Raw genomic sequence first — 121,896 nt, 5'->3', positions numbered from 1 at the left:
AAACCACTTTTACTTACTACATCTCTGTCATTGTTACTTTGTACACAATTTATTCTTAAATTCATGGTAACCAAAGATTTAATTTTTTAACTCCATACTTTAGAATTCACTTGACTCTTACATTAGCTTGTTATTAAAGAGTGAAATTAATTTAAATTGTATCTAGAATGACTCAGCTTGTATCTTTTGCTTTCCTGCCATTCCACCAGTGATGAGAGTACAGTCATCCCTTGGTATCCACGGGGAATGATTTCAGGACCCTTCCTGGATACGAAAATCCACGAACCCCCAAGTCCCTTGCATAAGATGGCCTAGTACACTGGGTCCTCTGTATCCGCGGATGCGTAACCTGCGAATTGACTATGATGGCAACATTCAGATGTAAGTAGAGACCAAAGGAGCCCACATAAGGCAGGCTGGTGTCCTGCTGTGGCAAGAGCACAGGCTTCCACCCCTACTGTCTGCTGCCAACTACCTGAAAGACCTTGAGCAAGTACCTTTAATTTCTGTGAGACTCAGTTTCTTCACAGGTAAAACAGCATAAGCATGCTTGCCCTAACAACTTCCCAGGGTTTCACTGAAAATCTAATTGTGTGGAAAGTACTTTGAAACCCATAAAATGCAATATGAAAATATAATATATAAATACAAATATAAAACATATAATATGAAATAGGCTCTATTATAATCCACAAATAGAATTCTTAGTACAATAATTTTCCTGTTGTATTTGGAAAGCTTCAAAGTGCTTCATTTTGCAACAGAATATATATTATTTTATGGTAATGATATGAAAACATTTATCTGACAGATGCTTTTGGTAGGTATCAATGATTCGATATTAGATTTTCACTAACAATTATTAGATATTCACTGACAACGCTTAGACTCATCATGCTGGTATTAAACAGAGACCAAAGTCTTCTTTCTTAATTAATTGTATCAATTTAAAATAGCATTTTAATAATCTGAAAAAAATTAGAATATTTTTTATAGAAGACTTGCTCATAGTATTCAAGGTATATTACTTCTTTCAGCCAAATTTCATCACATTTTTCCGTTAAGATTTAGACAGCATAGTAGAAATTGTCTCTAGGTACTCTTTGAAATTGTTCTACTTTGTAAGGCAGCACTTCATTTTAGTATTGGATATTGGCACAATATTTTTTTTGTTCTAATCAAATTAAACAGCTTGATATTAAGTACATTTCAATTTGATTTTGTTTTATCTTGTCCAGGTGAATTATTTTTTCATAGAAATATAGTATTTCAGTTAATAAATCCATGTTAAAAGTGTGAAATTCAAACATTCTTAATGTTTTTATGACTTCTAAATACATTAAAAGTCTGCAAGGGACTATAATTTATACAAGAAAATGCTCACAATGTTTTATTTTTATTCTTTACTATATTCCCTGGCACGTTAAGAATGTTATCATTTCAAGCATGCTGTGAATTTAAATAATCCTCTTCTACCAAAGCAAATGTTACTGTAATTATTTTTCAAGTTATGATACACTTTAACAAAAAAACACTATAAGAATGGCAGTAATCAATTGTGCACACCCAAACTGAAAAAATATATATTTTTTTAAAATTTTTATTTATTTTATTTATTTTTGGCTGCGATGGGTCTTCGTTGCTGCACGCAGGCTTTCTCTAGTGGCGGTGAGCAGGGGCTACTCTTCGTTGCGGTGCGAGGGCTTCTCATTGCGGTGGCTTCTCTTGTTGCGGAGCACGGGCTCTAGGCGCGCGGGCTTCAGTAGTTGTGGCACACAGGCTCAGTAGTTGTGGCTCACGGGCTCTAGAGCGCAGGCTCAGTAGTTGTGGCGCACGGGCTTAGTTGCTCCACGGCATGTGGGATCTTCCCGGACCAGGGCTCGAACCCGCGTCCCCTGCATTGGCAGGCGGATTCTTAACCACTGCGCCACCAGGGAAGCCCAAAAATAATTATTTTTAGTTAACAAATGATATAAATATGAAGCAGAGAAGCATAAAATTATTTTTTATAATTACAAAGCCATTCATAGCTGCAAAGATAACTCAAATACATTCCAGCATAAATTGCATACACATTTCTTTAATGTAGCTCATATCCCAGCATCACACATTCCCTAGGGCTCATGGATACATGCTGCACCCAATACTGTCTCACTTCTGAATGTTACCTTGGTACTAAAAAAAAAAAAAATCCCAACAATTGGATGGAATTTGGCCAGAATAATAAGCAATACCAATTATTAGAACAATTTTCCTGTACTGATGAGGGTGCCCTTCCCATCCTTTTTCAGTTCTGTAGAAATTCCTCAACCAAATAGGTTATTTTAGTGCAGAAAGTAGTGAATCCCTACCTGCAGTGCGCATCAGAATCTCCTAGAGGGTCTGTTAAAAATGCATTTGCCAGGGCCAAATCCTATTCTGATCCAGAATGTTTAGGGTGAGCCTTGGGAATGTGAATTTTCATTACATGTGGTATTCGTTTGTGAGGGCTGCCATAATAAAATACCCCAGACTGGATGGTCTAAATAACAGAAATTTATTTTCTCACTGTTCTGGAGGCTAGAAACTCAATATCAAGGTGTCAGCAGGGTTTGTTTTCCCTGAGGCCTCTCTTCTTAGCTTGCAGATGGCTGCCTTCTGGCTGTGTCCTCATATGGTCTTTCTTCTGTGTATACACATCCCTAGTGTGTCTATGAGTGTCCAAATTTCCTCCTTTCATAAGGATACCAGTCAGATTTGATTAGGTCACAATCTAAAGGCCTCATTTTAACTTAGTCACCTCTTTTAAGGCCCTATGTCCAAATACAGTCACATTCTGAGTACCAGAGGTTAGGGCTTCAACATATGAATTTTGGGGGAACACAGTCCACTATGTAACATGTGCCCTAGTGTTTTGGGTATAGGTGACTCAAGGTTCATACCTAAACAAACACCAATTCAGTCTGTAGGTAATCTAAATGTGCACACTCACCTCAGTCATTTAGTTTTATGTGGCTTATTTTGTGACAACTTCCAGGAGGGTCTTGCTATTTCACTCCTAAAGAAAATTATCATTTGGTTTCCATCCTTATTGTCTATCATGCTACATAAAATAGTCTCTCCCACCCACCCTGTTGATCTCTTTCTCCTCTACTTTACTTTTTTCTTCATACTTATCATCACCTGACATAATGTCTGTTTTTCCTCACTAGAATGTAAGCTCCACTTTGTTTTGCTCACCACTCACTGTACACCCCCCGTGTGTAGAACAGTGACCCAGGCAGATGAGAGTGTCCTGGAGGTGATCCTGCATTCCTCCTGTCAAGAAAAAGCAAGGTTGGGACTTCCCTGGTGGTGCAGTGGTTAAGACTCCGCCTGCCAATGCAGGGGACAAGGGTTTGATCCTTAGTCCGGAAAGATCCCACATGCCGTGTAGTAACAAAGCCCATGTGCCGCAACTACGGAGCCCATGCGCCACAACAACTGAAGCCCACGCGCCTAGAGCCCGTGCTCTGCATTAAGAGAAGCCACTGCAATGAGAAGCCTGTGCGCTGCAATGAAGACCCAACACAGCAGAAAGAAAGGAAGGAAGGAAGGAAGGAAGGAAGAAAGGGAGAAAGGTGACAGAACTAAGGAAACTAGGCAATTTCACTGTAATAAATAACAAATATTAAAAAAAAAAAAAGAAAAAGCAAGGTTTTCTGCTGAGAAGGAGCTGGGGAGGTCGTAGGGCAGGAGGCCTGAGAAGAATTAAGATTTGAAGATCCTTTATGGAGAATGGGAGAGGAAGATTAGAGGGAGTTCAAGAAGAGCTGGTTAGGCAGGGTTCAGAATACAGCTAAACGTGGAGCCCGTGAATGTCTCCTATAGGTACTGTTGTGTGAGCTCCGGCAGTTCTCACAGCTGGAGAGGAGCAGAGAGGGCAAATGGTTATTTTGATTCCCAGGGACCACCATTGCTCCTTGGGATAACATTTGAGGCCCTTCACCGTAAGTTTCTATTTACATTACCTGTTTACTTCTCAGCTACACCAAGTTTCTTTTTCTTCCTTAAATACCCTATATCTTGACCTTGTTAGTACCGTTCCCTTTGAATTCTCAAACTTTCCCTGGATAATTTTTGGTTCTCTTTTAATGATTCAGCTCAAATATTATATTTTGAAAATGTTCCCCAGTTTCCTCAAGTATTAGCCATAGTGCTAAGGTCATGCCTCTTTTAAAGCACACTGTCTTTGGAATACAGACCATCTTGAATACAGGTTCAAGATGCAGCTGTCATTTACTGTGTGATCTTGAGCAAGATATTTAACATTTTTTTTTGTCCTTCAGTTTCCTCATCTGTAAAATGAACACAATGATAAGCCCCTATTTTAGAGAACTGTTTGAAATGGTGAAATAAGATATCAGCAAATGGTGCTATGTCTTCCTCTCTTGATAGAAATTTCTTTAAAAGCAGGAATTAGGTCATGTTCATTTTTAAATTCCTAACATTTGACAAAGTGCCTGGCACACTGTAGATTCTCCAGAATTGTGGAATAAATTAATGATCAATGGAATTACAGAGGTAGTTGAAGATGCTACTAGGGTATACAATTTCTTTTTCCTAAATTAGAATAACAGCAAAGAAAGAGCAAGGCTTGGGAATGCTCACAATCAATTGTGCAGGAAAGAAAGTTAGCTTTGATAAAAACAGAAAAAGATTGTTTCTTCAAGGAAATAAGTTACACACAGAAACATTAAAAACTGAGAACCATTACACTGGCAGGCAAAATAGACATGGACATTGTATTCATGGAACTTACAGTCGGATACATTGTCCTATCACAATACCCAATGCATAACAACTACCACATTTACAGAGTTTCGGACTTTTTGTCTAACTCTCTCAGTAGAATAAACTTTGAGAAGAGCAGTTTCCCATTTAACTCTGAATCTCTAGCACCCAATAGTGTTTAATACACAGTGAGAGCTCAATATGGAAAAGTTTAGGAAATTAATGACGTGGCACAGAAGGAAGCGAAGCAACTAGTAGCTCTAGTGGAATTAGACAATTACATTCTCAGAGTTACTTTCCACAACTCAAGCAGCGGAGAACTCACTCCCCTAGAGGAGCAAGCTCCTCTTCCCAAGTTCCTGGGATTCTCACCCCACGATCGGCTGGGAAACAGGAGCGAGGCACGTGACAAAAAGAAACCTTCTTTGGATTTCAGCGATTCCAGAACCTGGCCTGATGAAGCATCCAGAGGCCTAACTGCGTTATATAACTTAAACTTCCTCCACAACCTTCAGGTACCACACCAAAACCTATTTAACCCATTCGGTGTGGGTAGGGGCGAGGCCCCGCCCCCGATTCCAAATTAGCCAATCCAAACTGCCAGAATCGGTAGCGCGGTGTCTTCTGGGATCTGTAGGCTTCCGAGGCCAGGCTCTCTCCCAGCTTATGACTTCAATTCCCGGCGGCCACAGGGACCCAAGGTCGGCCATCTTTCTGGGGGCGCACCACGGAGCAAACCAGTGGGCGGGTCCTCGCCCCTCCCCGAAGTGGCCAGGACCTGTGCTGTTGGTGCGGGCCGGCGATTCCCACGTGGTGCGGTGACTCGCGGTTGCAGCCTCCGGTCCTCTCTAACTTCCCCGGCCTGTGTGCCCGCTGCCTGCAGAGATGCCGAAGATCAAGTCAGGGGCAAGCGGCCGGTGCCGCGAACGGCAACAACAACGCCGGGAGCTGAAGAGCGGAGGAGGTGAGGACAGCCGGGAGGGAGCTGGGGTCCGTCGGGTTGGGTCTTCCGGCAGGACCGAACCCGGGGCGCGGACGGAGTTCTGGGCCGGGACAGTGAGACCAGGCGTGGCCCGCGCTCTGGGAGCCGCGCAAGTCCCGGGTTTCCCGGAGCGCCGGCCGCAGGCCCGGCGCGCAGCCTCTGGCTTCCTTTCCAGCAGAAGGGGTGAACTGAAACAGTCTGTCATCCCGGCTCCAAGCGTGACGTTTGGTGGCTCTTGTTGGCGCACATACTTTCCCCCAACTATCCTACTTTCTTCTCTGGGATGGTCCAATATTTGATTTTAGTTGGGAAATTAAGGCTATTTCATGTTTTCTTCCAGGACTCACGTTCAACACGGGGATTGGGCAGCACGTTTTGAAAAATCCTCTCATTGTTAACAGCATTATCGATAAGGTGGGTGTGGAAGAGGAGAGGGAGAGAGTTATTGGGTTACTGATTTTATTCTTAGGAATATCTGAGCACAGAAAGGATGCCTGGCACAAAATAGATGCTGTATAAATACTTGTTGAATGAATTGAGGAACTGTGTAGGATTCACAAGCTGTCTTCAATATGATTTGCTTCCTTCTGTGGGTCTCGGCTTCTCCTGGCTCCAAATTCTTTTATCTTTCTGTAGATTATTTACTTCTTAGTTTGACATTTCTACTTGTTCGATTCCAGATTATTATTCTTTTATTCCCAATCACTTTTTCTAGGCACCATCTATCACTGTTAGTTTTTATTTACTCCAGACCCTGAAAGTATGTCTAAACAGACACCTTTGGAAGTTTGTTCCCCAGAGAAACCTATATGGTATAAGCCAATGCCACATATAAACTCTTTGGAGTATTCTTCCTGTATGGGTTATTGATGTTCTCTTATTGTTTTGGATGATTGGGTGCTAGGACAAGAAACACAGGTGGTGCAGATTACTTTCATGGTTGCAAAGGAAGCACCCTGGAGCTGTAGAAAGAACATTACATAGAGAATCTCGACTTAGTGTCGTTTACAAAATGAGAGTTGGCCTAGCTTTTTAACCTTTTTGGCTCATGGATTCCTTTGAGCATCTGATGAAAGCTATGAACTGCAGCTGTGTGCATACAGACACCAAGTTTTGTGTACAATTTCTGGATACTCCTGCATCCCTGAAACCATACATGGATGTAGAATTGAGAAATACTGGTACAACGTGTTATGGTTCTCAGGCAAGGTCATCATTTTGACCTTTCCAGTTTGAACTTGGTGATAACAGAGTTGGTAACAAGATGCTGTTGGAATCATTTCAAAGGTAGAAAGCAGAATGCCACTCTCAGAAAGAACTGCTATTCCTGCTTTTCTGACTCCTAACTATTGCCCCAAGTTAGGAGAGGTGTTAGATTTCCACTTGCACCTAATGTTAATGAGATAATTTTTGTTAAGCACATAGATCATGAAGGAATCTCCTAAAAAGGGAGTCAGGATAAGATCTCACTGAGCACTTTTGAGTAAAGATATTCAGATGTAAATTAAATTATTACAGATGTGCCTGTAAAGCTAAAGTGGTTGTGCTTGCTTGTAGGCTGCCTTAAGACCAACTGATGTGGTGCTGGAAGTTGGACCTGGAACTGGCAATATGACTGTAAAGTTGCTAGAAAAGGCAAAAAAGGTAAAAAGAGGATTTAGTGTTTGGTATCAGAAATTACTATGTGAGCAAGCTCAGGTGGCTTACAGATCTATTTAATTAATTGCTCCTTTGCTAGAAACTTTATCTTAGAAAATATGAGCGAACTGGGTGAAGGGGGTCAAAAGGTACCAACTTCCAGTTATAAAATAAGTAAGTCGTGGGATGTAATGGACATCATGGTGACTATAGTTAACAGTACTGTGTAGTATATTTGAAAGTTGCTAAAGAGAGTAAAAATTCTCATCACAAGAAAATAAGATTGTAATTATGTGGTCATGAATGTTACATATATCTAATCATTATGTTGTACACTTGAAACTAATGTAATGTTATATGTCAATTATATCTCAGTTTTTAAAAATGGATTAAAAGAAAAAGAAAATATGGGGTATATCAATCAGGAAAACAAACCACATTGGATATTTCAATACAGAGAATTTAATATAGGGAATTGGTTACATGGTTATTAGAGGACTAAGAGAAAAAATGGGAACACTGAGGTAACCCAATAGTAGTAATTACAAAGAGCAGCTACCACCTCTAGGCTCAGGGGAGCAAAGCACAGCAATTGGAGTTATTGGAACTTAGGACTTTGGAGGAGATCTAGCACAGGCCTCTGAGATTAGGGTGTCACCTGGCCACTGCTGGTACCTTCTTTGTCTCTTGGCTTACCTAGTTCCAGTTACATTGGACCACTGTTGTGTCTTCTGGTGGAAGCAGGCAACACATTTTAAAGAACCTATCTGAAGAGAGCTCAATGAAGAGACCATTGACAAAATGTGGGAATGTTAAGGGAACCAGTAAACATTAGTGAAAAACCTAGGGACTAGCAACAGCAGGAAGTAGTTACTATCCAAAGACCTCAAGGGGCAAGAGGAGGGAAGTGTGTTACCGGAGCCCAAGTAAGAGCAGGAGCCATCGAACAGGGGCCACTCATAGCAGAACACAGCCGCTGCCAAAACTTGTGCAAGGCACGGGCAGACATGGGGAAATACTCAACGTTGCCCTTTGCACCGGTAATGCCTTTCATCAGGCCATTGCCTTTCAGTAGTCAATCCCAACCAGAAGTCAAAGGGCAATGGAGCTGAACTGTATCACCCTACAGGCACAGAGAAAGCTGGAGAATGGACCTGGGAGCTAAACAGACTAAACGGCACATATATCCACTCTGTAGATGTGGTCTTCCTGGAAGTCAGTAAAACCTCAGCTTATATTGAAATAAAATTAAAATTTAACCTATCTGGTATCCCTTTTCATTTGCTTGAGAAGTTATCTGTGCCGTATGTTCTGGATCTTAGTAGGTGAGAGAAGTGATATATTCATTCCAGGAGCAGTTGCTTTGTGTGCTTCTGAGAACATTTACTACAAAGACATACTGTGTATTTTTTTCGTCATCAGTTGTGTTACAAAGCGTGGAGCCATATGAGCACAATAATTCTGTCAATTATTTGGGTAGAACGGTCACATAGTCTGGTTGTCTACTTTTCTGGGTGGTGTTTTTGTTGTTGTTCCCTTAACCCCATTCCCACATTTTGTAAATACTCTCTTCATTAAATTCTTTTAAATAAGTTCTTTAAAATATGCTGGTAGAGTACAATTGAAGGAATATTGATGGTAGAATTGGGAAAAGGAGTTTAATTCATTTAAATCATGTAAGAGTTTCCATTGAGATAACAGGAAAAGATTTATACTCCATAATTAACCTAAAAAAAATTTTTTTTTTTGAATTTAGGTAATCGCCTGTGAACTTGACCTAAGGCTAGTAGCTGAACTTCACAAAAGAGTTCAGGGCACGTGAGTATACATAATAGAATTAAAGTGCATTTCAGTCTCATGAAACAATATTCTTTTTAATTGCTTTTCTTTTCTTATTATCAGGCCTCTGGCCAGCAAACTTCAAGTAATGGTGGGTGATGTGTTGAAAACAGATTTGCCATTTTTTGATGCTTGTGTGGCAAATTTGCCTTATCAGGTATGTTTTCAAAATGTAGGGAACATTATATATACTAAATTGTTTTCTGGTGTGTCTTTCCCAGAACTAACTAGTTAATTCTCTTACAGATCTCTTCTCCTTTTGTCTTCAAGCTGTTGCTGCACCGACCTTTTTTCAGGTTTGTGACAAGAAGAACAAAGTTACTGCCAAATCTTAGGAAAATTGACAGTTTAGGCCATGAACACAGACAGCCAAAGATTAAGGTTACTTCAGTTGAAAAACTACTGGAGTATTTGTTTTGTAGAAAATACCAATTTGTGTGCCGCTTTCTCTCTCTCTTCCTCTCTCTCTCTCTTTCTTTTTCAATTGCCAGAGTTATTTGGGGGAGGTGTGGTCTAAGTCCTGCTCCTGAGACCAGGTGGCCTTTCCCTATTTTCTCATGCTCTTGCCATTAGCCCAGGTCAAACTTTTTATTACCTTATGTCTAGATTCTTACAGTGGCCTCCTAACTGGTTTCTAGTACAATCTGTACCAGTAATTTTCAAATCGCAGGTCAAAAACTCCTTAGTAGTTATAGAATAAATATAGTGAGCCATGACTGTCATTTTTTAAAAATTTATTTATTTTATTTATTTTATTTTTGGCTGCATTGGGTCTTCATTGCTGCACGTGGACTTTCTCTGATTGTGGCGAACGGGGTCCACTCTTCGTTGTGCGCGCACCTCTCATTGCGGTGGTTTCTCTTGTTGAGGAGCACAGGCTCTAGGCACATGGTCTTCAGCAGTTGTGGCACATGGGCTCAGTAGTTGTGGCTCTCAGGCTCTAGAGCACAGGCTCAGCAGCTGTGGCACACGGGCCCAGTTGCTCCATGGCATGTGGGATCTTCCCGGACCAGGGCTCGAACCCATGTCCCCTGCATTGGCAGACGGACTCTTAACCACTGCGCCACCGGGGAAGCCCCATGACTGTCATTTAGAAAAAAATGACATGGAATAGAATATATCAGAGGGCATTCAGCGCATGTCATTATAGTTGATTAGTTATAGTTGAGGTGATTATAGTTTCATCAAACTTTTTGTTTGAGTTCCCTAAACATATATACATAGAGATATTTGTGGCAGGTGTTGCAACGTCAAATGTATTTCTTAGTGTGACTTATTGTCAAAAAAGTTTGAAAGTCAAATCCCAGCTTTGAAGATGCTCTTCTCCTGTTCAGGAGCCTCCCCCTTGCTTGCTGAATAAAAAGTCCACTTTCCTTAACCTGTTAAATCAGGAGGACACTGATGTCACCACCTGCCTCAGCTCTTCCAGAGGGATGTTTACCACCCCGTGAATACAGTTCGGCTACTGAACCAGTTTTGTTTGTTTGGGTTTTGTTTTGTTTTTTAAAATATTTATTTATTTATTTGGCTGTGTCGGGTCCTAGTTGAGGCACATGAGATCTTTCGTTGTGGCACCTGGGTGCCAGAGCATGCAGGCTTAGTTGCCCCGTGGCACAGTGGGATCTTAGTTCCCCAGCCAGGGATCAAACCTGCGTCCCCTGTATTGGAAGGCAGATTCTTAACCACTGGACCACCAGGGAAGTCCCTGGGTTTTGTTTTCCTAGAGGGGCTTATGGACTAGTGCTGATCTGAAATACTTTCTCATCTGATCATTGAGGGCTTACATTTGCAAGAGGTTGGAGCTACGGCCATTACACAATGAAAAACAAAGGCAGCTGGATCATTTTGTGGTAATAAAGCTCAGGCTGAAAGTGTTCTCCTCCCTTCTGGCCAGCTGGACTAATTATTCACCCCAGATACTGCTTTGCTCTATTTCCCACTTAAGAAAAGTCATTGCAGTTAAAATACATTTATAGTTGAAAATGACCTTGTTCCTTATTCCTTTCTGCTGTCTTTTCAGATGTGCTGTACTTATGTTTCAAAGAGAATTTGCTCTCCGACTGGTTGCAAAACCTGGAGATAAGTTATACTGCAGACTGTCAATTAATACACAGCTATTAGCACGTGTGGACCATCTAATGAAAGTACGTGACTGTTGTTGAAATAATGTGGCTTAACTCATCCTTGAGCATCTAGCTGTGCCTTCTGGGAGGAAAGCATATTTGATTACTATTTAAAGTTGTTTTTGAGAGGACTCCTTAAACATTTTCTGATTAATAGGTTGGAAAGAATAACTTCAGACCACCACCCAAGGTGGAATCCAGTGTCGTAAGGATAGAACCTAAGAATCCACCACCACCTATCAATTTTCAGGTGAGGTTAAAATAACTAGGTCATTCAGTAAAGGGAAAAAAAAGTCCAACCTGGAAGATGTGTGTCTGTAAGCAGCAGAAAGGTAATGAGTCAACCTAAATGTCTAAACAGGAGAATGTTAATTATACATCCCTGTGATGGAGTAGATGGAATTATTTGACACAAGATAGTTGTTGAGGCCCTCAAGAGCAAGGAAAATGTTTGCAAAAGGTAAAAAGATTAGAATGCCATTGCAATTTGCTGAAGATTATAGCTATGGAAAACATGTATCTATTTGAATAAGACATGGGAAACAAGATAAAATGAAAATAGTTGTGTTAAATAGTATGAGTAACACTTTTTAATCAAAATTCTAATTTCTGCCATTTAAAAAGAGAAGAAAGCCAGATGATTTGATGTAAAACCTTACTGCAATCACATGGGATAAAAACGTGATTGCTTATGTGGTCAGTAACTGGTGGCAGTGGAGTGGTTGTCAGTTATTCTTACAAGGTTTACTTAGGTGTATTGCACAGGCTATATTCTAAATCATGTCTGTCTTGAGTTTTTTGAAAATGATACTTAGATTTAAATAAATGCCATGTTCTTTGTTCAGATGTGGAATATGTATTTTTTTTCTATTTTTAAAATTGAGGGTAAAATATTCAGTGGGGTGCACGGAAGTGTGAAAATCAAGTATGCATCTTACTTTTGCATATGTGTGCCAGCCAGATCAAGATATAGAACATTTTCTTCACTCCATCACTCTTTTCATTTTTATATATTAACACAAAATAATACCTAGTAGGTATAGGCAGGGTTTAATATTCTGTAAGAAAATATCCATCTACTGTTTCAGGAATGGGATGGCCTAGTAAGGATCACCTTTGTTAGGAAAAACAAGACACTGTCTGCTGCATTTAAGTAAGTATTTTACTAATTTATGATATATGAGGGATCAGTGCTTCAGATACTGTGCTAAGTGCTAGAATTTGGTCCTTTTTCCTGAACAGATACCCTAAAGCATAAACATGATCCATGTCCAGACACATTTTATCTTCTTAATTTTGTACTTTGGGAGGCAGGAGAAGTTAATGAAGAAAAGTTCCTGGACTTGGGAATTAGATCAGGGGTTTTTTGCAAAATGGGAAAAAACCAAAAACTGACCACACATCTGCCTAGTTTTTCCTTGGAAAGATGAGGTGATGATGGACCCCTTCCACATTTTTGAGATTCATGGCATTTTAACTTGGAAAAATATAACAGCAATTTGCGGCCCAAGGTCAAAAGAAAGGTAAAAGCCACAATGAAAAAAAAATGTTTGTAGATGATGTTTTGTGGAGTCTAGAACTTCTTTAAGAATGTGAGAGATGTTTATCAGGACTTACTTTTTAATTATTAGTAGTTGCGATTATTTCAGAAGTTTAAATATTCAACAGCTTTTTCAGTTCCTTAATTTTGCCATATGGAACATAGATTTAATCATAATAAACTTAAAGGAAATTATTTATAATCTGATTTGGGAATAATAGTGATATCATGTCTTTATGTAATACAGGTCAAGTGCAGTGCAACAGCTACTGGAAAAAAACTACAGAATTCACTGTTCGGTTCATAATGTTGTAAGCAGAAAATGTTTCTGTTGTTTCAATAATTTGTTGTGTTTTAAAATGTCCCTCTATTTCCTATTCTGTTTCATATATCATTACAAGATTCTTAATTTTGAACATTCCATAGGATCCTTAAAAGACAGTATGTCATGTCTAACTAGCACTAGAACTTGAATTCTAACAGGTCAGTGCTGCTATGTATTTTGCAGAACATATCTGAACACCCTTGAATACTCCATCCTCTTTTACTGTTTTTTTTTTTTTTTTTTTGCCATAAAAAGATTCAGTTGAATCATAATTTTCTCAAAGTTTTAAGCTTGTGTAACTTACTCAGCTTAAAATAATTGTGTACCATTTGCTAGCCTTTGAATTGTGGCTGTCCCTTCTTGCTTGTTGCTTATGTAGCAATTACAAATTTAAAGTTACTATTTTCTCAATCACTTTTTTTTTAATACCCAGAAATTGAAATAATTAGAACAAAGTATGAGATAAATAGCAGATTTCTGGTTGTGAACCTCATGTCTCTTTATTATCTGTGCAACATTTTCTTTAACTAGTGTGTGTGAGCACACATAGACATATCCATATATAATGACTGTGATGTTTGATAACTTTTTAGTTCTTTCAAGCTAATTAAACGGAGCGGACAGATAAAAGCAAATTTCCTTTGTATTTTTTTATTCAGATCTTACATGGTTTAATGTACCACATTGCTACCTCCATTTTATGAATAAAGTCATTGAACATCTACCTACATAGGAAATGTTACGCTGGATTAAGAGAAGTTTTTAGATGAAAGATGTAAAGTATGACATATTCTCAAGGGTTGGAGAGGCCATCTATGAGAAAAACTTAACTAGCTGGTAAAATGAAATTTGTGCCAAGAATATGTTACTTTTAAAGAAGTAGCAATTGCTGTAAAATTTATTTTGTAGCTTTAGTTATTTTATGTGTTATGAAGTACTTTGTGACGCCTGAAACAACTATTTCAGAATTTCTAAGAAGAAAAAGGGCAATATACATGATTTAATTCATTCAAGGTCTTCTGTGTATTTGGTATGTGCTAAAAAATCAACCACTTAACTAATGAGAGATCCAAGTCTTAATCTGCACAAACAGGCTTTCCAAAACTATCATGAACAGATAAGGTGACTGTTTATGACTTACTGAACTAAAAAAAAAAAGAGTCAAGGTGACTTCATTAAAGATATGTTGTTCATTTATTCTGAATCTTATATTGATAGATAATACCAGAAGATTTCAGCATAGCAGATAAAATACAGCATATCCTAACCAGCACAGGTTTTAGTGACAAGCGGGCCCGTTCCATGGACATAGATGATTTCATTAGGTAACTACATTTTCCTTTTCCTACATTTTTACATATCTTTACTGTGACACCTTCAGATGTAGAAATTTAAAGGCTTTTAAGTGGTATAAGGTGCTGCTACCTGGGAGTTATTGCATAGCACTTCCATGGTATGGAATAGTATTTGGTGTAGAAGACGGAGGCTAGTTAGCTGCAGCAGAATGAACACTTCCTGTAAGAACAGTGGTGAAGAACAGTCCGAGCCTGGAGTAACCTCTGTGGCCATGTGTGTGGTGGTGTGCGTGCTCCTCCCCTCCAGCCCCCTCCCCCAACTCCCATTCATAGTTAGTCTTAACAGTTTGTCTCTTCAAAGTAGCCTGTAAGGTAAAAGAATCATAATATATACAGTTGGGTCTTTTTTCTTTATTGAGAATAGCTTTTACGTATGAAATAATATTAGTTACAATCATATCTGGTTATCATTTCTAACTGGTTCAGTAACTTATTTTGTGGACTGAGGCATAATTAACTAGGCAATATAGACCGAAATTTGTTCTCCTTGGATTAAGCAAGTAAGTCTTAGGAAAGCAGAGTAAGGCGTCAAATTACCCAGGTAATTATTAACCTGTATTCATTGTTTTTAATCACTAACACTCTGATTTCCTAACTAATAAACCATAATTTTTTTCCTGTTTATCCAATTCATTTTTAAAGCTTCCATGGTCTAGAGGCTGATAAAAAAGAGGGTAGATTGTTATAAAAGTCATTGGTTTGACTTTTCTATGCTAGAAACACAGTTGTATGTAACTGAGACAAATGGCGCTTATATTTTATTGGCAGGCTAGCAGTACTACTGAGTCTTTATTAGATGTTAATCCTAGGAGTTGAACATTATTCATAAGTACCCATCTTCCTTTTTCAGGTATCTTAACCCATCTCGATGGTTCTTATGGGGCCATTCTGAAAATAATCTCAGGCAGGTCTAAGTAGAAATATTTCATCTTATTTTCCTTCATTCTTATTAATCTTCTTCAAGGTTACTAAACATGCAGTTTGCTAACTAGGATCTAATAAGTACACAGGTATCCAGAGAGAAGCAGTGTATTTAATTTGAACCTCAGTAACAGTGAGCTCAGAGAGGAAGAATGGACACATGAGATTAGCCATTCATCTCTCTCCTGCCTCTAATTCCAGACAGCTTCACATTCACTTACCAGGTTGAAATGGAACAAAGGGCCAGTGTCCTCTTAGGCCAGGGATAGTGTAGGTCTAAGATCATTTTAGTTAAATTCATCATGCCTTAAGACATACAGGCTATGACAGAAGAGGCACCAAAATGATGTGGTTTTAACCAATATACATCTCATAAATTTAGTTGAAGAATAAAGTTTCTTTAATGACTAGTGTTAGGAGTGGGTGGGCTTCACAGGTTTGCTGATGTATTTGTGTTTTAGAATTCATGGTATAGGGACTATGTATGCACTGTTACTTGCTACAAACTAGCATTTCAATACCATCCCATTTTGGTTTCTTTTTTCAGATTGCTACATGGATTCAATGCAGAAGGTATCCATTTTTCTTAGGTATCTGCAGAAGAGAAGTTTCCAAACTCAACAAAGTGGAATTATATATTCTTAGTAATTTGAGAAGATGAACTATGCTTGGACACTATGTGCTTGACTATTTTTGATTTACTACTGTTGTCACCGTTTATTACTCTGAATTTTTAAGGAAGTAAGTCAATTCTAACTATACAGGTTGTTTTTTTTTTTGGTTTTGGTTTGATTTTAATATATAACATAGGGCAGGGTCCAATTTATACATGATACTCTTCAAGTTTAAGAGCCGCAGACACGCACAACTTTACACTTAAAAGTTATTTCTAACAGTGTATTATATAAAGGTGTTACATTAATATTTCCTATGTTACATATTACTGTGAGAACCTTTTTTTAGGATTTTAGCTCTTTAGGCCTTTGTTCTTCAAGTCATAAGAAAGTTAAAATATGCTTAATTTACTCACATATTCCCCATACCATTTCTTCTTGTTATTCATGTGTATAGTAAAGCAATTGTTTCCTTGTTTCCTAAAATGTTATTTTGCTTCTCTCATTCTTTCTCTGTTTATCCTATATAATTTCTATCACTGCCTACCCCTTTAGCAATCCTGCAGCATAATAGGCTAAGGTTCTAGGTAAGCCTGAGTCTGCTACTGCCACCACATGGTGCCAGGCATATTACTTCTGGGCATTCCTTACTTGTAAATGAGGATGCTCAACTAGAATGAAATGAACTATAAGATTGTATGTTTTTTCTTGGGAGATAGTCATAGATTTAAAATTTCAAAGGATTTTATAAATCAACACTGGCTTTAAAGTTAAAATCCAAATTATTTTAACAGAGGTACACTGAGTGAACCTAGAAGGAAAGATAGGTTGTCTGCATAAACAGATTTTTTAGAAATCTGGCTTCAAAGTGATACATTAAAACATTCCTATATAACTAAAATAATGTATATTTTTAGTTAATTATTAATAGGGATATCAGCTTTCAAGTCTGAGAAAGTAAAGAATGTTTAATCCAGATCCAAAAAATTTAAGTTATTCTTTAAATAATAACTGCACAAAGCCACTTTTGTTACATAAATACTACGTAAACTTAAGAGTAGGTTTTTTTAATCTCACAAAACTACTTAATTAGCAAAGTTCACTTGTACCATCTCTATCCTTAAAGGAAAATTTAAATTTAAGATTGAATTCAGCTTTCCCTCTTATTTCCCTGTCCTCCTATGGACTGCTGAGTTTTAGTCCCTTTTATAACCTTCAGATTTCCCTATCTGTAAAACTGAAGGAATGGATTATACTACCAAGATCTTTTCTGGTACTGATTTTTAATATACCTTGAATACTAACCAGAATGAAGCCATTATAGTATAAGGCAGTACATTTCTTATTGAGGAGACCTTCCAGAGATAGTACCCTTCTAATTTAAATAATAAATTAAGACTAATCTGTTGTGCTTTAAAATGAGTAAATTCACATATCTCTTTATGTCCTTTGAAGATCGGTTAGGCTCAGAAACTACCTTTTTAAACAGCCTCTGTAAGGTCAATAGTAACAGCTCTCCATTCTTCCTCTTCTCCTTGAAATAAACACAAATAGAACATACCTTACAGCTGCAAGAAAACCTGAGTCCCTTCCAAAACAAAGGTGATTGATTGTATTGAAGTAAACTGTCTCGAAAACTCATTCCATAGATTTAATAATAAGCACACTGTGAAAATCTACACTTGCTCTAGATTTCAAGTTTACAGAGGAGCTTTTCACCATGGCGTTAGGATTTCCCACAGCGACCTTCTGAGTTCTGTGGACAGTGAAGTAGGGAATCTGGCTCATGTGACTCTATTCATAGCTTCCCATTAGCCCATATGAATGAGCTGGTAGTTCCCTAGAGTAAATCAAAACAAGACACCCTTGGGAGACTTTTTGTTGTTGTTAATGTACTCCTAGACACTATCCTGGGAACTGAGGGAAAACTCCTAGAGAGATATATAAATCTTCTAACAAAATATTTACATGAAAAGTGGCCAGTTTTCTTCCTTGGAATAGCAATCTGTAAAAATAAGTGCCACCATTTAAAAAGCAGCATGCCCTAGATGAACTGATTGGTGAGAATTTAGTGATTCTCATCAAATAATGGTGAAACATCATACATTAGGTAATGGGTGGAGCTTGGGTCAGATCTGCCTTTTAAGGCAAAGTCATCTCTTTCTTAGCTTAAATTCTTTTTCAAGAGAGTTATGTACTGTCTATACTTGGCTTAAACTAACAGTTCTATTATGGACTACTTTCAATGTACATGTACATATTCATGCATCAGAAGCCAATTTCCTTTAACAGTACCATTTAAAAGGTACATTTTGGGGTGCTAATGGACACTTCAACTTAAGTAATGGTATTGGTAAAGATCAAATTGCACTATTAGTCTTTTGTTAATACCACACTGGAACACACACTGCATATATATGTATTATCCTAAGATAAAACTCTTTTCAGAATTTCATTACTTTTTATTATACACCAACTAGTTTATATTTTAGTTCTTTACAAAGAAAATGCTAAGAAAATTATAAGCACATGTTATATGGTTTTAAAATCATAATTCCAGATTTTTTTACATTTAAGATGGAATGGTCCAGCAGCTATGTCCACTGTCACAGACTTTAGTTCCATTCAATGATATGGCACATCCTGCAAATCTAGTCACACACACAAAATGTCTCAATTACAGTAAAAATGTACACACAATAAAGGTAATTTACAATGACAAATAAGGAATGTAATTTATCTTGGCTGTGCTTCAGAAATTTAGGGTCAGTAGCCTTAGTCAAGGCACAAAGCAGGAAGAGGTGAGCACAGCTGTTTCTAGAAGTGGGCAAGGTATGTACAATCACTGATGAGGTATGCATGCACGCAAAGGATTTAAAACTGCTCAGTCTTGCTATGAAAATTGAACCGAGTTAAAAGGAAATGCTGTGGCTTCCCCCTACTATTCACCTCTGGATCAAGTCCACAATCTTACTTCATCATACAGAAAATAAAATTGGCAAGGAACTTCAAAAGTAAATCCCTATGTGGGTAAATGAAACAAAATGCTTCACTATTCCCAAGCCTCGGCTGTGCCTCCTGGACTAGAAGCATCCTGTAGACAAAGGAGTGTTTCACAAAACTGAAATGTCATTCAGGTTGAAGGGACAAGACATTTCCCACAGACACTTAAAATTTCAAACTTTCGAATGGCCCTTACAGCTGAACCATTGTATGTTACAGTAGCGAGGGTGGGAATCCTTTAGCAGCAAATGCTGATTTAAAGGGCACGGGGTCTCTTCGGGTTGATTTGCTTGCTGGCCTGTTCTTCCTCTTGTAGAGCTGCACGAAAAGATTTCACTTTATCTTGGAAAAAGAAAAGAACAAGGGAATAAGTTTTGCATTACATGCAATACAGCACACAACTTTATGGGTCCTATCAAATCAGCTCCCTTATTAACTCAGGATTTTTCCTTCTTTGTTGTCCAGAAACTCAGAACAGTGCTCAACTATAGCAACAGACTCATTAGATTCCTGGAAATACTTGTAGTTTTTTTTTGTTATCTTCAACAGATTTCTGTTCTATTTGGCACATTTTACAGCATTCAATTTTAATTTATTTGAGTTCCTTTTTGCAGTGTAAAGAGGCTATATATGTGTGTAAAGTAGACATTTCTTCTCTCAAAATTAGAAAATGTCTACTCCCAATTCCTATATTACCTTTTTAAGCTATGAAATTTTAAGATTATTTGAGTTTTTAAGAAGACATGTCATTTTTTCCTTATCAGGGATTGCAAAAGGGCATGATGGGGAAGGGAAATTACAGGACATACATTTCTTGGCCTTACAATTCTGTCCTACTGTCTATCGTGTACTGATTCAGTCACTTAAGAGTAAGAAATACGTAAGTAAAAATTGGAGGAGGCAAATAATAGCTGTGTGAAGATGAGAAATCTTTCTATAACAGTGGTTCTCAATTTGGGAGTGATTTTTGCTCCCCTCCCGGGGACATTTGGTAACGTCTACAGACATTTTTGATTGTCACATTGGGGTGGTACTACTGTCATCTAGTCAATAGAGACCAGGGATATTTGTAAGCATCGCACAATGCACAAGAGACAGCACCTTCCAACAGTTTCCCAACTTAAAATGTGCAAAGATTGTGGCTTTCAGAAAAAAGGAGAGATATAAAGGTGGAATCTCAATTTCTTTCCCCTCTTCCTAAGTAAAACGATGTTGAAAAAGTTGACTTTTCTGAAATTTAGAAAGGAATTTAAGGGGACTTCCCCGGTGGTCCAGTGGCTAAGAATCTGCCTTCCAATGCAGGGGACACGGGTTAGATCTCTGGTTGGGGAACTAAGATCCCACATGCCACAGGGCAACTAAGCCTGCACCGCAACTAGAGAGAAGCCCGCGTGCCGCAATGGAGACCCAGCACAGCCAAAATAATAAAAAAGAAAAAAGAAAGGAATTTAAGGACTGCTGGATTTGATGCCTGGTAATATAAGATAATAGCTCTCAAACTTCTTAAGTTAATAACAAAATTATCTCTGGATGGTAAAAAAAAATTTTTTTTCTAAGGAAGGACTGAATAATATAATATCTAGGTAGTAATTTCTTCAAAGTTTGGATATACTTACTTATACATGAATCCTGAGAAAATTAAGGAAAGGAACTAAGTTGAAAGCTACATCTTACAAAGAAAAAAAATTAGGATGCATTGTGCTCTGTCTTCTGAATAAAATGCATACCGAAAAAAGCTGCTTGTGCATTATGACAGATTAGAAAAATGATCAAAACACTTTAAATCAAGGCTTGAATATGAAGAACATGAAAACCAGCAAATTTTAGAAACCCTACATCTGCACAAACAATTCTAAATTGGCAAAACGGTCACTGCTGACTCTAGGATATGATTTCAAATAACCAACTTTACAAAGAACCTAGTTTAAAAAATTTGAAGCAGCTTGTTTGATGCTAAAAACTAGCAACTTCAGTCTGGTTTCATGTTGCATTGCAAGCACACACAAAGAAGCCTACTTGCATATAAATGAAGATAGCTAATTTGCCAAAGCCTAAGAAATCAGCACATACAATACATGCTTATCTGAAGCGGCAGAGATAAGCTAATTAAAAAGCCAAGAAAGAAGCCATGGCATGTAGGTAAACCACATGCCTCCCTTCATAAGCAAAGTAGAGTTGTTTTTTGAGACCTTCCCCTTCATTTTTTAAAACAAGTGTTCAAAGGAAAAACATGACAATATGCACAGAAAGGAGATGCACATAGAAGGCTATAGAAAGATGACCCGTAATAGACCTAACCCAAGGAAAATAATTCTGAAAAGCATCGGCCCACCAAACTAAAACTCTGAATGGGTATACAAAATTTACAAACTTGTTAAAATATATTTTCCCTCTTTAATCATAAGATGTCTTTACCTTCTCCAAAGACTAAAAAAAAGATGAATAGAGAACACTTGAAATGATTTTTCATGTTTCATTTTTAGAAAAATCAGAATGGTTCGTTGGTCTTCAATACCTCTAGAAAGATGTTAAATGTACCCATAATTTTCACTTCAGATACCTTCTTACAATATGAAATCCTCCCACTAATTACATACAAATATTAGGCAGATTTCAAACACTAAAATGAAAAAAGAATTACCCCGCAGCTCAGTTAAAATGTCTATTTTTTGCTCAAGAATAGCTTCAAGTTGCGTAGCATATGAATCTACATCATAGTCTACTTCTTCAGTCATCTCTAGGAGAGCCTTTTCATCTTCTAACCATCGAATAGATTCCTAAAATGACCAAGAAAAAAAAAATCAATAATCCAATGAGCCTATTTATAAGACAGAAACCAATTTATAAATTTCATGTTAATATAATCAAACATACTCAAGATGGTAGTCTCTAAAATATTAATAACCATAAAACATCTTTATTTATAGAGTAAAATTAAAGAATATTTCCTTAAATTTGAACACAAACACCACTGTGACAGGCCAAGCAAGATGACTTCATTTTCCTATTTTTACTCTACTTTGAGTGGGGTTTGGGGGAGGGAATGAATCTCACACACACACACACACACACACACACACAATCAATGAGCAGAGTAAATCTCAAACTTCAACAGCTGTCCCTAAAACAGAGAGACAACGGGTGTAATAATAAAGTTACTGATCAATCTGATGAGGCCTATGGGAGCCCAGAACTTGTAAATCATCTGGAATTAACATATCCATTTGGGGCCTCACAGTGGTTGGGCCAAGAGGTAATCCTAAATTCTACACACTAGCTCTTCAAAATTATTGACTGTAAGGGAACACTGGATAGCCCTTTTTTTTTGGCCGCACCGTGTGGCTTGCAGAATCTCAGCTCCCTGACCAGGTACTGAACCCGCGCCCTCCACAGTGAAAGCGCAGAGTCCTAACCACCGGACTGCCAGGGAATTCCCAGGATAGCCCATTTTAGAAGAGTCAAATGAACCACTAAACAGTAGCTACTTACTACTATTCATAAATGCTTCAAGGAAACCATTCCTTTTTTAAAAAAATAATTAATTAATTAGTTATGTTTGGCTACGTTGGGTCTTCGTTGCTGTGTGCGGGCTTTCTCTAGTTGCGGCGAGCGGGGGCTACTCTTCGTTGCAGTGCCCGGGCTTCTCATTGTGGTGGCTTCTCTTGTTGCAGAGCATGGGCTCTAGGTGCATGGGCTTCAGTAATTGCAGCAAACAGGCTCAGTAGTTGTGGCTTGTGGGCTCTAGAGCGCAGGCTCAGTAGTTGTGGCGCATACCTCATTCTAACAAGGAATTCACAAGTCTACTGCTGGATTCCAAAACAATTCAATTGTGCTGCACACACAACCGTTCTATAAATGTACCAATTTAGTTCTGACACATCAGGTATAAATTTGAGTTTGAAAGCCTCACCTGAGTTTTATGGGTGTCCATATTGTTCTAACACTTTTCTTAAATTACAAGTGTCCTTTTTTGATTTAATCTAAATACCTAGCCTCTGAAGAGATTCCCATAATATGGACTTGACTAAAACTGTAACAGTTTCAATGTATACCCTATTCTGAAGTTATAAACAGTTCTCTTATGTTTTTGAGACCTTCATCCAAGTGCTTGAATGGCAAGAGCTGAGGAATGTTAATGTTTGTTTACAGATAAATGAAGATTTCTTCAACATCAGAGAAGGAATACAGGTTAACAGGACAAAGGATTTATACACTGTGGGGCGGGGGGCAACCTGACTGTACAGTCTCCATAAAGATGTTCAAAATTATCTTCACTTCCTCATAGATATCACCCTCCAGAATATTTCCTTTTTTTTAAAAAAAATAAATTTATTTTAATTTTTGGCTGCATTGGGTGTTCGTTGCTGCATGCGTGGGTGAGCAGGGGCCACTCTTTGTTGCAGTGCGTGGGCTTCTCATTGCAGTGGCTTCTCTTGTAGCGGAGCACGGGCTCTATTTGCGCAGGCTCAGTAGTTGTGGCTCACGGGCTCTAGAGCGCAGGCTCAGTAGTTGTGGCGCATGGGCTTAGTTGCTCCACGGCATGTGGGATCTTCCCAGACCAGGGCTCAAACCCGTGTCCCCTGCATTGGCAGGCGTTTTCTTAACCACTGTGCCACCAGGGAAGTCCGCAGAATATTTTCTTGTTTATAAAAAGGGAGAGGGGAGGATTGTATGGTAAAAGGTTTTTTTAAATAGGTTTAACACACAATGGGATAAATACCCAAGGAGTTACTGCTATAGGAAGGGATATAACACCCCTCAGTCATCTGCCACTGACAGCTCAGTCACTACAGTAACTCTCCTGAAATACTCCTCCTTTTCTGCAAAGACTGACTCTTCCTCAATTGTTCTGATACCCTTTAGAAGAGTTTTTCCTACTGCTGTCAAACAAACTGGGCTACCATGAAGAAAGGGGTAGTGGAGGGCAGAAGTTCAACTCCTCTATAAACGGACAACTGACAAAAGCAAATGAAGTGGGAGAACAGAGAAATAAACTAGATCTTTCCATCACAGCTGCAAAGAAAGTTTGTTTGTAGCGATCATTCATTCCATTCAAAATTTACTGTGTCATATGCCCTACAAATACACATATACTTACACATAAACAAGTATTATTTTTAGATTAGTGTGATACTCAAAGAATTACAAAAGTTGGTAGTTAATTTTTCTAGAGAAACATTTGATTAAAGATTCTGTCTTACTTTACCTGGAAGACTGCCCTGTGATCTTCTACAACTTGTTCTTCCATTTCTACCATTTGCGAGACAGCTTCATGGAAAGTAAACAACTGTGGAGAAACCTCTTCTTCCTTAAAATAAAAATAGTTTAAAAATTATGACATAAGTTTATATTTTAAATGTTATAATAAAAAAGTAGTTTTTCTATGTCATCTATAAAAATGCAACTTAGAAACTGAGGATGCTTGAATGTTAAAGACTACTAAAACAAAACATAAGGCAAAGCCACAATTTCTTTTTATGGGTCAAAAATATTTAACATAACACTCAGTAAGACAAACTTAAACACATCAGTAAGAGAGAGTTTTCACTTATCCCAAGCTTTACTGCAGAATTACTGTAAAAAAACAATCTCTTTTGGAGTGCAACTTTTCAAAAATACATTTATCACAGGCTAGAAATATACTGAAATATTTCCTCAGTGTTGTTTACTTTCCCTAACAATTTAATTCATATATATGTCTTAAGTTTCTTTTCACTAGAAGAGAGACGTAAACATAATATCTTTCATGACTGTGACTATCAAATTGGTATTCTGAAGGATTCAACTCTTACTAAATTTTAATTTCTGAATTGCATTCTACAATTTACTTACTGGTTTTTACAGAAATTTTAATGGACAATTCACAACTTTATCAACAAAAACTCACATATGTATATGCAACAAATATTTTGGTCCTACATCAAGTCAAACTTCTCTGGCCTTGCTTTCTTTTTTGAGCTTCCTTCCCAACTCTAACATCTAATGATTTATTTCCTCAAAATGTGGCTGTAGTGATTGAGAAGTACCCTTAAAATTGTTTTATAAAATGTCAGTAGGAAAAGCAACATTTTTCAAATAAAATACACAATTCTAAATATATGTGTGTGTTTTTGTTAAATTAAATATTATAAATAGACTTTAACTTATTTGACTCATTCATCAGTAAGCTGCCATCCCTAAAAGTTTATATAATCAAGTTGGCTAAAGAATTTTTTATTTTCTCTTTGGGAAAAGAGCCATCTGCTTTTTTTTTTTTTTTTAATTTATTTATTTATTTTTGGCTGTGTTGGGTCTTCGTTTCTGTGCAAGGGCTTTCTCTAGTTGCGGCAAGTGGGGGCCCCTCTTCATCGCGGTGCGCGGGCCTCTCATTATTGCGGCCTCTCTTGTTGCGGAGCACAGGCTCCAGATGCGCAGGCTCAGTAGTTGTGGCTCACGGGCCCAGTTGCTCCGTGGCATGTGGGATCTTCCCGGACCAGGGCTCGAACCCGTGTCCCCTGCATCGGCAGGCAGATTCTCAACCACTGCGCCACCAGGGAAGCCCGAGCCATCTGCTTTTAATCAGGACATGCAGGCATGATTCTCTCATATTCTCTGTCCTTCTGGTAAACACACAGTCAACCACCTTTACTCATTTTATCTGCCCACTTCCCTGCCAAGCCGAGAATGTCCTGTCTTTTCTCTGCTTCAAGATATTATGCAAACTCCTATCACTTCCATGCAGCCCACTCAGAATACTTTTTGTCTGTACAACTACTTATGGAATTCTAATGCACTTGATTATCCTCTAATTTGTCTACCTGTATTACTTTTATCTCCAGGGCATGTCCTGGACACTATCCCATTTTAATCTACCTTGTTAAAATTTAATATAGCAATAAGAATATGTACACATGCACCAATACTTAACTAAAGGCTAATGCTGAACCATCTCAAGACAGTTCCTTGGGGAAGGCAAAGTTGAAAGAAATCCACACTCTCTCATATATAAGGAAGGTTGCAAGAACCCATGATGTCATGCTTAAAGCCTCTGGATTAGTTCTGGTCACCTAGCCAACCTCTCCAAATTAAGGTCCTGCAAAGACCCAATAGATGCAAGAATAAAATGTGAGAGATCTGCTGCTATAGGGAGCGCCTATCTTGTTCTGGTTTTCCATATCTTTGGAGGCACCGTATCTAGGAGCAATTCAGGGTTTGCTTTAAGGATTTTTTTTTTTTTTTTTTTTTTTGCTTTAAGGATTTAAAAAGCAACTGCAGTCTCTTTCAAACGTTTTGGGGACAGGGGATAGACTAACGCCAGGATTTCATTTTTAGTTCTTTATCCTCTATGGTTCAAAGTTCAGAACTCTTACTGTAAACCAGGTTTCTTAACTTAGGCACTACAGACAATTTTGGGGGGAGGAGGAAGGCTGTCCCTGTGCATTGTATGATGTTTAGCATCATCCCTGGCCTCAGCCCACTGGATGTTAGCAACACCATCCCAGCTGTGACGACCAAAAATGTCTCCATACATTTTTCCCTGGAGAGGGGCCAAGTCACTCCTGGTTGAGAACTGCTGCATTGAGTCCTACTTTGTAGAGTATTTTGAAACATGATAACAAAAAGTAGGATATCCGTTTGTTTACTCTAGAATATTTTGGACTTTAAAATACCTGCTGGAAAGTATAAAAACATTAAGTTATACTGTTTCCAAAGAATATCTTATTGCAGCAAGCAATCAATTTAGCTGACCTAAGATTTCACTCTGGTATAAGAAAGACCCAGATTTCAATCCTGCTGGGCTTCAGCACTTACTACTTGTATGATCTTAGTCAAGTTAAGAACAGGGATAATTATAGTACCTACCACACTGAATTGTAAGGACTATACCAGATCATAAGATGCCTAGCAAATATATGTCATGAAGTAAGCAACTAATAAATGCTACCTTTTATCATTATAAGAAAATGCCACTACAGGATTCTTAGTGGGAAAAGAATGATACAAAACTATATAGATTATACATTTAAAAAATGAAGTTAAATAACTATGTGAAAATGTGTTTGTGCTTTTTTGTTCTTTCTTTATACCTCATTGTCCTTATGCAGTGGGCACATATTATTATTTTTAAGCAACAGGGGAATCAAAATTTTAAATTTATGAAATTTCACCAAACATTGAAAAATACAGAAAGCAACCAGATTTAACAAATGTCAGATTTTTTCCATTTTTGATACAGTTCATGAATCCTTTTAATACATGTGCATGTGTCCATAATCTTGTTTCTAAGCTTTCTATATGTGATATATTGTATGTACAATTCTTAAACTTGTTTTTTCCCTGTATTACTTTAAAAATCCCCAAATTTTAACATCAGTATAAAATCTGGAAAAAAGAATAGTTAGATCAGGGGTCAGTGAACTTTAGTACATATTTTGGGATTGTGAGCCATACAATCTTTGTCACCTCTGGTCTTAATGAGCAGGGCCATGTTTCAACAAAACTTTATTTGTAAAAACAGATGGCAGGCCCATAGGCTGTAGTTTGCTGATCCCTGATTTAGATGATAGTTTTCACTTATTCTGCTATGGATGAAATGACTAAGATTAGATAATTACAACTATATTATGTCACTTACATTTTGTTCACAAAGAAGTTTTAGATCATCCCTCTGAGGGGAACTCCCCACACCCCACTGTGCCTCTAAATCATCAATCTGATTTGGTGGATGGTGCATTATTGGACGGACATCACCAGCGGCAGTTGGATCCACAGTCAATTCTTTCACCCTATAAACACATAAGAGGTATCTATAATTAATAAAGACTCATGCAGAGGAACAAGAAATATCAACCTATTTAATATAAAAGCAATTCAATAAACATATTAATATTGATGATGTCAGCTTTCCAGATCAAATCTAACTGAAATCTGTGGAAATACTAAAGGTATGTTTAGCTGTGAAGCTTTAGGAATTTACTTAGGTATTTAACTTTACAATTACTTCAAACATAACTACTGTGCATAACAAATTGAGAAATCAACAAAGTATGCAGATTCAGTATTTCAAAATAAATAAGAGACACTTGTTGCAACTAAATTGCTGAACAGAAAAATTCTAGCAATGGCACTTAGATCAATAAATGAATCACAGTCAAAAATCAGTTTTTTTTGTTTTTGTTTTTGTTTTTGGCCGCACCGTGCGTCACACGGGATCTCAGTTCCCTGACCAGGGATCGAACCTGCGCACACCCTGCAGTGCTGCAGTGGAAGCGTGGAGTCTTAACCACTGGACCGCCAGGGAAGTCCCCCAAAATCAAAGAATTTAATACACTTTGCAGATTTGGTAGTTAGAAGGCTCAATTAAAATAGCTACATGTGAAATATTTCTTATCTATAAAGATTATAAGCTGTAAAGTTCTACCATTAAAAAAAGTTTACCCCTTAAACTTCAATTTACATATTTGGGAGAGGGTACACTTTTTAAGTCAAGAGGAGCCTTGTGATTTCCTTGCAGACAGAAAGAATGTAAACTTTTCATTTTAAATAAGACAGTTTATCCTTCAATGGTAAATATGCAAAGATGACATCATCCTTAAAAATATGAGGGGAAAAGGAAGCCTGAATTCTAAATCAACATTTTAAAGCAAATTAATAAAGTACATAAAAATGAAGATCATGCAGTATAACCACCACCTGCCAAACAAAATGAAAATGAAAAATAAAGTGGCTCAGGACAAAAGAAGTATATGCTATGAAAGTAAATGCTATAAAACATTTATACATAGCACAATCCAAAAGAAACTATATTAAAATAAACATCTTATGTATAGAATGAAGTAGACCTGGTAATTGAAGGAGAAAAGTCGTCATACTCATAAGAAGGAGAGAGATCAGGGCGACTGCCACTACCCTGTGAGAAGGGAATGTCTGATGGACTAATTCCAAACTCCTTTACTCTGCAGCACCAAAACAGCAACAAATTAAAAGAAAATGCTCTTGTAAAGACAGCAATGCACATTTCAAGTTTGCATTTAGTACTCAGTTTAATTTGTTTAGAAAAGGATCAACGTTGTTATGACAATGTATTTACACAATCTTAAAAATAATCAATGTGAAGAGGTTTTTGAACCCCTCTGTTCTATTGACTCCCTACTCCATAGTCCTTCCTTTTCTCATGATCTTTCTAGAAGTTTAACGAGTCCATCACCTAAATTTGAAATGCCCTGTATTTAGCTACATGACCACTCATGTCTAATTTCCTTGTGTAGTCAATACCATGAATATTTTATTAGCATTAATGAGTCCTCAACACGCTTGCAGTCTTTTCAAACAGGACACAAGAGAATTAAGTCCTAATGGCATACACCGCTTATAATGAATTAACTTCTTTCCTATGCACCTAGAATGGTATTAGCTATAAAGCAATCCTTGAACAAACTGAGAAAACAGTCACTCAGATAATTTTCTGTGTTTGGTGATTCAGGTGACGAACCATGGTGAAAAAAATCCTTTAGCAATGGAATTTAAATTGCTTTTGCTAATGTCTCTAACAGTTATATTTAACTAAATCATGGCTTTTATGACCCAATTTTTGTGACTCCCTATGTCCTCTTTAGGCCAATCCCATTTCATAACAGTAGGCAATATTTATTAATTACTTCCTATATATCAGATATTATGATTAATATTTTTTAGACATTATATTATTTAATCATTACGACAATATTGTGATATTATTATCACCACTTTACAGATGAGAAATAGGTTCAGAGCAATAAAGTATCTTACCCAAGTTCATTCAATGAGAATGTGGCATAACTGAGGTTCAAACCTAGCTGTGAGTACAAACCTTATGTTTAAACACTTCAGTATACTAACCATATTCTCTGTTTTTCTCATTACTTCTCTTAGGTTAAACTAAATGATATTACTATTGTTATACATCAGAAATAGTCATATAGATCAAACTAATAATTTCTTTTACTTAGAATCTTTCTTTGACCTATTGGTAATATCTACTCTCAAAGGTTCAATACCAGATTCCTTTGCCTTTATCCTTTTGGAAAGCTTATTTACACACGTGCTGACAAACCTAAATTTCTAATACTGACTTAATAACTCTTTTTACTCCCAACCCCATTACTTACTCTTTCAGAATCTCCTAATTTAGATACCTATTAGCCCCTAAGCACACATTTTTCCTCTATTCAAAGCTCTCTTGCCCAACCTAAACTATTCTATATGCAGGAATTATATTCCTCAAATGAGCTATCAAATGAGGTTGAAAATCTTTATTCCTAGAGATATGGAAATAAAAGACAGAATTATTTGTCCTAGATGGTTAGTAATGGTTGCAAATGAATCACATTATATGATAATAAATTAAAATATTTTACTTGGACCTAAATGAACTAGAGGAATAACCAGATACAGCATTTTCACATTAGGGGGATTCCTTTGCAGCCAGAAGTCTGAAGACATGGAGGGTTTTAATTCTACAACACGGCAATCATTTTACTACACTAAGCTGTTCCTCATCTCTCCCATGAACAATTCTGAAACAAGAAGCATTTTAAATTAATGAAAAAAACCCCAAAATACCAAAAATGTTCACTACAAAGAATGATTAAAAGTACTATAAAGGTTCATAGCTAGAATCTTATAATTCAAAGTTTAAAGGGTATTAAATTTAAAAATAAAGTTCAATTATTTTTAAAAGATATTATTTTTAATATCTTTACGAAAGGTCAATAATTTTATACTTTCCAACAGTTTTTATTGATGATTTTTAAAAATCTCTTTAGTTGAAGCAAAAGCAAAATACAAAAGAACAAAGCGTATGATCTCATTTATGTGAAGTTCAAATATAGCTACCTATATTGTTCAGGGATACATTCATAGGTAGTAAAACTATTTTTAAAAACAGAGAAAGAAAATTGAGAAATTTATTCCACAAAAGTCAGGACAATGGCTACCTCGGGGTAGAAATTAATGGATTTAGGCATGCTATTCAGGATTCGTGATCAGAAAGGGACACATGGGGAATTTTCTGGGGGACTGGAAATGTTTTATTTCCTGGTCTGATGACAGGAATTTTCACTTTGTAAATATTCATTAAATTATTCACTTGTGTTTTGGGTACTTTTCTGTATGCATATGTATTTCATACTTTAATGAAAGATTAAAAATAAAATTTCCGTAGTGATTAAAACAAAAAAATAGTACAAATACTCATGTTTAGCAAAATTAAGAGATTCTCCACACTAGAAATGGAATACAAAGAGGAATTTTATCTCTAGGTTAAAATCACAAATGCAGTATGTGATAATACAAATTTAAAACTATATATATAGTCATTCAAAACAAGAGCAATGGGAACAAATCTCTGGAACAAATATAAACAGGCCTATTACAATCCAAAATTCCAAGGGCATTTTGTGACTATAAGGAATAAATTGCTTTAATAGTGTGTAACGCTTTTTGTCCTCTCATTCGTAATAATGCAGTGGTCTATTAAAGTTTGTAACACTATTGCCATAAATAATAAAATGTAACCCATACAGAACACCAGAAAGAACTGTGCTATCACTACTTAAACCCTAGCTTCCCCATGTATAATATTTAAGATTATCAGAAATAATTTTCAGCATATGCAAAACAATTTAAGAAATACGGACTGGCTCCTGATACTCACTTACTTTTGAGTCTTAATATAATAATAAGAATTTACATGATTTAAATATAGTAAAATATTATGAAATATAACTTGGTTAATGGAAAAATATAATCATGTTCTATGATTATAAGACCTATTCTACTAAAAATATGTCTTCCCAAATTACACAACACATTTCCAATTATTTTTAGAATATGACAAAATGATTCTAGACATCATTTCAATGAATAACATGCAAATTTTTTTTGAAAATGTAAAGAACAGTGCAGTAAGATTTACCCTATCAGATATTAAATCAAACCATATATTGTTCTATTCCCTTCAAACTTCAAAATAAATAACCATTTTTCATACCTATTTGCATATCTTAATGTATTGAGAGTATTTTCACAGGATGCCATGCCTGGAGAGATTGTGGCAATCTATGGGGGAAAAATGCAAAGGTAAAGAAAATGTTATAAATGATGACAATACTGACATATGGCTCAGTCAGGCCTAATTTTAATATGGCCATCTAAAAAAAGAGTTATTAATGATACCTTAGCTCCAAGATAATTCACTATCTCACACCCATAATCAAAGAATAATTATAAACTCCAGTTAAAATATAAACAACTCTGACGGCACCACAAAATGATCAAATATCAGGCAGAAAATGGAGGTCAACACCTAGAAGAAGGGAGTAACATTGAGTGACTGTCCGCCCCTACTTTTGATAACTTTTTTTGCCTAAGGGCAAACTCTGCTGCTGTCACACAGGACAACTAAAACTTCAATAGAAATCTGGAGTTTCAGTGGTTAAACTAAAGGATGGAGTTTGGAGGTAGGCACCAGAGCAGCTGGGAAGTGAAGTTTGTCCCAGAAAAGAAATAACCACAGAGGAAGAAACTCATATTCTACATATATATTTATACTACCCAAATCTCTGGCTGACCCCTGAACTAAGAGTACACACAAGGTTGACTGCAAGAAACATAGCTAAGTCTAAAAGAGCTAAACAGAGATTTCAAGGTCAGTTGATGCCCACAGCTGGGGAGACAAGAGTTTGGAGTTCAGCTAAGTTAACTTCCAGCTAAAACAACAACAACAATAACAAAATCAATAATCTTTAGAAGAACATAACAGAATCCAGAGTGTCCATAAAATATTCATTCATAATGAAAATTATATAATCCAAAATTCTAGATATATGAAGAAATAGAAAAGTGTGACCAATATGCAAGGAAAACAGAAATCAATGAAAACCAATCTCAAGAAGACTCAGATGTTGGAATTAGTAGAATGCATTATAACTACAACATAATCCTATCAGACTGGCAGGGACCACATTTTCAAGTATCACTGTATCTCTCACAATAGACTTTAAATGACTGTCATTAATGTTTTTTTTAATTTTTCCAAATATACTACATAATTATTCATTTAAGATTAAAACAAAACAAACAAACAAACAAACTTACCATGCAGGTACGAGAGTTTTCACCTATGAATGAATCTCTTAACACCTGAGTGAGTTTACTTGCTCGGAAAGGAGTATGAGGTTTATTTCTACCTAAGGCTCTGATGCACTCCTGAAAATTAAGAAAGCAAATTTCACAGATTTTACTTCTTATAAAGAGTAATCTTAATGAACATATTTAAAACATCTCTTACCATAACCCTAACATTTAAGATCTAATCAGCTCTGAAAATTCTATTAAGAGGTTTACAGCATAGTAGAAATGTTCCTATAAATCCTAATTCAAGAAAATGAAATTTGGAAAACAAAAAAAACCCAATCCAAAAGACTACTTTATTAATTCCAAAAGATTCTTCTGGAGACTATGATTAGTGTTTAGAAGTAACAGGCAGTAGGATAACTGTAAAAAGTTAAACTTTTAAAGTGGTACTACGAAAGAAAAAAACAGAATGCTTTCTTTGCTTTGCTAATCAAGGAAGATATATAATAGTGGCCTAACTTTTTGAAAGCCATTCCACATTTTTCTGAGAAACTTTCTTAGCTCAGTTTTGTGGTTTCTTGCCCTCCTTCAAGAAAAAAGACTGATTAATGATTAAGGCCCTCTGGAATCTCCCTAAGCAGCGTAGGAATTGGCCTGCTAACTAACAGATCTTTATCTACCTTAAAAAGAATAAATAATGTGTGCAAAGAAAATTTCTGGGTACAATATAAATCTATAACTGCAAACATAAGCAACTAAATTTTGATAACCTCTCTTACTTATTAGAAAAAACAAATACTATAATTTTGTAACTGAGTAAACAAAAATGAAGTCAAAAGTAAAAGACTTTTCACAATTAAATGCACTTTATTTACCTTGAGTGCTAAAAGGCTTTTATTAATTTCAGCACCTTCAAGCCTAGTTTGCCTGTCTGCACTGGAAGTATCAGCTCCTCTTTCATTTCCAGCCAAATCGATGAGAGAAAATTTGCCATGTAGTTTTCCTTTCCTTCTAAGAATAATCTGAAACACTGCATGGCTCCGAGATGAATGTGCATTTGCAGATGTTTGACCGGATGTTCTACAGTGTAATTAAGAACATTCTGATATGTAAAAAGTTCAATTTATATGTGCAAACCACAATATTTTCATTAAAAAAAGAAAGAAAAAACTATTCAGTTTTTATTATTTAAATACAAAAGAGACATTCTGAATTAACAACACAAACATAACCAGATTACTACAATTTAATCTGGCATACTTCAAAAGTTTTTATGAATAATGATTTTTATGTCCAAAATGCGTTGAATAACATCCTTGCTTTGCTTTTGTTATATGCAAAGTATATAAAACTGATCATGAAACTGTTCCGCTTTCTTAATTAAAATGAGAGCTACCTGCAACTGTTGCCTATGTCAATGAGTTTCAGTACATCTTCAACACATTTGACCTCCCGTTCCTGTAATCCCACCACTTGAACCTGCTGTTTTCCATCTTCGAGCACTCTTAATTTTGTTTTCCTGTTTAGCAAGTCAAAAACCTAAAAAAAAAATAGAAAGAAAGCTAGCTTTAAAAATAAAAAAAGAATAGTTCTATAAAAATGAGTCATTCAGAGTCTGAAAATTATTTCAGAGAATTCTAGTAATAATGTTATTAGAATAATAATGATCGATACTGAAGTTAAAGAGTTTCAAAGGGAATTTTTAAAAATCTCATACACAGAACTTTAACAAAATATTCCAAATACATATAACAATTATGTGGTGGCAATGACTGCCCAACAGTGTGAATGTTGCTGAACTTCTACACTTAAAAATGGTTAGAATGGTAAATTTTATGTTATGCATTTTTTAACCATAATTTAAAGAACTAAAAAACAAAATTTTTTTTTAAGTTTCCACTTACCTTACCACTATAAATTTCAAAAAAGGTTGCATACACTTGAAGTTCTAACTTCTTATAGTTTGGCTTCTTTAGCATTAAAAAAACATCTCGAGCTGTCAATAATTTCATATGGAGAAAATTTATTAAGATGCAACAAATATTGTTTTTAAAAAGCAATTCAAATCAACTAATGTTTACCTAGAATGACAGTATCAATAATAAAAATGAAGATTAAAGTGGATATTAATTTTCCAAAAAAAAAAGTAGTAATAGTTTTTCTACATTTAAAGTTTAAAGGCCACTCTCCTTCATATCCAAGAAGAGAATGCTACTACTTATCTTTATAAATAGCATAAAATTATAGGCAGTCATAATAAGGTTACTTTCATAATCATACCAAATGGAAGCTTTTCACAAAGCAGTTATTCAACAACAAACACTAAGCTCCAACAATGTGCCAGATTACAACACAAACATAATCAAGATTTTTGCCCCCAAAGCACAGTTCTTTTCAAAACAGTCCACTAATCTAAAACTGACACAATATATAGTAAGTATAGCATTAGTTACCCTTAAAATTCTGGACAATACTCCCAAATCTTATTTCCAAGCCACCTGAATAATATTCAAGAAGAATATTATATATGATATGCAAAAAGGGGAGTTACCTGCTAATGCATAAATTCCTTTAGAACAGTCTTGGTTCTTTCCTGAAAAGTCACCTCCCATTGTCTATATGTTAAAAAGAAAATAGAATTTAGGTCTTAGAACTAAGATATAAGGAAAATAAACTGGCTTCATACCAGGATGTAACTGTAATGAATTACTTACATGAGTCTTTCCACTTCCAGTCTGCCCATAAGCAAAGCATGTAGCCATTCCCCTTTCAAATATAGTTTCCACTAGTGGTCTAGCTGTAAACCTTAAAAATAAAATGCACCAGTCAGAACATACAGTTAATATTTAAATTAAACAAATAAGCAATAAAACTAATATCAAGTGTTATTATAAGCAAATCTTACAACAAGATTTTTAACAAATCAGTGGGATCAACTGCGAGGCCACAACTGACCCCACTGATTTAAAATTTTAAATATCCATGTCCTAGAATTGCTTAAAGCTCTTTAAAGCATATTTTCAAGCAATAATTCCGAAATAGACAATGGCCACAATAATAATGGACAGGGAAAAAAAACCTGATAGTAACTGAGCTAAAGACATAATATATAGAAGACAGTAGGAAAGTTTTAAAAAATAACAGCAAAATATGGTAATAGCAGCCAGACAAGTAGGACAGATCTGAAAACTAAAACCAAAACTAAAAACCCCAACCCAACCCAAAAAAAGTATCAAAGATTTCAACAGAAACAGAATCAAGAGTGGTAATCTCAATACAGAAAAGCTAGAGGGGAAAAAAAGTACAAAAACATTATCTAAACAAGTATAAAAGTGGTAAAATTTCCTTGAATGTGAGTAAGTAAATATAAGTTATGCTTATAAGACAATGAATTCTGAGTTGATAGTCTTGATTCAGGAAAAGGATGCCCAAATATTATGTATTGGTATAATCATTGCTGGAGTTAAAATAAAAAGGTAGGGAGGGACAAAAAAATACTTAATTGAGCAGAGCCCTAAAAGCATGATAGAAAACAAATCTACTTTTTGCACAGGCTTCAAAAGAATATATGTAGAACACTTTATACAGCTCTATTGATTTTTTTTTTTTAAAGGCACAAGTGTAGAAAGTACAGAACAAAAGGAGCAGAAAAAAGTTCTAATCAGAAAGAACTGGAAATGAGTCTGAAGAGTGATCAGACAAAACAAAAAGCCTAACTTCTCAATCCATAAAAGTTAAGGATAAGAGAAAGGGGAGAGAATCAATATTGGTAAAATTAAGAAGCATAAATACAGGGTGAAACACAAAATGTTTACTAAATCTAGCACATACACAGAAACATACTTTTATTTATAGTGATTTCTTGAAAATGATTATAAAAGTCAGACAGACATATTTTATGAGTCAGGAGTGGAAGCAGAGAAGGGAGTGAGGGGGGAGGACAGGACTCAGTTCTCAAAAAGGTAAAAAATACACAATTTATAATTATAATTCCCTTTTAAAACAAATTTTTCACAATACCTCTATCTAGCATTCACATGTTCTTTAGTTTTGTCCTCTTTCTTTACAGCTGAACTCCCAGTTTACTGGCTTAAGACCAGTGGAGTTGGTCTTATCTCATTTATAACATCTTCAATTCTTAGGATTCTTATTAACCCTTTAACTTTCTGTTTTCCAGTCAAATTTATAAAATAAAAGGGCAATGAAACATAGCATTCAAGTAACTGCCGAGACAATTTAATATAGACTGAAACAACAATGCTGCTAAAACTGACCTGTTAAATAATGAGAAGTAAATGTTTACAAACTATGTATAAAACTCTAAATTTGGATAAAAATGTGGGATTATCAATGCACAATACATGTAAGTTTGAGTTGTTTGTAAGTTGAACATGTGAACATACAAGAATTTCATGTACTAAAACTATTCCAAAGCTTAGAGATGATAAAACTAGGGAAATGCAAGTAGATTTACAGAACTTTTTTTTCCTTAAGTGGCCATACGTGCTAAATAAAGATTTAGACAAATAAGTGACTGATGTGTAACAGTTATTTCAAATTTCTTCACTACTGCAGAGATCAAAAAGCAAAAAATAGCCACATCCCATCTCTAGAGGTACAGAAAATGTTTTCTAGAAATTTCTTATCCATACATATGGTGTGTTATATAGTGTATAAGTTAATCATTAATGAAAACTGATTTGGGGAGCATTAAAGAAAACAAGTGTTAAAATTCATTATCGTGTTTATTAAATATTCTTATTTGTTTAAACTCAGGGGGAAAGAAAAGGATATTACACCTCTGGAGAGATATGCCAAGATCAACGTAAGTTTCAGTGGTGGTGGTGAACACACAGTATAAGAACAAAATTCTGATTTAAAACAAATTTACCTACCTGTAAACCATTTCATTAGGAGCAGAGTCATCAAAGGCATAATCAAAACGAAATGTTTGGTTTTCTAGGTACCTTGTTAAATCTACTTTTTGTTTTGGTTCATGTACCATCACAACATCTTTACTAGGGATTGTGATTACATCAAGATCTTTCATTTGAGTTTCTAAAAGAATAAATGAAAATCAGTGCCCAGTAATTTTCACAGTATTTGAATTAATGCACAAAAATTATTTTAAGTAGTAAGAATTTCGATAAAAGCAGTAAGTCCTGTAAATATAAATATCCCATAAATACGCCATTCAAGTAAACAGAATATTTCAACAACAAAGTAAAAAAAAAAAAAAAGAAAAATCAAGATTTCTGTAAAGCCAGGAATGGCAAAGATTCTTAGAGCAGTAACACATCAACAGACCTAACCATAGAAATCTGCATAATGGTTATGTACAAATGAAATGATTTACGTTTAACTCTTCCAAACCAATTTGATTTCTGCTATTAACAAAATAAATTGCAAACAGGTCAAAAATCAACCCTTGATTAGAGCTCAATAAGCATACCTTTTTTATTGAGTGGTCGTTTTCTTACACAAACACATATCCTATGTTCATCAATCTAGAAATAAAATATTTTTTTCCAGTGATTATCAGTGGTATATAAAACACTGAAAAGTTAATTATGCAATATTTCCTCCCAAGGTTTTAGAAATTTATGCATAGCATAAATAGGATAAGTAAGCTTAAAAAACAAATTAGCTTGCAGAAATTTTAATAGTCATCAGACACAATTATTTCAAAAATTCTAAGTATAATGGAAACTCGCTTATTTTGTCATTTGGTAAACCACTAGGAAATAACTTTGTAGAGGACACTACCACCCTTAGTAGCAATAGGTTCACGTTAATAAGCTACCTTATTCACTTCAAGATGTGCTGTATACAACAAAAGTAAAATTTCCTACCAAGTGGCATATTTTCAGATAGATTATAGGGAAAATTGTTGGCAAAGATAACTAGCTGTAGACAAGAAACACAGTTCTCAGAAGATTACTGGCCAAAATAATTTGAATAACTTTATAATATGCCAATTCTTAGACATTAATATTTTTTCATAAAATTAATGTTCCCAATACTTGCCTTCTTATGATATTTAATATAAAGCAGGAATTGGCAAAGTACAGCCTGAAAGCCTAATCCAAGCCATTACCCACTTTTGTAAAGTTTTACTGAAACAGCCATACCTATTCATTTATGTATTGTCTATGGCTGCTTTTCATACTACAAAGGCAGAATTGAGTAGTTGTAACAAAGACCATATGGTTCAAAGCCAAAAATATCAGGCCCTTTTCAGAAAAAGTTTTCCAGTCACTGTCATAAAGTATGAGCTCAGATGTAGGTTAAACAAATGAAAGGGTAGCAAGGAGTAAAATATATGAGATGCAAATGTTATGAACTACTCTATTAAATCGTATGTAGTACACCTGCCTTAACACAGGCATTACATTCTATAATGTATTCTGTATACACTAGGATTATTAATTATTATTAATAATCAGATGGATTATTTTTCATAAATACAAATTACTCACAAAAGTATTCCCTGTCCAACAAATTCCCATTCTTCAATAGGAAAGGAGTTGCATAAGACAGCAGAACATTCTTCAAGCACTAGATTTCTGGTTTACAGCAGTCCTCAACAACCATCACTTATTGTTAAAAGCCAGAGTAACAATTATTTAAAAATAACAAATTAATTAGTAGTAAGTTGGAATGATGGTGGGATCTACAGCCCAAGCCAAGAGGAAACAAACTTGGAATTGAGATAAAAGTATAAGTGACGGTCAGAAAGGAAACTGGGTCTTCTGACATCATCCTTGACTGTTGCTCTGTCCTACCAAGGACACAGAGGCTTTGCTTTGAAGTGGATTCTTTGTGAGAAGCATGTCTAACATATCAAATTATGGGAAATAATGAGAAAATAAGGGTAAGTGTGGGTGGTTTCTTTCTTTCTTTCTTTCTTTCTTCGGATGCATCATGTGGCTTGTGGGATCTTAGTTCCCAGACCAGCGACTGAACCCGAGCCTTTGGCAGTAAGAGCTCAGAGTCCTAACCACTGGACCGCCAGGGAATTCCCAATGGTTTCTTGATCTTCTTAAAATATGGAGAAGGAGTAACCATAAAGAGAGAAAAAATTACAGAGCTAAATCCAGTATTAACTTAGGGGGTATCAAACATGTTTTTATTTACAGCATAAAAAGTTCCAGAGCAACTGTTTACAAAGAATCTTACAGGATCTGCTGTTGTTAATGGTCTATAATCCAAACTTCCTCTAAAGTCTCTGATCATACACATAATTTCATAATTTGGGTTTGTAGCATCAACATCCTGTAAGAAGACAGAGAATTCATCATTTATTATAATTACAATACTGTAGTATTTGTTGCGTTTATGTTATATATGGTTTGAAAATTAAAATTAAATAGGTTTTGTCATTTGTAACAGCCAAGCCCAAACTCAAACCTGAGATGTGATATAGTTTCAGAGTTCAAGATTAATAGTATGCCTAGGAATCACTTTCATATTAAAAACACAATTCTGTTAGTCAACATGCATTCTGTTAACTCCAAACCAAATACTCCTTATTAAAGCCACCTTTGACCTATTTCAAATATGTTATACGTATACCTTAATTATCCTAGAAAATTGAGCAAAACAAAAACAGTGCTCATCCTAAACATCAATAAAGAACTCTAGAAAAGCTGAAATTCTTAGAAAAATGCATTTAATCAGATTCTTCTTCCCAATTCCTAATTCAGTGTTTCAGCAAAGTAGAACTATGGATTCATCTATGTTCACTTCCTATTATTACTGACTCTCTAAAAAAAACTAAGGCATGGTATAATAAAGCCCCAAATCAATAGGACATAGAATTTAAAGGAATCCAAAGCCAAGATAATTTTTTAAATCTTTAAAATTCAAATTACTGCATGCTAACTACAATTTACTTTTTTGCTTCAAAACTGAGAAAATTCAGATTAAGATACAAATAGCAACAGTTAACAGCCTCTCCTAGCTATGAGTATAAATTATTAAACATTTTAGGTCAGGTTCTTTTCCCCATATACTATATGCAGACTTGCTTTGAGTACAACGAAATTTCAAAACTGTTAATGTAACATACTTTCAATTAACCTTTTGGGAAATAACACCAACTATGTCAACTGAGAAGCAGAATGTAAAGAAGAGGTCACAAAGAGATGTAAAAATATTATGAAGTACCCACAGGAAACACCAGGTGGCATCTGTACTAAGTATCAGTAGATACAAGCATTATTCATTTCAAAACCCAACTGGTCATTCTCAGGTCACTTTCAGATATAAGTTGATTTATTCAGGTTGAATATTATACTGATTCCACAATTCCACAACACAACATCTTTATGATTAAGGGCATTTGAACATACTCCTAAATAAGGAAACAATCCTGATATTTTATTACAGGAAACAAGTTCTGAGAATATAATAGATACAATACAAGCACAATGCAGGAATTATTTGTACAATAGCAGAATTTCTAATATGTGAAGACCTGTAGAGAGATAAAAGACCAGTCTTCTATGCAACTTTTCCATTGCTAGTAAAGTTTTGCTACTATCTAAAGGAAATGTGAGAAGAGGGGCACATCAGAGATACTCTCAACATCTAGTATAAATCAACACACAATGAATTTCCCCCCTTTCATTGTGATATGCTGAACTTATTAACCATGGAAAAACAATAAAATGGATAGTATAACCATATACCTTAACTTGATGTTTTTCTGAATGTATTTTTAGTCCTTTTTAAAAAGCCAAAATCCTATTATTCTCGATGTTATACATCCATTAGAATTCTGTAACACAATGGCTTACTATTCAAAAAGGAACAAGCTTTAGGACTAACACGTACCCACTAAAACTTGAAAGGTTTATGTAGTAAAAAATCTGTTATGATAACTTATTTCCCCAAGAGTTTATATTATTCCTCAATATCAATTTAAGGAACTATATTGAAATCTTTAAATGAATGCCTCAATTGTTTTTTCATAAGTCAATCACTTTCACTGACACAGTCTAATCTTTGGTTGGTGCATAAACAAAGTATGTTTCTGTTACAAACCTGGGCTCTTTTTTCTCTAAGTTCTTGCTGTTGTAGTCTCCTTTTTTCCCGTTTTTCTTGCAATTTCTCTACTTCTTTCACACAATTAGATTTTCTACGTGCTGGAAGAAACAGATGAGCTGTAGAAGCCTAGTTTTCTTTTTAGAGTACCATACTTATACACAAAAATTTTATGTATGAAATTTTACCACACACACCAAAAAAAGGTACACAGTGACAAAACATGCCTATGACAAATATGTGAACTTTACTTATGAGCTGCTTTAACAAAGCTAGGAACAGGACAATATACAAATGAGTCATGAAAAATGACTCTGACATATTGATACATGTCATCTCTTGGTTTAGAATCAAAGATCTTTGAATTGGAAAGGATCAAGAAGCATAAGAATTTCTTTTATAACATCTGTCAAAATTATCTGGACATAATTTTAAATTCAAAGCAACTGAAACATTGTTATAGTTTTATATTTATAAATTGTTTCCTCCAAAACATACATTTAAAACCCAATTAACAGACTAAACTAACAACAAAAAAAATTTTCCACAATGGTAAAAATAAAACCTGCAATTAAGTTTGCAATTTGGGGACTTATAAAGTTGACCAAGAGAAAATACATGTATGCCTAAAATGACTGAATCCTTGATACATGATTTACATACAAGGGGGTCCAAATTCCTTTTTTGCAGCTTGAACTGGAGATATATCTGAAACACTACCATTCTGTTGTGCAGAGGAAGACTGTTCAGGAAGTTGACTAGGCCGCGCACGTGCAGAACCAACCACTGAAAGTGAAACAAAATTTTAAAATATAAATAATAATCAATTCTGTTCAATAAACAAAACTCAATCTGAATAATTTATAAAAACCAAAGCCAAGCTTGATTTTAAATAATTTTTAAAAAGTAAGTGTGCAAAATACAGATTTTATACACATTCTCATTTTGAAAAACTTACACAATTCAGAAATACAGCAAGTAAAAACGTAAAAGTCCTTCAACCCTCCTTTTGTTCTAAATCCCACTCTTTGCTTGTCAAATACGCAAATCCTCAACAGAGAATTTCCCACTGTGGATGTTACAAAAGTGGAAAAAGCAATATTAAGTTAAATATAAATATCACATTTTACAAAGAAATATAAATTTTCACAAGACTCAAAGAATAGTGCTGAAAGTGCAGGGCTTTCCCTCTACCTCCAATCTTTCCTCTAATACCTACACCTGTCCTGCCTCACCATCCATACATACAGAGGAAACATCCCTATGAGAAAGGACCATTCTGAACTGCTGACCATTCTGAACAGTAGAAAAGAAATTAACTGTGCTTTATATCACCTAGCTGAAAACATGAGAGACCTGAAATTAACTGCAATTGATACCTGTTCGACTTGTCTTCAAAGTTACCCATGACACTTTTTGAAAGTTTGTAAGCCAGAAAATAATGTAAAAATGTCACAATGATTAAATTTACCCTTGTGAAATCAATTAACCGACTACTTCCCCATTCGTTTCTTTCTCATAATACTCTCCTCAAATCTGAAAAATTATTGGGTAAATAAGACACCTCAAAATGGCATATATCATGGAGTTTCACATTCATCACATACCTTTATAAATCATTTTCTTTATTCCACTGACATTATTGTGTTGGGAAATCAAGATGATATCAATCTTAAAATTAGCCATGTAAAGTTTAAATGAATAATAATGTCAAGGGTAATATTTACTTTTGATTTACCTTGTCAGGGCAATAGGCAAAATTAATAGGTAAATTTTTACCTCTATTATCTCTTGGAGGAGGATCATTCTTAATAGAAGCCACAGTCCGTCGATTCTATAAAAGAGAAAATGTTCATTTTACTTTCTCTCTTTACTCCTCATATATATGTCTATCATAATCAGCTTCCTTTATTTTTATTTATCTATTTTTTTGCTGTTTTTTTTTTATTGTGGTTTCAATGGAGAAATACATCATCTGCTCACAAAATAGCTCTTGAAAAATACAAGGAGTACAGATACTATAAAACAAAGCAAACTTCAGTCACGAGACACTACGTACATTATGCGAAAGCAACAGTCTGATCTCCAAGTTATGAAAACTAGAATTAAAAAGTCACTACACAGAAAAGGTCCAAGTTCCCAGCTTGGCAAAACTTGGGTGCAGTTACATGAAATGTTTAATAAACTGAATTCTTTTTCCCCAATGTGTAAACAAAATGACAAGACTAAATCTGTACCTGGCAATTTCAATCTAACTCTGAAGCTACACAGAACACACAGACACCTTGTAGACTTCATCTGTTAGTCTGACCATCTTTTCTTCTTAGGTGGTAGGAGGAAGGGCAAGGTGACTGTGCAGAGCAAAGATGTGGGACGTAGAAGTACTGTATACTAGACATTACAAAGTATGGTGAAAAGAAAGCCGCAATTAATGCATAGTCTAAGGGGGAAAAGACTACGCTCCAACTTTGGAAAATTAATTTAGAAGGATGGGGAAGAGTTTAAGTAATTGCAGTTTAACATGAAAAATGCACGTGTGATAGAACGGAGCACAATGGAGGATTCATAAACATGCTCACCAGAAAAATCTGTTAGGTTTGCTTTGTCCAGATTAAGAAAGAATAACTAAGCTTAACATCTGGCATCCCTCATATTCTGTAAAGATGAATGCTCTGCTGCTTACTTATGTGGAATTATTTATTGATAGGATAAAACAAAATGAAAAAAGGAGTAGCGAGCTGACTAGATGTCAAGTGCTTGCTAGAAATGATTTTTAAATGTTTCTACATGTAAAATTTACTAACAAATTTTAGTCAACCATTTAAAAATAAAAATTTGTTTAAAATTCTTGGAGAAAATGCCTTTTTGCCCACGTTTCAAATTGAAAATCAACTTTACTATAGACAGGAGTTCTGTGGAGTGTACAAAATTCCTCATATTTAGAGATCAAATGGCCATCCAAGATAGATATCATGTTTCACAGGCATTATTTTTAGTCACCCTAAAATTTCAGCCATGGGACCAAAATTTAGTGTTCTCATCAAAATGAAGTATCTCCTAATTATTCTTTCAATGTCAAATATATACCCTAGAGTTGACATTTCATTTTTAAAGGTTACAGCTACCTCATAGGGACTGAACTAGATGTATTCTTATCCTTTCTCTGAAGTACAACAGTACACCACTGCACAATGGCATCCAATTTGAAAACTAATGGTAAAGGAAATTCTTCAGGAAAAAATGAAAATCTATCAAGCTGAAAATCTAAAATTAGTTCTACTTTCTAATAAAAAGAAAATACATAAAAGTGCATAATCAGAATAAGGAATTCTTATGCCAGCTTGTACTGCAAATTTTCCAAACAATGCAGCAAACATAAACCCAGTCCAGATGTCAATTATGAATACAAATACAGCTTGAGGTTTTTTGCTTTTTTTTTTTTAAAGGCAGTAATTTTTTGAAATAGTTAATGCAACTGTTGCTAACACAATAATCACAGTACTCCTGGCTTCACATACTAAACTGGTCTTCTGATCAAGTGCTGATTAGCCCAGTAAGGGAGGTCACAAAAAAAACCTAAATCCATTTTCAGTCATGTCTGGTCTTGTACCCTCCATTCTCCTTTTTTAGCATTTGAAGACAACAGGTTGAGTTGGCAGATATTGTTTATGGACCCCTGAGGTTGTTTTTACCAATTCAATCTCAGTTTTACTGAATTCCTGATAACAGGAATAGGATTTGCAGGGAGAGCAGGGGTATCAGAAAGGTCTGTACTGGATGTTTTCTGAGAGGCCAACAGAGAAGCCACTGTCTGAATGGTTTCCTTTTTTTTTTTTTTTTAAATAAATTTATTTATTTTTTATTTTTGGCTGCGTTGGGTCTTTGTTGCTGTGCACAGTCTTTCTCTAGCTGCAGTGAGCGGGGGCTACTCTTCATTGCGGTGCGTGGGCTTCTCATTGCGGTGGCTTCTCTTGTTGCGGAACATGGGCTCTAGGCGCACAGGCTTCAGTAGTTGTGGCTCGCGGGCTCTAGAGCACAGGCTCAGTAGTTGTGGCACACAGGCTTAGTTGCTCTGCACATGTGGGATCTTCCCGGACCAGGGCTCGAACCAGTGCCCCCTGCATTGGCAGGCAGATTCTTAACCACTGCGCCACCAGGGAAGCCCACTCTGAATGGTTTCTGATTGAGTTGTACTTGTCTCTGTATCAAGTTGTTCCTTTGTTTCTGTTTTATCATGTCCACTCAAAGCAAAACAGCATCTTCACTTGTCTCATCCTCTTCTGTTTTGGTTTTCTTGGGACTCTCTTCTTTATGAGGTGAGAATGTCCTCTTGACTCCTACTATAGGATTAGGTGTCTTTGTTGCTGCATTTCCTGAAGGTCTTGGTGGTGGGTTTACCAGACGTGTTGAAGAAACAACTCTGGAGACCGTAGGCTTTGGTGGTGATGAAATGGCTGGTTGTGTGGCAGTCTGAGGAATGCTTTCACTCGATGTACCCCCTGAGCTTTCACTGGAATTTACCTGTGGCACAGAAACTTCAGTAGCCTGTATGCTGGTCCCAGATGCTGCTGTTACAGCTGGAGCAGGACTGTTGCTGCCCTGAGAACTGCCGGAACTGTTCAATGGACTGGCCTTCACAGCACTGGTAGGTGAAGGCAGAGACGTGCTGTTATCACTGTCCATAGACAAGTCGAGGCTACTGCCATTCAGAGGTGTCAACCTGACACCTTTTGTTGAACACTTTTTCTTTTTCTGAAGCACATGATTAGGCAGTAGTTGATGGAGTTGCTTTCTTCTTACATGCACTGCAGCAATTTTCATGTCCACCTCAAACATCTTGCTGTTTATTGCTTGCCTATAAAGACTGAATATCGTAGGTGAGACCAACACTGAGATTTTCAGAGTTTTCTGTTTTTTTAAACATTAACCCAATCACCCACATTGTGCAAAATTCTTGTCAGGATTTTCTTTGGGTGCTGGAAATGTCTGGGGATTCACATGAGCCAGTGTAATAAATTCATTCTTCTCCAAACTTCCAACCAGGATTCGGATTTTTGATTCCACCAAGCCCACCCATTTTAGGCATTGTTTTTCAGTTGGTGCACTTCCTAAAGTACAATATAATGCTTGTTCTTTTGAAAGAAGTTGGAGCTTCAAAAAGTTTGGACCACTCTGCCTTACTCAGCAAAATTTCATCTATGATAGCAAGACCTTGTTTAAATTCCTCAACCATGACCGTCCATGTTGAAACGGACACATTGTACGTGGAGTTCTGTTGTGGGTATGGTAGTGTAATTATAGGCATAAGATGATACCTATCACTGGGGTTTACCCTTGGGTCCCATACCGGCAAATTAAGATTGCATTCTTCAGGCTGTTTCAATAGGACTGGATTTGGCCATTCCCATTGAGAAAATACCAAGAAAAATTTATGTACAAGAGTTGATGCTACTGCATTTGGATAAAGCTGGCAAGTTCTTGCTACTAGCATAGCCCAGGAAACACCACCGAGGAAACCTAATATATTGGAATAGATGTTGTGGCGTTTGGCCCACAGTTTGATAGCTCTCAGGGTTAACCTGAAGTTGTCAATGTTTGGTACTAGGTGTAAAATTTCATCAGTTACCCTGCAACCGTTAAGACTTCCTGTGCATCTTATATCTAAATTTTTAAGCAGACTGTCATCTCTTAAGTCCAAGTCTTCTGGAATAGTCTGCAGTGCTAATCTTGCAAACAAAATATCAATCTCTATCCCATCAAAACACAGTTTGATAACTGGTACAAATGCCTCTTCAACAGCTCTTAAATCTTTTACTTCTTCCTGTAATTTCAACTTATCATAGAATGAGGTGAAAAAGTCACTTCGATCAACATGTCTTGGTGCAACACACAACACATCAATATCGGCACCTTCTGTATATACTCCTAATCTATAAGATCCAAATGTAAAACTTTTTCCACCAACCTTTTCAATTACAGATTGTGGAAGAGTCTTGCTTTCACTGATTTCTCATATCCACTCTTTTACCAGGTTATTTAATTTTCCCAAAATTAAAGTCCTCTTCCTCTTCAAAAAGAAAGTTCCTCTTCCTCTTCAAAAACGCCAGAGGGCTTCAGAGTCTCAGTTTCTGTGTAAGCAGGGAGTCAGTCTCCTTGGGGGCTGCTAAGCTGATGGGAGAGGTAATGCCACAGTGCTTCTGTGGCGGCTGTGTCTGTGGTGATCCCTGCGTTGTAACTGGAAATGGCATCGTCTCCTGCACTGGCACCGCCCAGTCACTCCCGCCCACACACCCCCGAAACCGCTGCCATCCTGGGCAAGATCCACTGAGGCGGGGTGGGGGGATGTTTAAGCACTTCTCCTCCTTCCCCTTCGTCCTAACATGGCCTCAGCTTCCTTTAATTAAACGTAAGTAGGTAGACATACAATAATATAAAACTAAATGAAAAAAAGGGAAAAAATGACGAAAAACCAAAATTATCTTCTGATAAACTACCACTAGTGCCATCAATATTCAAGTTTTTAAAATATGAGTATCCCGCCACTGCCCCAAAATATTCAGGAATGAAAACGAGCCAGGCACTGTTCTAAGGACCTTATATGTATTAATCCATTTAATCTTCACAACAACCCTATGACATCATTATTATTGCTATTCTGGTTTCACAGATGAGGAAAGTGAAGCAAAGAAGGATTAAGTAATTTCATTAAAGTGTGTGTTTTTTAATCATCATGCTATCCTGCCAAAATCATGTAATACATTTCATCTCTGGATGTCAGGGGTAAATAACAAAATACTAGTTTTAGACAACTTACAGCCCATTGTTAAACTGAAACATCAAAATACTATGAAATGCACACTGTCAGTTTTTACTAAAAGGTTTCATTAGACTTTCAAAGACTTCAACACTGCATAGATAGGGCAGCAAGTTTTTGGTCCTATTATTTATTTACCAAGACTTTATTTTATTCACCTAAAAAAAAGCTATCAAATAATGCCGTGGGTCTCAATGCTAACTGCACATTCAAATCAGATGGGTACTGTTAAAAGGATGTTGATGCTAGGGCCACCCTTTTTTTTTTTTTTTAAATCTATCTATCTATCTATCTATCTATCTATTTTATGGCTGCATTGGGTCTTCATTGCTGTGCACGGGCGGGCTTTCTCTAGTTGCGGAGAGCGGGGGCTACTCTTCGCTGCAGTGTATGGGCTTCTCATTGTGGTGGCTTCTCTTGTTGTACAGCATGGGCTCTAGGCACGCGGGCTTCAGTAGTTGTGGCACACGGGCTCAGTAGTTGTGGCTCATGGGCTCTAGAGCGTAGGCTCAGTAGCTGTGGCGCACGGGCTTAGCTGCTCCGGGGCACGTGGGATCTTCCCAGACCAGGGCTCGAACCTGTGTCCCCTGCATTGGCAGGTGGATTCTTAACCACTGCGCCACCAGGGAAATCCCAGGGCCACCTTTTAGATAAAATAAAACTGAATCTCTGTGAGTGGGTCTAGGAATCAATATATTCTAAAAAATTTCCAGGTGATTCTAATGCACACCAAAGGTTGCTAATGACATTCCAAGAAGGATAAACTATGAAGATCCTTCAAGGTTGTGAAGCCAAATGTGAAAAACAGTCCACTAACAAGGGGTAACTAACTAATGACCTGTAAGCAGTGACTCTCAATATGTTGAATTTATATAAATTGAAAATCTGTCTTATGGTCATATGCATCGTTTAAAAAGCACAAGGTTTTGTTGATATTGTTGAGTTTCTATCATATTATATGTGGATGCTTATGTATGTCTTCCCTGCAAGATAGTGAGTTCCTATAGGGCTAAAGTCATGTCATATTAATCTTTGTAGAAGATAAAATCAACAATGTAGTAAGAATTTTTGATTAATTTATTTTATTTATTTTTGGCTGCATTGGATCTTCGTTGCTGCACCTGGGCTTTCTCTAGTTGCGGTGAGCGGGGGTTACTCTTCGTTGTGGTGCGTGGGCTTCTCACTGCGGTGGCTTCTCTTGTTTCAGAGCACGGGCTCTAGGTGCACGGGCATCAGTAGTGGCATGTGGGCTCAGTAGTTGTGGCTCTCGGGCTCTAGAGCACAAGCTCAGTAGTTGTGGCACAAGGGCTTAGTTGTCCCACAGCATGTGGGATCTTCACAGACCAGGGCTCGAACCCATGTCCCCTGCACTGGCAGGCGAATTCTTAACCCCTGCGCCACCAGGGAAGTCCATGTAGTAAGAATTTTGAACACAAAGAATTGCAGATTTAACAACTGCGAGGGACTATCTGATTTAAAGAGTTGTATTCTGATACAAAGTTTTAACACAGAAACATTTCAATAGAGAGGAAGAGGAATTATCTTTTAAAATAATAAAAATCACGTGCCTTTTATTTTTGTGAAGATAAAACTGTTAGGGGGGCATAGCATGGTTTTAAAATTTATAAATAAATTATTCTTCACAGATAATACAGAAATAGTTACACTACAATCTGTCATTTCCCATTTTTTTAAATAAATGTAAATAGCAGAATTTCAAAAGACTACTAAAATGGGAATTTATTATGAATAAGAAACTCATTTTTTTTTTATCAAAGTCGTATGTATTCACTCAACAAATACTAGCAAGCAATGGTTTTGGACCATGTCTCCTAAGAAACGATTAGTCTTAGGAAAAATCCTAATCAGGCATGGAATTTCTAGGATCTTACCTAATGATCGTCATAATTGTGAATTAGACAACTGTTCGATCCTTGAAAGGATGTGTGTATATACACGCATGTAGATGGCAGAAAGAATTAAGGTTTTTCTAAAAAAGCAAACAAATACTTAAACATACTCTTCACAGTCCCATTTCAAACCAGAATACACACACACCCTGCTCTGAATTTGCATCACTAACCTTTACAATTTTGTTTACTTTGGCTGAGGATGCTGGAGGTGGGGGTGTCTCTGGACTGGGCTCAATTTCTTCATCTGGTACAAGGTCAGGGTTAAGTGAAAAGATGCTCTCCAGGTCAATCTGTTTTATAAAATGCATATATTTTGAGAGTGAATTTGGACAATTAACCTTTCATTTTCAAATAAATTTATACACAGAGAATAAATGTTAAACAATTTCAGCCTAAGGAACATTATTACCTTGAAAATTAAATTATCTAGAATTATAACCCACATATATTTAAAAGAATCTCTCTTAAGGTAGTACTTTGTGGTCTTGATTTTATGTCCAATCACATAAGATATGCAGGAGGAATCTACCTTTTTTTCAGTGAAATTTTTTAATCACTTGAAAGTTTTTCAAGAATGATAAAGGATACATGCACTATATTAAACTATACAGTTTTCTGTTTTGTTTCATATTCAGAATCTTGATTATAAGACTAGAAATAAAATTCAACCCAGTGATCATACCTCTTTGCCTTTTGTATCTCCATTTTCTATCCATTCAACAGTTACACTTTCATTATCTTCATTTAAAGATGTTACCATTGCTTGATGTATTCGGCCTAAGTGAGAATAAAATATACACTTTAAAAATGCCACAAATTATGGTATTCCTAAACACTGTCAAAAACAATTTTATAATTTACAGACTTACAGAACTATGACACTACTTTCCTTACAAGGGATTTCCACAGATTCTCAGGATTAGGGAATGAACTTTACCTATGGGACCATAAATCAATTTGCCAACTGTCAAGACCAGGAACTCACTATGAGCCAACAGTGATTCTGAAGAACACAGAACAAAAATTAATGAAGCAATTTTTAAATACTATATAGATATAAATACTTTTAACTTAAATTTCACTATCATATACTACACAATTGATCAAATTGTTTTAAAATTATTAAGAAAAGGAATCTGAGTCCAAAAAGTTTGGGAAATACTAATCAAAAATGTTCTCTAAATCCATTCCACTCCTTACTTTCTTTGACGACTCCAGTATTTACCATCTATACAGAGAAGACGTCATATATTTATTATGTATTAAACTTGTTTTCCCTCTCTTAATAGACTGTGGATGGATCTTACCTGTTAATAACTATAGATTAAATATTTTACATTTTTATATAATATTCCATTATGTTTACCACAACTTATTTAATACCTATTGCTGGTCAGTTAGGTTTGTGTAACTTTTTTTTACTATTATAAACATTGCAAAAAATACTATTGCACATGCTGTCATGCACTTGTCATCGCACAGATCAACAGATATATATATATATTTATTTATATATATATACACACACACACACACACACGCACACACACACGGGAGTATGAGTACTGAGTGTGTGTATTTTTTTCACTTATTTCATCTGTTTTCATCTTACCCACCCATTTGATTATTAGTCAAGTAAGGATAGGAACTATTTGTTATATATCTGCATCTTCAATATTATCTAATAAAATGCTGAACATATGGAATTTTCATACGTATTTCCTAACTGAAATCTTTGAGGCATCTATAATTTATCTTAGAATAATTTACAGTTCTTTAAATATCTTTTTAAAATCCAGATATATAGTATATAAAACAATGTTATTGTAATAACAAGGCATACAATATCTTTAAAGAAAATATGAATACTAATAATTTTATAAGTATTATTGTTTATGTATGAAGTTACTGTCAATCAATATTTTTTCTATATGGGCTCATATAAAAATTTGAAGAAGAAATAAATATAATCTTGTTAAAAATTCAAACATTGAAGATTTAAGTACATACTCTCAGCGATAATATTTGTGCTTTTTTAAAAGCTAAAATATATACTGGCAATCTTTCCATGACAGATCAACATTAATTTTAACAACTTCATAGCATTCCATAAAAGGAATGCATCATAATTTATTCCTTTACTAGAAGTAATTTAAATTGTTTCCAACCGTTTGCCATTACAAGATGCTGCACTGAGTATATGTACATAGGTGTGACTGTTTTCATAAATAAAATTTCTAGAATCAGACTGGGTTAAGGAGATTGAAATTTTGATAGATATTTGAAAATTGCTCTCCATTTATATTCCCACCAACAATGGGACCTATTCCTCTATACCTTCATCAACACTGAGCATTATCAATTTAAAATACTTTTACCAATATGATAGGCTAGATCTTTCTTTAAGCTACTACTTTGTGAGCACATGTATGTCAGAGACTGGCTCATTTAATCTACATTGGTTCATTCAACATAACAAACATATGTATGAAGTAGCTATCTCCCTTTTTAAAATGAAGAAACTGAAGCTCATGGTTACACAGCTAATAACTAGCACGGATTTGAACCTCAGTCAGATGCAAAAGCACTTGCTACTATCACTATGCTTCTCTTCTCTCCTAAATCAAGCTGATGAGGAAGAAGCCTGTGTGGCTTAAATTCCAAATACCCCTGTAAAAATTCATAAACTGTAGCATAGACTCTCAACCCTCACTGTGCACCAGAAACTCCTAGGGAGATTTTTTACAAAATAAAATGATGATGCCCAAGTTTTACCCCCAGATACTGTCATTTCTTACCAGTTCCACGGAAATCACCTTGTAAGCCACCAAGGCCTTGATCTTGGATTATTGCAATTCTCTCCCGACTACTCTCTCTCTTCTACCAGCTCTGCCCTACTGCCTATTCTCCATAGAACAGCCTAAACATTCCTGGTAAAAACTAAGTCAGATTATTCCTTTGCTCAAAACTTTCCAGTGGCTCCCCATCTCACACAGAGTAAAAGCCAAAGTCCTTCCAAAGGCCTTTTAATGTCATGTAACAAAGACCTACATGATCTGACCCCTCATTACCTCTGTGACCTCGTTCATCCCTGACTATGGTAATTCTCCAGTTTTACTGACTGATTCCTATCTCACACAGTATTCTCCCTCCCTCCAAAAAAGTTCTAAGTGGGTCAAGGACTAAAATGTGAAAGACAAATGTAAAAGCAACTGAGTAACTAGTGGTGCCATTTACTCGGATTAAGTGTACATTAGAGGAGAAGCAAGTGTCGGGGGTGGGGAAATGATGAGCTGGAAAAGACTGAGAGGATTCAAGGGAGAGGATTAAAAACAAGGGAAATCAGATAATGCTCACTGAAATTTGATTTGGACAGAAATCAGGTAAATAACCAGTACAAATAGTATATATCAGTTGGGTCCTCTGGGAAGCAGATGTTGAGACAGCTATGAGGACAAGAGGTTTATTGTGAAAGATAAAAGGAGAAGGAAACAGGACTGGTCATGGAAAACTTTCAGACCATGATGCCTATCTGAAACCTCTGAAAGAAAGGGGACATAAAGCAGGATTGAGCAAAGAAAGGCTCAGACCCTGATGCGGATCTGACAGTCTTGGCCAACCCATCAGGGAGCTCCAGAGCAAAGACTGACCATTAGAGGAATGCCACAATGGGCCTAGTACTCACACCATGCTCAGTCACTAGCTGGAGGTTTCCCAGGAAACACAAGGCCTCAGCTCAAAAACTACGGAGACTTGAAGATATTAACAGCTGAGGCTGTCAGCTAAATGTACTCCCTGAAGCTGAAGAAGTTCTTTTTTCAAAGGAAGATCCAAGCAGTGTATCTATATGATTGCCACAGGATGTGAACAAGAGAAAGATTGAGTTTAACTGGTAATGGAAGTGGAGAGTAGACCCCAGAGAGCCATGAGCTGCCCTGCTATCCAGCATCACAATCTAAGAGGAGCGACCACTGCTTGCATCAACCCCCTTAATTTATCACCATCTCCATAACACGAGTAGTGAGGCTGAGACCCAGCAGCCACTCCTCACCCACCTCACCACCCTTGGCAGCCTCACAACAGTAACACCCACTAGTGGGGACAAGAAGATTATTGCTACAAAGGTTTTGGGAAAAGTGAAGTGGTTTAATATAACACATTGACACGATTTCATCAATAGGAAATGACCCCAAAGAAGATGCATTTGAACACTGGACTACCATAAAGAATAACTTCCAGTAGGAAATGGAGAGGCTGTGGTTGAGGTTGTTGAAGAAGAGTACAGATAGAGGTATCCATGCAATTCCCAACAGAACTACCACAATAATGAGAATAGAGAAAAGCCCATGCACGTTTCAAAAGGCAAGACCAACACCACCATTCTTACTGTTAAGCATCTAACACAATATTCCAATATTCCTAAGGAGGGAGAAGTGACTTAGTGTACTGATAACTAAGTGTGTGAGGAGAGGCAGACCAGTGGGACAATGTCTGTATTAGGATCACTGATTACGATTTCACAGGGACTTTAATCTCGAAAGACAGCCTCAGAGAGATCAGCAAGGAAAAGGATAAAGAAAATCACGGAGATAACACCCAGTATCAGCAGTCTTCTTAACACTGGTACCTCCACAACTTCCATTACTAATGCAAACACCCAGAAAGCCTTAAGCCACAAGTTAGGAGAGTCAAAAGTAGCTGATCCACCAGTTAAGACGAAGCTCTAGACATGTAGTAGGGCAGGACTGAGAAAATGTTGGCTTATCTCTACCATAGTCCAGTTTACTCATCCAACAAGAAATGAGTGTGAAATTCCAGCAATAAGAAATGAATAAAAAGACTGGATCTGAATGAACAAATGAAGTGCTAAGTGTTTGCTTTTTGCCGGTGGGTCAGGTAACTAGAAATATCTGGAGTACCTATGCAGCATGGGGGGCTTTATTATTTTTACCAAATGATGTCTCTGAAAAAAAATTTCTAAGACTGAATTTTCCCAATATGTCTTTAAAGGTTTTTGTTTGTTTGTTTTATATATGGCTCAGTTGAGATACTCAAATATCTCATTTTTAATTGTAGTAAAAATTTACAATTTGATTTTTTCAAAAGTCAAATGGTAATCACCTGTTAACAAAGGTGTTAAATAATAAAATAAAAAGAGGGGCAGATATGAGATTTTTCAAAGGAAAAAAAATCATTATGATTTAGTGATAAATAACATATAGGTATTATAGGAAAATTTTGAGCCTAGATGACTGGGAAAATGATGCTACTAGTGGTGGAACAATGATATACTTTCTCCTGAGTCTATGTTGTTAATTACAATCATCCACTGGTGTTATTAAGACAACTACAGATACAGAATTACAAGCTCAGTGTTAGAAATATTTCTAATCAGTGTTAGAAATATCTTTCCCTAGAACCTGTGACAATCTTCCCATGTGGCCCTCCAAATACCATCCTATTTCTCTGATTTGAGAAAATTCTTATACTCCATCCTAATTTGTTGTCCTTTGACTCTGATTCCCTATCGACTTTATTGTAAGTTATATCATACACACATCTACACTTTAAAAAACAACAAACACCTGTGTATCCACCATGAGCCAGGTTAAGAAACAATACCTTTGAAACCCCATATGTCCCCCTCCCTAAGTGAACCTCCCTCTCCCTCTCCTTTTCCCCTCCACCAGAAGTAACCAATACCCTGATAGTTTAGATAATCATACTGTGGCTTTTCTCTATAGTTTTTTCATTTATAAATGTAACACACACAAAAATTTAAAGTTTGCCTATTTTTAAACTGTACATAAATAGACACTACTTGTAAGACCTCTTTCTTTCAGACAACACTATTTTTCCAAGATTCACTTATGTTGCTGTTCACTCATTTATGTTCACTCATTTTCACTACATATGAATATGCCAAAATTTATCTATTCTACTGTTGATGGACATCTGTTTTTATGTTTTTGCTGTTAGGAACAATGGTGTTGTAGGCATTCCTATACATGTGTACTGATACAAATACACAAGTATTTCTGGAATATACAATGAGAAGAAATACAGAGTAGGAACATCTATAACTTTTCTAGTTAGCGTTATGATGTTTCCTATAGTAGCTGTAACTGCAAAGATTTGCAATCCAACTAGCAATTACTTCACATTCACAATAATACTTAGTATCTGTCAGATTTAATATATCATATTGTGGTTCTAATTTCTCTGACTAAATGAGGTTATGCCTATTTTGAGTTCCTTTGGCCATTTGGGCCTTTCATGTGTTTTTTTTATTTTTATTTTTTTACTACTTCTCTACAGAAATTCTCTATATATTCTTGCTAATAATCTTCTGTTATATGTTGTACCAAATACTTTCTCCAAAGTTATGGCTTATCTTTTAAGTTTCTTTATGGTGCGTTTTGATGAATTTGATAAGTTTTTAATTTTAATGTAGTCAAATCCATATATATATTTCTCAATTATGGCTTTTTATGTCATAAAATTCTTCCTGAGACTCAGGTCATTAAGACAGTTTCTTATATTTTCTTCTGAAGTTTTACAAGACTTACTGTATAGCACAGGGAACTGTTCTCAATACTCTGTGTAATGACCTATATGAGAAAAGAATCTAAAAAAGAGTGGTTATATGTATATGTATAACAGATACACTTTGCTATACAGCAGAAACTAACACAACATTGTAAATCAACTATAGTCTAATAAAAATTTTTTTTAAAAATAAAGTTTTACAAAGCCTTTTATATTCAGGACTGTAACCCACTGTCATTTTGATCTTTGTATATGGTAACACAACTTCCATTTTTCCCCCACGGAAAACAAATTTTTCCAGCACCACTTCCTGAAAAGCCCTTCCTTCTGCTTATCTGCCCCGCCTTATTGTTCTTTAAGAGTTTCTTTGATCTTCTTAGTCTTTTGCAGATCTGTATAAATTTTAGAATCAGCTTGTCAAGTTCCAAAAATAAAATAACAATAAAAAAACCCCACCTGTTAGGATTCTGATTAGAATTGCATTGAATATTTTGTTTTAGATTTCTACATCATTATCAAGAGTAATACTAGCCAGCAGTTTTTCTTTCTCATACCAACCTTATTCTGGAATAGTTGGTATAAAATAAGAATTATTTGAAACTTGAGTGGTAGACACTGGCTAAAACCATCTTGGCTTAGGGTTTTATTTGTGAGATGATTCAATTTCCTTAATATAGGATTATTGTAGTTTTCTATTCTTTACTGTTTTGATAATTACATTTTTCTAGGAGATTTATATTGTTTTCACATTTGGGGCATAAAGTTGTTCATAATTATGTTGAATGCCTGTGGCATCTGTAATGATAATCACTTCTTATTCCTAATTTTTCAACTTTTTTTCCTTGATAAAATCTCACCTGAGATTTGTCAATCTTGTCTTTTCCAAGAACAACATGGGTTTGTTGAGCCCCTTTATTATACGTTATTAAATACTTAATTACTGCATTTAGTCCTTCTTATTTCTTTCTTTCAACTTACTTTGGGCATATTTCGCTGGTTCTTAAACTCTTAAGGTGAATGCTTTAGCTCATTCATCTTTATCTTTTTCCTTATAAGCAATTAAGGCTACACATTTCTCTCCAAGAACAGCTTTAGTAGCATCTTAAACATTTTCATAGGTAGTATTTTTGTTATTGTGCAGTTCAAATTATTTTCTAATTTTCTTTATGATTCTTTGACTCTCGGTATCCTGTTACTGGTTTCTAAAGCTGAGATACATCACCAATCAGAACAGATAAAGCCACAGATAATTGGTATGACTTACCCAGTGCACAGTGGCTGAGTATCACCCCTGTATTTCTACCTTAATGACACTGGACTGCCTCCCTTGGAGGAAAATTTCCTATAAACTTAGCCCTGGGAAGCAAATCAGCAGGCATTTTTGATCAGCATCTTTAAAGAGGAGCCACAAGTCTTTGTCTTCAAACAGTGAACCTGACTTTGGTTCTTTTTGTTTTTTAGTCCCCCATCATCCTTCAGGAGTCAAATTTTTCAGGAGTCATCCTTCAGGAGTCAAACCTTGCCTGCTCAGCCTCACTCATCCCTCAGTATTTCTGATCCATTTCTGCTCCATGGTGATATCTTGTTCTTGAGCTCACTATGCCTTTTTAAAGGTTTTCTCTTATATGTCTGGGGCAGATGGATGCCAATACATGAACTTTATTGTACTATTTTGTCCAGAAGTGCCAATTCATCTTTAAGTCCTATTTCATGTTCACAGAAAATGAAAGTGAGATTTGAAAACTGTTAAGTTCACACTATAATATAAAATCAACACTATTATATAAATTAATGATAACTGTTACAGTTTCAAAACTCTATTTTTTAAAACTTAAAAATCTAGAGACAGATTTAAAAGTTTTCAGCTTTACTTCAACCTACTTGTAAAGATAAATTACAGTGTAGAAAATGTCATCTGTTGAGAGTGAAATAAAAAAACAGTTGCAAAGAGTTTTGAGAAATACAGAGAAATCCTGCAGAACATCTCCCCAATCATTTTCCCAGTAGAACACCTCTTGGTTTTTAATACACAAACTTCATAAAAATTATTTCTCAATGTAAGATATTTTGGCCAATGTTTAAATAGGAAAAGATTTATATTTGTCCCATGCCAAAACTCAATTCGCATTTTAAACAAGAGTGTGCAAAGAAAAGTTCTGAGTTACATTCCAAATATAACTGATAGATGGTCAGAATCACAATTAAAAAAGCATGCCAAGTATCAAAGTGATACAAAACATAGGCATAATACTCAGTGTCAGCCACTTCCTGAGGCCGTGTACTTGTCCTAAATGTATTTCAACAGCCTTTTATATTTATTTCATCCTGTTTTCCCCAGTGTTGAATGAGTCCCAAAATATTTAAGAAAATGTTGAAGGAAAATATTGAGGATGGGGAAAAAGCAATTATAATGGAAGAAAAGATTTTACTGTATATGAAATAGATTTGTTACCCTTATTTTTTGTTTGTTAAACATTACAGTATTTTACTTATATGTAGGTGAATTTATAGTGTCTGTTACATTTTTGAAATTGGTTAGGAAGTTTGGGTTGATGACTACTGTTTCAATTTTTTCCTATTTAAAATAAAGGCAAACAGATTCCCAGGCAGCATTTTCCACATAAAACATCTGATTTTTAGGAACAGATTCCTGACCTCAGTGGGAGATGAATGTATTGTTTAAAAACAGGATCCTCTTGGTTTCTACTATTGAGAACTAACAGACTTTTACATATAATTAAATCATATGAGAACCACCGTAACTACAAGAAGAAAAAAATCAAGAGTCTATATTTGACCATTTTTAACCTAAAAAAATGACAATTTCATATGGTTAAACCTAAGAGAAATGTAAATTTCACCCCAAATTTAGATGTCAGGATAATTTATAAAAATAATATCTACTAAATCAAATAATGTAAATATATAAAATATTTTGAAATCATAATCTTTATTTCAAAGCCATTTATGTTTAGTTCACTTTAAGAAATATCTTTACATCATTAAGCCTCAACTTTTCGTTATGGTGAAATCGAAGGGAGAAAGTTCATACCTCAAATTTTAAAAATCTGTTAGTAAATGTTAAGACAAGTGATTTTTTAAAAAGAAAAAACCCCACAAATGACTGAACAGAAGAACAAACACCTGAATTCAAGCCACCTTTGCCCCAGTGAACAAAAATAACAAATATATGCATCCTATATTTCAGGACTTTCTAATCTTTAAAATTAATATGGCTACTTAAGATTGCTATTGGTGCTATTTAACTTGCCATAAAATCTCATCTATTTATTTAGCTGTCAAAAACAACTTTTACATGTTGACAATTGCCTTTGGTCTTTGAAAACAGGATCCTATTATATGTTTCCTAGTTCACAGCTGAATTCACAGCAGCTGTGAGGCTAAGAAATGCCAGCAACCAATTAGGCTGGCATAAAACTTGTCTAGCATATAAAGTATAATTTGGCTGCAAATGCAGAAGGCAAGAGCTAAAATAAAGCAGTCAAGAATACTAATAAAATATCATTACAAGTATTTAAAAGTTGGAATATTTAAAATGCTAACAAATACATGTACGTTATTAAAAGGATATAGTGGTAGAAGGTAAGGAAAAATATGAAAAAGTGACAATCAATTCTTTTCAGACCCACGCTGTTTTTAAAAAGGTTGCAGCTGTTTGTGACATACCTAGGATTACAAACTCCATGTTTTCTTTCTATTTCTAATTACCCTAATCATAGAGTTGAGGTATACATAAGCATACATGCAACAAGTCTTCCTAAAAAGTAAACATTATTTTTATCAGTCCCTCTTGAGCTGTTTCCATAAAATTTTCTTTTCATATTTCTAAAATAGTAAGATGCAAATAAAGTTTTCAAAACTGAAACATGAAAGAATAACACAACTAAAATGATTAGTGAAAATAAAACTTGAATTGTGATTGTTTATAATGGCAATTTACAAACCCTTAGAAGTTAATATCTATTTTTGTTTAAAGTTTGATAAATTTAAAGACACTGACAAAAATCAATGCTTTATAAATATCATTAGCTAAAAATATTAAAAATTTTTTACACAAACTTTGGATAAACCAGTAGTCACTGTTCATTCATGTGCATATAGCCATGCAAGGAAAACAAATCTAGATTATATGCTAATAAATTAAAATAAATAGTTCTCTAGTATATCTATTCTTGATAAAACATTTAGTAACCTCAGTTTTCAATCAGAATACCACTGCATAATTTGAAAGGCTCTTTTTTTTTTTTTTTAAACTGACTTTTTAAAAAATGGTAATAAAAACTAGTTTTCTCCTCTCTGCAAACAGGGACTAAGAGGAAAAGTATAAACATCCATACTAGGAAGAACAAAAAATTAAATATTACTCTGAATTATATAAGCACACATTCAGAACAAGTGCTTGGCATGATGTTGCTTCCAGAGGGTGAGTAAAATACATATGCTTACTCAATTCAAAGTAGTTGGTAAATAAATATCTGAAAGCACTTTCTTCCAAGTTAGTTCCTACCAGAAGAGAATCCTGATAAATTTTCTTAAAACACACTAACCTCAAAACTCTTGAAACTTCATATCATGTGATTAAAATCCGTCTTAAATAGGCTTCTTATTATTTCTTAAATTTTGTATAAAATATTGATTCCAGTAAAATAAATCAACTGTATAGTTATAAGAACCAGTGCCAGTGTAGAATGCAAATTTGAGTGCATCTTTCCAAGTAGAGTCATAGCAAAATGTGTTACGTTAATTAACTTTTGTTGTCTAAGGAGGTTTGTTTTAAAGCTGTCTTTTAAAACATAACAATTCCTTTCTTCAACTTATTAAAAGGATGCTCCTTCAGGAACATGAAGATATTCCAATGGGAAAAAATTGGGAAAAATGGAGATTTCCACAATGCTGCTTTAAAGTAGAATATGACAATCAAAGGATGTTACTAAGAGCATTCTTTGGAAAATGAAAAATGTTAAATACACAGTAATATTAATACATTATTTTTTGTCTTGCCAGCTACCTCAAAGCTGTTTGTAATTTATTATTTATATTCTCTACAACAGTAAATGTCAATCTGTTCCTAGATGCCACTGACCAATAAATGAGGACAGACAATAATCTGGTGATTTTTCAGAGATCATTATAGCAGATCCAGTAGAAGTCAAACTCCCAAACTCTGATATCCAGGTTTTGTTAGCTGATCTAAGCAGTGATGAAAAGAATCCTTAACGAGGACTATGTAAGCGTCACACCTTCTTCAACAGCTCTGGTGGAACAAGGAGCCATTAGAGAAGGGCACAAATAATACCTCAGCTGACAGTGGTTAACAGTGCTGTTGCTGTTTAGTAAATCCCTGGGGAATGTGACTTTGCCAAACATAGAGACCTTTTTGTTTTGGTTTATCACATTTAAGATGTTACTGTTTATAACTAAATTTAAAAGTTTTGGCATTTCCTTTCTTACACTTTAAATACAAAGCTGGAATTCTGAAAAATGGGAATGGTATGGCTAAGAATTTTCACGAAGAAAATACAACTTAAAAATGGGACAAATGTCATTAATATTGTAAACAAACTACAAATTTTCAAGTCTTAACTCATATGTCCATTGTTTTGAAAAAGGATGTGAAAATTCAATACTGCCCAGTTTCTCTGGGCCGACAGGGAATTTCAGATCTTGTTGGGTTTTTACAGCAATGATTGAACCACACTGCACGCTAACAATTTGGGTAAAATTATCATTTAGAAGGGCCCATCATGCAGCTTTTAAGAAAATTTCCATCCTTATTTACCCACACGGATAATAAAAAAATGTCACAAAGGGGCCATGATCCCATTAAAAAGTATTAAATCACTGTAGTTTCCTGATATTATTATGCATATTTGGGGTTGGGGGAAGAGAGGATTTAAAAAGTGTCCAAAACCACTAGTAAAGAAAACATAAAAACTGAATTTCTAAAATCATAAGTTATCTGATTAGGGTTCTAGCTGAACTAGTGAAAATGTAAACAAACGAACCAACCTTAGAAAACAGCACTAAAAAAAACTTCATTAAGTTTATTAACTAAAGTTTAATAACTAAATAAATCTCAATACATTTTAATTAAAAGATCATTCTCCTAGGTGACAGAATATGCAAAATACACCTTTATTCATTTGTTTAACAATAAAAGATTTGCGAAGTTTTATAGTGGTGGTGTTAAAATAACATGTTGCTGACAGTCCAAAGTTTTTTAGAATACACGCTCCCGAAGCAAGCACTAATCCGAAGTTTTGAAGAACTACTTTTCACAGATACCTGCTGCATATATTGAGCAATGCTATCTAATTGCTCTCTGGCTTAAATTCCTATTTACTCAAAAGGGAATTCCATACCAATAGAGCTGCATTATTCTGTGAACTTTTTTTATCTACATGTACATATCATCTTCTGTTATGCTTAAATACATCCTAACAAGAGCTAGGGATATTTTGGAATGTTTTTCAACCATTTCCAACAGCAGTAGCCCAGGCAATGTAGATCTGTGCATATATTTATTAACAAAATTTAAACATAACTCAGAAAGCTGCCAAAAACATTATAAAGCATTGTAACATTATAACATTATTTAACATTATAACATTATAAAGCATTATAACATTATTTGTTACAGCAGCCTATGCAGACTAATATGTCCTCTTTCAAATGGTAGAGGACATAATCAGGAAGTAGGAATACAAAGATAAATAGGGCACATTCCCCGCCTTGTGCCAAAATCTCAATCCCTGATTGCAATGTCACTACTTCTCCCAGGAATCTGTCATCACAATCAATCTCTGCTCCACTCTACTATGGAAACCTATGATGGTAGTGGCTCTAACCCAGGGAAATTTCTACTGTTAATGCCTGGCCAATGTGGATTAAGAGAACAGATAATCACTCCTTTAAACCCTTTTACCACTAAGGTAAAATGTGGAATAGCAAATTCAGTGTGGCTAGAGCAAAAGGTATACAAAGAAAAGTAGAGTCATAGAAGCACATAACACGTAAACAAATACAGAGTATATGTAGTATCAAAGTTTCATGGGACAGTGTGATTAGGGGAAAAAATCTAAAACGGCTCTTTGGAGAAGGGCAATAATGAAAAAAGGTTTGAAAAACACTGATATAGACAGTACTTAAGGCAAGGAAAGTGGATGTGATCACCAAGAGAATGAGGGTAGACATCCTGGTCTTCAATGTATAGAGTCAGGGAGTTAATGAGATACCAGCAAAGAAGATCAAGAAGTTGCCAGAGAAAAAGAAGAAAATCCAAAGAGTAAAGTCCTAAAAGTCAAGTGAAGAAGGTATTTCAAGGAAGAGAGAATGAATCAACTGTGTCAAATGCTGTTAACAGATCAAGTAAAATAAAAGCAATGTCTAAAAGTGAAAGTGCGATTAAGAGTTACCACTTTTTCAGATGAGAGAAATAACATTCCAATATGCTGATGGAAATAATTCAGTAAAAAAGTACATATTGATACAGCACAAAGAGAGAACTGACGAAGTAGTAATTTTGGGCAGGTGAGAGGGGATAGGACCTACTGAACAAGTAAAGGAAATTGGCCTAAAATGGGAACAGAAAGAGTTTATCCATGGCAAAGTAAGGAAGGCAGATTTACAGGTGCAGATACTGGTACCTGGTTAGATACACCAGATTTGTAAATGTTCTTTTCTGATTGCTTATATTTCTCAGTGGGGAAAAGGGAAGCAAGGTCATCTGCTGAGAGTGTGGGTGAGTAAATAAACACTAAGGATTTTATGACAAAAGTCAGCTAGGAAAGAATGAATGGGCTAGAGATATGATTGCTCATTCAAGGAAAGTAGCCATGAATTTAAATTGTGACCAGTAAGCATAATTATGATTTTTTCCCTCCAGTCATTTTCAGACAACCTAGAAAGGGCAAGGAGGTTTAAAACATGTAGAAGGGAGTGATCTGAGGTTTTGCCGATCAAGAGAGGGGGCAAGGGAGTTTAAGTTACACATATAAGGGAGGGTTTATTAGAAAGTGAGTTCATGAGGGAAAGATAGGAATAATAAAAAGTAGTAAGATTATAAATCCTGGTGGAGTCAAAAGATTAGTGGAGTCAGGATACTAGAGGGAATATGCTGGAAAGACAGAATGGTGACTGAAAACTGGGATGCTTGAAACTGAGATTATGAAGATGTCAGGAATATAGTTAGCTAATTAAGGTCAAGGGTAAGATGACTGGAAGGAAGGAAGGGAGGGAGGGAGGGAGGGAGGGGGAATGGGGGAGGGAGGGAAGGAGAGAGGGAGTGAAGGAGGGAGGGAGGAAAGCAGTTCAAAGAACTGAGAGGAGAGGGTACTAGAAAGATCATCTATATATGAATGATGCAATTACCAAAAAATATGATAGGAATAGGGCAGGAGAGAATAACAGTGAGTCAGGAGCAAAAATCTTCAAGGAATTACGGAAGTTGGCAGTGTCTGAAGTTTCTGTCTTGGGAGACCAGGTATGTGGTGCTTCCATTAACCAATATAAGGAACACAGAAAATACAGAAATCTGGAGATAAAGGCAATGGATTCCATTTTTGATGAGTTTAATTAGAAATACCAGCAGGAAATCCATGTGGTAATATCTAGAAGGTGGATCTGAAACTAAAGAGAAAGATTAGGTTTGAGGGGGCATTTTAAAAAGTTTTTATTTAAAAATTTTAAATCTATTATGAAAATTACAAACATACTATAAATACCAAATACTCTTCATTTAGTTTCATTAATTTTAACACATGGCCAATCCTATTGCCATTCCTCCCACCACAACTGTACTACTTTGAAGCAAATCCCAGATACCATATCAATTCATCCATATTTAACTTCAGTATGTATGCAGATGTAATTTTATGGGGTTTTTACATTCTCTTTTTAAAAAGAAATACTTTCTTATGAATTTATTTTCCTCTTTTCCCAGACGATTTAGTACAGCTGGAAGGGTTTTTAATAAACTGAACTACATGCCATTGATCTGTTTTAAAATAATATTGAGGATGGGATCATGAAAGAAACCAAACCAAAATAAATCATCTTTACCATAATTCAAGTTTAAACTCTACTTCCCACGTAGCTCTCTATGCTTGATTTTGTGCTGTCTTACTATGGTTCCTCTAAATCCCAGACATATTATACTACATATGCACACCTACACATATAATAGGAACCCTTCAACTCTTGTAACAAAGAGAGATGACTTCACAACTAGGATTCCAATACATCCCAAAGCCTTATTAATCCTGTATCAAAAAACTGCAGTTTACTTGCTAACAATGCTAAAATAATCTGCTCTCTATGTTAAAAGGTCAAGAATGGGTGTTAGGATCAAGGAAGAACATATGTAAATATTTTAGGTGATATAGGTCATGGAAAGGACTACAGAAGTAAAAGAACATAAAAGTAGATCACATTTTGAATTAGGCAATGGTTTCTTAGATATAACCAAGGCAGAGTAACAAAAGAAAAGAAAGATAAATTGGACTTCAACAAAATTAAAAACTATTTTGCTTCAAAGGATACTAATCAAGAAAGGGAAAAGACAACCCATACAATGGGTGAAAATATCTGCATTGCATATAAAACAGTTTCCAGAATATTTAAAGAATTTTTACAGCTCAACAATAAAAAGATAAATAATCTAATTTTTTAAATGGGCAAAGAATTTAACGAGACGTTTCTCTAAAGAAGATATACAAATGGCTAGTAAGCACATTCACACCCATGAGGATAGCTATAATAAAAGACAGTAACAAGTTTTGGCAAGGATGTGGAGAAACTGGAACCCTCAAATATTATTGGTTAGAGCATAAAATGGCGTAGCCATTGAAAACAGTATGACAGTTCCTCAAAATGTTAAACATAGAGTTACCACATGACCCAGCAATTCCACTCCTAGGTATATATATATATACACCCAAGGAAACTAAAAAACATATGTCCACACAAAAACTTGTAGGTGAATGCTACTCACGATAGCAAAAAAACTGTAAACAACTCAAATATCAACTGATGAATGAATAAGTAAAATGGATTGTTATTCAGGCACAGAAAAGAATAAAATACTGAAACATGCTACAACATGGATAAACTCTGAGCATAGACTATGCTAAGTGAAAGAAGTTAGACATTAAAGGTCACATATCGTATGGTTCCACCTATATGTAATGTCCAGAACAGGCAAATCCATAAAGACAGAAAGTTGATTAGTAGATGTTAGGGGCTGGAGTGAAGGAGGAATGCAGAGTGACTGCTAATGTGTATGCGTTTCTTTTTGGAGTGATGCAAATGTTCTGAAATCAGTGATAATAGTCACACAACTTTGGGAATATACTTAAAATCACTGAATTTTACCCTTTAAAAGGGCGAATTTTTTCCCCTCATCTGGAATTTTATTTTTTTCCTTTTCTTTACGGAGATATAATTGATATATAACATTGTATTAGTTTCAGGTGTACAACATAATGATCTGTATATATTGTGATATGATCACCACAATAAGTTGACATCCATCACCACACACAGCTACAAATTTTTTTTCTTGTGATGAGAACTTTTAAATCTACAGTCTTAGCAACTTTCAAATATACAATACAGTATTATTACCTATAGTCACCATACTGTACATTATATCCTATGACATTTATTGAATAACTGTAAGTTTGTACCTTTTGATCCCCTTCTCCCATTTCACCTACCCCTTCATACCCCACCACCTCCCACTTCTAGCAACTACCAATCTGTTTTAGGCACCCAAGTTTGGTTTTTTGCTTTGGTTTGTTTTTAGATTTCACATATAAGCGAGATCATATGGTACCTGTCTTTCACTGTCTTATTTCACTTCGCATAGCGCCCTCAAGGTCCATCCATGTTGTTGCAAAAGGCAAGACTTCATTCTTTTTTTACGGTGGAGTAATATTCCATTGTGTATATGTATATACACGCACACACCTTGTATCTTCTTTATCCATCCAACCATGATGGACACTTTAGTTGATTCCATGTCTTGGCTATTGTAAAATGTTGCAATGAACATAGGGATACAGATATTTTTTTCGAGATAGAATTTTGTTTCCTTCGGACAAATACACAGAAGTAGAATTGCTAGATCATATGGTAGTTTTATTTTTAATTTTTTAAGGAACCTCCATACTGTTTTCCATAGTGGCCACACCAATTTACATTCCCACCAAGAGTACACGAGGGTTTCCTTTTCTCTACATCCTCACCAACACTTATTTCTTGACTTTTTGATAATAGTCATGCTAACAGGTGAGGTGATATCTCATTGTAGTTTTGATTTGCATTTCCCTAATAATTAGTGATACTGAACATCTTTTCATGTACCTGCTGGCCATCTATACAGATGTCCTCTTTAGGAAAACGTCTGTTCAAATCCTTGGCTCATTTTTTAAACAGATTTCTTTTTTGCTATTAAATTCTTTAAATATTTTGGATATTAAATCCTTATCAGATATATGGTTTGTAAATATTTTCTCCCATTCCGTAGATTGTCTTTTCATTTTGTTGATGGTTTCTTTTGCTGTGCAGAAGGTTTCTAGTTTGATGTAGTCCCACTTGTTTACTTTTGTTTTGTTGCCTAAAAAGGGTGCATTTCACGATATGTGAATTACACCTCAATTTTTTGAAAAAGTAGGTAACTAACTAAAAAGAACACAGGGAAATAGGAGATGATGAATGACAGAACTCTGGGAAACATTAACATTTAAGAAGTTGATAAGGAGCATGAATTTAGGAGATTAAGAAGAATAGTTCAAAAAGAAGAGAACTCATATAACACAGTACAATCAAGCCCAAGAAAACCATTTTAGAAATAGGAGGAGATTACAATTAGTAAAAAAAAAAAAAAAAAAAAAGAAAAAACTTCACCTTTACCAGTAATAATGCAAATTTAAATAACAATTCACCATTTTGGCCTAAGAAAAGGTTTAAAAAAAATATTGAGGTATAATTCACATAACATACAATTCATCACTTAAAGCATACAATTTAATGTTTTTAGCATATTCAGATATTTATAACCATTACCATAGTCAATTTTATAACATTTTAATCACCTCAAAAAGACACCCTGTTATCCTTGAGCTATTACCCTCCCCTTCCTCCAATAATCACTAACAATCATAAGCAATCACTAATCTACTTTCTGTCTCTATAGAGATTAAGTTTATTGATTCTGCCCTCAATAGCGAGACAATTTACTTAAGGGAGTTAACTAAGTACAAACTGATAGAAATACAGGCAAGTACTTCATTAGCATAAACTACTTAACTGTATTCAGAGTCTCAAAGCTCCCAATCTAAACTATTATTTAGTAAGGCTGCTCAAGTTTATTAGGTTAAAAACTATAATGTCCATTTTTCAAATTTTTTAATTAAAAAAATTACTTTCTTCTCATAATCACACACTAGAACTTGAATGTTTTTCATTATATGTCCAGACCTCATAAACACTTTAAAAATTAAACCTGTTACCTTTTTTTTAAAAAAATAAATTTACTTATTTATTTTTGGCTGCGTTGGGTCTTCGTTGCTGCATGCAGGCTTTCTCTAGTTGCGGCGAGCTGGGGCTCCTCGTCGCTGCGGTGCGCAGGCTTCTCACTGTGGTGGCTTCTCTTTGTTGCAGAGCACGGACTCTAGGCGCGAGGGCTTTCAGTAGTTGCAGCACGTGGGCTCTAGAGCGCAGGCTCAGTAGTTGTGGCGCACGGGCTTAGTTGCCCCGCGGCACATGGGATCTTCCCAGACCAGGGCTCGAACCCGTGTCCCCTGCATTGGCAGGCAGATTCTTAACCACTGCGCCACCAGGGAAGCCCAAACCTGTTATCTTTTAAGGGCCATTTAACTTCAGAAAAAAAAAAAAAAAACATTCTATAGGCACAGTATGAACTTCATAATCCAAGCTAACAAACCTCAAAAACGTATGTTTGTACACTGTATGGACAAGGGTATGAGGAAACAGGCACTTCTGCAGATAGGAAGGTAAATTCACACACTCTATGGAAGCAAACTGGCAAGATCTATCAAAATTTAAAATGTACAATTCTCTGACCCAGCAATTCTCCTTCTAGGACTTTATCCTACAGATGTAGTCATGTATGTAAAAAATGACATAAGCTCAAGATTATTCAGTACAGTACTAGCTGTACAGTAGCTACAGAATGGGCATAATCTTAATTGTGGTATATATAATCACTAATAAAATGCAGCTATGAAAAAGAATGAGTAAGTGAAGTAAGTCAGATAAAGACAAATATATGATATCGCTTATATGCAGAATCTAAAAAAATGATAGAAATGAACTTATTTACAAAACAGAAACAGACTCACAGACTTAGAGAGCGAATTTACAGTTACCAGGGAGGAAGGGGGAGAGGGACAGATTGGGAGTTTGGGATTGACATGTACACATTGCTATATTTAAAATAGATAACCAACAAGGACCTACTGTATAGTACAAGGAACTCTGTTTAATATTCTGTAATAACCTAAATGGGGAAAGAACTTGAAAAAGAATAATACATGTACATGTATAACTGAAACACTCTGCTGTACACCTGAAACTAACACAACATTGTCAATCAACTATACTCCCAATATAAAATAAAAATTAAAAAAAGAAAAAGAATGAGACTGTTATTTATGTACTCAAAGGTTCTCCACGATATTGTTGTTATTATTAAGTGAAAATAAAATTAAGAAGCACCAGTGTGTACAATATGCCGTCTGTAGAGAAAAGGTACACATTTACACACGTTGCTATTCAAAACAGGTAATTAAATTTAAAAAAGAAAGTATACGTTAAAAGCAATGACACATACTTTGTTATGTCATACTCTTGATGCCTGGAGGATGAACACAAATCAATTTTTACCAGAATGTCAAAATTTGAATAGAGTAGTGAAAGAACAGCACAGCTAGATATTCATTTAATCACTGGTTCAGCAAACAGATAATTTATTAAGGGTGTGGAGGTTCTCTGCTAGGCATTGGGGATATGCTGAAACTTGAGTCTGACCAGAGACAATTAAACACATAATACTGTCCCATGAGTGTTCTGACAGAGTAAATAGAGGGGACTCAGAGAACATAAAGCAGGGGACCCATCCTGGTCTAGGAATCAAAGAAGGATGAAGTGTTTAGCAGACACAAAAAAGAGCAACAGCAGTTAGATAGGTTAGGTACAAGTTCTAAGAGCTCAGTGTCTGGAGTGCCTCGGTAAGTGGCAAGAAATGAGACTGGAGAGGAAAGTCAGATTGTTCAGGGTCTACAGTAACCTATGTTACAGAGCTGGGTTTTTTTATTCAAAGGGTAAGAGAGGTAAAGGAAGTTATCAGAAAGTTTTAAGCAGGTGATCATGTTTGAAAGGTTATTCTGAAAGAGTAACCAACCAAAGGTAGAGAGACCTTAAGAATTTATTAGGAATTTGTTGCAGCAGTACAGATGAGACATAATGCTAGCCTGACCAAAGTATAGCAGAGGGATGGAAAAAATGTAAGGACTGAAGAGGTACTTGAGCAGTGAAGAGACCCTGATGATAGGAAACGAGGTCAAGACAGAACAAGGAGTCAAGGAAGACATCTAGGTTTCTGACTGGGGCAACAGGGTGAATGAAAGTAATGAGAGATACTGAAGAAACAGATTTGGGGAATGGGAAATGAGTTCAGTTTTGGACATGCTGAATTTGAGGTATTTATGAACTATCCAAGTGGAGATAATTAGTAATTCATTAGACATACAAACAGTATGTGTCTTCAACTAGCCTGAGGTGAAGAGAAGCATTTAGTTCTCCCAGAGAGAATACTGTGCAAGAAGTACTGCAGAATTAGGACCAAGCCCTGAAGAGCACCAACATCTAGAAAATGGAGAGATAAGGATGCAACTGCATAGATTAAGAAGGAAAGGTATGAGGAGTAGGAGGAAAATAAGTTTTATTTAATTTTAATTTAGTTAAGAAATGGCTCTTAATTAAATCCAAAAGAGCATGTAAGGTTAAAAGAAATGTATCACTCTTTTTTTTTTTTTTAAACCGTAGTGACATTTTAGTTTTACACCAAGAATTTTCCTTTTCTTGTTAACTGAACTATAGGTGATTTACAACATTGTGCTAGCTTCAGGTATACAGCAAAGTGATTCTGCTATCCATACAAATATATTCTTTTTCAGATTCTTTTCCATCATAGCTTATTACAAGACATGGAATATAGTTCGCTGTGCTATACGGTAAATCCTTGTTGTTTATCTATTTTATATATAGTGGTGTGTTTCTGTTAATCCCATACGCCTAATTTATCCTCCCCCTACCTTCCCCTGTGGTAACCATAAGTTTTTTCTATGTCTGTGAGTCTGTAAATGAGTTCATTTATATTGGTTTTTAGATTCCACATATAAGTGATATAATATAATATTTGTCTTTCTCTGTCTGACTTACTTCATTTAGTACGATAATTTCTTTTTTTGGCTGTGCCGCATGGCTTGTGGGATCTTAGTTCCCCAACCAGGGATTGAACCCAGGACACCACAGTGAAAGCACTGAGTCCCAACCACTGGACCGCCAGGGAATTCCCCAGTATGTTAATTTCTAGGTCCATCCAAGTTGCTGCAAATGGCAATATTTCATTCTCTTTTATGGCTGATTAATATTCCATTCTGTGTGTATACACACACACACCCCCTTCTTTAACCATTCATCTGTTTATGGACACTTAGATTGCTTCCATGTCTTGGCTATTGTTAATAGTGCTGCTATGAACACTGGGATGCATCAAATTAGAGTTTTTGCCTTTTCTGGATATACACACAGGAGTGGGATTGCTGGGTCATATGGTAACTCTACTTTCAGTTTCGTTTTGTTTTTTTTAAATGAAGTATAGTTGATTTACAATGTTGTGTTAATTTTTAGTTTTTTAAGGAAACTCCATACTGTTTTCCATAGTGGCTGCACGAATTTACATTCCCACCAATAGTGTAGGAGGGTTCCCGTTTCTCCGTACCCTCTCCAGCATTTATTGTTTGTAGACTTTCTGATGTGTATCACTCAATAAAACTACATCCCAACGTCTAGGGCCATACTGTAATCAACTCTCAATATCACCTATAACTGGAAAAAAATTTGTAAAAATGCAACACACATATTATCCGAAAACAATTTCAAAGAACAGTTTCATAAAAATAAAGATCATTGAATCTAGACAGGCCCCCCAATTCATCAATAATACCAGTGGACTCCTAGCAAGTAGGTCTAATATTGTATTTTCCTGACAATAAAGTTGCTCATCTAATAAGAAGCATTCTTTCACATGCTAGCGTATGTACTTGTCCAAACTTTGGAAAATCTGGGAGCGAGGGCCTAAACTTAGGCAATGCAGACAGACTCGAATAGTCTAGAACTTTTTTTTTTTTTTTTTTTGGCCGCGCGGCATGTAGGATCTTAGTCCCCCGACCAGGGATCGAACCCATGCCCCCTGCACTGGAAGCTCAGCATCTTAACCACTGGACCGCTAAGAAAGTCCCTAGAACTTTTTTTTCAAAAGAAATTATATAGCCAGAGTACCTGCATTGAGTACAATAGCTATTTAATATTCTGTTGTAACTGACAAAGTAGCCTTTTCTAGGGGAAAGTCCTGTATCTATTCCCTCAAAGGCATCAGATGAAGGGACTCATAAATAATGGTCATGCTGCAAACGCTAGCTGGATTAATAAAAACACCTGAAGGCAATCTATACTATAGAAAAAAAAAAAAGAAAGTATTATTTAATGACCTGACTTCCAATGCCTGGAACATTCATAGTACACAAAGAACTCTAAAGGAATTAGAATGTACAGGACTTTAGAGGCAGATAATCTATGTTCTGATCTCATATTTGCTACTTTATGTATGACCTTGGACAAGTCAATTTCCTCACTGTAGAAATATAAGCAAGTTTTGACCAATAGCAGTATTTCATCAGAGAGCTGTCTGTGGCTAAATTCTAAGACTTACCTCATTAATTAGGGCCTCAAATTGGTTCTAATTTCCTAAAAACCATATAGGTAAATCACTATATCCATTTCTCTTTAGCAGTCCATAGTAAACTACAGGCTTAAAAATACTACCTTCCCCACCCCGCAAAATTTAATGCTGTTTGCATTCCCAACTCACTTTTCATAGGATGACATAATTAGATTTCATATGCATATCTTACATCAAGAATTACCTATAGTTTAACTAGAACAGGTAAACTCTTGTTTAAATTAAACCCTGGCCAATTTCAAGGATGAAGCTTCTAATACAATGCTTGGACATTGTCATGCTATTTGAGCTATAAACTCAAAATGTCCATGGGCCAAAGTAAAGAGATGGAGGTAAAGTTGCTAAGCTTACCTGAATCCTCTCATTGCACTACAGCTCATTTAAAAATTTCGTCAGCAAACCCTAAGTATCTCATATTGGCCAACAGACTAAGCATAACAAAACTGAAGAGCAAAAATTTACCTTAACTGCAACCCTACTGGGTTGATCCTGATTCTTAAAATATTATAAATTCTTGTCACTAGTTGGTCCATTATTTCTAGAGTAGCTCTGACTTTTAACGTCCAAAGTTTGCATACCTCCCTCCCTTTTAAAAGTAGATTTTTTTAAAGAACAGTTTTAGGTTCGTGGCAAAATTAGACAGAAGGTACAGAAATTTCCCATATATCCCTTGTCCCCACATACCCACAGCCTCCCATGCTATCAACATCCCACACGGGGTACACTTATTACAATCAACGAACCTATACTGACACGTCATTAATACTCAAAGTACATATTTTACATTAGAGTGCATTCTTGGTGGTGTATCTTCTTTGAGTTTTGACAAATTTACAACATGTATTCACCATTACAGTATCATAAGGAATAATTTCACTGCCCTAAAAATCCACTGGGTTCTGTCTACTCATCCTTTGCTTACCCATTTTTAAGCCCTAAATTGCAAATAGTAGTTAAGAGATTCTAAATGCTGAAATGACATTCAGAATCTTGAGGATGAAAAGGGAAGGCAAAAGCCAGGGCAGAAAAAAATAGGCCAAAAATAAGAGCAAAGGAGAAGTAAAGGAGAGCAGCTGCATTTCAAGAATCAAAACACTCCATCCCTTAAAGAGCTGAAGCCAGATCCTTTAAGTACTGTTTTTCCTTCCCATTCTCTTCTAGGAGTTCTGAGAGGGTCTTGGCTAATATACTATAACTGAACCTTCTTAAGTAGGCAAAGCGTTACAGCTTAAGTAAATTCCTGATCTACATATAAACATTTATTGGAAGTGACTCATACCTTAGACTCACTTATTTTTAAGATACTAGTGGCAAAAACTATGAACAGTCTTGAGTTGGATGCTCTTTGATAGCACATTGTACACTGGCTCTGCAGTCCTCTAGGCTGTATTCGTGAATAGGATTAGCTTGATTAAACAGATTGAAGAAATTTTATAACCGACACTCAGCCTTCCCAAATGTTAAGTCCATTCCTTTCAACACATCTGCCCTTTATTCAGCACAAGTGATATATTGCCTATAGCATCAATTCTTTTTACAGTGTTCTGTATTTCATCTGTTCCTTAACCACTGCTTACCCTCCTTGACTAATGCAATCTTATCCTTGATAGCTCTCATTTTCAGTAATACTCTCCCTCTAATCTATCACTAATCACTAGCTAACTCCTATTACTGCTCTTAGGAGATTAAGTCCTACAGTAGTTTCCAAGTGTCCTAGAAATTAATTCCAAGATGCCTTACCTTACCTTCGTTGCCAAGTCTTTAATAAGGTGTCCCAGATTACTCCTCCTTCCTTCCTTTCCTCATCTATCACCCTCTGGTATGCCTGTTTTAAATGCCCTTTACCTGACAGCCCTCCATTTCCAGCTCACATGTTGTGCCACAGGCCTAGAATGCCTCCTTCCCCGCAAGGCAATCTACTGGTCATCTTCCTCCCATCATTAAAACTTCACTTGCCATGAGGTTTTGTCAGATTACTGTTAGGAGATGCTACTTTTTCTAAAATAATGGATCACAACCCTGGGTGCACACTGAAATCACCAGTGTGTGAAGTTAAGTTTCACCAGCGTATGAGATGTCTTAAAATAAAATACTGAGGCCCTGGCTCCATATCAGACCAATTAAAATAGAATCTCTAGGCAAAGGACCCAGATACCAGTAGTGATAGGTGGGGAGTTGTTTATGTTTGGCTGTTTGTCTCCAAAGCCCCACAGGTGATTCTAAGAAGTAGTCAGGGCTGTGAACCACTACACTAATCCTACCCAGGCTAGAAACAACTCCCATAACATTTATCCAATATGTTCTCTAAATATATCCATATCCCATATCCCAAAAATACACTTACCACATAGCCTTGACCAATATATATAATGTAAATATCCAAAATGCTCCTTCATGAGGCTTAAACACTTTACAGTAGTTTATACACTTGAGCACAGGGTTTCTCTTTTGTAAAATGGGAAGATACTGTCTACATTATAGGGCTGTCATGAAAGTCAAACAAGATACTGGATTTAGCAAAGCAACTGACTTATAAAGGGCACAAATGTTAAATCCCTTCAGGTATCAAGATTAACACCTGGATTCACTTTTTAAGAAAGAAACAAAACTGAAGTGGCAGTATGGAAGATACAAGCTATCTGGATGAGGCTGAGTAGACAGCTCCTGGCCAAGGGTTCTAATCAAAGGGGTCATTCTTTGCATAATACAGACACTCAACAAATTTCACCAGAAGTATGTCCCATCCTGATCCAACCCTTCCTTTAAAAAATTTTATATAGGTGAAATCTGGTTAAAATTAATGCCCAAACCAATAAAAACCTGGAGAAAAAGTCTTTGAAAGTAAGTAAAATACAGCCCAGGGAGGTGCCTGACTCTCATAGTCCCTTGGCCACACTGTGTGAAGAGGCTGTTCCCAGATCACACAGAAGCGCCGTCAGCTGGCTCTATCTGCCTCCTTGGTCCCTGCGTTTACAAGCACCCCAGCACAGGATATCTAGAGAGGAATCTGCTGCCAGGGACTGGTCTGCCAGAAAGTTAAAATGGAATAAACCTTATTCCTTTAAGTATCAAAACAAAGGTTAAAAGTTATAAAGTCAAAACTCAAATGAGTATTAGAGAATAGAAAATAGGCCAGTAATGACAAATAATGCCAATTTCAATTGACTGACAAGGGCTACCAGGACTGGTGGTGCTGTATTTTAAGAAGAATTCTGAGACTGAATATATAGGTTTATCAGGAAAGCATGCCACGAGAGATAATGGATATTGGTCATGGGAAGAGGAGGTGAAAAGGACAGCATGTATGACATGTATTTTCCATCCAGAAGACTCATAACTTCAAGAGTCTAAAGAGTCTAAACCTAAAAAGGTAAGCGGTAATGATGTACACACAGAATGGCATAGTTCTATCAGTACTAATCATACTTTGTTATCAATCATTTGTTTCTGAGGGCAGGAAGTGTGTGTATCTTATTCTTTTTTTGTATCTCCAACACATATCAGAATGACCTATATTTAACAGACTGTTAACAAAAGTAGACTTAATTAACTCTATAATAAGAAAACAGAATTATGAGATCACATTATTTTGTGATATGACATAATGTCACATTATTTTGTGATATGACATGATATGACTTAAGGTCTATACACCAAAATACTCTCACACCCTAATAAATGCCCATTTGAACTGCAAGCTTGATTGCAGTAGGTAGGTAGTGAGAAAAACAAGCAGTACCCAAAATGGGAAAGCCCAGGACTAGATTTAGAAGCACAACTTTTAAAAGGGACACCGCTCCCCTCATTCTACTCTTGGGAGATAGAAGCAAAAAGTTAAACTTAAGGTTAACCAACAATGAAATGATACTCCATTTCATTTTGCATAAGTTTTCACTAGACAAATCCCAATCACCATGAACTTGTATTTAGTTCTCGTACATGGCACAACATCCACTATGTGTAATCAAGCACTTAAATATTTAATATGGTGAGGTTCTAATGTCTATTTTCACTTAGGCACTACAATACCATTAGTACTACTTTAATTAAAAGAGCTAGTGTGTGATAGAAGAGCAACCTTCCCACACTTGCTCCACAATTGGACCAGAAGAGTGAAAATTAGTTTTACTCAGGGCTTAAAATTTTATCTATTCTCAAGCTCAAAACTACAATATCAAAACAAATAAACACCTTAAAAGATTATTTTAGGTTACAGGATAGAGGTGTTAAAAGCAAAGTTGGTGGTAAATTCCAAAAATTAAGCTTTGCAAAAAATTAATGTAATATTAATGACAAGTATAATTGTGACTAGAAAGAATAGGTCTGGATGATCTCTCAAGGAATCTTTTTCTGGATTTTCCACACTTGTGCCTCCTTCCCTATTTGAAGGGACACAAGCTTAACTGGCTCTTTGCTATTTTCTCTAGATTTTTGACACACAAACAAGTTAACCTTGTTAACGTGCCTTTCCCCACAGTTCCAAAATTTCTGTCATAAGAATCAAGTGACTAGGCAATGAATATAGATTTCTTTCTGTGGTAGTTCTGGAAGCAACAAGTGATTGACTATTGAAAAGGGCTTTAAAGCCTTAGATTGCTGAATCTTAATGCTTATAGTTAATAAAATATCAGACATCAATTTGATCTCACCAATAGGGCAAATTTAAGCAACATTATTAATTGTAGGTTATCTGAGCGAAAGGGGTTTTCATATCTCAAAAAAGAAAAAAAAAAATCAAAGTACACAAAGTGATCAACTTCATACCATCATCAGCAAACATCTGCCAGCATTTGAAGAGAGCTAGGAGTAAAGGGAGCTAGTAAAGAGCTAGGAGTAAAAGGACTTAGGTTTTGGTCCAGGCTATGCCTCTAATTAACCATGTGATTTTGCAAGTAATCCAGCCTCAGATTCTTCACCTATAAAACAATGAATCTGCCACTCCCTACCCTACTTACCTCATAGGGTTTCTGTGAGGATCCAATTAGATAACCTATTTGGAAAACTATGAAGACCTAATATATATATATATATATATATATATATATATATATATATATATATATATATATATATATATATATATATATATATATGGAACCATCATCATGCTAATCACCATGTAAAAAGAAATCACTAGTCCACAATTTCCTCCATTCTACCCACTTCATAATCAAAATCACATAACTGTACCAAAAGGAACTATATTGCTATGTGGTTCATTTTTATTACCTAAATTCAGTCTGCTCTCCAAAAGGCTATATAACGACATGTAAAGATGAACTAGCAGAAGAATATATGTGGCAAAGTAGGTAGAGAATTAAGTCATTAAAATCTTTTCTAAAGATTGTCTGCCCCAAACTCAAAGATTCCTGATGGGTCCTTTGAAATCTTCACTTTCCTCCGATTTCAGATGCTTAATTAAAGCACTCTTTTCACCATTTAATTAAGACACAGGAATATTTTTTCTCCCACAATTCTGGGTTTTGTGACCTTCTAGTAAACATACCATAACAGTTTTTACTGGATCATTCCAATTGGGCTCTATAATACTGCTCTCTAGTGGCTTTCCCATGAGTGAGAAGCAATTTCCTACATCTTTACTGGGCTGTAGAAAGCTGTATATGGTTCCCAAATAATAGAGAATTCTTCCTCTACTGTCACAGTTCTTGATAGTATGGTTTCTATGCTATGTAAGCCAGGTTCCTGGCTGCCACTGTATGAAGGTGTATGAATCTAGACAACTCACTTATAGTGACTTGGGACTCAGTTTCCACATCTATAAGAATGAGAACTGGATCATCTCCAAGGATCTGTCTGGTTGAAATAGTGTATGATTCTCTTCAGATCACATTTATCAACCCTGTGACTAAGAGACCCCAAAGAACAATCCCATCATAGCTGCAGCTTCAAAATATTCAAAACATATCTCATCACTCCCCCAGCCCCCAAACGATAGTCACAGCTACTGTAGAATGAATAAGGAATGTTTTAACAGTGCACGGTGTTTTTTTTTTTGGGGGGGGTGCGTCTCCCAATGAAAACTACCTAGTTACACAACAGTTAAGACTACAGTTCTCAGGGTCATTAGATTCCAAAAAGAAACTGAATCAGAAAGATAATAGGAAGACACATGCAAGAAAATAAACATGAGTGTTCATTTCCAGAAACCAGTCCAATTTCACACCAGGTTATCTCCTGTGGCTAGGGATAATCTGAGGAGTCCAAGCCTAACCTCTGTCACTTCTAATCTTAGAATACCAAAAGAGTCAGCAAGCCTTCACAGATCACTCAGTTTCAATCAACTCTGGGAATCTTGAATAAGAGGCCTGTATGAGGTGTGGTGGGCATGGGGGGTAGAGAGGGAAGTGGCTCACAGGATGAGCACAGAGGCAAGGGTCTCCCTTCCAGGTAAGACTTCATCTTAATGGTTAATTAAAATAATGTTCGAAAACCAAAATCCAATAATGAATGATTTGCTCAAAAACTAAATACAAGGAACTCAGCTAGGAACACGATGGGATACGCAGATGAATTCAGGGAATTTAAAATTCCTTGATGCTCTGGCTCTGGTTGAAGTGGGCATGGGGAGGCTGTCATCCCTTAATTGCGTTCTCCACACTACCCCTTGTCTGGTCAGTTTGAAAACATAATATTAAGAAAAATGTACCCAAATATTAATACTTAAGGAAATATGCTGTCTCATGAGTCTCCTAATGACTTAGGAATTCAGTGGCTGACTGGCCATCCAGCTTTAGTAATCAATGAAGACTTAGCAGGGATTAGTTTTGAGCAGGGTGTTGAAAGAGAGTAACAAGTCTACTTTAGTTACCTGGGAATATATATACTTTTAATATAACATAACGGATGGGAGAAGCATGCTCGGAAACAAGGACAAGGATCACCATTAGCAAGCATGCAGAAAAACATCAAGTCACCAGTTAACAGCAGTCTAGCAGCCCTTCTTCATCGTGTGGTTTCCACCATCTCAGGCATTACATTCGTGCTCAACCAACTACAAAGTTTATAATGACCACTACTGTTTTATCTAAAATACATAAGCTTGAGGGGAGCCTCCCAGACATCAATTTCTACTGTGAAACACCACCACCCAATGCAAATGATCATTCCCTTCTTTTCAAGCTCTCTCCTTATCTGCTACCTTCAACCCTACCATGCATCTGAGGAGCATAAATATGTACATGACTGTAAGTTAAGATGATATACATTATAATGATTTCCATTATTTCTCAAGGGCAAACTGCTTTGAAATGTGATTTTAGGTTACTTGCACTTATGTAAGAACACAAAGCTCTTACATGTCTGGGTTTCTAGTACAGGCAGAAGGTTAAGGCAGAAAGAGTATTAAAAGCCTCTATCCTAGAACCACCCCCCCACAAACCAAAATTGTTTCCAGTCCGATACGTTTAAATAAAAAGATGTTACCCCAGAAAATATAAAATTATCCAAACCTTTCAAATATCATGATACTTCTGATAGATTCTACAGTAACACCTATAATCATAGTTAAAGGCTTAGAATGTAAAGAACTTACACATTTTTATGCCCCTCCTCCAAATTTAAAATAAGATATAAACCCTACTTTTGCTAGTATACGGTGAACCTGCATTTACCTAAAAAAGAAACTGCAGTTAACAGCACTGCTTAAGAAAAGTTATTTGAAGAGAAAATATAAAGAAACCCCAACCCAAGTAAAAGAGACATCTCTTTCCCACTAGTGTTGCTGGTAACTTCTAAAGCTCTAAGTGGTATAATTCATCTTCTCACATACAGGATAATAATGCTTCCAGTTGTTAACACAAATTATGTCAAATATAACGAAGGGGAAAAAATCATCAGCTATACAAGGTCTTCCAATACATTACATAGATAACATGAAAGTCAATCTCAGCTTCACATAACTTGGTCAAACCTGGTAGAAACCAAGAGGGTGTGGATGTACCAGCAACAGTTACCACCGACTAGGCTAAATGATAATAAGCCACAAATTAAAGGTACGGTATAAGGAACACCGCACACCTCTCGATATTACACACCTCTGCTTTCTTCAATGTTTGGATTGAAAGAAAATAATTTATCCCCCTCCATGCGTTTTCTCCTTTACAATATAAATTATTTCCAAGCCTGGCTGGCTAGTGACATAAAACATTTTCCCCAAGAGAAACCTACAGAAAGATACAGAAGCCTAGGGCTTTCTCTCTCTTTCTAATTTTAATTAAGCCCGTGACTCCACCTCTTCTTACACTTTCCTCTAGGTTACCTCTCCGGAGGGTGTGAAAATATCAACAGACGGTCCCCCAGCCCCACCCTCTCAGTAGTGCCTCGCACTGACTAGGCTCTCATCCCGCTCCTTCCCTTTCAGCCTCATCACCTTTGAGAAGCTTATCGAATACTTCTCCCCATTTATACCCGCACCCTTATTCATGGCCGAGCACGACAAGCTCCGCATCCTTCTTCCAAGGAAGGGACTAGCAAAAAAGAAAGAGGCATGCTCGAGAAACGACAGACGAAGAAACGTGACAGCCAGACACTTTAAACCAGCGGGGTTGGCCTTTCTCCCCCACCTCAGCCTGGAACCAGCAGTCGGTTCCCTAAATACTGAAATCTCTGGTCTTCACGCTCTCCCCACCCCCGCAGAGATGAGGCCGGAAAAATGAAAAGGCCGGGGTGAGACGCAAGGCTGGGTCAACCCTAACGGAGCCCGCTGCCCCCACCCCCCGGGCTGGCGTCCCCGGGGAGGATGGAGATCGTGGGAGGAGCGAGGGCTCCCGGCCCGGGACCCGCCAGCGCGCCCGCCCGAAGCCCCCAGAGACGCAGCCCGCTACACCCGGGCCCTTCCCCGCCGGCCTCCCCCGGCCCAGCCCCCCGAAGGGCCCCTCCCCGCCCCGGCACTGCAGCGGCACCCGGGGCGGACCCCAAGCTGGCCTCACTCGCACACACGCCACACACAAAAGCGCCGCCGCGGCCGCCGCCGCCGCCGCCGACTTCCCGCCCCCACTGCGCGGCGGAGTAATCAATGAGGCAGCCGGCGCCCGCGTCCTCTCCGTGCACGCCCGAATGCTGGGCCCGGGCGGCAGGGGCGGCGGCGAGGCTCACCATCGCTCCGCTTGATCTCCACGTAAATCCCGATCTGGATCTTGCCGAAGTTGGCCGTTGCCATCACCTCATCTGGAGCAGCGGCGGCTGGCCGAGGGAGGGGGACGCGAGGGCGGAAAAGGCGGGGAGGGGACGGGGTAGGTGTGGGAGGGGGAGCGGTTGCCCGCGGCCGCGCCGGCCCGGGCGACAGCGTGAACGCGAGCCGGGGCCGCGAAGAGCAGCGGCGGGCTGGCAGGCGGAGGCCCCGGGCCTGCAGGCCGGCGGGAGGACGCGCACGCCGGGGCGTCGGGGTGAAGCGAGGGCCGGGGCCGTGAGGCGGCACGGGCGAAAGTGGGAGGGCCCGCGCCGCCCGCCCTGGAGCCGACGCTAGGGAGGCGGGGCGCCGCGCGCCTGCGCAGAGCGCTCCTCCCGCGTCTCTTCCTCCTCTGCCTGCCTTTCCCGGCTGCCTCGAGGCGACCCCGCCCGCAGTGAGGTCGGCAGAGGGAGTGGAAGGCGCGCTCTACGGGCCGCAGCGAGTCTGCGCCTCGTTTGATTTCGGCGGGCGGCCTGGAAGAGGCAGGAACCCGCGGCCCGGTGCCATCCGGCCTCTCTGGCTTCCAAAAATTGGCGCTGTTGCTGGAATGGATTAAGGACCCTGTGGTTTCTGGGCGTTCCGGCTGGAGCGCGTGGCTGAGGGATGAATTTAGGGGTCGGCCGTTGACAGCATGGGTGCAGTGTTTCATCTGAGTGTCACCTCTGTTGCTACTTAGAGGTGGCCTGTCCAAGTAACCGTCCCAAGGTTTCCCATCCAGTTGTGGAAGAAAAGAAGAAACACCTTTGAGGTGTCACCCATCCTAGGTCAGAATGAAGGTCCTCTTTTCATGGCTTTGACTTATAGCTCATCGCCACTCAAAAAGAAACCCTGTGGTATGGGGGCGGGGGGGCGGGGCTTGACTGCTCGGTTTATGATGCATCCAATGCTGGTGTCTTGTCTCTGCTGTAGGGTTCAAGACTATTTGCACTGGACCATAAAACCAGTAACTATGATTCAAGGACAGAGGGCAGACACAAGGTTGACTAAGGAAGGTGCCTTTCCTGCAGTCACTTGATTAGTCTGACCACATCAGCAAGTGGAGAGCGGGATTCTTCATCCTGGCAGAGCAGGAAGGCCATGTGGACAGGGACCATGGAAACTATGTTTACAGGACTGTGTAAAACAAACCTCCAAACGTGTGACTTTTGCTTCTAGTATTAGGATTTGATATGGAGGAAACACACTTATCGTGCCCTACTTTCTCTAGTCATTGCTCATCTCCCTGTAATATTAACTAAAAACTTAACAGTTTTAAAATTTAAAAATTGGAAATGATATATGTGTGTTAAGTGCGTGTGTGGATATATGCTAATGGCTAGAGTTTTCAACCTAATATAAGTAATCAAGTCAAATAGATCCTAAAAGAATTGTTGAAAGATTCAGACTACGTTTGTAACTTGAATATATTAAAGGCATAGTTGTCAAAAGAAGAAAGTTTCTTAGATCCAATCTAAAGTAAAAATAATGTCTATGAAAAAAACACTGGGTAGACAAGTTAGAAAATAACCGACTTTTACATTCCAGAAATGACATTACTGTAAATCTCAATTCAGGACCTCTGTTTCAAAATAAGATTTGAGCAAATCAAGATTCAGTTTTTTTTTAAAATAATCTTGAGAGTTTTATCTGAACTCTTTGAGCTTCTGTCTAGTAGAACTCATTCCCTGATGTTTCTATGACTGAGGTATACAGCATCTATTTATTTGCTTGAAAATTCTTTAAAGAAAACAAAGAAATCAAGCTATACACCTATTAAATTTAAAATTGCTTCATAAAATATTATGTTTTATCATGGTTGCTGACACATACTTTGCGACCTGTGGGAGGTTTTCATGAGGGTCAAGTGAAATAAAATGTGATAGTACTTTGTATTTATAATCAAGTTATAAAACAAAGTAAACCACCCTGCAAAAAATAACCTAGTACTCTACTGTAATCTTCAAATCATTAATTCAAATTTTATATCCAGTGATGTAAAATTAAACACACTTTGCAATTTGCCTCTGGCCCTCAACACCTCACATTTGAGAGGATAGCAAGAGCTTTACAGACCTGTCTGTATTCTTTTACCCACTCGAGTCCATCCTAACTTAACTGACAGAATAATCTTGCTCAAGGATAATTTCCATCAAGTCATATCCTATTAATAGTGGCTGCTGTTGTCCTACCCTATCCTGAGTTGATAAACCATTTCAAAAAAATCATAGTTACTGTCATCGAGCCAAGGCAATCTCTTTATAAGGCCCAGATTAAAAAATTTTTTTCCCTGCTTTGGGGTCATTAGTACATAAACGTTAAGAGATTATTCCAAGAAAGAGGCTGTTAAGCCAGTGAGCAGGATTTGAAGCAGAAGCCAACACTCACCTTAACCAGTTACCTGCTCCCCTGGGGAAGAGCAGAGGCATGACTTGGCTCCAGTTCTAGCTCAAATTAGACGGACGTGTCTACATCTTCTTACTTGAAGTTTTCCATTCAGTGTTTGCATCTATTCTCAGTTACACAAAGTTTGTGGATCTAGGATCAAATGAAGAAAATGGATACAGTTGACAGAAACTCTTTGACTTTGTTGTCTCCTTTCTGTCCTGTGCTGTTTTGGAGACTTTTCGGTTGTCAGTGTTTCCCAGTCCCATTAAATTTACTCAAATTTTAATTCTAATTAAACTGGTGTAATTTTATTGTAATATATTTTAGTCCTTAAGCAAATACATTAAAAACACCTGGGAGATATAAATCCCAATTTTACCCGCTCTGAATATTTGCTCTTTTCTTCTCTGTTGGATTTCTCTTCCTGCCTGCAAACATTTTCAGGCTCCTTTGTCTTGGAAAAATAATCTTCTTTTGATCCTTCTCTTCCTATATAAATTCCATTCTATTTTTTACTTTCCTTCCCCTGCCAAATTCTCAAATGCCTGCTTTAAATACCCATTACCTTGATTCCCCATCACTCATTCATTTCCTAGCCCCTAAATCTGGATTCAATCCTCTACTGAATTATAGTTTTTTAAAGTCAACAGTTACTTGTAATTATCTCATTCAGTATACACTACCATCTTTTTTTTGAATTTTATTTATTTTTTATACAGGAGGTTCTTATTAGTTATCTATTTTATACACATTAGTGTATATATGCCAATCCCAATCTCCCAATTCATCCCACCCCTACCACCGTCACCCCCCGCCCCGCTTTTCCCGCTACACTACCATCTTTATTTGCTTGAATTCATTGAAGAATGGCCTACCTGCTCTCTCCCAAACAATACTGTTTCTGCTCATATAGTAAGTGATTTACTCTCCTCTATTTTTATTTTTGGCTGTGCCACATGGCTTGGGGGATTAGTTCCCTGACCAGGGATTGAATCCATGCCCCCTGCAGTGGAAGCACAGAGTCCTAACCACTAGACCACCAGGGAAGTCCCTTACTCTGCTCTATTTAAAGCCTTTCTATGTGGCAAGGCACAGCTGTAGTATCCCTTCTTTATGGTGCTTTCTCCACCCAATCTAATCTATAATGACTGTCCTATTTGGGTGATTCTCCCCCCAGCCATGATCATCAGAAGCACTTAAGAAATATTTTAACAAAAATACATAAGCACAAACTCTACTCCAGGCCTAACAGTTTAAAATTTCCAGGGGGGAACTTAATGTGGTCTGTTTTTTAAAAACTCATCAGGAGATTCTGAGGTGTATATATAACTGGTTGAGAACCAGTTGATTACCCTTGAATTTCCATAATTTGATATTTTCTATACATTGCCCATGTAGGGACTGGGTACTGAATAGACACTGATTGGTTATTTACCTAGTCCACCTTCTTCATTATAATTCTTTAATGTATACTTTTATTTTTTTATTTTTTATTTGGCTGTGTTGGGTCTTCGTTTCTGTGCAAGGGCTTTCTCTAGTTGCAGCAAGCAGGGGCCACTCTTCATCGCGGTGCGCGGGCCTCTCACTATCGTGGCCTCTCGTTGCGGAGCACAGGCTCCAGACGCGCAGGCTCAGTAGCTGTGGCTCACGGGCCCAGTTGTTCCGTGGCATGTGGGATCTTCCCAGACCAGGGCTCGAACCGGTGTCCCCTGCATTGGCAGGCAGATTCTCAACCACTGCGCCACCAGGGAAGCCCCCATGTATACTTTTTGATAGTCTACTTATCAAACTTATTTTGATAGTATACTTTCACTTATACCTTTTGATAGTGTATTGGATTGTATTAACAGTAAGCTTTTGGTACAAAGCTAATTTACAAAGCCTTTTAAGGTCCATATTGAACTTAGATCTTAGAACTTAGAAATATCAAATAGTGTGGTGTCATATTCCATCATTGTCTACATTGAGGTATTCCTAATCTTTATACTTATTAATGACATATTTGCCTTAATTCTCATTTACATAACTAATTCCTCTCAAGTATAGGAAGTGTAGAGGTTTCCCCTTACACCAGATTTTCAGTAATTTGATGAGTATGAACTCATAAGTAACAGGAGGTGGTCTTTTCACCATTTGTAGTAATATATCCAAACTGAAAATCATTTATATATCCTTACATAGTTCTTATTAATTCGGGAGCTTAGTAAACTCTTTTATAGAGTTGTCGTGGAGCATCAGTGATGTAAAACAAGATGATTGATGGTGTGCTACACATCCTCATTATTTTAAAAAACTATGGCCGGTGTTAGTTTTTTCAATGTATTCAGTCTAAGTCAAGTATAACTAGAGAGAACAGGTTTCCCTGAAATATTTCTTGTTGTTAAAGGATAGCACTTGATTTTTTGGTTGCTGTTTTGATGTAATCAACTTTACAGAAAGCAAATTTTCCAGTAAATATTAAGGTCCCAAACATACCTTATTTCCCTAATCTTTGTTAATATGCATACTTAACTTTTATGGCTCTTTGAATTCCTTCTTTAAATCGAAAGTATATGTTATATACTGTGAGTGGAGCCTAGCTAGGCCATAGTAAATACATTTTACAACAGTAGAAATAAAAAGTTTTTTCATTATAGATTGAGTCTCTTAAAATAATTGTTTTGCTTGACTTCACTTCTTATAACTATTTCAGTGTGTTTTTGTAGTCCATATGTCCATATACTTATAATTTTTAAGAGCCATATACTATTCCATATATTTCTTTTTTTTTTTTTTTTTTTTTTGACCTTGCTGCATGGCATGCGGAATCTTAGTTCCCCAACCAGGGATCCAAACATGTCCCTTACAGTGGAAGCACAGAGTCTTAACCACTGGACCGCCAGGGAATTCTCATAATATTTGATATATTTCTAAATCATTTTTTGCTTACACATTCACTGTATTGTTGGGTTATCTTCAATATAAAATTCTAATTATGAACATCTTTGTAAACATTTTTTGTGGGAAAATTCCTCTAAATGAAAGTATCAGGTCAAAGGATATGAAAGTTATACTTAAAATGTAAAAGAGATAACATCACTTCCTTCTTAAAATCAGTCACCAGCTTCCTAGAATAAAATCTAAATTCTTTACAGAACTATACATGATCTAGCTTTGGCTACCTCTCCACCCTTGTCTGGTACCACACTCCTGCTCATTCTGCTCTAGCCTCACTGAGTTCTTTTCTTTCTCTTAAATATGGCAAGCTCTTCCCCAGATCAAGATTGTGGCTCTTGCTCAACTTTTCATATGATTGTTTCTTGTCATCTTTCAGGTCTTAGTCAAAAAGCACCTCCTGAAAAAAGTCTTCCCTTACCCCCCACCTCACCCCCACTTTACTCTCTATCACTCTGTAACTTAACACCACCTGCAATTACCTTGCTCCATTATTTACTTTTTGATCTGTCTCCTCCCCCATTTTAAAGTAATTTCCCTGAGGGTAGGAACCTTGTCTAATGTTCTTTGTTACATCTTCAGCACATGGAACAGTACCTGGAACACAGATGCTCAGCAAATATTTGTTGAATAAATGAAGGAAGTTTAACTCTTATATTGTCAAGTTTGTACTCTTTGATTTGATAGTCTTTTCTTTTCTTGAATGAGCTAAACTGGTAATGTATTTCCTCATTTACATGACCTAGAAAATCAAAATTTAATGTTTCCATCTTCTAAATCTCAAAATCTCTAGTAGATATAGATTATTACATAAGTAATAAATTCTCATAAAGAATTTTATTTTTTTAATTTAATTTTTATTTCATTTTAAAGTATAGTTGATTTTCTTTTTTTATTATTTTTATTTTATTTTTTAATTTTTTTAAACATCTTTACTGGAGTATAATTGCTTTACAATGGTGTGTTAGTTTCTGCTTTATAACAAAGTGAATCAGCTGTATATATACATATATCCCCATATCTCCTCCCTCTTGCATCTCCCTCCCATCCTCCCTATCCCACCTCTCTAGGTGGTCACAAAGCACCGAGCTGATCTCCCTGTGCTATACGGCTGCTTCCCACTAGCTATCTATTTTACATTTGGTAGCGTATATATGTCCATGCCGCTCTCTCACTTTGTCCCAGCTTACACTTCAACCTCCCTGTGTCCTCAAGTCCATTCTCTATGTCTGCGTCGTTATTCCTGTCCTGCCCCTAGGTTCTTCAGAACCATTCTTTTTCTTTTTTTTTTTTAGATTCCATATGTATGTGTTAGCATATGGTATTTGTTTTTCTCTTTCTGACTTACTTCACTCTGTATGACAGACTCTAGGTCCATCCACCTCACTACAAATAACTCAGTTTCATTTCCTTTTATGACCCAATAATATTCCATTGTATATATGTGCCACATCTTCTTTATCCATTCATCTGTTGATGGACATTTAGGTTGCTTCCATGTCCTGGCTATTGTAAATAGAACTGCGATGAACATTGTGGTACATGACTCTTTTTGAATTATGGTTTTCTCCAGGTATATGCCCAGTAGTGGGATTGCTGGGTCATATGGTAGTTCTGTTTTTAGTTTTTTAAGGAACCTCCATACTGTTCTCCATAGTGGCTGTATCAATTTACATTCCTACCAACAGTGCAAGAGGGTTCTCTTTTCTCCACACCCTCTCCAGCATTTATTGTTTGTAGATTTTTTGATGATGGCCATTCTGACTGGTATGAGGTGATACCTCATTTTAGTTTTGATTTGCATTTCTCTAACGATTAGTGATGTTGAGGATCCTTTCATGTGTTTGTTGGCAATCTGTATATCTTCTTCGGAGAAATGTCTCTTTAGGTCTTCTGCCCATTTTTGGATTGGGTTGTTTGTTTTTTTGATATTGAGCTGCATGAGCTGCTTGTAAAATTTGGAGATTAACCCTTTGTCAGTTACTACATTTGCAAATATTTTCTCCCATTCTGAGGGTTGTCTTTTGGTCTTGTTTATGGTTTCCTTTGCTGTGCAAAAGCTTTTAAGTTTCATTAGGTCCCATTTGTTTATTTCTGTTTTTATTTCCATTTCTCTAGGAGGTGGGTCAAAAAGGATCTTGCTGTGATTTATGTCCTAGAGTGTTCTGCCTATGTTTCCCTCTAAGAGTTTTATAGTATCTGGCCTTGCATTTAGGTCTTTAATCCATTTTGAGTTTATTTTTGTGTATGGTGTTAGGGAGTGTTCTAATTTCATTCTTTTACTTGTAGCTGTCCAGTTTTCCCAGCACCACTTATTGAAGAGGCTGTCTTTTCTCCATTGTATATTCTTGCCTCCTTTATCAAACATAAGGTGACCATATGTGCATGGTTTATTTCTGGGCTTTCTATCCTGTTCCATTGATCTATATTTCTGTTTTTGTGCCAGTACCATACTGTCTTGATTACTGTAGCTTTGTAGTATATTCTGATGTCCAGGAGCCTGATTCCTCCAGCTCCGTTTTTCTTTCTCAAGATTGCTTTGGCTATTCAGGGTCTTTTGTGTGTCCATAGAAATTGTGCAATTTTTTGTTCTAGCTCTGTGAAAAATGCCAGTGGTAGTTTGATAGGGATTGCATTGAATCTGCAGATTGCGTTGGGTAGTATAGTCATTTTCACAATGTTGATTCTTCCAATCTAAGAACATGGTATATCTCTCCATCTGTTGGTATCATCTTTAATTTCTTTCATCAGTGTCTTATAATTTTCTGCATACAGGTCTTTTTTCTCCTTAGGTAGGTTTATTCCTAGGTATTTTATTCTTTTTGTTGCAGTGGTAATTGGGAGTGTTTCCTTAATTTCTCTTTTAGATTTTTCATCATTAGTGTATAGGAATGCAGGAGATTTCTGTGCATTAATTTTGTATCCTGCTGCTTTACCAAATTCATTGATTAGCTCCAGTAGTTTTCTGGTAGCATCTTTAAGATTTTCTATGTATAGTATATCATCTGCAAACAGTGACAGCTTTACTTCTTCTTTTCCAATTTGGAATCCTTTCATTTTTTTTCTTCTCTGATTGCTGTGGCTAAAACATCCAAAACTATGTTGAATAATAGTGGTGAGAGTGGACAACCTTGTCTTGTTTCTGATCTTGGAGAAAATGATTTCAGTTTTTCACCATTGAGAATGATGTTGGCTGTGGGTTTGTCATATATGGCCTTTATTATGTTGAGGTGAGTTCCCTCTATACATACTTTCTGGAGGGTTGTTACCATAAACGGGTGTTGAATTTTGTTGAAAGCTTTTTCTGCATCTATTGAGATGATCATATTGTTTTTCTCCTTCAATTTGTTAATATGGTTTATCACATTGATTGATTTGTGTATACTGAAGAATCCTTGCATCCCTGGGATAAATCCTACTTGATCATGGTGTATGATCCTTTTAATGTGCTGTTGGGTTCTTTTGCTAGTATTTTGTTGAGGATTTTTGCATCTATGTTCATCAGTGATATTGGTCTGTAGTTTTCTTTCTTTGTGACATCTTTGTCTGGTTTTGGTATTAGGATGATGGTGGCCTTGTAGAATGATTTTGGGAGTGTTCCTCCCTCTGCTATATTTTGGAATAGTTTGAGAAGGATAGGTGTTAGCTCTTCTCTAAATGTTTGATAGAATTCACCTGTGAAGCCATCTGGTCCTGGGCTTTTGTTTGTTGGAAGATTTTTAATAACAGTCTCAATTTCAGTGCTGTTATTGGTCTGTTTATATTTTCTCTTTCTTCCTGGTTCAGTCTCAGAAGGTTGTGCATTTCTAAGAATTTTCCATTTCTTCCAGGTTGTGCATTTTATTGGCATATAGTTGCTTGTAGTAATCTCTCATGATCCTTTGTATTTCTGCAGTGTCAATTCTTACTTCTCCTTTTTCATTTCTAATTCTATTGATTTGAGTCCTCTCCCTCTTTTTCTTGATGAGTCTGGCTAATGGTTTATCAATTTTGTTTATCTTCTCAAAGAAACAGGTTTTAGTTTTATTGATCCTTGCTATTGTTTCCTTCATTTCTTTTTCATTTATTTCTGATCTGATCTTTATGATTTCTTTCCTTCTGCTAACTTTGGGGGTTTTTTGTTCTTTCTCTAATTGCTTTTGGTATAAGGCTAGGTTGTTTATTTGAGATATTTCTTGTTTCTTGAGGCAGAATTGTACTGCTATAAACTTCCCTCTTAGAACGGCTTTTGCTGAATCCCCTAGGTTTTAGGTCATCTTGTTTTCATTGTCATTTGTTTCTAGGTATTCTTTGATTTCCTCTCTGACTTCTTTAGTGATTTCTTGGTTATTTAGTAGTGCATTGTTTAGCCTCCATGTTTGTATTTGTATTTTTTACAGATTTTTTCCTGTAATTGATATCTAGTCTCATAGCATTGTGGTTAGAAAAGATACTTGATACAATTTTAATTTTCTTAAATTTACCAAGGCTTGATTTGTGACCCAAGATATGATCTATCCTGAAGAATGTTCCATGAGCACTTGAGAAGTAAGTGTATTCTGTTGTTTTTGGGTGGAATGTCCTATAAATATCAATTATGTCCATCTTGTTTAATGTATCATTTAAAACTTGTGTTTCCTTATTTATTTTCATTTTGGATGATATGTCCATTGGTGAAAGTGGCATATTAAAGTCCCATACTCTTATTGTGTTACTGTCAATTTCCCCTTTTATGGCTGTTAGCATTTGCCTTATGTATTGAGGTGCTCCTATGTTGGGTGCATAAATATTTACAATTGTTATATCTTCTTCTTGGATTGATCCCTTGATCGTTATGTAGTGTCCTTCTTTGTCTCTTGTAATAGTCTTTATTTTAAAGTCTATTTTGTCTGATATGATAATTGCTACACCAGGTTTCTTTTGATTTCTATTTGCATGGAATATCTTTTTCCATCCCCTCACTTTCAGTCTGTAGGTGTCCCTAGGTCTGAAGTGGGTCTCTTGTAGACAGCATATATACGGGTCTTGTTTTTGTATCCCTTCAGCCAGTCTATGTCTTTTGGTTGGAGCATTTAATCCATTTACATTTAGGGTAGTTATCGATGTGTATGTTCCTATTACCATTTTCTTAATTGTTTTGGGTTTGTTGTTGTAGGTGTTTTCCTTCTCTGTGTTTCCTGCCTAGAGAAGTTCCTTTAGCATTTGTTGTAAAGCTGGTTTGGTGGTGCTGAATTCTCTTAGCTTTAATTTCTCCATCAAATCTGAATGAGATCCTTGCTGGGTAGAGTAATCTTACTGTAGTTGCTGGGTAGAGTAATCTTACTGTAGTTTTTTCCCTTTCATCACTTTAAATATGTCTTGCCACTCCCTCTGGCTTACAGAGTTTCTGCTGAAAGATCAGCTGTTAACCTTATGGGAATTCCCTTGTATATTATTTGTTGTTTTTCCCTTGCTGCTTTTAATATTTTTTCTTTGTATTTAATTTTTGATAGTTTGATTAATATGTGTCTTGGTGTTTTTCTCCTTGGATTTATCCTGTATGGGACTCTCTGCGCTTCCTGGACTTGACTGACCATTTCCTTTCCCATATTAGGGAAGTTTTCAACTATATTCTCCTCAAATATTTTCTCAGTCCCTTTCTTTTTCTCTTCTTCTTCTGGGACCTCTATAATTCGAATGTTGGTGCATTTAGTGTTGTCCTAGAGGTCTCTGAGACTGTCCTCTATTCTTTTCATTCTTTCCTCTTTATTCTGCTCTGCAGTAGTTATTTCCACTATTTTATCTTCCAGGTCACTTATCCATTCTTCTGCCTCAGTTATTCTGCTATTGATTCCTTCTAGAGAATTTTAAATATCATTTATTTTGTTGTTCATCATTGTTTGTTTGCTCTTTAGTTCTTCTAGGTCCTTGTGAAACGTTTCTTGTATTTTCTCCATTCTACTTCCAAGATGTTGGATCATTTTTACTGTCATTACCCTGAATTCTTTTTCAGGTAGACTGCCTATTTCCTCTTCCTTTCTTTGGTCTGGTGGGTTTTTACCTTGCTCCTTCATCTGCTCTGTGTTTCTCTGTCTTCTCATTTTGTTTAACTTACTGTGTTTGGGGTCTCCTTTTCGCAGGCTGCACATTCGTACTTTCCATTGTTTTTGGTGTCTGCCCCCAGTGGGTAAGGTTGGTTCAGTGGGTTGTGTAGGCTTCCTGGTGGAGGGGACTGGTGACTGTGTTCTGGTGGATGAGGCTGGATCTTGTCTTTCTGGTGGGTGGGACCACGTCCGGCGGTGTGTTTTAGGGTGTCTGTGTCCTTATTATGATTTTAGGCAGCCTCTCTGCTAATGGATGGGGCTTTGTTCCTGTCTTGCTAGTTGTTTGGCATCGGGTGTCCAGCACTGTAGCTTCCTGGTTGTTGAGTGGAGCTGGATCTTAACGTTGAGATGGAGATCTCTTGGAGAGCTTTTGTCATTTGATATTATGTGGAGCCGGGAGGTCTCTGGTGGACCAATGTCCTGAACTCGGCTCTCCCACCTCAGAGGCACAGGCTTGACACCCGGCCGGAGCACCAAGACCCTGTTAGCCACACGGCCAGGTATGTGTGGAGTTTCTTGCCTTTTGGGAAGTCTGAGGTCTTCTGCCAGCGTTCAGTAGGTTTTCTGTAGGAGTTGTTCCACATGTAGATGTATTTCTGGTGTATTTGTGGGGAGGAAGGTGATCTCCACGTCTTACTCCTCCGCCATCTTGAAGGTCTCTCCCTCATAAAGAGTTTTAAAATGCAGAAGAGTATAAAGCAAAATGAAAGGGAAAACTCCCGGTCTTCCACCAACCCACCCCTCACACAATCCCCCACCCTTGCTTGCCCTCCAAGTTCCCTGGCCTGGGTGGAACCCCTGTTAATACTATATTAATCCAATAATCCCCAAACTGTATTGGGCACAAGATTCATGTGGGCTGATTGTTATGCAGAGTCTGGGGTTCAATCACCATAGATTGTGATTCTGTAGGTTTAGTATACTAGTTCAGTAGCAGATCTTGTATGATCTAGTAGATCAGTAGATCTAGTATGAAGCCCAGGAATATGTATTTTTAACATGTACTCTAGGTGATTTTTATACAAATAGATGATAAAGCTTCAAAAAAATTCTTTTAAAATGTCATTAAATATATGTAATAATACCTGTGTAATTTATATTTTAAAGAAATCATGCTGTATATACTATTCTGAAAGTTTCTTTTAAAATATATTTTGGACCTCTTTCCATGCCAGTGTTCATAGATCTATCTCTCTTTTAATAGCTGGTTATTATTCTGCTGTATATGTGAATAGTAGAGGAAAGTGTAAGCAAACCGGCATTTAGATAGCTATTTTGGTTGTTTCCATTTTTATCTCTTGCTCTTATCAACAGTATTTAGTACATTCACTTTGTACAGTTGCGTGAATATTTCTTTAGGATAACATCCTAGAAGTGGAATTGCTGAGCCAAAGGATAGTCACATTTACAATTTTGGTAAAATTGAGCAATTTTTTTGTTGTTTTGATGCTATTTTGATGTTTCTGATGTTACACATCAATTATATTTCACACATTATTTGAACTAAGCATAGTATATCATCATTTTTATTGTTAATCCATGCCCTGATATACCCTCTCTCATTCCTGTAGATCTCTAACCACATTCTTGGCCTTGACATACTGCCTTGTTTTGACTTCTAGCTTTTGTACAAAGCCTGCCTCAGGAGTTGCTCTAGACCCCTGCTCTAAATTCACAGCCCAATTTTCTGTAATTTCCCAGGGCTAGCTCTTTCCATGCCTCCCTTGCACTCATTGCTATATCATGATTCTGTAAGTCCCCACCCCAGCCCAGGACTCCATAAAACAATTCCACCACATTCTTCTCACTTACTCTTATAAATATGGAACAATAACAAACAATATTAACAATTTGTAGTTATGCGCTAATTGTGTGGTGTAGGCTCTAAGTAGAGAGGAAAGTCAATGAGAACTAGAGCAGTTAGGAAAGATTTTTTAAATGCTCTTTTTGTTTTTATGTTTTGTTTATGAGCATTGAAGAAGTTCAGTTTTAAAAAGAGAGTAGGGATCAAGAGGTGTGATTTCAGGTAGGCCCTGAAAGATGACTGAGATCTAAACAGACAGCTAGCAGAGAAGAAAGCAAACACGGCAAACAAACAAACAAACAAAACAGAAGTAAGGTATTTTTCACATGACCACTTTGATGAAGCCATTTTGATGCCAGGTATGACAGCCCAGTTAAAATGTAAAAGTCACGATTTCCTTTTTAAATCCAAGTAATGTGTGCAACCAGACATCTGTAACCTGTATTCTACCTCTAATGTTCACTCTAAATATGGTGGACTGCCATTTTCTACTTTAGTCACTTTTATATTGCTTGACCTTTAAGTTAGCATGTACTGCTTTTTTTTCCCCAGAGTTTTTTGTAAAATTAATTAATTAATTAATTAAGTTTTGGCTGCATTGGGTCTTCGTTGCTGCATTCAGGCTTTCTCTAGTTGTGGTGAGCGGGGGTTACTTTTCATTGCGGTGCGCAGGCTTCTCATTGTGGTGGCTTCTGTTCTTGTGGAGCACAGGCTCTAGGTGCACGGGCTTCAGTAGTTGTGGCTCGTGGGCTTAGTTGCTCTGCGACATGTGGGATCTTCCTGGACCAGGGCTCAAATCCGTGTCCCCTGCATTGGCAGGCAGATTCTTAACCACTGTGCCACCAGGGAAGTCCCAATATGTACTGTTTTTATAATCAAGATTTTTTTTGCAAAAATGTAGGATCACAAACATTTACAGGAGGGAGACTGAAGAGACATATCTGATAAGAGATGTACAGCTTGAAAGTAACTAAAAAAATCTTTAGGTGGATATCATTATGGTGGGCTTTGAACCCCATGCAGAGACATTCACCCTTGGTAGGGACATCGGTGGTAACTCCTTTGAGGACAGGTATGACAAAGCAAAAAACAATTTATTTAAAGCTACAATTTACTTTATATTTTATTTTGATAGAATGTCCAAGTCAGTCACTTTAGATTCAGTACTGCAGTGAACATTTGTTGCTTCCTTCTCAATAATCTCTTCTTTCTTCCTAGTAATACCTTGAATTTCTCAATTATATGGTTTGAGTGGGATTGACTCCTCCTCCAACAGTTCCAAGGGTAGGCCCTGATTAGCATAAGCCTGTCAGTGTATTTCATCCCCTTGACTCAATGATTGGTTCATAGATGAAAACATTCCAATAAGGTGCAAAGAGTCTCCTTTCTCAGAATTGGTTTGAGTAATTGGGGAAGCAAACTCTCACTTTTCTGCAGAAAATGGACCTGAAGAAAGTAGCTCCAAAGTTGTTAGCAACCATCTTTGTGACCAGAAAGTGAGGACCTGGTAAAAATGGAGTCAACGTTGACGAAGCAGAGCCAAACTTTTGAGGGAGAGAAACTGGGTACTTGTTCTGAGCTTTGTAGGACATTGTCAATATCATGTGTCATGTACAGGAAATGGATGTCAGGTTAGGGTTTGAATTTGTGCTTTGACAGAGTTTATAGCAGAAGCTGAAGTCACTAAGGTGCACATTCCCAAAGGGATATAGAATCTTTAGCAGAAGTTAAAATAGTCTCAGTAGATTTATTACAAGTCGGCTTCTAGAAATTATTTTCAGAAATCTCCTATCAAGCTTCTTCTTACCATTTAAACAAGTACTAGAAGAGATGGGGCTAAAGATGTAAAGCAGTTTGGGTAATTTTAGTTTATTTTCTAATCTCTTGATGAGAAGTATTTGCGCTACATTAAAAGATGTAAAAAAATGAGAAATTCAAAGTTTCTTTTTGAAATCAACTCACTTGGTTTTACATAAGATCCCAACTACAATCTGAAGATATAAGGTGCTATTTGAAACAAGTCATTGAGTAAACATATGTCCTTATTATTGAACTTGAAGATTTGGGAAATCTTTTTAAAGAAATGATTTTTCTCAGAATGTAGGAGCAGTTTCCTATAAATCATGTTAGTCCTGAAGAAACGATAGCAGGAGTGGCCCCAAGCCTCGTGGTATTTGTAAGAGTTGCTGTTGAAGGGCTAGCCAGCGCCATGGTTAAAAGAGTGATAACTAAGGAAATGAAGACTATCTGAAGAAAAGAAAAGAAAATACAAGTATTGATAAAACATCAGCTGATGTCAGGAATCCACGAAGGTTTAGTTTATGGTTTTGAAACAGGCATGGCTGTGATTGTGACAAAGGCAGTCAGAGCAGTTCAAAGAGAAAAAGTAAGTGGATCCTTCAGGAGTTTTGGGAACGTTTAGGTGGAGTATTGTCATGGTCAGTTGCTGGAACTATGACATAACTATTAGTACCTGTCCAGGAATTAAAAGAACTTCAGAAAGAGACTTTTGAGGAACAACCAGAATGTGTACACATACTGGATATTAGATATATTAAAGAATTGTCATTAATTTTATTGGGTATGAAAATAATATCACGTTTCTGTTTTTTAAAAAAATCCCATATTTAAAAAACCCCTTATTTGCTAAAGATACACACACACACACACACACACACACACACACACACACACACCCTACAGAGACTTTTATTAAAGTGGAGAGACCATGAATCTTTTAAGATCTTTAATAAAGATGGAATTTTCAGTCCTTGCAGGTTGAAGGTTGGTACAAGAATGTCACATGTCATGGAAAATGGAAGATTTGAAAGTCACAGGTGTTCTTTAAATGAGTAGCAGAGACTGCTAGGGATCCTCAGCCTTCCTTGTCTTAGTGTGGCCGTACGACAGAGTTCTGGCCAATGGAATGTTAGTAGAATTGATGTGCACTCTTTCAAGCCATCAAACCTATGCATTTTTCTCATTTTCTTTCCTCATCTGTCAGCTGAAGGACAGAACTCCTAGAAAAGGGTGGAGCCAAAAGCCAGAAGGAGTCTGGATCCCTGAATGACTGTCCCTCTCCCCACTGAACTGCAATGCACCATGGGATGAGTAAGAAGCAAATTTTTATTGGGTTAAGCTACTAACATTTTGAGATTGTTTATTACAGAAGTTAGTCTGCTATGACTAATACACAAGTCACCATCAAAATTTTATTTTATTAAATGATAACTAAAAGTGGTGGTTTGATTATGACCAAGAGAATTCTCTCAGGTCACAGGTTTACTAGGAAGCAGACTCTGAAATAGATATTACCATATAGGAAATTTACTGGGAAGTGGATTTGGGATCAATACCTTTGGGAGAGTGAAAGAAACGGGACTGGGTGGAAGGAGAGTTGAACTGTGATGCGGTGACAACAAAGGCCACTGCAATTGCATGGATAGCTTTAGAGCTAGGATAGTCTTTCAAAGTTTCTGAAGTTGAAATGAGGGAGCAATTGTACCCCTTTATGTGGGCCAATTTTTGCCTATGGGTACTTCTGGGGGAGGGGAGTAGATGTTAGATGAGGCAGCGCCTGACGAGGAATTCAGCTGTGAGTCCTCAGTAGCCAACACTCCTATAACTGGGGAAATTAATGTCTTGGTTTTAAAGATGGGTCTGGGCAGTGCAACACATGACCACTTCAGGAATATTCCAGGAGCTGGTTTGTGAGTGGCAATATGCTTTTAATGAATAGGCCAAGGAGCTATTTATTGTTTATGAAGAAGACTGCCTACTGAGGCCAAGGGATTAGTAAAGTCTGTATTGAATGCCAAGGAGTTTGAGAAAATAATATTAAGACGCCAGAAGATGGTAGATGGAAGAAGTAAGAGAATCTTCCTGGAGATTTTAACCAAGAGAGAGACCAGGCTAAAGGTAACTGCATGAACTAAAATACAGCTTCTAATTGTTACCCTCCACTGACTTTCTGATTATCCATTTGATGATAATTATCAAGTCTCATTGAAAACCAGTTGGAGGCTATTAAAATGATCAAAACAGGGGTTCAGTGAGGTCTTTAAAACTTGATTCTTAATACATTTTTAAAGAAGGCAATCTTTCTCTTAGTGAATCTTTATTATTTGTTGCAGAACAATGTCTTGAAAGGGTAGAAAAGTTGCCCAAATATAAACTCCATTTAGAGCGTTAAGTCTAATGTTTTAAAATTACATCCCAATCTCTACTTGCTTCACAAAGCCAGAATGAGTGAGGGGTAGTTTGATCGAGGGCAACATTACTCCAGGGGTAACAAAAGAACTGCCGTGATGGAGTATCTACCTTTTTCCTCAGTTATTAACATACCCACCCCAAACAAAAAGAGAATATAATTAACACCTGTACACTCACCACCACTTATTAATAACTAATAATTAGTTAGTAAATAATAACAATTAGTATTTTATTCATAGTCAAAGATCTTTTTTACTTGTAAATGTTTTTAAATTATGTTCTTTATTTTTTATAAAGATGATTGGTTTGAATTATACTCAATCATAACCCCATTACTACCTTTCTAATTCACACAATGACATTTAGATAACCTTTGCTAACTCTTAAGACAAATGAAAAAGTGGGAACTTGCCCAAGAGAGGAAAGCCCCCTAAGAGTTCAGAGCTACAGAAATAAATCCTCAGGCCAACTCCATGGGTGCTCAGCTGATCTAGTTCATGTTTCTATTGGAGTGCTGACTTCAAAGTAAACTTCCTGAAACCTCACAAATACTGACCTCTTTCAGAAGCGGGTAATATGAAGCAAAACAAAGTTTCCAAACTCAGTTGCAATGAATTGTACTTGAGAACAGACGGTTCCTGTTAGAAGTAACTATACCCTATCATGTAGCCCAGCAAACTGTCCTGGATTACCACACTTGAGAAATTCAGGTTTGCTTTTTCTAAGTTTCCTATTCTCGGGAAAATCAATCTTTTTCAATGGTCATCTCATTGGAACAGAAATCACAGGCCTTACATATGAAATAAAGCATTATAATCTTTATAGATGTGTGTGTGTGTGTGTGTGTGTGTGTGAAATTGAGAGAGATAGTGTGTGTGTGTGTATATGAAATGCTAATGAATGTAAACTATAAAAGGAGTGATTTAGGGTACTCCGTAAAAATACATGACCAATTTTTTCTTATTGGATTGTATAGAATATATAATATTAGTGAATCTGCTGCCAAGGAATTCCTTTCAAACTATTTCTGGAATTGGGGGTCCTGAAGAGTGAATTCTGCAAAATTCTCCTTGAGAATTATTCACTTATTCACCCATTCAACAAATATTTACTGAATGCCTGCTCTGTGCCAGGCATTATTGTAGGTGCATGGGACACATTATTGTACAAAACCAAGATCCTTGTCCTCATGCTATTGGGATCTTACATCCTACTGTAAAGAAAATGAATAAAAACATAATAAATAACTAAGTGATATAGTATATTAGAGGGTGAAAGGTATACAGAAAAAAGAAAAATTAGAGCAGGATGAAAAGGATCAGAAGTGTTGGTGGGGCAGATAGTCTACAGGATTAAGTAGGAGAGTCAGGGCAAGACTCATTGGGATAGTGGGTTGTGAACAAAGACCAGAAAGACATGAAGGAATTTAGCTCTGTGACTACGTGGGCGAACAGCACCGCAGCCTGAGGGAGCAGCCACACGAAGGCCTGTCTGGTTGGTTTGTGGAAGAGCAGGAGTGAGCAGAGGAAAAAGTCAAGCTGTGATGCAGCTGTGGCCAATCCCTCAGAGTTGTCTTGAGGTAGGCCAAAATGGTCAGGCCTTTATAGTCCCACGGTGATCTGTCAATGGATGTGGGCCACCCTGGAATGGCTGTGACCTTGAGCAAGGTGGCTCTCTGCAGCTGAGGGGGCTGAGAGCTGTGGACTATCTAGTGCCATCACTCCTAGCAGCATTCATTGAAGAAATTGCTGGGGGGTACATCTCAGTATCAGTCTCCGTGGCCTCCTCATTCCCAAGGTCACCTGTGGTCCATGATTGCTGATGTAATTCCAGTATTCCAACCAGCTGGAAAAAGGGAGAGAATGGAAAGGAAATATCCCGGTAGTTGCATGTGCTACTTCTGTTCAGTCTGTTGAAAGAATCTAATCATATTGCCATATCTAGCTTCAAGGAAAGCTAGGTTATGTAGCCTTTATTCTTGGTGGACTAGGACAGCCAACAAACAGGCAAAAAGGATATCAAAGTACAATTAGCAGTCTCTGCTACTATCGTACTCCCCATTTTTGTAGGGAAGAGAATGTGGCTTCACCTCATGGAAGAATAAATAAAATGCAATCCTTTTAGCTTATTCGGGATTTCATGATTTGGGGTATTGGGGAATTGAGAGGCAGCAAAGAAACAATATTATCTTGAAGAGCTCATAGAAAAGAAGAATTTAGGGGAGAAGGGTGATAGCAGCTATACAGATAAAGGATCAGGCCTGTGAAGTCTGGGAATGAATGTGAAAAGATTTGTATCCGTAGGCTGGTGGGGCTTGGGATCAGTCGGGAGGTATTAATACAGCATAAATTACTATAGAACTACTTCCTTCTTGACCCCCTCCCTTGGCTTGCCTCTCCTGACTTTTCAGTCTTCTTTACTGGCTCTTCTTCCCATTCTTGACTCTTTAAAGTTGAGATTCTTCCTGGGTTCTGCCCTTAGTCTTCTTCTCTTTTCACAATGAATCATTGTGCGTTCTTTTCCTTTATTGGGTCATATAACTCTTTGAGAATATGATGACCTTCAACCCCAGAAAAATGTCCATATAAACATCACCAATTTATTGAATAGAATAACTTAATGGAATACAAACATTACAGATTTTATTTTCCTCCCATCTCTGTCTTCCACTATGTTATATCAACTCTCCCTTACTAGATAGGTCCTTCATGGTGTGTCAGGAAGAGCCCACAGCTTGCTAGGCTCTTTCAGTTATTAAACAGCAGTGGACTTAAAACTCTAACCACATTTCCACTTTTCCACCAACTGAGACTTGACCCATGGTCTAAGTTCCATCAAAGTCGGCTCTTTGACTCTTCCTCCCCTCTCTCTTCTCATTCACTGGGTGGGAGTTCTCTAGGAGGAAAAGTAGGATTGGCTTGTATAACTGGTCTTCCTCTGGCCCTGTCTGGACCTGTTCTCTGTAGCTGGACTCTGCCAGGTAATGGCTTCTGCCTTGTAAATGGTGAGTAAGATTTTCTCTGGGTACTTCTCAGAGTCATCTTGGCCCCCTCTGATGGTAAGGACCTCTTTCATCCTCTACTCCTGTTAAGGACTGAATGTTTATGTCCCCCACCCCCAATTTATATGTTGAAATCCTAACCCCCAGTGTGCTGACATTAGGAGGTTGGGCCTTTGAGAAGTGATTAGGTCTTGAAAGTGGAGCAGTCATGAGTGGGATTAGTGCTGTTATAAAAGACAATCCAGAGAGCTCCCTCATCCCTTCCACCATGTGAGGATGTAATGTGAAGATGGCCAGCTATGGACCAGGAAGCAGGTCCTCACCGGACACCGAATCTACCAGTGCCTTGATCTTGGACTTCCCAATATCTCCCAGCCTCCAGAACTGTGGGAAATTTTTGTTGTTCATAAGCCATGCAGTCCATAGTATTCTGTTACAGCAGTCTGAGCAGAATAGGATGACTCCCAAGACTGTCTCTGAAAGAACATCACCTGTTTTAGCTGGTGGCTGCCTGGACAGCCTTATAGCTTCTGTCTTCAAGGCTCCTTCAATATTACATTTTCTACATGTTAATTGCACATACGTACAACATTTGCATTCTACAGGCAGGCAGATCTCAGAGGAAGAGGAAAGAAGGGTTGAATTGCACATACTTTAATTTCTTCCTCCAAATTCACTGATCAGGTGCCTCTCTCCTCTGTGGAAGGCAGTGAGTGATGAGGAAAAAGGAGGACTGAAGTGTTACTCTAATGGAACTTCCATGGCATGGAAACGTCAGGTGTGGGGGAAAAATGTTCCTGATTAATAGTTTACATGTAACTATCTACTTACTATACAACTACACTTAAATATGTCACATAGGCATATTGAACTTAAAAATCTATCATACTGAACTCATTATTTTCAAATACATTCCAATCTCATAATCTGTATTTCCAACTGTATTTTTTAAATCTAACCATCCACCTAATTACTCAGGGAAAAAAATCTGGGAATCATCTTGGATCCTCCTTGGCCTCCCCACCATCCCAGTCAATCACCAGATTTTATATTTTAGATTTTACTTCTTTCCAGAATCTCGTCGCTATTTCTATTGCTTTAGTTGAGGCTACTACTACCTCTTATTTGGATTATTACAACAACTTTCTAATAAATCTCTCTATATCCAGATTTACCTTCCTCAAATCCATTTTGCTTACTGCATCTAGCATAATCTTTCTAAAATTCAGACCTCATGAAGTGATACTCCTGCCTAAAACCCTCCAGCAGCTCCCCACTGTACTATGGTGTTTATCAAATGTGGTCCTTAGAACACATTTGACTAGAATCACTTGGATGGCATATTAGAAATACAAATTCTTAGGCCTTATTGAAGACTTAGAATCTCTGGGGATGGAACCCTGAAGTCTGCATTTTTAACTTGTATTTTTAGAAAGTGGTTTTTATGCACAAATTTTTTGTGTGAATGTTAATCTGTAAGATAAGTCTAAACTCCTTTTCAGGGTATACAAGGCTCTTTAACATTTGGCTTCTATTGCCTCTTTAATTTTTTTGTCCTACCACTACCTCTGCCATTTGTGTTCTGGGAAACACATGTTTCCTAATAAGCCGATTCATACTTCTCTGTCTTTGAATATGCTAGTTCCTTGGCTTGGAGCATTTTTTTCCCTCACCTCTCTACCACCTCATGAAAACCTTTTTATCCTTCAAAATCTTATTACTTTCTCTCTCTCTCTCTCTCTCTATATATATATGTTCTCATGACATGGCATGTGGTTTCCCCCAGAGTGAATGATCTAAAGGAGCAAGACAGACACTGTAACACTTTCATTTTTTTAATTTATTTTTTATTAAATTTTTTTTATTGAGGTATAATATATATAATAATATATATTATAAAGCTGTAATATTTTTTATGACCTAGACATAGAAGTCATACTCTGTTTTTTCTTAATATCCTAATAGTTATATAGGTCATCCTCATTCGGTGTGGGAGGAGACTACACAAGTGTGTGAATGACAGGAGGTGAAATTCACTGGGGGTAATCTGGGGGGCTGGATCCCAAGGGCATTGTAATTTGCACAGCTTGCATTAGGTTCCTAGTCTGTATGGCCAGAGTGAAGATAAAATATGAGATCACGTGGGAACATTCAACTCCTTTGAGGGAAGAGAAGAGGCACTATGTGGATGGAGAAGGTGAAGAAGAAATATCTAGAAAAATTGGGGGAAGAATGCTGGGAAAAAGATGTGTCAATTACTAGTCACAGTATTGAAAACTCCCTTGAACAAGAGAGTTTTTGAATGCACCTCTGTGGTACCACTTGGCATACTACATCCCAATCATGAATTTACAAATATTTCTCTGCTACTAGATTATGAGATCTCTTCCTTCATCTTTGAGTTTACATCACCATGTACGTTGTCTGGCACAAAGTAGGTGAACAAATATATGTGAACTGAACTGAACTAAACAGATGAGGACATGAGCAAAGTTCTTAAATAATTAAAGATATGGTTAGGGTGAGCACAAAATCAACATCAAATCTCAAATTAGAAGGCATTTCTTGACACTTGAAAGACATGCTCTTTAGATGAAATGAGTTAAAAGTTTTTGAAATTTGTATCTTCAAAAGGTAGAATAGGCTAAAGTATGAATAATTTGTTAGATATTAAATAAATACAATTTATTGAATAAATGAACATTAGTTGGGACTTTTATTTCTTGGTGCCAGGAACAGAAGCCAGCTCAAACTAGTTTAACAATAAAAAGAGGGTGGATTTATTGGAAAGTAACCGGAGTAGTTAATGGAATCCAAGAGGCACCAGATCCTCAAGAATAGAAACACTAACTGTAGCACAAAAGGAAACCCAGAAATTCTTCTCCTTGTGACCCTTATCTCTACTCTCTCTCCACATCTGCTTCACTTTCTCAGTGTAGACCAGCTTTCTTGTTTGCAAACCACATGCCAGTAGGAACAGTTCTCAAGTTAGCATTTATAGTGCAGCCACTAGAGAGAGATGATCTGTTCCTCTTGGTTCCAGTTTTAAAATTCCTGGGAAGTGATCAATAGACTCATTTAAGGTCAAGTGCCCACTCCCAAAACTAACTGATGATGCTTGGGGAACAGTGTCACGTTATAAAAACATTGTAAAACCTGCTGCAACCCTAGAGGTTGGACAATGGGGTGGGGGCAGTTCCTGGAAAATAGCTCCTGGGTATACGAAACAATAGGTATCTGCTCCATGAAGATTTAGATGTTAAGGGATGACATATTCATTCTAAAACACAAAGTTTGTTCAAGGTCCAACACAGTCTCTGGAGCTTGATATGAAATCACAAGATAGTTTCAGTGTCATTGTAAGAAATGATTGGCTGGAATCTTGGTCTGAGGCAGGGTAACATTTCTCATGTTCTGGTCATTATTACAACATTATCCTGGCCAGGGGGAAAGCATTGTCTGCATTGCTACATGTAATGAAAAGGGTTTAATTAAGATTTTTAATTTCCTTTGCTGACGTATTGAGGAAGGTGTCAGAAGAGATTAACTATAGATTACAGCTTTAACTACATTATTTAGCCATAAAGGAGGATTTAGATGGCTTTTATAACACCTACTTCCTTCTAAGATTTTGGTGACAGCAGTAGTAGATTTGCTAATAACTGACTTCAGCATCTGGGAGTTTAATGCCTATGTTTAAACGCAAATGATTTTTGATGCTACCTACTCTTTTTTGTTTCATGTACTTTGGCAAAAAAGAAAGTGTCTCTAAAAGGTTTTAAGACTGCCATTACAAATGTGGTTATTATAGTAAAAATAGAAAATATAAGACTATTGAATGTGAAAAGTATGGAAGAATATGTTCTTGATCTAGTTTTTAAAAGGAAGAGAAATTATGATCAGAGTGAAGTTACCTCTGTCATACATTACCTACTTAGTCTGTTTGTAATGTTATAACAAAATACCAGAGACTGGTAGCTTATAAACAACAGAAATTTCACATTTCTGAAGGATGGGAAGTCCAAGATCGAAGCACTAGCAGATTCAGTGTCTGGTGAGAGCTGGCGTCTTTGATGGCTGTCTTTTTGTCATAACCTCACATGGCAGAAGGGGCAAGGAAGCTTTCAGGGTCTCTTTTATTTTATTTATTTTATTTTATTTTTAACATCTTTATTGTAGTATAATTGCTTTACAATGGTGTGTTAGTTTCTGCTTTATAACAAAGTGAATTAGCTATACATACACATATATCCCCATATCTCCTCCCTCTTGTGTCTCCTTCCCTCCCACCCTCCCTATCCCAGCCCCCTAAGTGGTCACAAAGCACCGAGCTGATCTCCTTGTGCTATGCGCTGCTTCGCACTAGCTGTATTTTTTACGTTTGGTAGTGTATATATGTCCATGCCACTCTCTCACTTTGTCCCAGCTTACCCTTCCCACTCCCCATATCCCTCAAGTCCATTCTTTAGTAGGTCTGTGTCTTTATTCCCGTCTTGCCCCTAGGTTCTTCATGACCATTTTATTTATTTATTTATTTTTAGACTCCATATATATGTGTTAGCATACAGTATTTGTTTTTCCTCTTTCTGACTTACTTCACTCTGTATGACGGACTCTAGGTCCATCCACCTCACTACAAATAACTCAATTTTGTTTCTTTTTATGGCTGAATAATATTCCATTGTATATATGTGCCACATCTTCTTTATCCATTCATCTGTCGATGGACACTTAGGTTGCTTCCATGTGCTGGCTATTGTAAATAGAGCTGCAATGAACATTGTGGTACATGACTCTTTGTGAATTATGGTTTTCTCAGGGTATATGCCCAGTAGTGGGATTGCTGGGTCGTATGGTAGTTCTATTTTCAGTTTTTTAAGGAACTCCATACTATTCTCCATAGTGGCTGTATCAATTTACATTCCCACCAACAGTGCAAGAGGGTTCCCTTTTCTCCACACCCTCTCCAGCATTTATTGTTTGTAGATTTTTTGATGATGGCCATTCTGACTGGTATGAGGTGACACCTCATTGTAGTTTGATTTGCATTTCTCTAATGATTAATGATGTTGAGCATCCTTTCATGTGTTTGTTGGCAATCTGTATATCTTTTTTGGAGAAATGTCTATTTAGGTCTTCTGCCCATTTTTGGATTGGGTTGTTTGTTTTTTTGATATTGAGCTGCATGAGATACTGGTAAATTTTGGAGATTAATCTTTTGTCAGTTGCTTCATTTGCAAATATTTTCTCCCATTCTGAGGGTTGTCTTTTCCTCTTGTTTATGTTTTCCTATGCTTTGCAAAAGCTTTTAAGTTTCATTAGGTCCCATTTGTTTATTTTTATTTTTATTTCCATTTCTCTAGGAGGTGTGTCAAAAAGGATCTTGCTGTGATTTATGTCATAGAGTGTTCTGCCTATGTTTTCGTCTAAGAGTTTTACAGTGTCTGGCCTTACATTTAGGTCTTTAATCCATTTTGAGTTTATTTTTGTGTATGGTGTTAGGGAATGTTCTAATTTCATTTTTTACATGTAGCTGTCCAGTTTTCCCAGCACCACTTATTGAAGGGGCTGTCTTTTCTCCACTGTATATTCTTGCCTCCTTTATCAAAGATTAGGTGACCATATGTGCGTGGGTTTATCTCTGGGCTTTCTATCCTGTTCTATTGATCTGTATTTCTGTTTTTGTGCCAGTACCATACTGTCTTGATTACTGTTGCTTTGTAGTATAGTCTGAAGTCAGGGAGCCTGATTCCTCCAGCTCCGTTTTTCTTTTTCAAGATTGCTTTGGCTATTTGGGGTCTTTTGTGTTTCCATACAAATTGTGAAATATTTTGTCCTAGTTCTGTGAAAAATGCCAGTGGTAGTTTGATAGGGATTGCATTGAATCTGCAGATTGCTCTGGGTAGTATAGTCATTTTCACAATGTTGATTCTTCCAATCCAGGAACATGGTATATCTCTCCATCTATTCGTATCATCTTTAATTTCTTTCATCAGTGTCTTATAATTTTCTGCATACAGGTCTTTTGTCTCGTTAGGTAGGTTTATTCCTAGATATTTTATTCTTTTTGTTGCAATGGTAAATGGGTGTGTTTTCTTAATTTCACTTTCAGATTTGTCATCATTAGTGTATAGGAATGCAGGAGATTTCTGTGCATTAATTTTCTATCCTGCTACTTTACCAAATTCATTGATTAGCTCTAGTAGTATTCTGGTAGCATCTTTAGGATTCTCTATGTATAGGATCATGTCCTCTGCAAACAGTGACAGCTTTACTTCTTCTTTTCCGATTTGGATTCCTTTTATTTCTTTTTCTTCTCTGATTGCTTGGCTAAAACTTCCAGGACTCTGTTGAATAATAGTGGTGAGAGTGGGCAACCTTGTCTTGTTCCTGATCTTGGAGTAAATGGTTTCAGTTGTTCACCATTGAGGACGATGTTGGCTGTGGGTTGCACACAGCATGCCCAGGGTCTCTTGTAAAAAAGCACTAATTCCATGGGTGAGGGCTTTGCTTTCATGACATAATCACTTCCCAAAGACTCTACCTCCTAATACCATCACCTTGGAGGTTAGGATTTCAACGTATGAATTTGGGTGGAACATAAACATTTAAACCATAGCAGTTACTATCAGGTGAATGGCTTCTAATCAGCAGATTGTGTGTGTGTGTGTGTGTGTGTGTTGTGCTATGAGGGGAGAGACTGGGAAGAATGAAGACTATTCTTAGATCCTTTCTCCAATGCTCCCAAATCAACACTTTCCATTTTATTGTTTATCATATACGACACTCCCCTTTCTTCTGGTAATACCACTGAAGTCAGCGTTAGAACCAGGGAAACATGATCTCCACAACATTAGTGTTCTCTGCTCATTCCTGCCTTTGCATGGGCTGAGGGAGGAGGAAGCATATACCAACCTGCTCCACTGCCTATTAAGTTACCTTGCTCATTTTTTTCCCCTGGGCTTCCATGTTTCCTGACTAGGCTTTTTCACATTGCCGGGACTATGATTAATGCCACTAGCTCTTTCCATTAAGGTCTAGCGAAGGCTTGTCATTCATTGATTTGGTTTCTACTTTGAGGTTCAAATTTTGTTGTAATGCTCTTCTCAGTCAAACTCATCAATGCCAGCATTTACTGCTCATTATAATTATGATTCTATTTCCTTTACATAATCAATGATCAACTCCTAAAAGCGATTTCCATGAATTTTGGCAGATTTATATTTTTTCTGTCTTCTCTTTCTTTTCAGGTATTTTATTATCAAAATGTCTCACATTTTGTAAAATCTGTGTATTCTCTCCACTCGTGAATATAATTTTTTAAGTGAATAATAAACAAAGTAAATGTGTTTTCAGCTTCTGGGTAATTAATCCATCCAGTGTCTGTAGTCTAGATGAGAAAAATTATAAAGCTTTTGTCAGTCCTACAGAGAGACAGACAACCCAAAGGGAGGTAGGACCATTGCACTCTGTAAGATTCTGCACAAAGATGGGGAGACAGAGTCCCAAACTAAACTGTAATTCATGTGTTTGGACCTGCCCAGTATTAGTCATCTGTCAGCCTGATTATATAGTAATCAGAAGCTTAATAGCAACAAATTACATAGTGCTAAGAAACACTTCAAATGGATTTGTCCCTAAATTCATGGCTTTTGTCATGTCATTATTTTTGTAGCATTTATGTTGTGGTTTAAATTAATACTTTACTATGTTCTGTGTTTCCTTTTTAAACTCGTTCCCCCAAATTCCTCCCAAATACTTTTGACTTAGGAATTTGTGCCTGGAACAAAGTAAGTTCCAATAAATATTTGTTAAATGAATGAATATAAATTGGACAGAATAATACATTCTTTTATTTTTGCAACTGGATTTCTTTGGCAGTCTAATGAAGCCTATGGACCCTTCTCAGAATGATGTTTTTAATGTATAAAATAAAATACATAAGATTACAAAGGAAATCGAATATATTGGAGAAATAAAGTATTTCTGAAAACTGAGAAAAACTAATACATGGATTTCTTTATCAATCCATTAAATTAAGTGATTGTGTCCAATAACTACCATAATTTTGAAGTACATAATGATGAATGTAATGATTCTTTGAGATATCTGCAACAACTGTAATGAGATATGAAAATATCTGAAATTTCCATTGGTGACAGTGTCTGTGCTAAAGTTGCCATCTCCGGATGTTGTCAGCATCTGCTCCATGACTCTGGGTCTGTGTCCTTTCTTACCTGGGGCCCAAAGTAACCCTAGTTGTATCCAGAGTTTCTGAAAGTCTCTCTCGAAGGTTGACCCTTCAGACATTTGCTCTTTGCCTTTCATCTCCTGCAAGCAACCCTCAGAAGTTCCCCTATTCCCACCCTCTCCAGAGGAATAAGTGATACTTCAGACAAGTGAAGGAATGTTAATTCACCACTTCCTGCCTGCCCTCCAATCAACAAAATCTTAAAGACATAGGTCTGATTTTTGTCTTTCACCCTGTGTGGTTTCAATTCTTTAGATGACAACATCATCTTATTTATTTTGGATTTTTTTCTAGTCATTCTGGTTTTAGAATTTTAGAATTTATATTGATTGTCTCTCCCTGTATTTACTGACATCACAACCCAGAAGTTGTGCTCTTACCCAACTGGCTGGAATGATGGTTCCAGCTGCTTCTAGACTTGCTGGACAGCCACCTACATCTTAATACCAAATGCAGAGGGGTCAGTAGGTTGCAACTATATTTTGCGGTAAAGCTCAAAACAAACTGTTTTATCTAAGACTTGACCCCACTTTAAACATTATAGATATCCCCAGGGTTCAATCCTTAGCACTCTTTACTTATCTTCATAATCTTTAATAATTCCCAGGCTTGGTTTCTCTGGGTTCTTCACTCCACTCCCTTGCTTCCTTCTCTGGAGAGCTGGATCCGGCATTTTGTGATCTCTTTCTATTGGTTGGAGTCCTATTATCAATAGACAGTGTGATGGTTAATTTTATGTGTCAACTTGGCTAAGCTATGGTATCCAGTTGTTTGGTCCAACATCAGGCCAGATATTGTTGTGCAGGTATTTTTAAGATGTGATTAACATTTAAATCAGTACACTTTGAATAAAGTAGATTACCCTCCATTATGTATGGGTGGGCCTCATCCGACTGGTTGAAGGCCTTGAGAGAAAAGACTGAGGAAGAAGGAGTTCTGCCTCTATAGACTGCCTTATGGGTCTCCAGCCTGCTGGCCCACCCTGCGCATTTCATACTTGCCAGCCTCCACAGTTGGGTGAGCAACTTCCTTAAAATCTCTCTCTCTTTCCATCCTAATGGTTCTATTTCTCTGTAGAGCCTAATACAGATTCATTGTCTTGAACCTTGATGAGTTTACCCCCTGACTTTGAGTTTTGTTTCTTTGTTTGGGCTTCTCCCACTGTCATGTTATTTGGATCTGTCCCCACCAATATCTATACATGCCTGTCCCAAACATGATTTTTTCCATTTCTTGGAATATTGGACATTTTATTTTCCAGTGGCCTTTGCTGGCACCAGCTCTGCAGCAGGATCATTTTTCTCCTAACCTCTCCCATTGTTTCTAGTTTTCTTCTGTCTTCTCCCCAGACTAACTTGATGAGGTCCCATAAAGTCTAGTGCCTGAGTCTGAGGAATCTTGATCCTTCTAAACATAGAACATATTCTAAGCACATCATTAGTTCCAGTTATTAAAACATGGATATTTTCCTTGGTAAGTGAATAGATTCATAATCTAGTTTTCAATTCATTTCTTGTGAATTTGGTTAGTGGGATGTAGTCATCCAGAACCAGTGCGTGTATGATTGAACTAATGAAATTGAATTTTCAGGACCAGCAAAGTTGAGTTGATGAATTGAGTAAAGGTACTTGTGTTAGCTTCCTAGGGCTTCTGTAATAAATTACCTCAAATTTTGTGGCTTAAAACAAAAGAAATTTATTCTCCCTCAGTTCTGGAGGCCAGAAGTTCCAAAATCAAGGACTTCTCTCTAGAGGCTTTAAGGGCAATTTCTTCCTTGCCTCCTCCAGCTTCTGGTGGCTGTTAGCATTCTTCAGCTTCCTTGGTCTGTGGTCCCATCACTCCAAGCTTTGCCTCCATCTTCACATCGCCTTCTCCTCTATGTATCTGTGTCAAACTTCCCTCTGTATTTCTCTTGTGTTGCCGTTAAGGCCACCCAGGTAATCCAGGGTAATCTCACCTAAAGGTAACATTCACAGGTTCTGGAGATTAGGATGTGGGCGAATCTTCAGGGAGCCATTTTTTTACCTACCACAATATCCTTTTGCAACAGCCAACTCCCTCTTTGACTTCTCTTAATTTCATGAGCAGTTTCTAATAAAAGTTCTGTCTGAAAACTGCAGGTGGAGTTCTTTGAAATGGGTCAGTATAATGTGTAAATGACACAGTCTACAGAATGGGGATGGGAGCTATATCAAGAATGTTATATCCACATTTTTAGTAGATTTCTTTGCAGATTCAATCATATGAGGCAGAGAGTCTGTAAGAAATTGACCTCGATAGGTCTTGCCATGCAAAATGCATCAAAACAAGGCCCAGGAGCAAAGAGTGTCTGTCATTTGACTTCTGGTGACCCTAATTACTCACACGATAATGAAATCCAAATATATAATTTCAGATTCAGGATGAGATAGATGCTGTAGTGAAATGGATGTTTGTAACACTACTAGAAGTACAAGAAAGCAGTCAGATCCAGTAGTGATGTATGAAAAATCGGCAAAAAGACTTTCTACAACATTTTTCTTAATAATATTTTAATAATCAGTGAAGCTTTTGCACAATAAATATTTGCTGGATGAATGAATGGATTTCATGGGTATTGTGATATTGCTAGAGGCTGTGGTGGGACAGTTTGTGCTTTCCCTCACTGTTACAAGGTGGTAAGCAAAAGTGTTTTAAGAAGGAACTTTGCCACACCACTAGGAATCTATGTTAGGAAATCTAACACCATTTATAGCTTTGCTTTTCCAAGGTTTTTTTTCCTGGATGGGTCATCTCCAAGGGAGAATTAGTGTCATTTCTTTTGCATTCAGTCCTTGCATCAGTATCCTTAAAACTAAGAAATAAACTTTTTATTTGATGGATTATTGATAAATTTAAATATTAACATGTCACACTTAACCAGTGACATTTACCTAGTGAAAACCACCAATTGTATCAATACATTTGATTATATTCAATGAAAATTATGACTTTGCCTTAAAATATTTCTTTAAAATGTTTTGAATTTGAAAAACCGACTTCTATGTCCCATTTTATTGATTGATGCCTATACTAGTAAGTTCTCATAACTTTTGGTGGTGTGCATTACCTCCCACTTCAGTTTTGGTGGGAAAGTTATTTTTCTGTACACATCCTTTCCCTAGAAGATTGCTTTGGTTATTAGAGGATGTTGGTCAAAACACTGAACAAGCACATCAAATTTTTTTTCTGAGAGTAAAAGCAATGGCACTTTAGGAGATATTCTAGTGAATAACTGCTCTGACTAAGCTTTCACAGATGTTTGCCTTCATTGGCTGCTATTTTGGGTTCACACTATCAGCAGGAACCAGAAATGTGATTCTCTTTTGACCCTCAATTTTAGCAGAAAATGTACACTGAAGAAGCGTGTGGAGGGGGGAAATACGATTAGGAAATACCAGTAGTAGCAATATAATCAACATGCTCAACTAAAGGTCTTTTCTTGTTTTAAAATATCCCCGAGAATTTTAACACCACAGTAAAAGTGCACTCTCAAACATTTTTTGGTTTAGGGAAGACACAAATGGTAGTCTGTGTTGCAAGGCATTCTCAGGACTTAACATAAAACACTGTGTAGGAGAAATTATGTTCTCTTTACATTAGGCCAAGTGACTTGCCTACTAGTCAGGTTTTAAAGAATGAGATGAACTATGTGTTTTCCTTCTTGCATTGAAGCAAATTAAACTTTGTTATTGAACATGACAGTGATTTTTTGAACATCTAGCACATATTTTTTAATATTTTATTTTTATTTCATCTGAATTTGTATTTAAGGAGAGAATATTTTCTTACAGTGTAACTCATTTTTATAACTTTCAGAACATCAAAAATCTTTGAAATGGTAAAAGCAAAGAAATACCTTTTTTGTTCACTTAATTTTAATTTTTTATGCATCAAAAGTCCTTTGAATTTGTTTCCTTTTTCTTGAGTTTATCTGAAAGTAATGTGCACACTCAAACACTAATAAGAGTTGTAAACATGTCCACATTCATAGTTCCCATCAAAAAAGAGATATTTCTGAAAAAGGTTACAGTATTCTAAATTCTCTTACCAAGAGGAAAAATATTATGTATTCCAAATTCATGTTAATTACCTATTATAAAAGCCTTGTGAAGTGAAATATCTTGTGAATCCATATCTATTTCCATCTATATCTATATCTTTATAGCTATATCTCTATATCATTTGTTATATTGACAGACTCTTCATATGTGTTACATCAACAATTCAGATTTCTGCTTATTTTTAAGCTGCCCAGAGTGCCAACTAAACGGTTAGTACTGTCATTTCAAGTTAATGTGCAAGGTGGAGTTAAGGGGTTCAAGATAGGGATAGCAGAGTTTCAGAGTACTCAACATGTTCAGATGATTATTTCCTTAAAAATAGTTTCTTGGTAGCTATCACACTAGGTTGAAATGATATGTTTATAAAATCGTATACCACAATTGTCATGAATCTTTCTAGATGTCTGTCTAATATAAAAATATACCCAGGAATCAGGGAATTAAATAGTACCGTACAAAGAGTATGGACTTTGGAGTCAGACAGACTTAGATTTGAACTCCATATCTATCTCTTTTTTCCTGTCTCTTGGTAAGTTAATGTTTGTGAGCCTCTGTTTTGCCATCTTTAAAATAGAAATAGTATCATCTTTTGTAAATTAAGTTAGAAAATGTATATAAAATGCTTATTAGAGTACCTGATACATCAAGTCCCCTATAATTATTAATATTTTCCTACCTTTTAAAGACCTGAATTAAATTAAAATAACTCTAGATATAGTCTAATAAAGCAAAAGTCCTTATATACATTATTACAGTCATTAAGATAAACATAGATTCCTAAAACAAATATGATTGGGTCTATTAGCAATTGAGCTGGGGTCTCTAAGTAACTTAAACTTTCTCCTTTAATAATAGTATAATATAAATAAAGCCAGTAGAGGTATAGCAGTAACGATAGACATTTATTGGGCACTGGGCCATGCATTTTGTTGTATGCACTCTTGTTTAATTCTTACAACAATCTCATGAGGCAAATACTACTATCATCCCTATTTTAGGAAGGTTCAGTAACTTGCTCAAGGTCACACAATTAGTAAGTGACAAGGCTGGGACTTGAAGTCTATATGACTTCAAGTTGTGCACCTAAATTAAGGTGTGGCAGCGGAAATAGAAAGAGGTATTAAGAGTTAAAATGGATTGGAATTCCTGACTGTTTGGATGGGGCCTAAAGGATAGAGTGGAGTCAAGGCAAGTAAATGCATCACTAGTGGCTCCCTTCTAAGTAGAACAGTTGCAAGTAACAAAAACCCTTATGAGTTAACTTAAGCTCCCCCAAATAATTTATTGTAAGGTTCCAGTAGTGACCCACAGAACCCAAAGCCGGGAATGCAGCTGCTATAGGAACACAGGAAATATTTTTTTCTCTTCTCTGAACATTTGGTTCACTTGTCTCTATGCAGGTGGGCTTCCTTGGCTCCCAACCTCCATGGAACAATTCATCACTGGCCCCCAGCTCCCAAATTTACCTACTTCAGGTTCAGCTACATAGAGAAACATTCTCTCTTTCTCTCCTAATACAAAGGTAATCAAGCTGACCCAATTGGAATCAGGTGCCCCCAATCCAAGAAACTGTTGCCAGGGCTGCAGAGTTATATAACACAAACTTGGCTTCTGGGAAACAATCCAGGGTGGGAGCAATCCCCAGAAAAGACGGTCTAGGCTGACACCTTCATGTGTGGCCACCACAGTGCCATTCACTAAAAGGAAATGTCCAGGGTCCTAGGCAGTGGTGATATCAAGGAGGCAGTGAACTGGAGCCTTTATTCTAGAAATGTTTATGCTACCGATGGTGAAAAGTTTGCATTAATGGTGAGTTGGAAATAGCTTTATATTTCAAGACTTTCTGTCTTAGAGACATCATTTGGTACAGAGCACAACATCTGTTCCTGGGTGTCAACAGTATCAACTCTGTATACCGTCAAAGATAAGATAATATCCATTCTGCATTTCCCCCTCTTAAGTCTAGATTGACTCTAGAAAGTTTTAAGTTCAGGTAACAGGGTGCTGTGGTGTAAGGGGTACTCAAAACGTCAGTTTTTGGGGAAAACGTCATAGGTGTGGCGGCTTTTAAAACTTGCCATTTTATGGTTGTGAGCATTTTTTACTTTCTGAGGGTTGAGACTTAAACTTACCTGTGGAACAAACAGTTCCTTTATTTTGGGAAAAGCTACACTGCAAGGCGAATTAAGTTCTTTCCCATTGTTCTTGGGGAAAAAACAATGCAAAGGAGTCATTCAGGAACAGATGCATCCAACAGAGCAGCTTTGTTTAGTAAAATAAACTGGGTACACCTTTCAGGAAACTCGTGTCTCCAGCACTGATATTTTCCTTAGAAATGGATTTAGGCCTCCATTCTGACCCTCTTTGAGCCTACCGCTCTCCATAGGGTGAGGAGTCCACAGGGCCAGTGGGACATGCCCTCTTGGAAGCTGCTCTCCCACTTGTTGACCACATTCTGGGTATCAAGGACCCCTTAATTTCCTGCTCAGACATCCCTGACCCTGCTCCCAGGGCCTCTTTACTGAGTCTGATTTCTTGAGAAGGCTTTTAGGCCCAGGCATGTATGGAAAGAGCTTAAAGGAGCAACGTGGTTTGACCACTTGTGAGGTCTTTTACAGTACAGGATGGAGCTGAGTCAAAGGAGAAAAGGGGTGAGCCAGGGGTCTCCATGTGTACTCTTGCCCTGGGTACCACAAATGTTAGGGGTGGGGCTGCCCTCCGAGTGGTAGTTCTCACACCTTAATATACAGAAGAATTATGTGAAGGGCTTGTTTAAAATATGTATAGTTTGTACCTTCACATGTGTATATGTTTTTCTATCCAAGAAATTTCCCTCAGGATACCAGCAGTAGAACCCTCCACAACTGTAGGGTTATACTTAGGGCTGACATTTTAACTTTCTGTTGGGGGAGAGACTTCCGGCCGGCTTGCTGTGACCCAGCTTGGAGCAGGTAGACTGGTAGATCATGAGAAATGTGCTGATGGGGGACAAAGATGGTTCTGATGCCTTTTGGAGGCTGTGGCATAAGAACAGTGCCCACTTGAAGAAAATGGATCATCTAGGGAAGAAGTCAGTCCCATGGCAGAAAATGAGGGCTTCAAAGGTAAGCCTTAGGCTGGGGCAGAAGAGAAATCTCCGTTCTCTCTTTTTGACTTGACAGTTTGTCCAGGAATCTAAGTTGTGGAAATATTTGGGTCATTCTTAGAGGTAGAATTGAGCTGGCCCCCCAAAAAGGAAATAGAATATATACTCTTGGGGTTGCAGCCCCTGGTCTTTAATTGCCCCTTCGATTGGCAGGTATAAGGATTTGCAGGTTATTTTTCCTTCTCATTCTTCCTAAACTTGAGGAATTGGGTAGAGGCAAGGAAGAAATTAGTGTCCTCTTCTCTTGAGGGCAGAGCGACCATAGGGAGGGCTCATCAGTGCCCAGGGGAGTGTCATTCTCAAGAGGCCATTACCACTATCCCAGCATGGTGGGAAGTTGAAGAGGCCAAATACAAAAATGTATTCCTGAGCACATTTGAGACAGTGTTTGGGAAACTCAGGGGTAGCTGGGGGGACGGTTTGAAGAGAGTTAGTTTCTAGCAACTAAGCTGAACTGGTTTGTGCTTTTGTAAATTGTCCTGACTGTACTTAGTAATCACAGGCTGGGGCCAGGGACTTTTGGGTCACATTCATGGTCTTTTTGAATGTTTCTTGGTATTTTTATGCTCTGACCACATTCTGATGGGAAAAATACTTTATGCTAGTTTCATGTGGAACTCTGAACAGGACAATTCAGTTCTGTACTTCCTGGAGGCACAGCTTGACACTATAGTAAGACTAATACAGTGAAAAAGAAGTGTTCCAACAGCATGCTTTGCTGTTGAAGATAGTAATGGTCAGAAATTCATTCGCAGAGGTAGAGATGCTACAGAAAGCATAGAAAGGTTTTTAGGGCAATTAGAACAGGGAAAATATTACCATAAAATTGTGGTTGATGGGAAAGATGAAAATGAAAGGTGGACATTGAAATCTGAGTAACAGGTTCAAATGTTCATTATTAACCAGGCCTTAATGAAACAGTCTATAGTTAATCAAAAGGGAATTAAAAGCTGAGGGCCTGGAAAGGCCCCAATATTTTAAGGGATGGGAGATTGTAAACATATAACTATTCAGGCTGGAAGGACAGGTTTAGGAAGCCCAGAAGATGTGGAGATAAAGTCCAACCACAAACTGAAGCACACCCGAATATTTACTGGCTTAATCTTGGAAGAGGCACCCACACTCTGTGCCCCTATGACACAGTTTTAGAGGGGTAACTGTTCTCTTTGCTTGGGTAAATAGATTTGTAACCCCAGGAAGAAATAATGAACTGATAAATCAAAAACTTATAGTTTAATATTTTTATTTTAAATCTGGGAAAACATTTAGTAACTAGGCTTGTAATCAAGCCACTTTTGTATATTCCATTTGCGTTTTAGGCTTAAGAGGATTTGAGCTCCTAAATTTAAAGATTTGGTTTATTAGATATATAAAATTGCTATGAGAAAGATTTTTCTTGTTTTTTATACTGACTTGTCAGGTGCGTTTTTTGTCATTGTAATTTAGGATGTCTAAGTGAATCTGATTAATTAAATGTATAAATAGCTAAATATTTATAAGAGCTACCAAATATAAGCAATATATAAGCATCAATCAAAGGAGAAGTATAAATGATTGTTCTTATTTGGGTATAAAAGTTCATAAAGAAAAATAGATTTAAAAATATATTTTAATAAACTGAATAGTAATCAAAACATAAGCAATTGTAAATATGCTTTTCTGGACACAAAAGCCGTTTTGGATAATAAAAGCTTATTTGGACCTCAAGTGGTTCATTGTGGCTCCACTACTCCCTTGCTTGTGACATTTAGCAAGTTATTCAACCTCATTGTTTCTTTTTCCTCACTGTAATATGGAGATAATAGTAGGAGTATTTCACGGGGTTGTTATGAGACTTAAATGAGGTATACAATAAAGCACTTAGAACAATATTTGGTATATACTAGGTGTACAATAAATAAATATAGCTCCACATCTCTGCTGTGGCACTGGAAAAAGTTCTGGAAAAGGACCCCAGAGATGGAGGGGCCAGGATGGCTCTGGTTTGCAGCACTTGAGTCTTCCCCTGATTCTTCTCCTCAGTGGTTACTTGGCTTTTGAAACTCATCTATTATAACATTCTTTTACTTGAATAGTTTAAAATCATCTGCACTGTAGTAACAAAGTCCTTAAAAGAAAAACACAGATACATGGCTCTGCAGGGGCCTTTGTACATGGTGGTGATGGGCTTACCATAAGCAAACCTATAAAACATATGAATGATAAAAATATTTGACTTCTCAGGTAAAGTTAAGGATTGCTGCTGTGTTCACTGGATGGCAACAATTTGGTTAATG

General features: G+C 36.8%; 2 protein-coding genes, 1 long non-coding RNA gene and 1 pseudogene across 10 annotated transcripts; 1 reads left to right on the top strand and 3 right to left on the bottom strand.

Moving 5' to 3' along the window:
- Positions 1–1,626: 1,626 nt before the first annotated feature.
- On the bottom strand, positions 1,627–5,306 carry LOC137759311 (uncharacterized). 2 transcript variants are annotated; one of them, XR_011073072.1, is made up of 4 exons: positions 5,125–5,306; positions 3,220–3,297; positions 2,972–3,037; positions 1,627–1,922 (listed from the first exon to the last, which is right to left on the bottom strand). It is a non-coding gene; the product is annotated as an uncharacterized lncRNA (long non-coding RNA). The 2 variants fall into 2 exon arrangements; XR_011073071.1 differs by having other exon boundaries at positions 2,972–3,297.
- Positions 5,307–5,459: 153 nt separating this feature from the next.
- Positions 5,460–16,957, top strand: DIMT1 (DIM1 rRNA methyltransferase and ribosome maturation factor). Of its 2 annotated transcripts, XM_068535390.1 has the most exons (12): positions 5,461–5,716; positions 6,075–6,148; positions 7,292–7,378; positions 9,129–9,190; positions 9,275–9,368; positions 9,458–9,507; positions 11,232–11,355; positions 11,492–11,584; positions 12,423–12,487; positions 13,122–13,185; positions 14,418–14,524; positions 16,023–16,957. In XM_068535390.1, the coding sequence occupies exons 1-12, from the start codon at positions 5,638–5,640 to the stop codon at positions 16,063–16,065; spliced, it is 942 nt and encodes a 313-aa protein (XP_068391491.1). In that variant the 5' UTR covers positions 5,461–5,637; the 3' UTR covers positions 16,066–16,957. The 2 variants fall into 2 exon arrangements, with proteins under 2 accessions (XP_068391490.1, XP_068391491.1); XM_068535389.1 differs by lacking the exons at positions 14,418–14,524; positions 16,023–16,957 and having other exon boundaries at positions 5,460–5,716; positions 13,122–14,409.
- Positions 16,958–18,530: 1,573 nt separating this feature from the next.
- Positions 18,531–84,062, bottom strand: KIF2A (kinesin family member 2A). Of its 6 annotated transcripts, none has more exons than XM_068535388.1 (21): positions 83,693–84,062; positions 51,644–51,738; positions 51,132–51,251; positions 44,014–44,068; positions 42,898–43,020; positions 42,235–42,335; positions 40,366–40,461; positions 38,639–38,693; positions 38,082–38,244; positions 35,901–35,991; positions 35,738–35,801; positions 35,091–35,182; positions 34,583–34,725; positions 34,062–34,266; positions 33,208–33,318; positions 32,102–32,169; positions 28,914–29,027; positions 27,707–27,857; positions 24,299–24,400; positions 21,734–21,869; positions 18,531–19,434 (listed from the first exon to the last, which is right to left on the bottom strand). In XM_068535388.1, the coding sequence occupies exons 1-21, from the start codon at positions 83,754–83,756 to the stop codon at positions 19,349–19,351; spliced, it is 2,235 nt and encodes a 744-aa protein (XP_068391489.1). In that variant the 5' UTR covers positions 83,757–84,062; the 3' UTR covers positions 18,531–19,348. The 6 variants fall into 6 exon arrangements, with proteins under 6 accessions (XP_068391489.1, XP_068391484.1, XP_068391485.1 ...); XM_068535383.1 differs by lacking the exon at positions 28,914–29,027 and adding an exon at positions 51,899–51,964 and having other exon boundaries at positions 83,693–84,061; XM_068535384.1 differs by lacking the exon at positions 28,914–29,027 and adding an exon at positions 51,899–51,964 and having other exon boundaries at positions 42,955–43,020; positions 83,693–84,060.
- Positions 45,800–48,482, bottom strand: LOC137756615 (poly(A) polymerase alpha-like; annotated as a pseudogene).
- Positions 84,063–121,896: the final 37,834 nt, after the last annotated feature.

Source organism: Eschrichtius robustus, chromosome 2 (genome assembly GCF_028021215.1).
Source record: "Eschrichtius robustus isolate mEscRob2 chromosome 2, mEscRob2.pri, whole genome shotgun sequence".
NCBI classification, from domain to species: domain Eukaryota; kingdom Metazoa; phylum Chordata; class Mammalia; order Artiodactyla; family Eschrichtiidae; genus Eschrichtius; species Eschrichtius robustus.
Note: the sequence above shows the minus strand (reverse complement) of the source record. Positions and strands in the feature narration are given on the sequence as shown.

Coding starts and splice junctions, on each gene's coding strand:
- DIMT1 (XM_068535389.1), top strand. CDS start 5,638: ATGCCGAAGATCAAGTCAGGGGCAAGCGGCCGGTGCCGCGAACGGCAA. Junction 7,379..9,128: donor TGCTAGAAAAGGCAAAAAAG/GTAAAAAGAGGA, acceptor TTTTGAATTTAG/GTAATCGCCTGTGAACTTGA. Junction 11,356..11,491: donor GTGTGGACCATCTAATGAAA/GTACGTGACTGT, acceptor TCTGATTAATAG/GTTGGAAAGAATAACTTCAG.
- KIF2A (XM_068535388.1), bottom strand. CDS start 83,756: ATGGCAACGGCCAACTTCGGCAAGATCCAGATCGGGATTTACGTGGAG. Junction 38,694..40,365: donor CATTAACAACAGCAGATCCT/GTAAGATTCTTT, acceptor TTTTATTTCTAG/ATTGATGAACATAGGATATG. Junction 35,992..38,081: donor CCTAATGAAATGGTTTACAG/GTAGGTAAATTT, acceptor TTTATTTTTAAG/GTTTACAGCTAGACCACTAG.